This window comes from Peromyscus eremicus, chromosome 23, assembly GCF_949786415.1.
Source record: "Peromyscus eremicus chromosome 23, PerEre_H2_v1, whole genome shotgun sequence".
NCBI lineage: Eukaryota > Metazoa > Chordata > Mammalia > Rodentia > Cricetidae > Peromyscus > Peromyscus eremicus.
The window spans coordinates 3,694,270-3,808,671 of record NC_081438.1 but is presented as its reverse complement, the minus strand read 5'-3'; the positions used below and the strand labels follow the sequence as shown (position 1 = coordinate 3,808,671).

At 48.8% G+C, this 114,402-nt stretch overlaps 1 protein-coding gene across 2 annotated transcripts; it reads left to right on the top strand.

Moving 5' to 3' along the window:
* Positions 1–4,703: 4,703 nt before the first annotated feature.
* On the top strand, positions 4,704–100,189 carry Coro1c (coronin 1C). Of its 2 annotated transcripts, none has more exons than XM_059249092.1 (11): positions 4,704–4,783; positions 51,266–51,465; positions 75,296–75,418; positions 88,764–88,893; positions 91,147–91,328; positions 92,434–92,553; positions 93,413–93,517; positions 94,193–94,338; positions 96,162–96,219; positions 97,052–97,297; positions 98,078–100,189. In XM_059249092.1, the coding sequence occupies exons 2-11, from the start codon at positions 51,271–51,273 to the stop codon at positions 98,195–98,197; spliced, it is 1,425 nt and encodes a 474-aa protein (XP_059105075.1). In that variant the 5' UTR covers positions 4,704–4,783; positions 51,266–51,270; the 3' UTR covers positions 98,198–100,189. The 2 variants fall into 2 exon arrangements, with proteins under 2 accessions (XP_059105075.1, XP_059105076.1); XM_059249093.1 differs by lacking the exon at positions 4,704–4,783 and adding an exon at positions 23,306–23,408.
* The last annotated feature ends 14,213 nt before the right edge of the window (positions 100,190–114,402 follow it).

Genomic DNA, 114,402 nt, shown 5'->3' with positions numbered 1-114,402 from the left:
CTCTATTTTTGGTTTTGCTTTGGGATTTTTCTGTTTGCTTGCTTTTTTTTTTTTTTTTTTTTTTTTTTTTTTCTTTAATGCTTCCTCTGGGTTTGGTTTGGTTTTGTGTTTGAGAAGTCTCCTGTAGCTAGGCTGGCCTAGAATTGCTCTTTAGCTGAGGTGACCTTAAACTCCTCATCCTCCTGCCTCTACCTCCCCAGTGCTGGAATTGCTGGCCTGTGCCACCATGCCTGGCCACCTTTCTTTTTGTTTATTACTATTATTAATTATTATTTTATGTGTATGGGTGTTTTGCCTGTGTGTATGTCTGTGTGTACCTAGATCCCTTAGAGGCTGGAAGCCAGCCCAATATCCCCTGGAACTGGAGTTACAGACAGTCATGAGCCTCCATGTGGATGCTGGGAATCCAACTCAGGGCCTCTGGAAAAGCAGCTTATATCTTAACAGCTGAGCCATCTCCCCGGCCCCCTGGCTACCTTTTTTGATTATTTTGTTTTTGTTATTGTTTGGGACACAGTCTCACCCCGTTAAAATCCAGGCCGGCTTTAAGCCTGTAGTAATTATCCTGCCTCAGCCTTCCTCGTGTTGGCCTTACAGATGCCACCACACCCAGTCCTGATTCTCTGTTTTCTTCTTGGAAACCCTGAGAGGAGATCCTGAGTACCCAGCCTGCCCGATGATGATTTCCTGCCTGGTCCAGCTCCCAGCCAGGCCCACAGAATTTCCCTAGCCCCATCCTTCTCCCCAGATGAAACTCGCCGCCCTTGTTGTCAAAGTAGCTGCTGATGTTTTTCCCGAATAGCCTTTAAAATACAGGCTTGGTGACAGGCAATCACAGGGTGTAGAGGAGGCGTGAGCCAGGAGGACCACAGGTCTCCGATGAGCTTTACGCACCTGCAAAGTAAACGAGACTTCCCCCGAGGGAAGGGGCTCTGTGCAAACCTGTCAGACTAGATGGTGGGCTAAGTGACTTGATCCCTTGTGATGAGCTGGGGTCTCAAGTATTAGTGACACACTTTCGAAGAGAGAAACTGAGGGTCAGGGTAACTGGCTATGGTTATATGGACTCTGCCAAATGGATTTTATTTGGAGGCGGGGAGGAGGCAGTTTTGTGCATTGAGCCTAGGGCTTCCCTCAGGCTAGGTGACCTCTCACTTTTTCTAAGACCTGGTCTTACTGAAACTGCAACCACCCAGCCCCTTAGCCTCCCCATTAGGTTGGGATACAGGCCTGTGCCACTGAGCTGCGGTCCAGAATGCCCCTGCCCCATCCCTTTGTGGTTTTCCTAGGTGCCAGAAGTCCTTCATGGCTCCCTCAAGCCATCCTGGACCTCACCTGAGAAGCCATAGGTGACCTGGGGTGGTGGCTACCCTCTGCTCACCGAGTCCACACGCTGTCTGTTGGGCTCTGTCTCTGGGCTCATGGATCTCATGCCCCATCTACTTCTCCTCTTGATAAGCCTGTGAAGTGTGTGCTGGCTGGTTTTAGGTCAACTTGACACAAGCTAGAGTCATCTGAAAGGAGGGAACCTCCAGTGAGAAAATGCCTCCATCAGATCCAGCTGCAGGGCATTTTCTTAATTAGTGATTGATGGGGGAGGGCCCAGCCCACGGTGGGTGGTGCCATCCCTGGGGCTGGTGGTCCTGGGTCCAATAAGAAAGCAGGCTGAGGTTGGGTCGTAGTGGTGCCTGCCTTTAATCCCAGCGGAGTTCTCCAGCAGTGTTCCTTTGGTTGGAGGGTGGCAGAGATGTGGGGAGGACCTGAGGGAGAGTAGAGACCCTCCGAGGTTGGCTCAAGGGGTCTTAGTTACTTAGGAGAGTGGGAATTGGGCCTCTCAGCATGAGCCCATTCATGTGACTGTGGCCAAGTCTCTCTACCATTCCGAGCACGCTGCTTCCTGTGCAGTCGGGGATGTTGGCAATACTAGCGATGGTATGGAGAGTGAGTGACGTGTAAAGCATACAGGAGGTGCTCCATAAGTGCACGGGTCTCTGCTGCACCTCTTGTTGTTATAGTGTAGCATCTGTCCTGCACCCGTGGGAGACAGAACCAGAGAGAACCTGTCTCTCTAGGCGTCCAGCCGGACCTTAGCCATTCTTCCAGCCCAACCGCAGCCTGACTAAGCTTAGGGTGGGCCGGGCAGGGGTCTCCCTGGGCTGAGGGTGGGCTGCACACAGGTGGGAGAGCGCTTCCCCCAGTGGCTACAAGTGCTTTGCTGGTTCACACCACCCATCCTGAAATTGAATCCAGAGCAGTAGCCCTGTCGTCCCCCTCCACGGTACACCTAAGGAAACTGAGCCCACCCCCCCACCCCCCCACCCCCGCCCCAGGGGTGAAGTCAGTCACCCAAGTGCAAGGGAGTGGGCCAGCTCTGCCCCAACCCAGGATCTGTGTCCAGAAAAGGATACACAGTGCACCTTGGGGTTGAAAAGACCAGTTGTCCTGTGGGACCCCCAAACAGAAGGGAAGAGGGGAGACAGTGCCAGCAGCATAGGGGCTTGTGATGCCATTAGCAGCTGACACAGGACAGGATGGATAGAGTCCTAGTGCCCTCAAACCCATTGCACACCCTTCTAGGCCACGCCTACTGACCTCCTGGGCTTGTCTGTGGGATTCCAGGTCAACCTCCCTGTCCCACTCACAGAGCTCAGCTCAGCGCCCCACAGACCCTGCCTTAGTTTGATCCACAGAGGATTCGGGCACTGAGGTCCTCAGGACCATCTCTAGCACCCCACCCCCCCAGCTCAGCTTCTTCCCCTCCTAGGAGGACCCCCCAACATTGGAATCACAGGAGGGCTCCACCTGCGGGGCTGGGATGACTGTGTCAGGTCCACATAGACACACACACAGACGACAAGACACACAGACACACAGACACACACACACACACACACACACACACACACACACACACCACGTGACAGCCACAGCTCCTTCTGCTGCCACAGTGTCTCATTCTCTTTCGGTGTGTGTTTTGAGACGGGGTTCCACTCTGTAGCCCAGGCTGACATGAAATTCAAAGAGATTCTCCTGCCTCTGCCTCCCCAGTGCTGGGATTAAAGTTGGGGCCCAATGTCTAGTTCTTCTTACAAGAGCCCTCCTGCGGGGTGCCACACTGTATTCACAGAAGATCTGAGTGGATGAGAGCTGGGGATGTGCGGCCTGCCCCTGACCAGCTGCCTCTATGTCCCTGCCAGGCCTGTGGCACTTCCAAGCCCCATGCCATCTCCTCAAAGGCTAGTCACCATTTCCCTAGCCTTTCTTGCAATGGCTGAGTCTTAAAGGAAATGGGCACATGCCCCGCCCTTCCTGCTGGCCACCATCCCTCTTCCCTGTAAAGTCCCTTCCTGTATTACCGTGGGGGAATCTCTGGGGAACATCTCTGGTGGACTGGCAGCCAGTAAGGACAGCCTGGCGCTGGTGCAGCCCCCGAACAATGACACGGAGTTTCCACACCGTGACGTGTAAGTTCCACTCACAGAAGCCAGAAGGGAACCCTGGTTTGGGAATCAAAGAGTGAGATTAAAAAAGAAAAGTGGGGGTTGTGTGGGGAAGAATGTTCTAGGTGGAGGGGAAGCTGGTGTCCTGGTTTCCAGAGATGCTAAGCAAACGGGTGTGACAGGCAGAGGCCAGGGCAGGTGATGGGAGGGAGGGGCCACGGCCGTGCTGAGTGCTGGGGGTCGTCTTCAGGAAACACTTGGACTTGAGCTTCAGGGCGCTGGAGTATGGAGGGGCTGGAAACTGTACGGGGTGAGGTCAGCATGTTCCCCCAGACCTAAAACATCACAACATTGCATGTAAACTCTGTAGTTCAGTTCCTCAGTCATCCAAGCCTCGTTTCAAATGTTTATTAGCTACACGTGCGTCTGCCGTAGAGGACAGCAGACATGGGCCACTGGCACACGTGGGACACTGGCACACGCGGGACACTGGCACCAACGCAGAACGTGTCCCGGACACACTGTGCTACAGACAGCACTCAAGGTTTGGGCGGAAAGCGTTCTGGAGAGAGAGGAGGAAGCCAGTGGGGATGGGCTCCAGTGACTCGGTGAGCTTGCCGGCAGCCGGTGCCAGCGTGGCACTTGGTACTCAGCCAATGCCCAATGAAAGACCACTGAGTGGATACCTGACCACCTGTATGTGAGGGGGATGAGAAGATGGGGACAAGAGGTGGTTGTGAGCTCACTTGAGGCACACTGGAGAAGTCACAAGGGCCCGTAGAGGAAGCAGAAGTGTGTCATAGTTTGGGCCTAGGCAGCTGGGTGGGAGGCTTGTTCCCTGAGGTGACTTGGTCTGTCTGTTTTCTGTCACTATCATAGAACACCCGAGACTAGATCGTTTATTAAGCCAAGTTCATTTACTCACGGATGGGAGTCTAAGATAAGATGTCTGGCAACCACCTCACGTTGCATCAGAAAGTGGAACAGCAGGCAAGCGTGTGTGGACGTGAGAGTCCACGCAGGGGACTGTGGTGGTTTGAAAGGAAATGGCCCCCGAAGGGAGTGGCACTATTAGGAGGTGTGGCCTTGTTGGAGTGGGTGTGGCCTTGTTGGAGTGGGTGTGGCCTTGTTGGAGTGGGTGTGGCCTTGTTGGAGTGGGTGTGGCCTTGTTGGAGGAAGTGTGTCACTGTGGGGGCGGGCTTTGAGGTCTCTTTTCTCAAGCTTCACTCAGTGTGTCGGTCAGTCGACTTCCTGCTGCCTTCTGGTCAAGACGTAGCCAGCACCATGCCTGCCTGTGTGCCGCCATGCTTCCCGTGATGATAACGGACTGAACCTCTGAAACTGTAAGCTGTTGCCTCAATTAAATGTTTCCTTCGTAAGAGTTGCCGAGGTCATGGTGTCTCTTCACAGCAATAAAACAAACAAAGACAGTGACCTTACTTTAGACAGCTGCTCTGAGGTCTTGAGACTGCTGCTCTCGGATGGATCTGTGAACACGGCATTCTTCCCTCAACAAGCCAGTTGTCGCCTCCTCTTACGATTCCAGCAACTTGCCGTATTGTCATTAAGGAACATGTTTCAGTGTCATTTCAGGGTGAGGCAAAACCATCTTTAAACCCTGATAGGAGCCGGGCGGTGGTGGCACACGCCTTTAATCCCAGCAGTCGGGAGGCAGAGGCAGGCGGATCTTTGTGAGTTCGAGGCCAGCCTGGTCTACAGAGTGAGATCCAGGAAAGGCGCAAAGCTACACAGAGAAACCCATCTTGAAAAAACAAAAAACAAAAAACAAAAAAACAAAACCCTGATAAGTAGGATCCCTGGGAGGGAGGACGGGATGGGTGTGAGGGAGGTGGGAGGAGGGGGATGAGGGATGGGAGGGAGATGGGAGGAGAACTGGTTGAACTCACAGCTAGAGCTATAAGCCTAGAGCTGTGGGCCTTTCGAGGTAGCCATGGCAGGCTGGCTCACTCAGGCAAGGTTAGAAGAAAGGAAGCAGGGACAGAGAGAAAGGGCAGGAAGGGAAGAGGTGGAGCCAGGACAGGGCAGTACACAAGTGTCGGAGTCCAGGGCAGTGCACAGGTAGGACCCTGCATCCAGACCTGGAACCCCATGACACTGGAAAGAGAGAAGTCTACACTTTTTTCTTCTTTGAGATGAAAAAGATTTGTTGACAGGTTAGCAGGCAATATTTGTGTGTGTGTGTGTGTGTGTGTGTGTGTGTGTGTGTGTGTGTGTACCACAGCTGAGTAAAACAGTATTTGTTTGTTTGTTTGGTTGGTTTTGGTCTTCCAAGACAGGGTTTCTCTGTGTAACAGTCCTGGCTGTCCTGGAACTCACTCTGTAGACCAGGCTGGCCTCAAACTCACAGAGATCTGCCTGACTCTGCCTCCCGAGTGCTGGGATTGAGCCACCACTGCCCACTGTTATGTGTTTAAAACATGCCCCAGTCTCATAGCTGACCCTCTGAACATCACCTGTGAGATGCAGCTCATTATTGCGGAGATGAAGACACTCATATTTGGAGTGCCTCAGTTTCCCCACAGACATGCAACCCTTTCTCTCAGGATAAAGGGCCAGCTCCCCAAGTACTGAACCCTTTGGTGGGTTCTGCCCCAGACTGTCTCCCGCACTTCTCCTTTCTGGATAAAGAAGCCACAACACTGTTTTTAAAAAGCACCCCAAATTACCGAGTGGGACTAGCTTATCGAGAATGTGCAAGGGCTTATGGGACGGTGGGTACGCACAAATTTACAGCAGGTACGTTTTCCTGTTCCCTTCCCCTTCGACAGCACAATAACATAATTGTGGCAGTCATTTTTTTAAATACTTTTAATGTGTCCCACACTTGGCTTAGAATTTAAATGCTATCTCATTCAATGAGAGGCAGGCCCTGTGTTTCTCAAGGACGGGAAATGGACCCACAGAGGTGAAGTCCCAAGACACATCACTCCCAGAGATGTGCATTCTGGCATCAGAGCTGGTCTCGTCCACCAGCTGCTTCCATGGGTGCTACAGCCATAACAGAAAAGCATAGCCTTTGTCTCTGTCACATCTAGCTTGCTGACTGACTGGGGGTGGGCCGGGGTAGGTCACAGCTGACTCTCTCACTTGAGCAGCCTTGGCTCCAGTCAGGCATTGGGTAAGATTGCAGCGTTTTTCCTGGAAGAAACCTGTGTTTGTAGCCACAAAAAGCTTTTTGAGGCCTGGGAGCCTGAGGGGATATGGAACCAGATGGGGTTGTAGATTTCTTCCAGAAAGGGCTCATTTTCTTTGCACTCCCTGGATAATTAATGTGTTAGGGGTCAAGAACATGGCTGGCATCTCCCACTGGCCTGTCGGGAGGATGGGAATAGAAGATGACCGTCTGCTAATAACCCAGGGACAAGGAGGACTCCTGGCCTTTCCCAGCCCTGGGTGCTCAGGGTCCTCATGGGTGTGGGTGACAGAGAGAATTAGAGAGGTGAATGAAAGATCATCCCTGGAACCAGATGTCCAGTCTACCGCGTGGGGACAAACCCGGCAGGTGGCTGCTGAGCCTCCAGTTAGAAAAGAGCGCCTGAGCTGGGCGGTGGTGGCGCATGCCTTTAATCCCAGCACTCAGGAGGCAGGACCAGGCGGATCTCTGTGAGTTCAAGGCCAGCCTGGTCTACAGAGCGAGATCCAGGACAGGCACCAAAACTACACAGAGAAACCCTTTCTCGAAAAAAACCAAAAAAAAAAAAAAAAAAGACAGCCTGGTTCTGCCAACTTTGTGGGGGGATGGGTAAGGAGAAAGCAGTGTGGGAAGGCAGAGGCAAACATAAAAAGTTACTGTTTTCTTTCCTTTGGGCCCACCCCGGGGCTCCCTGATCCTTAGTGTTCAGCTTACTGTGTGACACATACCCATCTACAGAAATCACCGTTGCCCAAAGCATGGAGACCGTGTTCCTCTTCTTCCTCTTGAGAGCTCCATGCCGAATAATAATCTTAATCTATTATGTGGGAGGCTAGAGTTAGCTTAGCTAGGTTGTAAGATGCATTCACTGTGGCCTCTGTGGTGCTGGCTAGTTTTATGTCAACTGGGCACAAGCTAGAATCACTGGAGAAGAGGGAGCGTCAGCTGGGAAAATGCCTCCATGAGATCAGGCTGAAGACAAGCCTGTAGGGTATTTTCTTAAACGGTAATTGATGGTTAAGGGCCTAGCCCATGGTGGGTGGGGTCATCCTTGGGCTGGTGGCCCTGGGTTCTATAAGAAAGCAGGCTGAGCAAGCCATGGGGAACAAGCCAGTAAGCAGCACCCTCCATGGCCTCTGCATCAGCTCCTGCCTCCAGGTTCCTACCCTGTTGGAGTTCCTGTCCTGACTTCCTTTGGTGATGGACAGCAATGTGGAAGTGTAAGCCAAATAAACCCTTTCCTCCCCAACTTGCTTTTTGGCCATGGTGTTTTCATTGAAGCAATTGTAACCCTGACTAAGACACCTCCTAATTCTTCCTATTGTAAATAAAGCTCCCATGAACACCTTTTTGCCTGAAACAGTCCTAACTCCTGCCGTCTTGTCTCTGGTCTTTTCCTTTATATTTTTCTATTTCTTGTCTTTCTTTCCTTTTTCTTTTCTTTCTTTCTTTCTTTCTTTTTTTTTTTTTTTTTTTTTTTTTTGGTTCTTTTAAGACAGGGTTTCTCTGTGTAGTTTTGGTCCCTGTCCTGGAACTCGCTCTGTAGCCCAGGCTGCCCTCAAACTCACAGAGATTTCCCCCTGTCTCTGCCTCCCAAATGCTGGGATTAAAGGCGTGTGCCACCACTGCCCAGTGGTAGCCTACTTTTAAGAGGGCCTCAACAAGCCGGGCAGTGGTGGTATCCCCTTCAGCAGTTCCAGCTGACTGAGACACGTCCCTTGTGACGCCTTCCATGTCGATCAAGGCTGGTGTGAGCACACTGCAGAGCTGACAGAACACTGCTGATGTTAGGTCCTAAACGGTAGTGCAGCCTCCAGGTGCCACCATTACAGGCATTCCCAGTTCCGCCCATCTCCCTTGGTCTCCTGAACCTCCCAACCAGCCTGGATGAGTGAGCCACTCGGGAGAAGCCATGGGACCGCATCAAGCCTTCAGCTGTCTACAGCCCCCGATCTTAGCCGATTACAACCTCAGGAAAGACTTTACCAGAGCCAAACCCATGAAGTAGAAACCTCCCGATTCCCAACCACAGAAATAGATAATCGGCGTGCTAGTTTTCTGCCTACATGGTTCTGGTGGCGTCTTCTACAGCAATAGATAATGGATCAAAGACTGGATGGAGTGCCTTTAAGATTTACGACCCAGCATTCCATAGTCACCAGATTGCTGCTTCCTGTTTTGCCCCGGTACTGGCCTATTTGTGACCTCACATAACCTTCTGATAGGAGTTCCTGTGTCACGGGGTGTGTTTGGACTCCACATCTGCAGCTACTTGCCCTTTCTGCTCTGCTCCCTCTTGGAGATTGGGTTTTGATTTGTGGCCGTGAGCGTGTCCACAATAAGATGTTCACAGCTTGTTCCTCGTGCCCAGCTAAACCATCTAATAGACCATGCTGGGCAGCGAGCGAGCGAGCGAGCCCAGCCTGTTGTAAGTTAATGCTGCTTTTCTCTGCATCCTCTAGAGCAGAGTAAGCAAAAACATCTGGCTTCAGCAGCGGCCGCATCGCTGGAATAAGCATTACAGAAAGGAAATAGATTTCCATTTCTCATGTTTGAGAGCTGCCCCTGTATGATGCACAGACCCAGGGCATTCGAAGACGTCCGGAGCCTCGATTTGTCTTATCAGTGTGTTCCATGAATACTTATTTGGCATCCCAGGCACTGGAAGATTTGGAATATTTTAAAGGATTGGAACTCATGTTGGTGTCTGACTTAAACTTGCTTACAGAAGCAAGATGGACTAAAATGCCCACAGACACTGCACTTGGAACCGGGTTGAAATTCTAGCCGCACTACCTACAAGCTGTGTGACCTTGGGTCGGTTTTTGGACCTCTCTGACCTTTAAGTTTCTTTGTCTAAAAGGAGACACTAATTGTAATTTTGTTTTAAGATTTTTTTTTTTTTTGTTGTTGTTGTTTTTTCAAGACAGGATCTCTCTGTGTAGCTTTGTGTGTCCTGGAACTCACTCTGTAGATCAGGCTGGCCTCGAACTCACAGAGATCCACCTGCCTCTGCCTTCTGAGTGCTGGGATTAAAGGCATGCGGCACCACCGCCCGGCTTTGTTTAAGATATCTTAGGTGGGATGCGCATGTTAGTTCCCAGCCTAGAGTGTGTTAACACCTGCCCAGTTACTAGGCAGTTATTTGCTACTAGACAATCCCGTGGTACCTTGGTGAGGCTATGTCACAAAATATGACAGGCTCAGTCTTTGAATCCATCTGTGTGGTGTGAATTAAAGACCCTTCACTCCTCAGAGCCTCAGTTTCTTGATCTGTAGAATAGGCCCGCTGTAAGGTACTCTGTTGAATAATGATACAGATGAATGAAGCAATGGATACAGGTAGATGTTGAGCACTCAGGAGGTCCACAGTGCACACGATTTCTCTTTGTAGGGGAGGGCATCCAGGGATCATTTGCAGCCCAGTGTGATGCTTCCGCCCTGGCGAAGGCTTTGTGAGCTCTGAGTATTGATTCCGAACGGGGCAGGCAGCCATCCCCGGGGGCACATGGGACCTTCAACAGCACATCCTCAACTTGACTTCAGAGCAGGAACCCCCATTGGTCTGCAAGAAGTGTCCCTGAGTGGGAGGAAGATCATCCTGGAACTTCCAGAAGGGCTGAAGCTGTGGTTGTCTGTTAGAGAAGCTTCCAGAATTCCACCTCAGCACTGACTAATGACACTAGTGGCTGAAGAAGTCACCTCCCGCATGCTCAGGCCCCTCGTGCGCATGGCAGTGTTCACAGTGGGGACCAGATGGCTCTTTTCTCAATTTCTTTCTCTTTTTAAAGGGTTTTATTTATTTATGGTCTCACAATGTAGCCTTGGATGGCCTGGAACTTGCTGTGTAGATCAGGCTGCCTCGGACTCATAGAGATTCACCTGCAGGGGTTTAAAGAGGCCAGAGCCTTTGGCTCTCCCTGGACTGGGGTCACAGTTGTGAGCCACCTGACATGGGTTTTGGTAACTGATTTCACCCCTTCTGGAAGAGCAGACTACTCTCTTTCATTGTTGGTTTTTCGAGACAGGGTTTCTCTGTGTAGTTCTGGTGCCTGTCCTGGATCTTGCTCTGTAGCCCAGGCTGGCCTCGAACTCACAGAGATCCTCTTGGCTCTGCCTCCCGAGTGCTGGGATTAAAGGTGTGCGCCACCGCCGCCTGGCTCAGACCATTCTCTTAACCTGTGAACCATCTCTCCAGCCCCTTATGATTTTATATGGCTTCATTTTACTTGTAATCATGTGTTGCGTGTGTGCGTGTATTTGCCGTGTATATGCAGTCTCCTGGATGCATGTGTCTGTGGAAGTCAGAGGCTTCAGATCATCCTGCACCTGGGATTACAGGTGGTTGTGAGCATCTTTCCTGCACCGAGTCTCTATGGATACATGAAGTCTTCCAGACAGCCTGGACAGCCCCCTGGAGTAAGTGCAACTATGTCCCCATTTTACAGATGAGGACAGTGTGGTGCCAGAAGGTAAGATGGAACACTGGTGAGTGAATGGCTGTAAGGATTTATAACCATGCATGCATATAGAATATTATTATTATTATTATTATTATTATTATTATTTTTGGTTTTTTTGAGACAGGGTTTCTCTGTGTAGTTTTGGTGCCTGTCCTGGATCTCGCTCTGTAGACCAGGCTGGCTTCGAACTCACAGAGATCCACTTGGCTCTACTCTCGAGTGCTGGGACTAAAGGCGTGTGCCACCACCACCTAGCATAGAATACTATTTTAAAGTGTGTTATTTTGTTTATGTTGCATTTGTTTGACTCTGTGAAGCTGTGTTACTCTGCCTGTGTAAAACACCTGAGGATCTAATAAAGACGTGAACAAACAATAGCGAGGCAGGAGAAAGGATAGGTGGGGCTGGCAGGCAGAGAGATGATATAGAAGGAGAAATCTGGGAGGAAGGGAAGAAAGAACAAGAAGAGAAAGAGGGGAACTCCAGGGACCAGCTACCCAGCTACACAGCCGGACCGCACAGGGAAACCCTGTCTGGAATAACAAATTAAAGAACAATAGCCAGAATTGGGGGTGTTGTTCAGCGGCAGAGCATTGCCTAACTAACATGAGACCCTGGGTTCGATCCTCTACAACACAAACTACACACACACACACACACACACACACACACACACACCCCATAGTATAAAAGCAGTAAACATATCGGTTACTAATAAAGTCTGAAACTTGCTACATGATCAAACAGTGTGCCCAGGATCTCACAGATCATTTGTGGGAGAGCTGGGACTTGGCAGCCAGAGCAGCCTGATGGATTCCAGCAAGCCACACCCACAGCTAGCCCTTCTACGGCTTCCCAGTCCTTGTTGAAGTTCATTTCTAGCATGAGTAGGGGGCAGGAGAACCTCTGTCTGGGTCGCAAGCCCGGGGGTCTCCTCATCCACCAGGAAAGTGTGGCATTGAGTGAAAGGAGCCAGCCCACCGGTTTTTGTTGTTTGTTTTGTCGTTTATAATGTGGGCATGGGCTCAGTGGAGCTTGGCGTAGGTGCAGAGGAGAGACCATTTGTGTGAATGAAAGATAGCATTACTTCCTCGAAAGGGGATTTGCAAGTCGCCTCTTCCTACAAACACTGTTGGTGACAAGGCAATCTATGATTCCAAGCGTGTGTGCTCCCCCAGCGACTTCCCCTGGGAAAACCCTTTGCTCACCTCTCACAAAGGGAAGCGACACTTCACTTGAGTAGGAAACAGATAATCTCACATCTCAGTCTTCTGGGAGGCCAGAAGCCAGCCCTGACCAAAGAGGGAGCCATTTTAAACCACCTGTCCGGAGAGCCCAGAACCGTTAGGATCATCTTTTTGCTCCGGGACCCTCAGCTGCTGTTCCCACTGTCACCCAGCAGCCGAGAGCAGCTGTGACCATGGCACGCTTGGTCACTGGTTTCTTTCCTTTTATTTGTGCTGACAAGTTTTCACAATAATAACAATGTAGCAACAATTTAGCAACTGGGCACTGGGGGTGGGGGGTTGAGCTCTAATGTCAGAGATATAATTTGTGTGTGTGTGTGTGTGTGTGTGTGTGTGTGTGTGTGTTGTGGTGGTAGTGGTGGTGTTTTTCTTTTGAGACAGGGTTTCTGTGTGTAGCCCTAGCTATCCTGGAACTCATTCTGTAGACCAGGCTGGCCTTTAATTCAGAAATCAGCCTGCCTGTGCCTCCCAAGTGCTGGGATTAAGGGTGTGAGACACCACGGTCCCGCTTCCATACTCACATTTTAAGATAGTCTCACTACATAGCCCTACTTGACCTGGTACTCTTTATGTAGTTCAAGCTAGCCCTGAACTCAGAGTTCTACCTGTGTTAAAGGATATTTGATCACACTGAACCCTGAGATTGTGTTATTTACTGGAAAAAAAAAAAACCTGTTTCTAGTTGTGGTGTGGTTTAGCCCTGGCACACACTTTTAATCCAAGAGCTTTCTGCTTGAATATTGTAAGCAGGATTAAATAAAGTCAGCTATAGGTCAAGAGACCAGTTGACAGGAAAAACCATAGAGAGTAAGAGGGAGTCAGGAGGATGGAGAGAGACACACAGGAAGCAGAAGGGAGGGACATTGAGTTTGAAGAGTTTTATTTGAGGTGGCGTAGGAGAAGAGAGAGGCTTCTGGGATGTCGGCTGAGGAGGAAGGTCAGCAGGGGGCTTTCTCTGCCTCTCTGAGCTAGCAGGCTTTCACCCCGGCATCTGGTTCCCAAGTCTTTATTGGTAACATCGAATGATTGAGATTTTGTTAAAAACAACATCCTGCTTCTCAGGTGCTAGTGTTAAAGTCGTGTACCACCATGCCTGGCAACACTTTCTTTTTTAAATTAATTATTTACTTTTGCTTGTATGTAAGTACAGGCTCATCCATGCCACAGAGCGTCGGTGGAATTCGGTTCTCTCTTGCTACCTTGGAGATCTGGGGATCAAACTCAGGTCTTCAGGCTTGTGTGCAAGCACCTCTGTGTGCTAAGCCATCTTGCCGGCTCTGCCATGTGATCCTTGATTGCACAAGATATACCAACTATATATTCTCAAGTCCTTTCCACGCTGGAAGCCTCTGTTTTCTTTTTCTTTTTCTTTCTTTCTTTTTTTTTTTTTCCCCCCCGGAGCTGAGGACCGAACCCAGGGCCTTGAGCTTGCTAGGCAAGAGCTCTACCGCTGAGCTAAATCCCCAACCCCTACTCTGTTTTCTATACTGTAGGGTAGACATAACAGACCCCATCCTTAAGCACGGCTGGTGGGGGGAGGGGGTTAAAAATCTTTTCCTCAAAGTCCCTCACCCTGTAAGACTCAGTAAGTTTCCATACGTCTGAATAGACAGGGTTCCTCGATGTTTGGGGCCCAACACTTCTTTGTGGGGCAGTCCTTCACACTGTAGATTGTTGAAGAGCATTCCTGACTCTGCCCTACAGAATCCAGGTCCACTTTTCTGCCTGCTGCAACCCAAAATGTCTCTAAATATCACGGGCTGTCCCTTGGGGGAAGCCGGGAGCAAGGCACCTGCAGTTGAGAGCCACGGGTGCAGCAAGCCTTGGCTGGATTAATTAGCATTAATTCCCGGTTCACGGTGCCAGAGGCTTCCTATTTGAGTGGCGCTGGCCTGGCTGAGCTTTGGATGGCCGCTGGTGGGCACCTGGACACAAATCGTGGCCGTCTCAAGCTTTATTGTTGCCATAATGAGACTCTCCTGGTAAGCGAGCAATTTGGGTGACAAGACTCACATTCAAGTTCTTGGAAAATCTGGAGTACTGCCTTATCTGGAAATCCTTCCATCTGGCGCTCTGCTGGGGACTGTCAAATGGCGACACTGGGCTAAGGGACCGTGAATTTATGGAATTCTTTTCCTGTAGGATGGCCAACCACTCACTGAACACACTTGCAGGAAAATGAGAAAATACAGACCAGGAAGTAGGGACAGGAAGTTTACCCATCATCATGGTTGATTGTGTGTGTCTATTTGACGACACAGTAGATGTCCAGGTAGCTGATTAAATATGATTTCTGAGTGTGTCTGGGAGTCTGTGAGGGGGTTTCCAGAGGCAATGGGTGGGTTCAGGCTGCCCTGAAACTTGTGAGCCAGCTGCCTCCAGCTGCCTCCCTAGTGTTGGGTGAAGAGTGTGAGCCACCAGCAAAAGATTAGCATTTAAATGGATGGACTAAGAGTGGATGATCTTCCCTACATAGGCACATATCCAGCCCACAAAGGACCTAAGCCAAAAGGCTGAGGAAGGTTAAATTTCTTCTCCATCTGCTTGTTTTTTGTTTGTTTGTGAGATAGGGTCTCACATAGGCCAGGTTGACCTTATTATGTAGTAAAGACAACCCTCAGGTCTTTACTTCCCTTGTACTGGGATTATAGACCTGGGCCACCATGCTTGACTTCCTTCTGCTTCTTTGAGGTAGGATGCCTGTGCCTTTGACACTTCTGATTCTCAGGACTTATCACTTGAACTTGAATCTGCTCCATTGGCTGTCTGGTTCTCAGGGGTTTGAGCTACATCTCTTGCTTCCCTGAGTCTCCAAGGAGGGTGGCAGAATGTAGGGCTCCTCAAGTTCCAAGATCAGGTGAGACAAACTTCATAAAAATATCTATCCTGTCTGTCATCTGTCTATCTATCTATCTATCTATCTATCTATCTATCTATCTATCTATCGTCTACCTGTCTGTCTAGCTCATTGTTTCCCCCCTAAGTGGAATACTGGCTAATATGCCCAAATTCTATCACTCAGAAATAATTCCCATTTTTTTTCCAAGACAGGGTTTGTCTATGTAGCTTTTGGAGCCTGTCCTGGAACTTGCTCTGTAGACCAGGCTGGCCTCGAACTCAAGAGATCCCTATGTGCTGGGATTAAAGGTGTGCCCCACCAACACCAGTCTTATTTTATGTTTTATAAAACAAGACTCACTCTTTCCTGACCCCCTTTTTACCTAGCATATCTGGAAGGTCTTTGTACATCATCAAGTAATAAATATTCCTCTACAAAATTATTTTGTTTCCTGCTTAAGAAACTTCCATAGCTTCTGGTAGCCCGGGACTATTCTCCCTCACAGAGAGTAGCCTGAGACCACACTCCATGTTCCTACTGAGCCACAAGCCTTTCCAGGAGTTATGGACACTGGAAGGCCAGAGATATTGACTTCAAGAGGGGCTGAGCAGAGATTGGGTCCTGGGAGTTGTCTTTTGCCTCCAGGGTGAGGTGCAGGTTGCCTCCAGCACCCAGCCACACCCTGTTCCTCTGATGACATCTCTAGTTGAGAGCACTGAGATGTATTTACCTGTTTCCTCCTGTTGCACAGGAAAGGTGGTTCCATGGTTAAAAGGAGTTTAATATATGTCCTCACACACACATGATTGATCCTCACTGTTCATGGACTCCACATCTGTGAATTCACATGCTAAGGTTCATGGAACAGTTGTGTAGGGGCTCAGTATAACTTTAAAAGGCAGGAGAGGTCTTAAGCCAGGTAATTAGGTCACGGAGGCATTGCCTATGGAGTTATGACTGGTCTCTCTGAGTGAATTAGTTCATGTGAGTGTGAGAGGGGCCGGTCTTAGCTACATGGTGAGGCTAGCCCAGGCTGTGTGAGATCTTGTCTCAAAAATGCAACAAAACAGGGCTTCAGAGATTGCTCAGTGGTTTAGGGCAGAGGACTTGAGTTCAGTTCCCAGGACCTACATCAGGTTGCTCAGAGGACCTCTGCACATATGTGCACATACTCTCACACACACACACATGCACACATACATATAATTTAAAAAAATGAATATATTCCTTAAAAACAGGCCAGAGACATGACTTAGTGGTGAAGAGTATTGGCTGTTCTTCCAAAGGACCCAGGTGGCTCAAAACCATCTTTAACTCCAGTTCCAGGAGATCTGATACCCTCTGGTTCCTACAAATACCAGGCATACAAGTGGTACACAGACATACATGTTTTCTTGAGACAGGGTTTTATGTAGCCCAGGTTGGCCTCAAAATTATTATGTAGTAAAGGCTGACCTTGAACCCCAAGTACTGGGATTACAGGCTTGAGCTGCCATGCATAGTTTATTTCTGGGACAGGATCTTGACAGGATGTAGCCTTAGTGGTCTGGAACTCCTATGTAGACCAGGATAGCCTCAAACTCACAGGGATCCTCCAGCTTCTGCCTCTCATGTGTTGGCATTATGTATGTGTCATCAACAGGCCGGGCTCCAATCTGTCTGTGTGTGGAGATCGGAAGCCAACCTTGGATGTCTTCCTCATTCTCCATTTTTTTTATTGTTGTTACTTACAAGATCTCTCTATATAACACTGGATGTTCTAGAACTTTCCCTGTAGACCAGGCTAACCTCAAACTCACAGAGATCCACCTGCCTCTGCCCCCCAAGTGCTGGGATTAAAGGCACATGCCACCACGCCCAGCTTTTTTTTTTTTTTTTTTTCTGAGACAAGGTCTCTCACTGTGAACTGTTTTATTCCTGACTAATTAAATGGCAAGAACGAACCTCAGAGAGTTTAGGTAACTGGAATTAGAGATGGTTGTGAGCCACCCTGTGTGTGTTGGGAGTCAAACCTGGGTCCTCTGGAAGAGCACCCAATGTTCTCAACAGCTGAGGTATCTCTCCAGCCCCAGACTTAAATATATGTTTTTTTTTTTTTTTTTTTTTTTTTTGGTTTTTCGAGACAGGGTTTCTCTGTGTAGCTTTGCGCCTTTCCTGGAACTCACTTGGTAGTCCAGGCTGGCCTCGAACTCACAGTTAAATATATGTTTTTAACGTGCATGTGTGTGCACCATTCGTGTGCTTAATGCCCGTGGAGGGCATCAGATCTCCCGGAATTAGAGTTACAGGTGGTTGTGAGCTGCCATGTGGGTGCTGGGAACCGAACCCTGGTCCTCTGCAAGAGCAGTTGATGCTCTTAACCACTGAGTCACCTCTCCAGCCCTCAAAACTAGAATGTTTTTAATATTTACACATTGAAATACATATATACAGCAGAACACTACTCAACACTAAGAAGGGACACACTATTCATACGTGCAAAGACTCATGTGTGCCTACAGAGATTTGTCCTGGGTGTAAAGTACCGGTACCTAGGGGTTATGGATTATATGATTCCATTTCTATGATAGTGTTGGAAATCCAAAATTCTAGAAATGTAGACCCAATGAGTGGTGGCCAGTGGTGAAGGCGGTGGGATGTAGGATGGATGTGGTTAAATGTGACAGAGGAGACCCTTTTGGGGATGAGAGTATTTTCTATCTTAATTATGTGGATATCAATGACAGATTCCTATTACTGTATTACAGTTTTGCCAGAAAACATCTGAAGGCTCCATGTGATTTGTTCATTTCATATTGGTTCTTACATCTGCAAGTGACTCTATAATGCTCTAAAAACTAATGAAAGAAAAGGATTTAGGGCTGAGTATAGCTCACTGGTAGAATACAGAAGAATGAATATTTAACATGGGGTTCAATCCCCAGCATTGGGCGTGAGGGAAGAAAGAAAAAGATCCTATGTTACTCATTCAGTGCTTTTTTTTGTTTGTTTGTTTTTGTTTTTGTTTTTGTTTTTTCCAGACAGGGTTTCTCTGTGTAGTTTTGGTGCCTGTCCTGGATCTGGTTCTGTAGACCAGGACTGGTCTCAAACTCACAGAGATGCGCCTGGCTCTGCCTCCTGAGTGCTGAGATTAAAGGAGTCCACCACTGCCCACTAACCCTCCCACCCCCACCCCCGGCTGCTTTTCTTGTTTTGCAGAGCAAAATATGCAAAGCAGAGGTTTGGTCAATGTAGGGTGAATTTTAATAGACTGTAAGCTCTTCTACTGGTCAATTAGAAAATATGCGCTCTGGGATTACTCAAGCCTCTTGTCTGTCTGTCTGTCTATCATTATCATTATTATTTGGTAATGCTACCCAGGGCTAATTCATTAGCTTCCAGTTGCCCTGGCAACTTAAGACTCATGTCCCCATTTGGTAGAGAAAAATTATTTGCTAAGTCTCTGTATGCAGGCCCTGTGATTCTCCTTGGCCCATGAGCTGGCACCTGTCTATTTGTGGTTTGGGACTCACTCCTATCTTTTGTCATTTAAATATCTCTCAATTCGAGGTACCACCAGCTTTCAAGAGCAGCATCCTTCCCTGGACCCAAGTCCCTTCGCACAGGGCCAGTAGGCACAGACTGAAGGTTTCTTCCAGGTCTACGCAGGGCTTTACTTTCAACTGAACCTCAGCGAGGTAGAAGAGTTCTCTCACAGCAAAGGGTTACACAGTTTTCTTTCTGTTCCTGATGGAGCAGCTAGTTGGCCACATGTGGGGCAGATGTGGAGGACGGTGAGGTGGCACTGCATCTGGCTTTCCATGTTTCCATATGACAGTCTCCTCCCCACCAATCCAGGGATAAAACTAGGGACAGAAAATGGGCAGCGCGGAAGTGAAGTCCTCAAGACTGGTGCTGTGGGTGGTATCATCTGCTGGGATTTGCTGTTATCACACATCTTACTTCTAATTTCATCATTCAAAGAATAGCGGGGAGCGGGGAACATCTGGATCGATAGCTCAGCAGGTAAAGTGCTTAAGCATAAGGACCTGAGTTTGGATCCCCAACACCCACGCAAAACCCTAGGTTTGTGGCGTGTACCCATAACCCCAGTGCAGGGGGTATGAAGACAGGTAGACCCCCGGGGCTGGATAACCAGCCAGTCTAGCTGTTGTGTGACAGAACTTTTCCTGGGGAGGTACAGCACACATATCTATGCACCCCAGATAGGGAACCCATGACATACCAAAGTACAGATACTGCCAAAGTCCAACTAAGTGAACCAATGAGTTTTATTGGGGTCATTTACAGGTGTATGGGTGAGACATTGCTTACAGAAAAGGAAATGACTTAGACAGGTGTATCATCGAAGCTTGCCCCAGCATGAGTGACAGCTAATAAAGCTGGAACTGGAGCACACTGCACAGCCTGCAGGCAGCTTAGCAGGTTGGAGGGTGTCCGTTCCAGGTGCCCCAATTGGGCTAAAGTCCTTCCGGGCAGCTAGCTTGGTTTCTGTTTCTCCCAGGCAACTAGTCTACTTTCAGCCTCTCCTTTACAGCTCGGCTCCTCTGAGAAGACCTCTAAGCTTTTATTGCCTACTCTGGCAGGGCGGGGCCAAGTGAATCTGGTCAGTTTCAGGGACTTCCTGAAGCTATTTTGAGCCGTTTATCTTCTTTCTTGAGGAGCGTCCTGCAGAATGGAATGTTTCAATCTTGGGGGAAAATGTTATACAATAGAAGCCAATAGTTGCTAAATTCCAAGTCCATTCAGAGACCTTGTCTCAAAAAATAAGACCAGTCGGGTGGAGATGGTGCACACCTCTAATTCCAGCACTCGAGAGGCAGAGCCAGGCGGATCTCTGCAAGTTCGAGACCAGCCTGGTCTACAGAGCGAGATCCAGGACAGGCACCAAAACTACACAGAGAAACCCTGTCTCGAAAAACCAACCAACCAACCAAACAAACAAACAAACAAAAAACAAACAAAAAAACAAAACAAAAAACCAAACCAAACCAAACCAAAACACCAAAAAAACAAAATAAGACCGGGTGTGATCAAGACTCTCAGTGTTGTCCCCTGGCACATACATATGAGCTCAACCCTCCCCCAACATGGGTGGGAGGGGTAATTAAGTTGGGAGGGCTGGGGTGAGCTCACTGTTAGAGGCCCTAGGTTAGATCCTTTGTGTCACAAACAAAACTCCAAACTCTTTTTGTTTGTTAGCTTTTTCCAGAGACAGGGTTTTTCTGTGTAGCTTTGGAGCCTGTCCTGGAACTCAGTCAATCTGTCGACCAGCCTGCCCTCAAATTCACAGAGATCCACCTGCCTCTGCCTCCCGAGTGCTGGGATTAAAGGTGTGCACCACCACCCCTTGTCATTTTTTTTTTCTCGAGAAAACCCCAGACTCTTCCTTCCTCCAAATCACTTCCTGAAGTAAGCATTTGCATTTCCATATATAGTGTAGAAAAAGAAGGAAGTGGGACCGTGGAAATGGCTCATCAGGTAAGAGCACTTGTTGTATAAGCGCAGGACTTGAATTCAAATCCCTAGTACCCATGTTAAATGCTGGTGACAGCTGTGGTTGCCGGTAACCCCAGCACTGTTAGAGCTGGAGGGAGAACAGCTGGGGCTTGCTCAAGGTTGCCAGCCCAGTTTCAGGTTCAGTGAGATGCCTGTCTCAAGAGGATAAGGTGGAAATCGGTACTAGAGCGGTATGCCTGGTGTGTTCTTTTGACTTACCCATGCACACACATCCTGCACATATAGGTGTGTATACACCACACACACTCACACCAATAAATAAGATGAGGGGAAGTGATCTAATATCTGTCAGTGAGTAAGTTTCAGTCTGAATTAAACCTGTCTGTCAAAATCCAAAGTCCGTATTTTTTTCCTCCGGTTTTGTCCATTGCCCCTGAGGCAGTTTGGGGTAATGACTAACCAGCTCCTAAGAGTGCAGAGGGTGTAGTTAGATTCATGTGGGTTTCACCTGGTCCATACTGGGTAACCTTAGGCAAGTTCATGTCTCCGATTCTCTGTTTTTTCACCTTTATAGCTGGATTTTGAGAATTCTTCCTATGGCCACAGGGTTGTTGGAAGAATTTCTAACAATTCTGCACTGTCAGGCACCCAGTGCCTGCTGTTGGAAGGGATGGGTAAGTGTTGGATTAGCGTCCGTTTCCAAAGGCGTGGTCAGTGTCCTGGGTACTTCTCAGTTCTCTTTCAAGCAGTCTGCTGCTCTCCATTCTCCCACACCCACTCAGCCCCCAGAATCTATGCCCTTGTTTAACTAAATAAAGGATCATAACAAGAGCAACTGGTATTTCCACATCACCGTACATACTCCAGCAACTACGACAGGAGCTCTACCACCTCTATCTCACTTAAGCAGGGTGACAGAGCTTGCTGGGTGTGGAATACTGAGTCCCTCCTGTTAGCACCGGCTGCTTAGAGCCAAAACCCATTCTGTGTGCCACCTGTGTGTCCCAAGTCAGAAACTAAGCACTGACCGGGAGGGGCCATCATCATTTCCATGTCACAGATAAAGAAATCAAGCTTTGGGGCTGGAGAAGTGCTCAAGAGCGTTTCCAGTTTGGTTCCCAGCGCCCACTGTGGTTCTCCCATGACCCCCTGTAACTCCAGTTCCGGGCTACTTGTCAGTCTCCTCTGACCTACTAGGTAATTACACACACGCACGCAGGTGCACACGTCTAAAATAAATGAACGTCTTTAAAAGTAGAGCATTGAAGGGAGTAAAAAACTTGCTGAGAAAGCTGTTTGGTTCTGGTAGACCTTGATTTACACACACACACACACACACACACGCACACGCACACGCACACGCACACGCACGCACGCACGTGCACACACACACACACACACTGCTTTTTTTTTTTAAATTTTGATTTTTTGGCTTTTTTGAGACAGGGTTTTTCTACATATCCCTGGCTGTCCTGGAACTCACTATGTAGACCAGGCTGGCCTCAAACTCAGAGAGATCCACCTGCCTCTGCCTCCCGAGTGCTGACTCTCAAGGCGTGCTCCACCGCACCCGGTCCCATTGCTTACTGTTTTGAGTTGGCAGTTTAACGCAGGTCCTGCAACATGGAATTCAGGGCCTCTACCACTGAGCACCCACCCTAGCTAGATTCCTGGACATTTCAGAGGCTGAAACAAAGTGAAAATTCGTCCCCCTGTGAATTGTAAAGATGCCTCGCTTTGGGAAAGAAACAACCCAGCCCCTCGGCTGGCCCAGTTCCCTAGTCCCAGTTTCCTTAGATCTTGATATTTCTAAAAGGCGTTGGCTAGGAATGGGATAACCTCACACTCAAGATTAGAAAATTGAGACCCAAGGAAGTGAGGAAACTGTCCCCTGGGCCGCTCCGTCCGATAGTAACAGGGCTGGGGCTGGAATCCGCCTACTCTTGACTTACGGAGGGACTTTAGCAGGGAGTCTCCACTGCCTCACCTGAGGAAAGGAGTCATTAGCTCTCTCGGGTAAGGTGTGGCCGAGCCCAAGGGCGGCCACCCGGTCCTGGGCTGTGATTCAGGACAGTAGTGGGAGGAATGGGGCGTGGGTGAGAAGCGGGAGCCGGCCCTGACGGGGGCGGGGCTTCTAAGAATTTGGGGGCGGGGCTTGCAGTTTAAGTACCAGCAGGGCTGTGGGCGGGGCCTGGGGTGCAGCAAATAGGATGATGACGGGTTCCGGGACGGGGCTTTTGGATCTCCGAGCGGGGGATTTGTGGTGCTGAGCCTGGGGAAGTTAGGTTTGCGGGGACCGGGCCTGGATCGCGGGCTCGATGGGCAGTTAGCGGCGCCAAAAGACCAAGTTCGTAGGGAGGCGCCCCAGGGCCGGTGGGCGGGGCTTAGCTACGCCCACTCAGGTTCTAAAGAACTGGGTGGGGCTCGAAGGAGCCCATGGGCGTGGCCGCCGGGCCATTCAAATGCCCAGGAAAGCGGGCGTGTGCTCGGAGCCTCCCTGCGCTGCCCCACGCTACCAGAGGGGGCGCGCTAAGGAGCGCCGGGCCTCTTAACCCGGACCTTCCGGAAGTGGGCGTGGCGAGGCGCGTCTCGGCGGCGCTGATTGGGCGTGGCGCGGGGCTGGGGGGCGGGGCCTGCGCGAGGAGGCCTGGGCAGCGGCGGGCGGCCGCGCCCCTCCCCCGCGCGGCGCTCAGTGCCAGGCGGGAGGCGGCAGCGGTTGGAGGCTTCGCGGGGCTTTGCAGCTGGGACTTCGGCGGCGGCGGCGGCGGCGGCGGCGACGGCGGCGCCTCAGGCACCCGGGCTCTGGTAAGCGGCGCGCGCTCAGGCGAGGCGGCTCGGGAGCGAGCCGGGGCGGGCGGGCCCTCGGGGCCCCCGTGTGAAGCTCCAGGGCTGACAGGAGCCGGCGGCGCTGCGTGTGTGGGGCGCACGCGCGTGCCCGGGTGCTGCGGCCGGGGAATGGCCGTCTGCGGGCGGGCGGGCAGCGGGCAGCGGGCGCTCGGCCTCGGGGCCCGGCAACCGTGAGGCGGTAGCTGAGGGCTGCGGGGAGGCCCGGGGCTTGGGCGCTCACGTGGGGCCGGGTGCGCGGGGCGAGGGCGCTCGCTCGCCCGGCCGGGGCTCCGCCTGGCTCGGGGTGCATGGCCTTCCTGGACCCTGAAGACCTGGGGCGGGGGCAGGCTGCAGCGGCGCGGCCCGGAGGACTAACCCCGGAGGACTAACCCCGGAGGGAGGCCGGGCGCGGAACCTAATGACCCGCGGGGCAGGTGGGGCTCATCCGCGCCGCCGAGATGGCTAGGATGACATCAGATGTGGAGGGTGGGGACGCCCAGCCCAGCTCCGCCGCCGGTCCCCCCGCGGGTGTACGCACAGCAGCCCCGTCTTCAGTGATGTGAATGCGCTGGGGGGGAAGTGGCCGGCTGTGCAGGGCTTGCCGAGAAGAAAGGGGCTTCCTCCCGGAGGGAGGTGCCGGCCCCGACGTCCTTTTTTGGGAGTGTTCAAAGGTTTTTTGTAGGCTGGAAAAGGAAATGCAGGCTTCGCTCCATCGTGGTTTAGAATCACATCCTATATTTGGCCTTCATGTGGGCTGCCCTTGTTTTGTGGTGTCGGAACGGCTTGCTCTACACATTTCGGCCGTGGGATTCGGAGTGCGAAGCAAATTGCAAGTTGTTCATCTCTCCCAGGATTGCAAGATCCTAAGGCCTTCCCTTCCTGTAAGCGTTTAAAAAGAATTGACCGCAGAGTGTGTTTATACACAGTGCCACATATGTTTAGTTTTGGAAATGGTTGGCACAAAATATTGTAACCCCCTACCATGGCCTTCCTTGCCAGGATTATATTCTAAAACAGTACTTGGGAGGCTCTTAGTCACCCTATATAATAAAGCGTCTCATTGTCCTTGTCTGGCAGAACCCTGACACTAGGGCCTGCTGGTAGAGGCAGGAACACGATTAAGTACAAGCAGTTGCTTCCTGCCGCCTGTTCAGTTGTGAAGACAGATCGGTAGTTCATATTCCCTTCTGCAGCCTCAGAGGAAATCAGAGGGTAAAGGCTGTTGAGTGTTTGGTTCTACGTAAGTCAGAAGACTGACCTAGGGAGACTTGGAGGTGTGTTTCACACCCGGTAATGCTTGGGTAGACAGCCTGGTATTAAACATCAGATCTAAGAGGTTGCATATTGTACTGGAATAGTTTTCTGTCAGCTTGACACAAGCTAGAGTCACCAGAGAGGAGGGAGCCTCAATTGAGAAAACGTCTCTATAAGATCAAGTTGTAGGCAAGCCTGTGGGGCATTTTTGTGGTGATTCATGTGAGGAGGGCCCAGCCTATTATGGGTGAGGCCACCCCTAGGCTCCTAGCCCTGGGTTCTATAAGAATAACAGGCTGAGCAAGCCATGAGGAGCAAGCCAGTAAGCAGCACCCCTCCATGGCTTCAGCATCAGCTGCTGCCTCCAGGTTCCTGCCCTGTTTGAGTTCCTGTCCTGACTTCCTTTGATAATAAACTGTGATGTGGAAGTAAGTGTAAGCTGGATTAACCCTTTCCTCCCCAAGTTGCTTTGGTCATGGTGTTTCATCACAGTAATAATAACCCTAAGACACATACATGAATAGAAAAAAAAAAAGATAAAGCAGACTTGCCTTGTACTATAGGTCTAGAAGTGCCCTGTCTTTTGGTAGTTGACAGACAGACTGATATAAAGGTCAGATGCACACTGCTTTAAGAAATCAGAACATGGGGCTGAAGAGATGGCTCAGAGGTTAAGAGCACTGACTGCTCTTCCAAAGGACCAGGGTTCAATTCCCAGCATCCACATGGCAGCTCACAACTGTCTGTAACTCCAGTTCCAGGAGATCTGAAACCCTCACACAGACATACATGCAGGCAAAACAACAATGCACATAAAAATAAATAAATAAATAGATGAATAAATGAATAAAAGAAGCCAGAACGTGGTTTCTCTGTATGTATGTGTTACCTATGTTTTAATTGTGGACAGTATATTAAAGCCTGATGAATTTAAGAGATCTTTATTATCATTTTAAGTTATGCGTGTGTGTGTGTGTGTGTGTGTGTGTGTGTGTGTGTGTGTGTGTGGTAGGTATGTGCATAGGAGTATACCCTCAGAGGCCAGAGGCATGGGATCCCCTGGTGCTGGGGTTACAGATGGTAGTGAGCCACCTGAGTGGGTGCTGAGAACCGAACCTAGGTCCTCTGGAAGAGCAGCAAGTGCTCTTAACATCTTAGCCATATCTCCAGTCTCTTAGTGTCATGAGTTTTAACATAAATAATTATCCTGCAGAAATGTCACTGTGGGCAGCATTAAAGTTTTCATGGTTATTTGTTACTTTGACTAGATTATGTTAATCAGTATTTGTGTCTATATATAACTTAAGATTAGATTCAGGATTGTTAAATAGCATTTATTTATTTATTTATTTATTTATTTATTTATTTATTTATTTATTTATTTAATGTATATGAGTGATCTGTCTTCAGGGACACCAGAAGAGGGTGTCAGATCTCATTACAGATGGTTGTGAGCATGTGGTTGCTGGGAATTGAACTCAGGACCTCTGGAGGAGCAGCCAGTGCTCTTAACTGCTAAGCTGTCTCTCCAGCCTGTTAAATAGCATTTTTAAACATTACTTCTGGGATCCACTCCAGCTGTGTGGGGATTTGCTCTAATGATTATGTGATAGAATGTTTGAAGTGGTAAGGTATTAGTTTCTTAGCTAAATAAGTGGGGATGTGGAAAGCTCAGTTCTTTAGGAGAGCACGATGTTCATTTAACATTTCGATGTCACAAACTGGTGCTTTAGAAACAGTGATTGACGTGCCTGACCTCTCCCGGGTGGTGCATTGAGAGCCACTTTGACACTGCCTACTGACCCATGTGGCCAAGGCTCTGGGGCTTGTGTTCCATTGGGCGACTTCCCTGCGTCAGTGTCTCCGAGTTACCAGAACTCTTCTGGTACTTGCCTGTGTCTTTTAAACTAGAGACAGACTTCTGTATTAAAACATGGAATTCTTCATGAATATTTCAGCATGGCCTAGTACCTAGATGTTGAGTAATGGAATCTCTTGGGTTTTCGTTGCCCTAGTTGAGGTTCTGAAGTTTACGGACAAGATTCTCTACTGTTTTAGCACCTGCCTAGTACTCTGACAGGGCACGGTGGGTTCTTTTTGTTTCACAGTGGCTTTATTGAACTGTAATTCACATGCCATGCAGTTCACCAGGGTGTAGGATTGTCACAGAGTAGTGCCGCCATTTAATCACTACACTCAATTAAAAGTATTTCGTCACCCCAGGAGAGAAGCCCCGTGTGCATTCTCTCTTCCCAGTCCTAGCAACCACTGATCTACCTCCATGTGGATTTGCCCTCCTTGGACATACTGTGTCTAGAACATTCAGTATGTGGATTTTGTTTCTCACTTTAAACATAGTTTAAGATTTATGCCTGGGCAGTGGTGGCGTACACCTTTAGTCCCAGTACTTGGGAGGCAGAGGCAGGAGGATCTCTGTGAGTTTGAAGCCAGCCTGGTCTACAGAGTGAGATCTAGGACAGCCAGGGCTACACAACACAGTAAAAGCCCGTCTCAAACAAAACAAAACACCAACCAAACAAAAATATTTATGTATTCTGTAGTATATATGGGATATTTTTTTATGCTTGAATACTATTTCATTGTATGGACATACCATATTTTGTTTATTCATTTGTAGTTGGTGGATATTTGGGTGTTTGACTTTTGGGCTAGTTACTACAAGTAAGTCTGCTATGAGCATTCATTCATGTATAAGTTTCTATGTGAAAATGTATTTTCTTTTCTCTTGAATATTGACCCGAGAATGGAATTGCTGGTTATCTGGTAAGCCTGTATTTAACTATTTGGAGGAATCGTCATGGTGTTTTCCAAAGCAGCTACAGTGTTTGCCACTTTTAACCCACAGTGAGTGAAGGCTACAGTTTTCTGCATCTTTACCAACACTTGTTATTCTCTGCCTTTTGATTCTAGCCATCTTCTGAGTGTGAGTGGTACCGTGTGGGCCTGGTTTCTGTTGTAGGGCCATAGCGAGCATTGTTCCACGAGGGCCACCAGCACTTGCTTGTCTTCTTGGGAGACCTGTCTATTTATATTCTTTGTATATTTTTAAAACTGATACTATGTTTTAATTTAATTAATTAATTAATTTTTTTTTTTTTTTTTTTTGAGACAGGGTTTCTCTGTGTAACCCTGGCTGTCCTGGAACTCACTCTGTAGACCAGGCTGGCCTTGAACTCACAGAGATCCACCTGCCTCTGCCTCCTGAGTGCTGGGATTAAAGGTGTGTGCCACCTCTGTCTGGCATGTTTTTATTCATGTTTTTATTTTTAAGGTTATTTTTATACACACCCTTTCTGTTACATTTGTGAGTTAGTTTTTTTTTTTTTAATAGTGCCCATTGAAGCACCAGGACTAAATTTTTAGAAGTAGTAAATTCTTACAAACTAAAAATTACTTACTTAGACCTTAAATCACATTTTTATCTGTCTGTCTGTCTGGTTTGTTGTTTTCTTTTCCTTTTTATTTTGTTTTGCAGCAGGGTTTCACTATAGCCCAGGCTAGCCTCAACCTCACACCACTTCTGCCTCAGCCTCCCAAGTGCTCTGGCATTTTAGTTATGTAAGATAAAAGCCACATGTGAGAGAGTTGAGGAAAGAATTGAATTAATTCACTTTGAAGGGGCTGTAGAGCAAAAAGTGTTGCTTTTTCAAATACTGTAGCTGTCTACCCTCCAAAGTAAGTTCAGATTTATTTCTTTTAATTTCATTTATTGTGTACTAATGATGTTTGTGTGTCCGAATCATGTGTCTATATGAGTGGTGTACATATATGGTGTGTATGTATGAGTGAAATATGTGTGTATGAAGGGTGTGCACATGTGTCTGCATGCATGTGTATGTAGTGGTAGGCACATCTGCCATAGAGTACCTGTGGAGGTCAGAAGACAACTTCCAGCTTTGTGGGTTCTGAGGCTCCAGCTCCGATTTGCAGGCTTGTTTTGTGAATGTCTTCAACCACTGAGCTGTGTTGTCAGCTTCAGACTTCTTAATGGGGCTGTGGATGGAAATCGTTCCCGATGGCATCCTGCCTTGTCCTCTCCAGGCTCCTCATTGAGTTGTCAGTTCTCAAGTCTCCTGAGGAGCTTATTACTCCACTCCCTCCTGCTCTCTAGACTCTTCTTGTCTTTGGGGGGGTTGACTCCTGACAGCTTTCACACCAGCTGACATTGCTCCTGCCCTTAACTATCATAACAGATCACTGCTGTCTGATACGAGGATCTGGACGTGGATTTGAGCAGGCAGTATGAAGCTGTCTTCCCGGTGGATGCAGAGGACGAGGAAGAGCCCCGTGGAAGGCAGACTAAGGTTCTGCTGTTCAGAGCTTAGTCACTAGTGCCCACTGGGTATTTACTGGGTGAAGGACAATTTACAAGTTCGCTGGGATTATCCTGAAGACAGTAGGATTCCTGATTGCTGACATCTTTATTGCCTTTATAGAAAGAGCATGAGGGACAGGTAATTCCTCTCTGCCTTTCTGGTATCAAATGCTCAGATGTCAAACTGAAGCTGAAGACCTTTCCCCGAGGCCAGGCCACACTTGTTTGGGCTCCTTCTGTCTGATGAACGTACAGGCTGGCCTTGATGGCACTGGTCAGTGCCAGAGTGTAGTGCACTTAGAGGAGTGGGTAGACCTCAAGTCCTAAGGTGACATACTTGTTTGTTTTGAGATGGGGTCTTTCTATGAAGCCCTGGCGTCCTGGAACTCACTATGTGGACAGGTTGGCCTGGAACTCACAGAGTGCTGGGATGAAAGGTGTCTTCTCATCCTCTGTTTAATGCTCTAGCGTATCTTGCAGTGGCCGGAGTGAGTAGTCTCAGCTATGTTAGTTCCTGATATTCTAATTAAAAGCAATTCCTTTACTGTCTTTCTGCAAAAGGATAAACCATTTGGGGATACATCTTCTCTCCCTCACCGAAGTGGCAGGGTGGTGAAGAAGAGGAGGGCAGTTCCAAATCTCTGCCGACGACTCAGGCTTGGGGAGCTCCAGGTCCTGTGGTAGAGCCTTGCTCTAAGACTGGGTGTAGTGGCTCCAAGGCCAGGGATAGTGCAGTGTAGGCTTTCACAGCCAGATGCCCAGGCTTTCACCCTCAGCACCACTGTTGACTAGCTGTGGCTTGGCCACGTCCCTTGTCTCTCTGAGCAGGTTCCTCCACTGCAGTATTTTCACCCAGCCTTGCAGGGTTGTTATCAGCCGAAGAGGAAAGGCACATGAAGTGTATAGGACAGCGTAGACATCAACCGCTTTCCTGTTCTCTCACTGTTAAATGTCTGTCATAGAGTGCAGCTATGGAGGAGAGAATCTGTGAGCTAATAATATACTTCTGCTAAACTGTTAAGTGATGGGTCCTCAGTCCCACCTTAGCCCGTGAGCACACATGCTTGTATGTATATGTGTGTGTGTGCGTGTGTGTGCATAATGCATGTACATGAGTGCAGGTGTCCACAGAAGCCTGAGGCATTCCATCCTGTCATGTTGTGAGCAGCCTGTCATGGGTTCTAGGAACTGAGCCATAGGAGTACATATTGGGCTGGGTGGTGGTGGTGCATGCCTTTAATCCCAGCACTCGGGAGGTAGAGACAGGAGGATCTCTGTGAGTTCCAGGCCAGCCTGGGCTAAAGAGTGAGTTCCAGGAAAGACACCAAAGCTATACAGAGAAACTCTGTCTCAACAAACAAAACAAGCAAACAAAAAGATTTGTTAAAAACTGTGAATGACATTTCTTGCATTATCAGGCAAAACAAAACAAAACAAACACACAAAAAATGAGTACATATTGGGCTCATATACTGGTGTCATCTCTCCAGCCCTTGGCCTGAGCATTTTAGACATTGAGTTCAAGTTCAGTCTCTGAAGAGGGAGGAATGCTTAATTTTAGGAGGGGGAGGTGATGGATCTGAGGCTGTGGTTTTGCACCTGTCTGGAGATGCTTGTTCAAATGTGTGTCCGTATTTCGGCCTTACGCTTGTGTTTATTTGGTCTGTTTGTCTGTCCTTCTGTCTGTTTCAAGGACACACAGACTTAGTTCCAGGTACAAGACTGGTCTCTTCAGAGTTTGGAAGGGGTTGCATTGTAACGTGGCTGACAGTGCTATGGGAAGTGGAGTGCTCTCTGGGACAAGAGCCTCTTTAGACTCAAACTTTGGATTTTCCTGCTTCACCGTCCCGAGCGCTGGGATTATAGGTGTGCAATGACCGCCATGCCTGCCTTTGAACCTTTGAATTCACAACTACAGCTGAGGCTGAATGGAGCTCCAGGGCAGTGTGCTTGAGGCCCAAGGTTTATTGTCAGTACTGGAGAAGGAAAGGCAAGTTCTTCCTGTTTGCTGCAAAATAACACATGCAATTATCTCTTTTATAAAACCATGAATCAGAGGCTAAAGAAATGGTTCAGTGGTTAAGAGTGTGCACTGCTTTAGCAGAGATCCTGAGTTCAGTTCCCACTACCCACAGTGGACAGCTCATAGCTCTGTAACTCCACTTCTAGGGGATCAGAGACCGCTGGGCAGTTATACACAAACACTTCCTTTTAAGATTAAAAAAAAAGGGGGGCTGGAGAGATGGTTCAGTGGTTAGGAGCACTGGCTGCTCTTCCAGAGGTCTTGAGTTCAATTCCCAGCAACCACATGGTGGCTCACAACCATCTGTAATGAGATCTGGTGCCCTCTTCTGGCCTGCAGGCGTACATGCAGGCAGAACACTGTATACATAATAAATAAATAAATCTAAAAAAAAAAGATTTTTAAAAAAAAGCTAGGCATGGTAGCACTAGCCTTTAATCCCAGCACTCAGGAGGCAGAGGCGGGCTGATCTCCTGGTTTGAGGCCAGCCTGGTCTACAGAGTGAGTTCCAGGAGAGCCAAGGCTACACAGAGAAACCCTATCGCAAAATACAAAACAAGCAAACAAAAAGATTTGTTAAAAACTGTGAATGACATTCCTTGCAGTATCAGGTCGTGTTTTAAGGAGTATGTCCTTTTAGTAGAGAGAGTCCTCACTCTGGCTGCCTGGGAGGCACCACTGTTGACCTCCATGAATCCAGCTGCCTGTCGGGAGCTTCCTAGTAGCTCTATTCTTGGTCAGCGCTGGAGACACCGGCTGCTGTGCCTCTGGCCTTTTAGATTTTGTCAGATCTGTGCTCCAGGAGCCTTCGAGACTCACCTTTCCCCCGAATTTCATGTACAGTTTGAAGGTAAGGTGGGTGTAGTACAGTGTGGGTCCTTAAGTTAGAAACAGCATTTCCTTTTTCTGGGCCGGTGTAATGCATCCCTTCTCCTTTTTTTTTTTTTTGGTTTTTCAAGACAAGGTTTCTCTGTAGCTTTGCGCCTTTCCTGGAACTTGCTTTGTAGACCAGGCTGGCCTCAAACTCACAGAGATCCGCTTGCCTCTGCCTCCTGAGTGCTAGGATTAAAGGCGTGCGCTGCCACCACCACCCGGCGCATCCCTTCTCCTAACTTCTGCTGTGGGCTTCTTTCTACCAGACCTACTGACTGAGACCAGGTACTGGGGGCTGGTCACTGCAGTGTACTGCCACATGCTGGTCTCAGAGTTTGGTTGTGCCTGGATTAACACTGGTGAATTGGTCCATGTTTTCAGGACTATGGATGTTTGCTAGGGAAATGTGACAGTATGGCAGGCCTTGGATAAGCTTTGGTAGACTTCACTTCCTAGGTTTTGTTTGTAACAGGATCTTAACTATGTTGCCTAGGCCGGCCAGGAACTTGTTCTGTAGTCCAGGATGGCCTTGAGCTAGAGGTCATCTCCTCTAACCTCTGGAGTGCTGGGGTGACAGGTGTGTATCACCACATCTGGCAGATGTCCTGCTTTTAATTAATGAATTTATGGCACTGGGGATTGTGGACAGTATTACTCAGTTTTATTTTTTCAATATGATAAGCAGTGATCACAGTTTCTTTAACTGTTTTAAAGGCTAGTTAAAAGCGACTTTGTCTTGCTGGAAAAGGCACCAGGTGTCATCAGCACATGAAAACCCTGAGTTATCATCAAGGGAAACAGCACTTGCAGCTACTGCTGGAGCCACAAGGGTTCTGATAGGCCAAGTGAAGACCACTGCTTCCCACCGGGGTTGTCCCTGCCTCTGGGGAGCCAGGACAGCCTGTCATGTGACTAGACAGTCTAGTCACATGGTGGCTTGGCGGAGGAGCAACAGCCACGTTGTGGAATTGAGTCCCCAGGTGCTAACAGCTGCTGAGGTCCCCCATCCCGGGTGAACAGAACTGTAGCTGTTTCTGGACCCAGCATGATGAGAGTGTTGAGGGAGGGGGCATTTTGGGTGCTTCCCTGCTCTTGGCATTGGGGAGAGCTTGACAGTGTTCGTAAGCAGCTCTTCTGAGGAAGAAAGTTTAATCATTATTTGCTTACTTCACACAAGACACACTGAAATTCCTTTTCATAACCGTCAACATTCTTTCCCAGTTAAAGATTCTAATTCCTGTCATTCTTGGAGACTTAAAGAATGGAGACCGATTTATTCATAGGAAAGTGTGCATGCTGCCCAAGTGGTGCCTGGGGACCATGTGAACTTGAGCTGTCATCCCCACTAAGCAGAGAGATTTATTTTTAATTATTTGTATTTTTAAATTTTACATTGTTTCTATTTCAACATACATTTTATTGTAACGTATAGTAAGAAAAAATTAAGGCTTTATTAACATTTATAATGCTTACAAAGAAAAGGGGTACTAAAAGCAGCGTAGCTCCAATTTAAGAACAAGCTGTAATTAAACACTTGTAATAAGTCTATGGCCAAATGTTTATTTTAGACCAAACTTGTAATCATTTGGTAAATATTTGTGCCTGCTGTTTATGTGCGGTATTTTTATATAACCTCTAATTCTTGGACTATCGGCCCATTTTCCTAACCCATCAGGGAAGGCATGATCAGTTAAAGGAATCGATGGAATTGGAAGTGCCAGGGAGCAGACGTGGATACAGGCATTTACCTGTCCAGAGTTAAGCGTTTCTTCCGTAAAATAGTGAATAGCTCTGGCTAGAGAGAGGACTTGGTGGCTAAAAGCACTGGCTGTTCTTTAGAGAACCAGCTTTGATTCCCAGCTCCCACATGGTGGCTCACAACCATATGTAACTCTAATTCCTGAAGCCTGGCACCTGAAGGGACCTGAAGCCTTTTTCTGACCTCCAAGGGCACGAGGCAAGCATGTAGGACACAGATAAACATGTAGACAAATACTCATACACATAAAATAAAAATAAGTAAATCTGAAAATATTTCTAGGAATTTATTAAATAGCCAAGCTTTACAGAACTAGGACCAGGGCTACTTGAAATGAAATTTCTATATTTAAAAAATAAAGGGCATAAACACGCAGTGGTGGCAGATGCCTTTAATTCCAGCACTCGGGAGGCAGAGGCAGGCAGATCTGTGAGTTCGAGGCCAGCCTGGGCTACAGAGTGAGTTCCAGGAGAGCCAAGGCTACACAGAGAAACCCTGTCTCCAAAAAAACTAAAATAAATAAATAAAGGGCATAAAGCATTTTGGGTGATATGTGTGCATTTTCACATAACATTTTGTCTACATTAAGCAGAAGGATTTCAAATTTTATTTTTAAAATTGATATATGTGTGTGTGTGTGTGTGTATATATAGTGTGTGTGTTTGTGTGTATATGTCTGTGTGTGACACAGGTGAGGGTGTGCATATGATGTATGTATGTATGTCTCTCAGTGTGTGGGGGTGTGCATATGATGTATGTATATATGTCTCTCGGTGTGTGGGGGTGTGCATATGATGTATGTATGTCTGTCTCTCAGTGTGTGGGGGTGTGCATATGATGTATGTATGTCTGTCTCTCGGTGTGTGGGGGTGTGCATATGATGTATGTATGTATGTCTCTCGGTGTGTGTGGGTGTACATATGATGTATGTATGTCTGTCTCTCGGTGTGTGTGGGTGTACATATGATGTATGTATGTCTGTCTCTCGGTGTGTTGGGGTGTACATATGATGTATGTATGTCTGTCTCTTGGTGTGTGGGGGTGTGCATATGATGTATGTATGTATGTCTCGGTGTGTGGGGGTGTGCATATGATGTATGTATGTATGTCTCGGTGTGTGGGGGTGTGCATATGATGTATGTATGTCTGTCTCTTGGTGTGTGGGGGTGTGCATATGATGTATGTATGTCTGTCTCGGTGAATGGGAGTGTGCATATGAATGCAGGTGCCTGAGCTGAGATCCAAACTTGGGATTTATGAGAACAATTCCTTTAAAGTGAGCCAGTGTGCTCATTCTGTGGTTAGTAGTATCTTTAGCTGAACATTGTCATCTTAGTTTTTCTTGGCAAGCAAGAGAATGGCTGGAGCCAGCAAGGGCAGGCCGCTGCTCTCTGGATGATACTTGGTAAGATGTGTTGTCTGTTTTAAAATTTACTGTATGTGTGAGTGTGTGTTGTGTGTGTCATGGGGTGCCCGTGCCGTGGTGTGGGTGTAGAGTCAGAGGACAGTTGGTGGAATTGGTTCTCTCCTTCCTTCCACCTTTCCTTGATTCTAGAGATCGAACTCAGGTCAGCAGGCTGTCGTGGCAAGTGACTTTCCTCTCTGGGCTGTCTTGCTGGCCCGTGGTCTCTGAGGAATGGGGTAGCTGCCCTGGGTTCTCTCGTGCTGGCCACTGCTACTCTACAGCAGAGCTTTGCTGGGAAAGCTGGAAGGCTTGATTTTTTTTCCTCCTTAAGACTGCCACTTTGGGTTCATGCAGTGTGAGGGTGTCTTGAATGCCCTGGACTGAGCTACATTGTCAGGGGAACTAGCTGTGACCATGGAGTCCTGAATGACCCCGAGCCCAGATGCCATTTCTGTCTGGAGGTAGTATTTGCAGTCCCTTGTCAACTCAGGACTAGCTGTAGTCCAGAGACTGACTTGTGTATTTGGGGTGCAGATGGTTTTTGAAATATAAATTCAGCATCATAAGCTGTGAGCAAGTTCCCAGCCTAAATGGAGAGAATCTGTTCAATGCTCAGTAGTATTACACTGTTAAAGGCGGTGGTGGAATTCTCGATCTTGCTTGCCATGATTCATGTGGAAGAGAAGTAGGAGCCATGCTCCAGTCCTTAACTTTTCTCTGTAGGGCATGCATCCTAAGGCCCCCTGCCTCAGTGACCAGTCCTCCATGTCTGCTCTGGCCTTCTAAGAGCTTCATCTACCATCATCTCCATCTTCCTCTGAAGCTCCCCTTCCCCCGGTTCAGCTGACCTCTGAATGGTGGGAGCCAAGCAGATGGCTTGAGTTAGGTCTCTTTTGTTCACTTGTTATCACAGACTAACCAGTGATTGACTGCTGTGACAGCTACAGGCTGAATCATTCCACTCACAGGTGCCCTGTGATTTTTGAGGTCAGTCTGGCTATAGAGGGAGACCCTGTCTCAAACAAACAAACAAACAAACAAACAAAGCCAAAAAGTAAAGTTTAGACATGGCGCTACAAAAGTAGATGCTAGTTTGTGATGCTTGTCAGTAGCTTTTCTGCTAGCACTAATTAATTACTTTTTAGATTAAAGTAATAGAAATTAAATACTAAGTGAAGTTTGAGTTGGTTTCTAGTTGGAAAATGGGAACATCGGTACCTTTATATTCTGTATTTCTTGAAGGTTAAGGTTGTTTAATATTTTTGTGTCTTTGTTTCTCAGCACAACTTAGCTTGCATGCAGCTGGTGCTCAATAAATGTTAGTTGAATAATTGAATAATTGTATGACACACTTGTGGGTAGAGACTTACTTGTATTTTCTTTTTTTCAAAAACTAGAAAGAAAAAAAAAGCCGGGTGGTGGTGGCGCACGCCTTTAATCCCAGCACTCGGAAGGCAGAGGCAGGCAGATCTCTGAGTTCGAGGCCAGCCTGGGCTACAGAGTGAGTTCCAGGACAGCAGGGCTACACAGAGAAACCCTGTCTCAAAAAACCAAACAACAACAACAACAAAACCCCCAACAACCTATATTAATTTATTTAGCACACGGACCACTGAGTACATATGGAGGTCAGAAGACAATTTATAGAAGTTGGTTCTCTCCTACCATGTGGGTCTGGGGCATGGAATTCAGAGCTCAGGTTATCAGGCTTATCCACAAGCACCTTTACTCTTATTAAGCCATCTCGCCAGCTCACAGTTTGGTTATTGCAAATTTACTTGGTTGAGTTCTTGAATAAATTCAGAATATTCGAAGTATGTGATGGACATGAGTGTGCCAGAGTCAGAGTATTAGGAATCTTCCTCATCAATCTCTGCATTAGTGCCCTGAGACAGGGTCCTCCCTGAACCAGATGCTGCCATTGCAGCTAGGCTTGCTGGCTAGAAGTCTCTCAGAACTTGCCCGTTGCAGCTCCACCGTGCTGGGGTTCCAGGCAGGTGTAGCTACCCCTGGGTTTTTTGCTTGTTTTGAGACAGGGTTTCTCTGGGTAGCCCTGGCTGTCCTGGAACTCACTCTGTAACCAGGCTGACCTTGAACTCACAGAGGTCCGCTTGTCTACCTCCTGAGTGCTGGGATTAAAGGTGTGTGCCACCACCACCTGGCCACCCCTGGATTTTTATGTGGGTGCTGGAGATCTGGAACTCATACCCACATGCTTGCAGAGCGGGTTGCTGCATCTCCCCAGCCCCTTGTTTTGTTTTGCTCTGAGCCCAGGCTTGCCTCACACTCACTGTGTAGCCTCAGCTGGTCTTGCGGTTGATACCCTCCTGCCTCAGCCTCTGGAGTCTGAGACCAAAGGCTACTGCACCTTGCCCAGCTGGGGATGCTTTTGTAGTGAGTTTAGCTTTAAACAAGAACTAATCTCACTTCCGGGTGGAAGTTTGCAACCATCTGAAGTCATTGTCAAAGTGGATTCGGGAAAAGCCATGTGTGTATCAAGGTAAGCATTAGCGTTCCCTTCAGTGCCCCTTCCTTCAACATGCTGGCCACCTTGCAGATGTCCTCACTACCCTGGAGGAGTTGGTGCAGAGGAAGCCTTGGGGACTCCTAGTCCAGCCCCAGAGGAATTGGAGTGCAGGTTAGTGAGGTGGGGCGGAGCGTCACTGCTTCATCTGTTCCGCCCCAGTCACTAAGAACTCATTTGTACACACTGTAGTTTGAAAAATGGTGGGCCTCAGTGTTATAAATGGCAACAAAAATGAATTGTTTTGTAGTTGCATTTGTGTATTCGTGGGTGTTTGTATGTCACTGTGGCAGTTTTTAGAGTTTACTACATTTGTCTGTAGGTGTTTGTTATTTCTGGTACCTTTTAGAGATTCCTACAAACTGTAAATGCAGCTGCTTATGAGAGTATTGCTGTCACTTGTCACTGTGCTTCATGCTCTCCTCTGTGACTAGAGAACACACACACACACTCTCTCTCTGTCTCTGTCTCTCTGTCTCTGTCTCTCTGTCTCTCTGTCTCTCTGTCTCTCTGTCTCTCTCTCTCTCTCTCTCTCTCTCTCTCTCTCTGTGTGTGTTTGTGTGTGAGATGGTTGACTGGTGAACCTGGGGCTTCCCACACGCTAGGCAGATGTTTCACCTCTGAGCGATCCCTCAGCCCCAAGTACTCTAATTTTTAAAGCAGCAGGCCCTGCTGTCGGTGTGAAAGGTCATTGTTTTCTGTCCTGGTTTTGAGCACCTGGCTATGATGAGAAGGGTCTTTGGAGCAGCTGCTGAGGTGGGAGGTCATTCGTCCTCGGCTCTTGCTTTGGGAGGGGTGTGCTCTCAGCCATCTGTCTGTGTGGATCAAAAGTGAGATGGTTCACTGGGTGAAAGGGCCTGCCATGCAGCCTGGCCGCTGAGTTCAGTCCTCAGAACCCACAAGGTGGGAGGAGATGTGGTTCCCACAGTCGTTCTTTGTCCTCCACACACATGCAGTAGCGTGTGTGCCTCTGCACTCATAGTGAATGACTTCCTTTTAATGCCAGGATCAATTTTGATGCCCTTCTTATCAGGTAGGTGTTTGGAACCCAGGTGGCTTTGTCCTGGTTCCACTGGGATTGCCACTTCCGGCCTGGACAGCGCTCCCACCTGCATCCATTCTCCATCTGTGTTCAGAAGGAGCTATTAAAATGCCACACTGATTACCCCATACACTGGACTTCTCAACAGTGGGGTGTGAGTGTGTCGGGGGGCAGTGCACGTGCCTCCCAATGCTTTGCAGGGAAAGATGAAATCCATAACATGGTCTAAAGCCTGGTGTGATCCAGGCACGCTGGTGTCTTACCCTCTGTTTGCTTCATCCGTTCTGCACTGCCACGTCTCAGGCTTTCTGCAGCCAGCCGTGTGCAGACTGCTTGGCTCTTGATGCAGACTCCCATGCCATTGTCTGCCTCTTGTCCAGTTCACCTCTGCCCTTGCCTAGAGTTCAGCTCAAGGGCCACTTTTGTGACAGCAGAGGCTTGTCAGTCTCCCACAGTGTCCAACATGGTCCAGGCACATGGCTAGGGCTTAAAAGTCGTTGTTGAAGAAATGAATGAAAGCTCTAAGGACCTACTCAGCATTCACATTTAAGTGTGTCGTGTGGGACCTCGTGGATGCGAGAGATGAGTTTGTTCTCAGTGGCCTACGTGTGTGTCCTAGGGAGGTGTGTATGAGTCTCAGTGATGGACAGTCTGTAGACTTGGACTTTGTATGATGATGAAGAAACAGTTCACCTCCGTTTCCTAGTTTGTAGCTGAAGAAACAATAACCAGGCGACCAGAAGGACTTAGGCAGGTAGGTGGCAGTCAGGATAAACTCGTCTGTCACCAGAACCATAGTTTTTTGTGTTCACATGCAGCTTCCTATGACACACCCTCAGGAGTGTGTATTCATGTATCCCTGCTGGCATAGGGTATCAAAAAGACGACCAGAAGTCTTCAGCTGAAGCTAAGTTTTTGAAAAGCTGCGATAGTGTCTGACTGCTTCTCCAGGCCAGCCTACCACTCTGGCCTTTCCACCTCAGCATCCCTGGGCTAGGGTTACGCCTGGCTAGGTTTTGTTTTGAGACGCTGCTAGTTTTATCTATGACTAGTCTTAAGTTCTTTATAAACATGCCTTCTTATTTATCTTATTATTCAGATCAGAGAATTTAGTAATTTCATTTCTTGAAACAATGAAATTTCCAAAGAATTATTAAAACTTTATTGCAAGAGGAAAAACTCCATTGACTAAGTAGTGAAAAACAGACTTAGCAAGTTTGGACAGTCTATACAGCCAGCCCCCCACCCCCATCCCCACCCCATTGTTGATAAGAGAAGTAGGTCATCAGTATAGCAGGAGTGTTTTGAAGCGGTCTGGGCTGTTCATGTGCACTCAGCCCAAGCACTTGTGGGGTTAATTTGGCTCTTTACAGAGGCCTCTGGGAGACGCCTGCAGCCATGGATGGTTTCTGGGCTGCCACTGCGTGTTCTCTGGGGTGGAGAGTGCCTGAGCTGTCTTCAGATGTGGCCCAGGGATGGGGGAGGCAGTTGTTATCCTAAGATGCTGGTGGTAAGCAGAGGAGGGAAGGATCTGAACACGCATCTGTGCATGCTAGCTCTGTAATAGGAGTATGTACTTCTGACATTGGAGAGCTAGGGCTGTCTCCTAACGCCCTGCTTTAAAAATCACAGAATCCATTTGTCATTCTTACACATTCCACCTTAGGTGATTTACATTGTCTGTGATGGCGCTTTTCAGGGGGTCTCTGGATGTAAGTAGAGCATGAATTCTTGGTCTTCACAGTTGCATCATGCTATCACCCACAGTTCATTTCTTGTCGGATGTGATGTGGAGCAGACGCTTGCATGGCGTTACCGTCTACTCTGAATTTTCCGTGAGTTGCTTATGTTTCATGTCAGGTTGTCTCTAAGTTTTTCCCCAAAAATGAGTACGAGTTGTAAAATATGAAGGTTCTAGAAAGCTTTGAAACATGTAGAGAAATGTCAGCACACGTTAGCCTTTAGGGACTGCAGTTTTGGTGCATGCACGTGCCAGCACGTGTGCCAGTGTGCATGTGTGTGCACAGGTGTGTGCATGTTCATGTCTGTTTCTCGTGCTTTATGATCATCCCATGTTCTCACACAGTTGAACACAGTTACAGTGTTTAAAATCAGAAGTGAAGATTCACTTGGGTGTGGCAAATGCTTTCTTCGCTTCATCCCATTATAGTTCATCCATAACCATTTCTGTATTCTGGCTTTTCCATTTTTACTTAGGCTTATAAAGTGTAGGTGCACCGAAGTTCCATATTTAAAAACCACACCACCACCAGCACCCAATGGAAGGGCTCTGAGGACGTAGTGTTCTGATTCTGAGAAGCAGAAGGGGTGCGGGTGTGGAATTTAGTGCTGAGAAAGCAGGAAAGCTGACTGCCCATCCTTGGTGACTCTAGGTTACTGCGACTCTCGGTAACTCACTCTCTCTGGACCAGTTGCATGATGTCTCTGAGAGAGGGTTGGAAAGTGCAGAGCCTGGGATCAAGAGCTTTGTTATTCTACTTGAGTGTCCTGTGGCCTGGGCCAGGCCCCTCAACCACAGTTTAATTCTATTTTCTTGTCTTTTTGTTTCCAGAAACATTTTAGAACCAAATTGTTTTGGGTTGTGGAATTGAAACATGCATCTGCACTGGGCATGCCAGTCTGTCCCCTGGGTAAAGGGCAGGTCCTGGGAGACTTTCATGAGTGTGACCTGTTCTTACCATTCTGTTATGAGAGGGTGATACACACCAAGCTTATCCTGGATCAGCGAGCAGCAGCATGCAGAGGCCCCTTCCCCCCCCCCCCCCCCAAAGCTGTGTCTCTGAAGATCTGCTGTGTGTGACCTGCTGTGTGTGTGTGGTCTTCTTTCTAAAACAGTTTTTACCAGAGGCTCCGGGGTTAAGAGCACTTGTTCTTACAGAGGACCTGGGTTCGGTTCCCAGCACCCACATGGTGGCTCTCTAGCATCTGTAACTCCCACTCCAGGGGATCCTATATCCTCTTCTGACCTCGGGCACAAGGTGTGCATGTGGTGCACAGACAGATATGCAGACAGAACACTCATACACATAAAATAATGCATATTAAATTAGATAAGTCCTGTTTTCTTTAAACTGGGTCTCATTGTGTGGCCCCGACTGTCTTGGAATTTGCTTTGTAGGCCAGGTTGGACCATGAGCTCACAAAAAACTACCTCACCTGTCTCTGTCTCCAGAGTGCCAAGATTAAAGGTGTGAGCTACCACACATGGCCTGTTTTTTCCTTTAAATGTGTCACGTGAATCTGTTAGTGTTGAATGTAGTAAAAATGTGTGGTTTGTTAGGATTCTTAGAATGTCACTGATGGGCTTTAAGAGGAGTTGAAGAAGGTCGGCCTCCTCCTCCTCCTCAGTCTGTGTTTTAATCAGGAACCATTCCACGTCTGCTTTCTTTATCTGCTTTGTGAGTGTGTGCTTTGTAGCGGACAAGTTACTACATCTTACTTCTTAAAAGCAAACTCAGGGTTTAAGACGTTTGCCTCAGTTGCTGTCCTTCCTTTCTTTTTAGATTATTTTAAAGAATTATGTGTTTGGCCTACATATATATCATTGTACCACATGTGTGCCGATGGCATTGGATCCCCAGGACTAGAGTTACAGACAACTGTGAGCAATCATGTGGGCCCTGGTAGTTGAACCCAGGCCCTCTGGGACAGCAGTCAGTGCTGGGTGGTGGTAGCATGCACCTGTAATCCCAGCACTCGGGAGGCAGAGACAGGAGGATCTCTTGATTTCGAGGACAGCCTGGTCTACAGAGCTAGTTCTCTCTACACAGAGAGACCCCATCTTGAAAAATCAAAAAGTAAAATAAAATACATATCCGGTCTCCACTGAAACATGCCTGTTATAAAAACAACAGCATCTTGGGTGTGGCCTTTCCCTCATGGAGGCTTTGGAGCCCTTCTGTGGTTGCTTCTGGCTGAGGGAATCCAAGAGGTCTGCTCTGATGCACTGGAATGGTGTCTGTAAACCTGCTGGCAGGTTTTCCCTAATGGGGCTTTCCTGGATGTGTCTCGCAGGATGTGTTTCCTTTCATATGCACCACAGAAATACACCTGCACCAGTCTTTAAACAGACACTTTCTCAGTAAACAGGAAAATGTCGAGATGGCCGTCCTTTGTTTATGAGATTGGTGAAGGTAGACCAAGAAAATAGAGAAACATTTGCTTGGGTGTTTGAGTGCACTTTATTTCATGCCTTGGCAGTTTAACAACTCTATCCTATCTGTATTTTTCTCAAGTACCTTACTGTACTCCCTGTGAAGTAACTGCAGGCCCCTGCAATGCCCCTCAGCAGCCTCGGGAGTGGAGATTGTAGGAGCCTGTGCAGCGGAGTCAGCCCTTAGCCATGGGGGGCGCTGGCTGTCACTTCTGGTTACGATGTTTACCCAAAATACAAGGAAATTTAAGGGTTTTTGTTTGTTTGGGTGTTAGGAATAATGAATAGTACTTTTCAGGGTTTAGGTTTTCTTTATTTGGAGTCAAAAGCAGTGGTATGTACTGTCTGCTACTAACACCTTAGGAGGATGGTGGCACAGGCCAGAATCCCAGCACTTGGGAAGTTGAAGCAGGAGACTGCAAGTTTGAGTCTAGCCTGGGCCCTAGAGAGGCCCTGTCTAAGAAACAAAACAAAAGCCTGGATTGCTGGATAAATCAGTGTTACCTAGAAACCAGGGCAAAGAGACAGATGGTTGTTTCTGAGATTCAAGCCAGCCCTACCTAGAGAGGACATCATGTGGGCCTCAGGCTCACTCTCTACTGGGCTGTTCAGGTGTCCTAGTTAAGGTTACTATTGCTGTGTAGAAACACCATGATCGAAGCAACTCAGGAGGAAAGGGTTTATTTGTTTACACTTCCATATCACTGTCATCACCAAAGGAAGTCAGGACAGGAACTCCAACAGGGCAGGAACCTGGAGGCAGGAGCTGATGCAGAGGCCATGGAGGGGTGCTGCTTACTGGCTTACTTGCTCAGCCTGTGTTCTTATAGAACCCAGGACCACCAGCCCAGGGACGGCCCAACCAACCATTGGCTGGGCCCTCCCTCATCAATCACTGATTAAGAAAATACCTTACACTGGATCTTATGGAGGCATTTTCTCAGTTAAGGTTCTTTCCTCTCAAATGTCTATAGTTGATAGAAAACTAGTTGGTACATTAGATAACCCAGGCTGAGTTCAAACTTGCTGTGTATATGTAGTCAAGGATAGTGTAATCTTGCCTCTGCCTTCCAGGTGCTAGGTTACAGGTGAGTGACATCACATCTGGCTATGGTGGTTTTTTTTATTGTTCTTCTTCCTCCTTTTCCACCACAGCCACGGTGCCATCTGTGCCGTGTAGCCCAGGTTGGCCTCAGCACAAGTGCCTCCTCCCTCAGCCTGTTGAGTAGCTGATGACGGCATTCTGTTTTTTACTTTTTAAACCCATTCAAGCCTTGGGTAGCCTGGAAGTCACTGTGTATCCCAGGCTAGCCTTGAACTCAGAGATCCACCTGCCTTTCCCTCTCAGGTGCTGGGAATAAAGGCATGTGCCACCACATCCAGCTACATTTTGTGGAAATTAAAAGACATTTTCATTGCCTCCTACTGACTGGAATTTGTTGTGAAATCTGTTGAACATTTCCTTGATTTGCTCAATGACTTAACTACACCATCATTTTAAACTGTTTTGGTTTGTGTGTTCCTGCATACATGCACGTCAGTAGACAGGTGCATGTGTGTTTTCAGGGAGGCCAGAGGTCAACCTTGGTGTTGTTCCTTGCCGTGTTTTTTTTTTGAGACAGTCTCCCTGGACCTGGTGCTGACCAGCCATTGATCCCTAGCGCTGGAGTTACAAGTGTGCCACTATGCACAGCTCTCGTGCATCAGTTTTGGGGACAAATTCAGGTCCTATTCCTTATATGCCAAGTGCTATATGGACCAAGCTGTTCCTTGCTGCCCTGTTGTTTTGTTGATTTTTGGGTCTGCTCCTGATCCCAGGCTGACTTTAAACTCTGATCCTCCTGCCTCAGTTCCCATCACACCTGGCTCACTGCCCTCTCATTGCTGAAATGTTCTCAGCATTTGCAAAGAAAAGGTCTTGTGTAGGTGGGTGAGCTTATACCTGACAGACCTCGTGAGCGGATTCTTCTCTGGCAGGCCATTTAGAATTGTACCTGTATCTCCTTGTTCAGGATTGTTTCATTAATTTTTTTTCATACAATTGAGAGTTGGGGTCTCTTAGAAAACATTTTAGTTTTCTGATTTATTGTTTGATCACTTTGAGACAATATAATTTAAATAATACCCAAATCTGATAAGACATTTTACTTTTTTTTTTTTTTTTAGTTTAGTTTTTGATATCTTAGTTTTCCAGCTGATCTTTTGAATACCATTTGTCAATACTGGCAGCCTTTAGGAGTTCTAGTCTTTGGAATAGTTTCCAAATTTTTCTCTGTTTGAAAAAGATGCTAATGTTTCTGAGGTGGGAGAACACAGAATTTTGTAGAGTTCTTGGTTACCAATGTTCTTTTGTATGAAAATTATACTCATGTGCCCTTCCACTAGGGAATTGATTGAGATTTTCTCTTTGGGTAGGGAAACTTGTTAGTGGACTCAAGTAACAGTTGCTAATGTTTACAAAACAGTGTGGAATACAGAGTCTATGCTGAGTGCTGTACAGATTAAAAACAAATACACCTTTATAGAGATACTCACATGCCATGCATTTCATCTGCTTAAATCATAAGGTACAAAAAGTCAAAACAAAACTAAAGCCATGTGCAACCATTACCACAGTGGCTTGGGAACATTTTCATGACCCCTAAAAGAAGCCTGTGGTGCTGGAGAGATGGCTCAGCAGTTAAGCACACCAGGTGCTCTTGCAGAGGGCCAGGCATCCAACGGAGGTTCACAACCCGCCCGTAACCCCAGTTCCAGGGGATCCGGTGCCCACTTTTGGCCTCCGCAGGCATTGCACACACGTGCACATAAACATACACAAATAAGTCGTGCCTTCCTCCTCCCTTTTTGAGACAGGGTTTCTTTGTGTAGCCCTGGCTGTCCTGGAACTCACTCTGTAGACCAGGCTGACCTTGAACTCAGATCCATCTGCCTCTGCCTTCAGACTGCTGGGATTAAAGGCATGGGCCACGACACCAGGCCAAATATATCTTAAGAAACAGCTTCCCAGCTAGGTGGTGGTGGCGCACACCTTTAATCCCAGCACTAGCGAGGCAGAGGGAGGTGGATCTCTGTGAGTTCCAGGCCAGCCTGGGCTACAGAGTGAGTTCCAGGAAAGGCTCCAAAGCTACACAGAGAAACCCTGTCTTGAAAAACCAAAAAATAAAAATAAAAAATAAATAAAAAATAAATAAATAAAAGAAAGAAAGAAAGAAAGAGCTTCCTGTCTTTTGTCTTCAGTTCTTACCCCACACAGCCCCCTAACTTCTGTCTACATTTGCCTAGTTCAGGCTTCCTACAAATGAGTTAGGCAATGTGTGTCTCTGTGCCATCTTTTTGTTACTATAACGTTGCAAAGGTCTCTCCATGCTGTAGAATGTGCCAGTGCGTTCACTGCTAAGCAGCACTCCTCCGAGGGTCATAGCATTGTATCCATTTGTCCAGTGAATAACAGGCACTTGGGGTGTGCGTGTCCTTTGGATGCTGGGATTCTGACTGGTTTTCAGTTCTCTGAGGTGCCGGGTCAGTTGCTAATTCTGTTAAGGTGTGAGGAACTAGAAGGCTCTTCCGGAGCCCAAAGCACCCGACACATTTGAGGTCTCAAGCAGTCCACATTTCCATCAGCTCTTCTCTGACTTTTGGATTTTCACCATTCTGGGTGGAGAAGGGGCATTTTGTTGAGGGTTTGGTTTTCATTTACCAAGTGACTCTTAATGCTTAGTACCTTTTCCTGTGCATACTGGACAGTGATGTGTTTTCTTTGGGCCTTTAATCCATTTGCGGAATGGTTATATGCCCAGGGTCTTACATATGCTAGGCAAAAGCAAGATCTCCTGTAGCTGAGGCTGGCTTTGAATGCCTCACCTTCCTGCCTCTATCTCCTGATGGCGTGTACCCCATCACGCCTGGTGAGTCCATTTTTAAGTAGGATTAGTTGGTCATGTTTCATTACCCCCTCCTCCCCTCTCCTTTTTAATAAGTTCTTTGTATATTTAAGGTATGAGTGAGTGCCTTATCAGATTTAAGGTTGTAACAATTGTCTGTGTATGTTTTTATTCATATAGTTAGTGTGTGTCTGCTATGATGGATGTACCATGGAGCGTGTGTGGAGGTCAGAGACTAACGTGGAAAAGTCAGTTCTCCTTCATCTCTGAGCCATTGTGCAGGCCTTGAGGGGGTCTGTGTGTCCCGCGTTCTCTTTTGTTGCTTGTGGAGTTACTTAAGCTTCTTTTGCCATCCAGGGCCAGGGAGGTTTGCTTCTGGGAGCTTTGTAGTTTCAGCTCTTGTGTCTGTGCCCTGGACCCACTTCATCGTCATCATCTTTTGGTTGGTTGGTTGGTTGGTTGGTTTTCCAAGACAGGGTTTCTCTGTGTAGCTCTGGCTGTCCTGGAACTTGCTCTGTAGACCGGGCTGGCCTGGAACTCACTGAGATCCACCTGCCTCTGCCTCCTGAGTGCTGGGATTAAAGGTGTGCGCCACCACCGCCCGGCACATAGTCCTTTTTTACCGTTGTGATTGGAATTGTTTAATTTCATTTTTGGATTGCCTGTTGTGAGTGTATAGAAACATGACTGGTTTTTGTGGATTGCTCTTGGTTCTTGCACTTGGCTGCATTTGTTTGTCCTGTAGTATGGACTGAGTAGAAGTGGCCAGAGCACAGCTTTGTTTTGTGTATGAGCCTAGAAAGAGTGCCTTTCAGCACTCAACATTGTGTTAGCTGTGGGCTTTCCTTCTTCTCTTCATTGTGAGGAAATACCCTTTTATTCCTCATCTGCTGAGTGTTTTATCGGGTTTTGTCAAACGTTTTGTGTCTGTGGTGCTCATGTGAGTTGTATCTTTCTTCTGTTAGTGTGGTCGGTCCCACAATCACTTTTCATATGTTGAACCAACTTTCCTTGCATCCCTGAGGGAGCTCCACTTGGTTTTGGTGTGTAATTCCTTCTCCGGTGTTGCTGGATTTGCTTTCTAACATTTTGCTGAGGGATTTTTGTCTCCATAGTCATGAGAAGTGCTGGCTTGTATGTCGTGTGTGTGAGATGTCTGTTTGGTATCAGCGTGTAGATCACCTAAGAGTGCTTCCTGACCGTGTAGTCTTTGGAGGTGCTTGTGAAATTGGTATTAACCCGCTTTATAGACTTTGGAGCCACTGAGCCTGGGCGTTGCGGCTTGCATTCCAGGTACTGCTCTTCATTCTATAGGTGAGGATGTTGGGGTTCAGAGGGGTGCAGTAATTTGCTGACAAGTGGCAGAGTTGGGGTTGAGTCTGGGTTCTAGGCCAGTTACTAGGATGATGGCATTTATACCGGATGTCGTAGCAGAGCAATCTCTTAGGACTGTCTCTTCATGGGTGCTCAGGTAACCATCACGTCAGCTTTACGTGTGTGTGTTCCTGCTGTCAGGTGGAGACTCTGACACAGGGTCTGTGGCTTGCCCTCGTGAACTGTGGTCAGGCTCTGCCATTCACACAGATGCTCGCAGGTTCTGGAGCTTGCTCCTGGAACTGCTGTTCTCTGTCGTGTTTGAAGAGCCAGAGACTTTCTCTGCAGTTAGAGCAGCAGTGTCACGTGTGGACAGCGGGGCTTAGATTTGGCCCTGGGCATGAATGGGCTCGCACTGCCTGTCAAGCCCCACTTCAGCATGGCTGAGTCAGCTCAGCCCGGGAAAGCTGGCTGCATCTTCACCCTGCCCTCTCAGCTAACATTGTATTTCACTATTGAATGTAAGAACCTGTGTATCCTTTTGCCCGGACATAATTAGAATGAATGTGAGCTTGACTCTGCGTAAGGTGGAGAGGACTGCTTGGTTTGTTAAGGTTCAGTGGCCCAGGCTGGTCCCTTGACTTGCTCAACTGAGGATGACCTTGAGATCCTGTCCCCCTGCCTCTGCCTTCCCAGTGCTGGGATTATAGATAGTCACCGCTACACCTGGCTTGAGACATGCGCTCTTTCCTACGGTGCTAGGGATTTACGGTACACTTCAATCCTATGAGTGCCTCCCAAGATGCTCAGCTGAGTGTAGAGGATGCCCAGGGCAGCTGCTCAGTGACACAGGCTTTTCTGAGATGTCTGGTCAGGTGTGCTCTCTGGCGGGCTCCGTTCCTGTCCCAATCCCATGTGTTTATACCCGTTTATTCCCTTGTGTAAGGTTTAGGGCTTGGGGAGGGAGTGGTGGTAAGTTTTCTCTCTCTCTCTCTCTCTCTCTCTCTCTCTCTCTCTCTCTCTCTCTCTCTCTCTCTCTCTCCTCTCTCAGTGGTACATTCTCTCTTTCTCTCTGTTACTTGTTTGTGTTGTTTGCTTTTTTGTTTTGTTTTGTTTTTTGAGACAGGGTTTCTCTCTGTAGTTTTGGAGCCTGTCCTGGATGTCTCTCTGTAGACCAGGCTGGCCTCAAACTCACAGAGATCCACTTGACTCTGCCTCCCAAGTGCTGGGATTAAAGGTGTGAGCCACAGGCTTTTTCTATTGGGTTTTAATTTTTTATCAATTTGTAAAATATTTTAATACATGAAGAATATTGACTGACCTAGTACAGTCTTTTTCTCTTCTGTGTTAACTTTTTTAAAAGATTTATTTTTATATATGTGTATATGTGAACATGTGTTTAGGTGTCCATGGAGGCCAGAAGAGGGTGTTGGATTCTCTGGAGCAAGAGCCACAGGCAGCTGGACCTGTGGGAACCAAATGTGAGGTCTCTGGAGAGTAGACACTCTAACTGCTGAACCATCTCTCAGCCCCTTAACTGACTTTTGAAACACTCACTGGGAGATGCTGATGGGGACTCCAGCCTTAGTGACTTGTAGTACCGATGGCTGTGCGGATGGGCGGTGGCTTCTAAGCGTGGCCAGTGTGGAGGTGTGTGCCTTTAGTTTTTGCCACCGTGGAAGCTGTCTGACTCGTGCCTAAAGAACTCGTACAGTTTCACACTGAAGGCAGGCTGCTGGCTGAGTGTGCATCCTTAGCATCTCTACCAAGCATTCAGAGCGGACATCCCAGGAGTCAGCAGGGAAGGTCTGGCAGCAGCTGGGCTGCAGACACAGGGCTCTGTGGCCTGCCACCGGGCTTTGCCCCGGCATTGCAGAGAGGACACTTGTGCACAAGCCTTGCAAAGGTCAGAGGCTCCGGCATAAGCAAACTCCTCTTCTGCTTCGAGCAGAGGGTTCAGGGCCCCAGGAAGGATGCTGGAGGACAAGAAAGAGCACTGCCCACCACATGTCCCACTGGGCACAAATGGACAGGTGCTGGCCTCTTCTGTTCACAGTGATCTGGTTTTTAACAAATTTGTCAGGGTTTGGCCACATGCCAGTTCCACTTAGCTTTATCCATGTTCCGTTTGTCTTTTGAGCAGAGTGTCATACAGAAGCAGACAGGAAAATTACACCAAGTGCCGGCTAGAAAACCTGAGGTGGGTGGGGCCTTGGCCTGAAGCACAAAGCTTCCTGTGTTCATGTCCATCTGGCAACCCAGTGGGATTTGTCTGAAATGACCCACGAGGAGTCCAGGACCTGTCACCCACATTCCCCGTGCCCAGCTTTCTCTGCCAGAGGTTGAGTGATCTGACACAAGACCCTCTTCCTGTCTCCTGTTCTTCACACTGGCCTGTTCCCTTCCTTCTGTCCAGCTGCCACCAACATGTCATCAAACTGTCTTCGACTGCCCTGGCTTCTAGCCCAGCACCTGGCTCTTAACTTTTTCCTGCAGGATGGCACTGCCAGGCCCACTGTCTTGGGAAGGTGGCCCCCATCAGCCACTTCCCATTTAATTGCTTCTCTGTTTTCTAAGACCTGGCTCTTGACTTCACGGCAGCCTCGGGTCAGATTTCCCCTTCCTCACTGGGACACTTAGCAGCCAGCAGTTGGTTTGGGTTGCTCTGAAGGGCAAGCCTGTTTCAGGAGGATAGTAGCAGGCCCTTGGAGGCAGGACAGCTGCTTCTGTCTCCTTAGTCTGCATAGTTGGTAATGTAGACTTGCTCTGGGGAAGCCAGCACAGTGCTCAGACAGAGGAATGCTGATGTCAGGAGGAGGAGGGTGTGTGGAAACTGGGAAATGACCCTGCAGGCTGAGGAGAGAGCCACCAGATCAGAACTTGTTTGGGGCCTTGGCTTCACACCTACAAGGTAACTTCACTTTGGCATTTTCCTGTCTCCGAAATAGGAAGGGTGGAGTGATTCCCCCACCCCCCCCCCGACAGATGCATTTTCCTTCATGATCTGTCTCAGTCTTTCTCTTGAAATTAAAACCCATGGACCGCTTCTGGATTTTGTTTTTCCGACACATTTCGCAGTGCTCTCTGCTCTGTGTCTGTGCTGCAGAGGGAGCTGGGTTTGCAGTCTGGCTGCTCTTTAGGACAGTGGACAGAACGCCGGGGGGCTCTGTTTTTCCAGCTTGCCTATTGCAGACTTTGGTGCAGCTTTGGTGGCCCATGGTTCTCATGTGGTTCTCTGCTTTTCACAGACACGATGCGGCGAGTGGTGCGGCAAAGCAAGTTCCGGCACGTCTTCGGACAGGCGGTGAAAAACGACCAGTGCTATGATGACATCCGAGTCTCCCGAGTGACCTGGGACAGTTCCTTCTGTGCCGTCAACCCCAGATTTGTCGCCATCATCATAGAAGCGAGTGGGGGAGGAGCCTTCCTGGTGCTCCCTCTGCACAAGGTGAGTGGCGCCCCATTCTGGAGCTGGAGGTACAGGCGGTTGGTCTCTAAGTTGCCTCGTGTGGGTGCTGAGAACTGAGCTCAGGTCCTCTGCCAGGGCCAGCAAGTACTCTAACCCACCGAGCCATCTCTTCAGCCCCTGGGTTTTGGTTTTTGAGTCGTAAATGGAACATGAGCTCAAGAAAACGTTCTGAGGGAAGGTTGTAGCTCAGTGGTAGATGGTTGTATCTCGTTGTTTAGTGTGCACATGACCCTGGTTCTATCCCCCTTGTCAGGGAAAGGGTGTTGGAGGTGTCCACACAGACACACAGGATTCAAATTTATCCCAATTCTGGTAACACGTCACAGCATAGGATTTAAACTGTTTAACAAGGGGCACAGTGACAGGCCCTGACTGAGTGGCTCTGTGTGTACTTCACCTCAGCGTGTCCCCACTGCTCCTCTCCTAACTGTCTCTCTTTGAGCCCTGGCCCAGTTGGGCATGAGGTGGAGCTTCTGTACTCCTGTTCTCCTTAGCAGTGGGAGGAAGGGGTTTGGTGAGTCCCGAGCTCTAGAGGTAAGGTTTAGTGTCCCTACCACCCTATGAAGATGCAGATGTTGAGGACAGCTGTTTCCCTGCTGTGACTATCGGCAGGGGACCACCCCCATGTCTACTTCTGAGCCATGTGTACTTGGGCACATCTCACTGTGGATCATGGGCTCTGAAGGTAGACACAGTGAAGTCAACTTTTTTTTTTTTTTTTTTTTTTTTTTGGTTTTTCGAGACAGGCTTTCTCTGTGTAGCTTTGCGCCTTTTCCTGAAACTCACTTGGTAGCCCAGGCTGACCTCGAACTCACAGAGATCCGCCTGGCTCTGTCTCCCGAGTGCTGGGATTAAAGGCGTGAGCCACCACTGCCCAGCGAAGTCAACTTTTTGTTGACCAAGAGTACTACTGCTCCACATCAGGTGGATGTTTCCCCCTGGGGAAGCTTCCGGTTCTTCAGGAGTTCCCTTTCAGATGTTCATGACCAGCTTATTTTGTTTTACATCCGTGTTTGACTTCTATGGCTGGATTGATTGTTACACAACTGTACCAGCTCTCGAAAGAATTAGGGAGACGGTGCTCAGAGAACAGAGCAAACACTCATTTCCAATGCGTCTTCCAATTGGCAAACATGAGTCTTACCTGGAGATATTTCTGCTTTGATACTTTTATTTCTGTTGACTGATGCCATGCCATTGTAACTTAGCCTGATTTTGGAGTGGGAGTTTGAACTGAATGTTGTGTGTCACCCACACATCTGTTTAGTATGTTCCTTTCTTTTTCTTTCTTTTTTCTTTTTTTTTTTGGTTTTTCGAGACAGGGTTTCTCTGTGCAGCTTTGGTGCCTGTCCTGGAACTCACTGTGTAGCCCAGGCTGGCCTCGAACTCACAGAGATCTGCCTGCCTCTGCCTCCCGAGTGCTGGGATTAAAGATGTGTGCCACCACCACCCTGCGTTCCTTGATTTTTCAAGGCTCTATTTTTTTTTTTTGGTTTTTCGAGACAGGGTTTCTCTGTGTAGCTTTGCGCCTTACCTGGAACTCACTTGGTAGCCCAGGCTGACCTCGAACTCACAGAGATCCGCCTGACTCTGCCTCCTGAGTGCTGGGATTAAAGGCGTGCGCCACCACCGCCCGGCTCAAGGCTCTATTTTTTTTTTTTAAATTTATTTATTATATATACAGTCTTCTGCCTCTATGTATGCCTGCATGCCAGAAGAGGACTCCAGATCTCATTACAGATGGTTGTGAGCCACCATATGGTTGCTGGGAATTGAACTCAGGACCTCTGGAAGAGCAGTCAGTGCTCTTAACCTCTGAGCCATCTCTCCAGCCCAAGGCTCTATTTTTAATTACATATAGATGTAGGCAGATTTTTCTGTCCTCCCTGCCAGCTCCCAAATAACCACATGGAGACTTCTTATTAATTATGAGAGCTCGGCCGATAGCTTAGGCTTGTTCTTAACTAGCTCTTATAACTTAACCCATATTTTTATTAATCTACATTCTACCACGTGGCTTTTACCTCTATCCCATTTTGTGTGTCCAACTGGTTCTCCAACTGTCTGACTTTCCCCCCTTCTTCTTCCCAGCATTCTCTCTGTCCCGAAAATCCTGCCTAGGTATTGGCCATTTAGCTTTTTATTAAACCAGTCATAGTGACATATCTTCACACAGTGTAAAGGAATATTCCACAACATATAGGTTGTTTTGTGTGTCTCTGTATGCATGTGTCTGTGTGTCTGTAAGCATTTGTATGCTCATGACACATGTGTATGCAGAAGCTAGAGGCATTGGATCCCCCAGAGCTGAGGTCACAGGTAGTTGTGAGCCACCTGGTAGGCAGAGACTAGAACTCAGGTCATCTGGAAGAGCAGCAAATGCTCTTAACCACTAGGCCATCTCTCCAGCTTTGTATTATTCCTTTATTAGTGCCGAGGGACAGTCAGGAAGTTGGCTTTTTATTGCTAGGGCTCAGGGCGGCCATCTGAGAGGACAGCCACAGCCTGTCAGCCAGGTCAGGGACTCATGGTCTGTTTGGAGTTAAGGCATTTTTCTTTTTATAAACTGAGCGACAAATTCAAGACATTCTTTTCTTCAAAGAAATGGAACAAGCCAATTAAGAAGCCCAAAATAAACTCTGAATGGCTAATCTTCTGCTGAGTTCAGACAGTTCCTTCAGCTTCCACATCCACAGAAGGTTCTGTGAGTCCATCTTTGCTTTTGCAAATCACGGGAGACTTTGAACCTCACAGCACTGACCGGAGATCTGTTCGGTGTGGTTCTTACCTACATTAAGTGGCCTGCGTTAGTCACTGGCCTGTTATTCTGTAATCATCCTCACAGGAATGAGAATCGAGTGAGCCCTTTGAACCAAGTAGTTACGCTTCAGCTGGGAGATAGCTTAGTGGATAGTGTTAGCATGAGAACCCGAGTTCCAGTCTCTAGCATCATGTGATAAGCTAGGCTCAGTGATGCATGTCTGTAACCCTGTCACTAGAGGGGCAGAGGATGAGGAGCCCAGGGGCTCACTGGCTGGCAGCCTATCCAAAATGGTGAGCTCCAGATTCACTGAGAGACATTGTCTCCAAAAATAAGGTAGAAAACAATATAAGACACCTCTCATGTGCACACACACAGGTGAGTGCAGCCATACATGTGTGCATGCACACATGCACATATATCTCTCAGGCATTTCTTCCACAGCTGGAACACTGTCTGTAAGGCTCTGTCCTGACCGTCGTTTGGAGGAGGAGCTGACAGTGACGTAAACTTGGTGACAACATTGGAAGGTAGACCAGGGCTTGATGTTCCTGCCCTCTCTCATCGGAGGCTCCCAGTACCCGGTGCTTTCCATTAACATTGACAGTAGAGCAGCATTAAGTGCCCCGTAAATTCTCTGTGTCAGAATGGCTCTGAGGAAAGAGTGAGGCTGGGAATGGAAAAGCTGTGAAATGGTCCTGGCTGGGTCACCTTGTAGTGGGACATGGATCTGTCATTGTGTCCTTCCGTTTCTTTCTGTAACTTTATAAAAGTGACTTTCTCAGCCCTGGTAATTCTATCTGCTCTCGGTGCGTCTCCTCTCCTGTGGCCGTCAGCTCTGAGGCAGGTTCTGAGTGGGTTTAGGATTCAGAATCCATAAAGCAGATGTTGGTGTTGCGTGGTTTCCCCTTCCTGGTCTGACATATAACTGCAAGGAGCAGGTGCCGGGGCCCTGCCCAGCAAGAGAGGGTGGTGGTCAGTCCCGGGGCCCTCAAGAGGCGCCCCTGTGGCCCTGTGCTGTGGGAGCAAGGCCTGGCCATGAGACGGGATGTCAGCTGACACTGTTGTTTCTGTTCTTGCTAGGGTGCTGCCTGGCTCCTGGGCATCAATAGCTGTAGAAAACAGGACGGTCCTCCACGTTGGCAGGAGGTGCCGACCCTGTAATTTACGTCCAAGTGTCTGGGTCAGGATGTGGACTTGACACTGTTGCTGACACTTGACTGTCACTCTCCACTGTTGTCTGACTAGTACAGGCGATGGGTGCTCGGTTGGTTGTAACTCAGCGCCTGCCCAGTGCCAGCATTTCTGCCCTTCAAAAAAAACTTGCATCTAGTTTTTGTAGTGGTCACCCCCCTCCTTGGTGGGGGGAGGATTGAACCTCAGGCCTGACTCATGCTAGTTAAGACCACTGTCACCAAGCTGCACCCTGACACCCCTGCCCCCAGCATTGTGGTCTGTTTTCTAACCTGTACCAGAAAGTATCAGATTTCTGCTACTGGCCCTGTGTGGTGGTACACACCTTTAATTTCGGCACCCCGTCCTACCCAAAGAGAGAGAGAAGACAAGAAGAGAGCAAGGACTTGAGCTCTTGGTGAACACCGACTTACTGTATCTGCTATTATAGCCTGAGGTTACTCTAAAAGAAACGAGCTTGATATGGCTTTGATTTTATTTTTAAAAAATTACTTATTTTTATGTGTGTGTGCCTGTTTTGCCTGCATGCATGTTTGTACAATGCCTGCAGAGGCCAGAAGAGGTTGTTGGATCCCCTGGAACTGGAGTGAGCCTCCATGTGCATGCTGGTAATTGAACATGGGTCTTCTGGAAAGAGCAGCCAGTGCTCTGACCCACTGAACCACTGAGCCATCTCTCCAGCCCTTAGTTATGTTCTTAGTCCCAGTGGAGGCTTCTGGTGATGCTTCGGGGCTTTGTACACAGCAATATTGAGTGTGTACAAACTGATCAAAGGGATCATGACCTTTCAGAGAGTCTCACATTTAAAAGCTAGTATCTGCCCACAATAAATCACATTATTGTAATCTCAGAGTTTTGTGATTAGATCCTCAGAGAATATAAATGAGTTAGACAGTCTCTGTCTTCCAGGACTTAGGATCCAAAATGTTAATAGTAATGGGACAAATATACTGAAATATGTGTGTGTGTGTGTGTGTATGTGTATGTAAGCTCACGCACAAGAGCCAGCACACACATGAGCAGTCAACACGTTGGATCATGTTTAAGTATGTGATTTATGAGTTTTTTATGTGGCTGATTTTATTAGAGAAAGTAATTGTTAGAAGTCCCTGCTTGAGGAATAAGGAGCGTTCCCAGCTAAGGTGTGGTGGCTTGGATTAGCCCATGTGAGCCCCGGCTCTGCTGTAATGTTGCTCAAGCCGTGGCATGCCACTCTGCCATGACTTCTGCGGGTGTGGCTTGGTGTATCTCCTCGCTCTTCAGTCCTTCAGTGGATGAGTAAGACATGCAGTCGTACTGAACACAAACAGGCTTTGTGGTCTTGGCCAGCAAGAGGAATAGTTTTTCCCTTGTCACAGTGTCTAAGCTGCTTCATCTCCAGCACGCAGGTTTTCAGTCCCCTGAGCAGTCTGCCAGGCTGGCAGGAACAATCTTTCTTCTGTGGAATAGCCATCCTCGTGACACACAGCTGAAGCAAGCTTCCCCTCCCTGCTGTGAATCATGGAGACTCAAGCAATCACGGCAAGCAGCAGCTCCTGTCAGGCACACACGCGAACTTCGGACGTCAGAGAGCCTGCCAGGCCTGCCGTACCGATGAGGGTGGAGGGCGCCCTCAGAGCCGTGTGTGCCTGCTCTCTGAGTACTCCCTAGGATGGGGTACACATCGCTGGCTCCTGTCTCCCTGGTGCCTCTCCTCCCCCTTGACTGTTCTATTGTAAAGGACCTTTGTGTCTTGGAGTGGCTGCTGATTTCCTTGGTGCAGTGACTGTCTAGAGAGGTATGGGCCATGATGGGATAGGTGTGGCTGGGGCTCTGTTAACCTTTGTGCCACTGTCTCTGTGTCCCTTCAGCGTGGCTGGGCAGTACCTTTTATTTATTTAAAAAATAATTTTATTTATATATATATATATATACATATATATACATATATATATGTATGTATATATATGTATATACACACACACATATATATCTCTATCTATCTATCTATCTATCTATCTATATATATATATATATATATAGAGAGAGAGAGAGTGTGAGTTATGGAGGGTGTGTGTGTGATTCATGGTGATCGTTCTTATGGGGGTCAGAGGACAACTTGTGGGAGTCAGCTCTCTCCTTGTACCATGTAGGTCTTGGCCAGTGGTCTCCAGTCATCAGACTTGGCCATAGAGCCCGGATCTGCTGAGCAGTCTCACTGGCCCCTGCACAGTACTTTGAACCCACAGTTAGATCTCCCTTTACCTTGGGAACATGTAGGACTGTAGGGATTTTGCTTTGTGGCTATAAACTCCAGTCTTAACTCATTTTGTAGTCTGTCTCAACTATCGATTTGTGAAAAAAATTCAGCAAATGCTCCCAGGATGTACAGAAAACGATAACTGATTGTTTTCTTGGTTCTCGCAGGAATGGCGCAGAGCACCTGCTAGATGCCTGAGAGAACCTAATTCCCTTCTCACAGTGGCTGCGTTATGACGTTAAAAATGGCTGTGTTATAACCTTAAGACCCAAGTCTCAGATAGGACCAGGTTTGGCCAGGGCCTACTCTAGAGTTTCTGTTGTGTTTTGGAGAAGAAAACTTGATTGATTCCAGTCAGTATTCTGAGTGTCTAATAATTGGTCTCTTCTTACTGGTCAGTACTCAAGTCAAAATTACCTATGACTTGCTGAGCAGAGAAAATCCCACTTTGGATTTTCTTAGTTGCTCACCATGCCACAGTACCACAGGCTGCACCATCACACTGCCTTGTGATTACTTTCTTGCCCACTATAGACATTTGATCAGATTCTCTTGACTGGCTTGGGTAGAGGGTACAAACCAAATGACTATTTGTACAGGGCTCTCAAAGTCTCTCCAAACTGTGTTGTAGGATCAGTCTCCGAGATGGCGTCTGGTGATTCTCACTCCTGGTATTTATTTGTGCCATTGTGTGGGTCTCTGGATGTGGTGGAAATGTTGGAGTGTGGCTGCTGAGAGTAGGTCATAAAGCTTAATAGCTGCTTTGGAGCTGCCATATTGTAAGGACACTCAAACAGCTCTGAGGAGAGGCCCATGGACCCTGCAGCAGCCACATCAGTAGGTCATGTGGTGCTGTAGCTCATTAGCTTATTCAGGACAGACCTTGACCTAGGAGACCCTGACACAAAATACCACATAACCAGTTTTGAATTCCTGATATAGAAACTTTGAGGTGATAAGTGTTCATTTTTAGGCAATTGAGTTTTGGAGTAACTTGATAGGCAGGCAGCAGCCATAATACAGATATTGTCAGACTATAGTCTTTGACATATAATGGTTGTTTATACTCCATATGTGAGTAAGAAGAGTTGTACTGACTAGTTTTATGTCAACTTGACACAAGCTAGAGTTATCTGAAAGGAGAGAACCTCAGTTGAGAAGATGCCTCCATAAGATCCAGCTGTAGACTCGGGAGGCAGAGCCAGGCAGATCTCTGTGAGTTTAAGGCCAGCCTGGTCCACAGAGCTAGTTCCAGGAAAGGCGCAAAGCTACACAGAGAAACCCTGTCTCCAAAAAAAAAAAAAAAAAAAAGATCCAGCTGTAGGGCATTTTCTCAATTAGTGATTGATGGGGGAGAGCACACCCCATTGTGGGTGGAGCCATCCCTGGGCTGGTGGACCTGGGTTCTATAAGAAAGCAAGCTGAGCAAGCCATGGGGAGCAAGCCAGTAAGCAGCACCCCTCCATGGCCTCTGCATCAGCTCCTGCCCTGTTGGAGTTCCTGTCCTGACTTCCTCTGTGAACAGCAGTGGAGGTGTAAGCCAGATGAACCCTTTCCTCCCAGTTACTCTAAGTCATGGTGCTTTGTCATAGCACTAGTAACCCCACCATGACGGGCTGTCGTCGACTACCACGCCTGCTCTGGGAGTTCTGAGCATTCTTACCTTAAAAGAACTATGGATGGAGAATATAAATGCATATACGTGTGTGTGTGTGTGTGTGTGTGTGTGTGTGTGTGTGTGCGCGCGCGCGCGCGCGTGTGTTAATATAAACAGTTTTTTGTTTGAGATAGGATCTTACAGTAGTGTAGCCCTGGCCCTTGAAACCTGTGTTGGGTTATTATATCTATTTGTTTATTTATTTTTAAACATCAAAACTGATCTTGTTGTTTACTCTATAGATTGGTAGGAAGCAAGTCTGCTTCCCTTGTAGGAGGGTTTTGTTGTTGTTTTGTTTTTTTTCAAGACAAGGTTTCTCTGTGTAGTTTTGGTGACTGTCCTGGAACTCACTCTGTAGACCACAGAGATCCCTTGCCTCTGCTTCCCGAGTGCTGGGATTAAAGGAGTGCACCACCACTGCCCGGCCTGCAGTGTACTTAATGTGCACACAAAGAGCAGAACAGAAAGAACAAGATGTCTGGTGTCAGAGGTCAGGTCTCAGCAGAGGATCATGACAGTGACAAGTCAGAACCCATCTTGACTGAACTAGACACAGACAAATAACAAAACAAAAAAGAAGATCAAGAAAAACAAACAAACAAATAAGTAAGTAATGGGAAAATAGCCCTGTGCTAACCCAGCTGCGTGCTGCTGTGGTATGGCTTTGGGTTGCAGTCTGCTGGCCTCTGTATGTCAGATCCCAGCACCACAGAGCTTAGTGTTCCCAAGACGGAGACCCTCCTGCACAGGAAGATGTTGTAAAATTCATTCAGAGCTGGACGTGCTAGCACACTCCTTAAATCCCAGCTCTTGGGAGGCAGAGGCAGGCGGTCTCTCTAAGTTGGAGGCCAGCCTGGTCTAGAGTGAGTTCCAGGACAGATGGGGCCGTGTAGAGAGACTCTCAAAAAGGGGAAAAAAATCATTATTCATGTCCAGAAAATGTTTTCTCCCCAAGGCTTAGGTCACAGACTCGAGGCATTCAAAACACAGCTCCCTCATTCTCAAGAAGACTAGTTTGTGCCCAAGAATTCTCCCAGTTCTTCATTCTGCTTCTCCTGAGGAGAAACTGAGACCCCAGCCCTGGGTGGTGCTGAGCATCACCTGTCCCCATGGACGCCAGCTGCCAAGCACCAGGGATGATCAGACAGACAGCCCCCTGCCGGCCTGCTCTGGAGAACTCCTGTTTGTAGAGTGCAGTACAGAAGGAGGTGGTCTAGAGCATCCTGAGGTCCCGCGGTGACACGTGACACTGTGCTGCACTTTTGTAGTCAGAGGCACACCCCCTTCACGATCCTGCCATACTCCGGATTTAATACTCACCACACCCGCTCTATCAGCCAGCTGCAACTCATCGTCTCCATGAGCCTATATGTGTTCCAACAGCCCAGTCAGGTGTGCAGCGGCCCCGGGTCTGTGATCAGGTGTGCAGCCGCTCCGTGTCTTCTTCATAGTCATGGTTCTGACCTTGGACCACAGCTCAGGATGTGCGCACCAGCCAGTCAGTTACACTTAGCATGATGTCTGCCATCTTATCGTATATGTCGTCATCAAAATACAGCACTAGGGCTCCTTTCCATCCAGTGAGCTTCAGAAATTCATGCAGGCTGTTCTGTTTGTACATCTGGCCTCTCTATCACTTAAGGTTCATCCCAGAGTCAGAGCCATTCTCACTGACCTTTCAGAAGGGCCCCACATATCATAAGGAGCTGGGCTTCTTAGTCTGGACTGTGACCTCTGGACCAAGCCCTGCTGACCTCTTCAGTGATGTGCCTCACCTTTGTTCTTGAAGATGTTGGGGCTGGTGGCAAGGAGTATCTTCTTGAGTCTGCTCGGCAGAGTGAACGGACTCTTCACTATCTGACTGATGTGGCCGCCTCTTACTGACTCCTCCACATCTTTATATGGGTGCACAGGCTCCTCATCAGCTCTTCAGGAATTCACAGGACAGCAGGGTCATCTCAGGCAGAAAGATGTCCCTGAACTGCTTTGGTGCTCCCTGAGAACTCTTCCCATAGAAGTCATTCATTCACTTCAAAGGGTATGTGGCATCTCTTAGGGTGCCAGTCACTTCTTTATCAGGCACAACACTAAGGCCTCTGTGGACACTACCCAGATGGCTGTATTGTACAGTGTCAATCTTGACACTGTCCAGGAATCACAAAACTTGGGTCAGACTCATACTTCCTGGTTTCCGCAAGACAGTGGTGATCGATCTGAGCAACGTTGAAGATGAATGTGTGCAGGCCCTTCGAGAATAGCACCAGGGTGTAATTTTATCCAAAGCCATGGTTCTTGGTGTCCAACAAGCTTATCTCATTGTCTGAGAAAATGTCATCTGGATTGAACACATGGCTCATGGTGGAAAGAACTAACGGATTGGCACTTCACTTTGTCTGCTGGGAGTGCCCAGAGTAGGCTTCCCATCGCACACAAGCTCAGAGCGTGGACAACATGCTGCCACTTCCACACCCCAGCTGCTGCTCCCACGGCCATGTCCGCTGCCGTTCGGGCCGACAGTGGCAGCGGGCCATGGCTTTGTCAGCCCCACCTGTGGGCAGAAGGGGTTTGTCTAGGGAGTTATTGTTAAAGTTCCTATAACAACTGCCCTGCGTCTGCCCGAAAGCTGGAAGATGGGGAAGACAAGGACGGTTGTTTGCAAAGCCCATGACTGTACAATCTGAGAATGGGCAAGTGTTCTGCCCCAGGAAGGCAATGATGGTCACATCTCTCTTCAGACTGAAATCGAAAGTGTAGGTTGGCTTTCTTGGCATGGGGGAAATGGCATGCTAGAGGAAATGGATCTGGTCATTTGTGTGTCACATAACCCAACATTGTAAGTCAGAAGTAGTTGAAAGCAGCTTTACGGTAGAAAATCACATACTGGTTGGCTTTTTTCCCTTCATTTCTAGTATGAATTGTTCAGAATTGTCATTTTCCTTGAGAGCATGTGAAGAACCAGAGCAAACGCTCAGGTCCTGTAACAGCTGCAGCATCCAGGTGTCTTCCTTAACCACCTCAAGAGGAGGCAGGGACTCCATAGTCCATCCAGCCATGTTGGGAGGGTGTCCTCCATGAGCTGTCCAGCTTTGCGCTTTGTTTGGCTGCTGTCTTTCCCCTGCCCTGCAGAACTTGAGTCTGGGATGGAGTGTCCCATGCTGCAGGCTTTTTGTGATTTTGAACATCCATGTCTGAGTCTTCCTTTTTGTTGTTATTTTTTCTTATTATGTGTGAAGCACTGGGGAGTCTTAGGGGCTTGTTGTCTAGTTGACTCTGCACTATCCCTCCCTGGATGGAAAGCTGAACAAGACAGTAGCTTGGTCTTCGTGCCATCGGCCCACGAGAGCGTCAGGTGTTGGGTCTTGGTGTGTGCCATGCCTTGGGGTGGTGATGAGATCCCAGCAGCTCTGTTCTGAGGGCTTCCCTGAAGTGCTAGGCGCTGAGCTAATAAGTTCCTCTTTCACAGGCGGACTCAAAAGGGGCGCAGACTCCCATGATGCCTTTCTGTGTGACCCACTGTGCCAGCACCTGCCAGATTTGCATTGGCTGCATTGCTGTGTCAGCTGAACATGCTGACAGGCGATGTTCATTTCTACAAAGAGTGATGTTGATTGTCCCCTGTGTAGAGGTGGCTGTTTGGCACTTCATAGCTTTTGGTGTTAATGGTAGAGGACTTTATGACATGCTATTTCTTGGTGTACTGTCCACTGCCTCCTGAAATAGTCTGTCTGATTCCCCCAGCACCTACTCTGAAGTGTGTGGGCTTTGAAAGGCTGGGGGATGGGCTAGGGATGGGGGGGCACCAGGTGCAGAACAATGACTTCTAAATTGTGTCCTGAGCTGCCAGCCACATGAGTGCTGCGTGGCCTCATTACCACATGAAGTGCCACAGAAGGGCCCTTTCATTTCCTCCCAGTTCCTGTATTTTCCAGGCTCACTGGAGGGAGCAAGGAGGAGGGGAGCTCTGCTTCCCCCCAGTTAACAATGAGGCACAAAGTCCTGGCAGAAGGAACCTCACAGTGTGCCCCTGGGCTATTTTTGATGACTGCAAGTGGCTGTGACTCACCAGAGTATGCCCAGCAGATGATGGTTTCCACCCTCCCCCACTCCTCCCGAGATGAGCAGGCAGCCTGTCCTTTGTGCATCCCCTTCCCTCATCTGCTGCTGCTGCTGCTGTTGCTGCTGCAGTTCACTGATATGTCCCCAGCAGCCGGCCTGCAGGCCTGACAAGCTCTGACAGTGCTTTTTACCATATATGGCCATCAGTGCTCTGTGGCTGACAGCTGGCCAGGATAATTTCCTCCCTTTGCTTTGATTGGCTGCACAGCTGCTTGGAGAATGGTGGGATGTGGAAGTGTGTGGTGAGAAGCTACCTAGTCCAGTGCAGGGAATGTTTAACTCTTTCCTGGCTTTCTGGAGGTCCTAAGTCCAGGCTGAGCACACCGGCCACTGCTCCCGGCTGATGTCCTCAGTGTGGGAAATGAGTTGATTCCACACTGGACCAGGCCAAGAGAGGGTTGCTCTAAAAGTCCCCCCAGTGTGGAATGAACACATTTTTGCAATGTCATCTTCACGTGCAGCAAACTGTTCTTGCTAAGTTGAAGGTCCATGCCGCTTGGGAGTAGTAGAGCCCAGTAGAGTTCAGAAAAGACTGAGCTAGGAGGCAAGGGATGGGACATGTCTGCTGGTGGTGAGTGGGTTTCATCTGGCTGACCTCTGAGCCACTGAGTTGGGTCTGCACCCTGCTGCTCTAGCTTGTTCCCAAGACACACACTGTCCTGCTGTGCTCAATCACTCCCTGCCCACCAAAGCAGTATTGTTGTGTTTTAAAACCCACTTCAGAGTCCCGGTGGTGCATCTCCGTTTGCTCACTAGGGCGGGTTAGACAGCCACTCACTCTCCTCAACGACAGAACGTTCCCTCTATATTACACTTAGAGCCGTGCTTGTGCTTTTAGTTTTGAGCTGAAGAGCTGGTTTTGACTGTACTCTACCCTGTCGTGGGTTCTTGAGTTTTGTTTGTTCTTGGCTCAGAAGTGTCACGGGGAATCATAATGATCAGAAATACTGAGTTTTCACTTTGTAAATTCTTTCTCAAGTCATTTAAGAATACTGGGTTGGCCATTACGGTTAGGGTTGGCCCACATCTTTAATCCTAGCACTCAGAGACAGAGACAAAGGTAGGCAGATCTCTGAGTTTGAGGCCAGCCTGGTCTAAATACTGAGTTCCAGCCAACCAAGGTTACATAGTGATACCCTGTCTCAATAAACTAAACCCCTACCCTTCAAAAAAGGAAATATGTTTTTCGGGTTGCTATTTTGTATTTTTTTGAAAGCAGGGGATGCTGATTGTTAGGGAAGCAAAGGAAAGAACTCCTGGGGGCTGGAGCTGATGGGGCCCCAGCAAGTTCACGGTGTGGGGCTTTTATTGTTCTGTTGCTACAGGGATTGAATTGAGGACTGTCTGTCGGTCCAGTACTCCACCACTGAACTACGTCCCAGTGTGGCGGATTTGAATAAGAACATGTTAACTTTTTCACTTTTTTTCTTGCCTTTTGATGAAATAGTCATAGTTTTATAGTGACTTCTCTCAAGTTCTCAATGGGCTTTATTGTAGGTCTGGGCCATATTAAATCCAGTACTTGGGCCAGCAGGACGGCTCAGTGGACAAAGGTGATTGATTGCTGTACCAGCCTGGTGATCTAAGTTTAATCCTGGAATAATGTGTAAAGTAGAAAGAGTGAGGCTGCTCCACAGACTTGCCCTCTGACCTCCACCGTAGCACACACAGTAATTTAAAATTTATGTTGAAGGATGGGCGTGGTAGCACACACCTTTAATCCCAGCACTTGGGAGGTAGAGGCAGGCGGATCTCTGAGTTCAGGCCAGCCTGGACTATATAGAAGAGACCCTGCCTCACAGAAATAGAAAGAAAAAGGGAGTTGGTGAGCTCAGCTCTTGAGGATACCTGTGATGCAAAGATTGCCAGTGTGCCATAGACCGTTCTCAGGGCCACACCTCCCTGGGCATCCTTAGCTACTGGTTTACCTTACCTCTCAGAGTAACTCAGTCTGATGGTTTAGTCCAGAACACACCCACACCCGAAGGCTGGTGTTTCTGTTCCCTTAAAGCAAAACTTCTCCATGTGTTTCATCAGCACGTCGCACATGGTGTGCATCTCCACGGCACGCCCACCCCGTCAACTGAGGTCACCATGGCTCCTCCCTGTGGAGCAACTGAGGCTCACAGATCCCAGCAGAACGTGTACTCACATAAATAATTCTCTCATAGAAAAGGGAGCTGGAGAAAGAAGCAGCCTCAGTAGACGCCCTTTCCTGACTCCTTTGAACCCTGCTCATGTGAATGGAGCCCTTCAGCTTGGCTGAAGCTTTGCTCCGCTTCCGAGCCTGTCTGTGCTTCCATTCTCCCTGCTGGAGTCCACCAGTCCCCAGTCTATCGCCCCAGAGCCAGAAATGTACTGCTCTGAAACATGGCCGCATCAGATGGGTTTGTCCTGGTTTCCCTTGAAAAGCAAACATTTGGAAAAACTGAGCCGCGCTTCCCTCTGCCTAGAGTTACAGGACCCGAGGCCCTCGGCTTACCTTCTCCAGTCCGGAGTGGAGGCTCTCTGACCCTCACATTTGCCTGGCCGCACCCAGGGTGGGACAGAGGCATAGCTGGGAAGTTGGAAAGGACAGAAAGTGAGGCAGCTGCCCAGCTTGATAAGAGACAGACAGAAAGCAGAGGTTGGGGTTATGTGGGGAATTTCAGGATAGAAGCTAGGAAGAAACGGGCGACTGTCTCGAGCATCTCCAGGGAGTGTTGGAGACTGATGACCAGTGTGCCGCTGCCACTTTGTCATTGGAGTCGTTACTAACTTTGCAAAGGTATATGCTCCTTAGGAAAAGGTGACACGTTACACCTTTCTACTCTGGGGGGGCCGTGACTGCTCGCTGGGCCTTTCTAGCACCGGTTTCATTGTGCTAATTGACTGACTGTGGGAACACACAGTGTGAGGATCTGCTCCATTCTGCATGGCCTTGTAGAAGCCACACAGGGCACGTTAGCCTTGGAGTTTGAGAGTCCGTGAGGGTGAAAACACTCCAGGTCCATCTCTCCCCAGAGTGGCATCCTGTGTAATAGAGTCTGTGGAAAATTCACAGTGTGTTGTGTCCATTTATAGTTTGATCACACAGTGTGGGCTCAGCACACATAGCACAAACTGCCTAAGATGGAGTGTGAGACAGATGCAACACATACTTAGACCTAGACGAAAGCCACTGTGGTTTTCACTCAGAAACCAGAGATTTACTCACTCTGTAGACCAGGCTGGCCTTGAACTCACAGAGATCCACCTGCCTCTGCCTCCCGAGTGCTGAGATTAAAGGTGTGCGCCACCACTGCCCTGCAAAGCATTCCTTTTTTAAAGGGCTATTAGATAGAGTTCTGTGTTTACTGATGCTTCCATTTTTCTCTGTTTCTTCCACCCTCCCCACGCCTGTGGCAGGACACGCTGCCTAATTGACTGGGTTTTGTTGAGAGAGGCGAGCTCTCTCCAGAGGCATATACTGGTTTGAAAGTTTCAGGTCTTCCCCAAACCCAAAGCATGTGACAGTGCTGGCGCCGGCCTTTCTGCTAGGCTGGGGGTTGCTGCCTGGGATGTGCTCACAGTTGTCGCCCTCGGCTCAGGCCAGCCACGTGGAAACTGTGCCCTTACACCTCTGCCTTGTGCCAGCTCTCTGCATGCCTCAGAGGCTGAATTTTCCCTTGGGTTCATGTTGCTTGGCTCGGAACAGGCCACTGGATCTGTCAGGTACTGAGGAAAGTGTGCCAGGGTCCTGACCCATTTCACCACTGTCCCGTGAGTTTACGAGGCAGGGCCTGCAGCAGGGCCTCTAGGAACCTGGGTGCTGGTTTTGACAGTTACTGAGTTTACTCCGGGTAATCTCAACCACTAGGGGTTGTGGCTGGAGAGGCACAATGAAGCCACTCCGTGACATGTGACCAGACAATTAAGTAGGAAGTGAGTGAATTAAAACCTTATTGAAGACTCAGAACACAAATGGCTGCAGTTTCTGTACGAGAAAAGGAGTGATGCTGGGTGGTATGGTACGCATGCCTCGGATACAGTGAGCTCCAGGCCGGCCAGCCACACAGTGAGACACTATCTCAAAGAAACAAGCAAATAAAACACATAACATTAGTGATATTTGATATTTGGGTCGATGAAATGGCCGGGGGAAAGCGCTTACTGTACAAGCCAGGCTCCCTGAGGTAAGTCCCCGGAACCCACAGTGCTGTTCTCTGACCTCCGGCATGCACACCCACTCATTCACAAACACGCTGATAATAAATACAATTGTAGAAAGAAAAATAGGGATACTCAGCGGCATTAGTAAAATGAAGTCATTCTGTATAGAACATTGGAAAGTTGGAGAGAGGTCTTTAAAATGTCATTTTTTTTAGTCAGAAAAAGACATTGAAAAACTGGCATTAAATTTGTAAGCTTTCCAGTTTTGCTGTTAGTTACATGTAATGCTGAGGGGCAGGCAAGCTATGGCGTCCTGGGGTATGTAACAGACCCACCGAGTAGACACGGTTGTTCACTGGATGACAAATGGTGTGCACTGAGCCCCTCCCTCGGTGTCTTTCCCAGGGATGTCTGCTCATCCTTACAAGTTAGTCCATTGTTAGAATACCCAGAGTGCCCCACTCTACAGTATTTTGTTTGTTTGGGGGACAACAAATGTACCAAGTGCACATGTGGAGGTCTGGAGGGGGGTGTCCCTGAACCTAAGTCCCTGTTCACCTTTTAAAGGGTTCCCATGAGGAGAAGAGGTATAAGAAACTTTTAGATAGAAAGATTAGCGGGGAGGAGACAGACACACAGGATAGCTTCGAGGACCTAGATCAAAATCCACCGGCCCCTTCTCTCATCAAAAGGACTTCTTATAACAATGCCAAGGGGCGGGGCAAAAGACCTTCCCCCTTGCTAGATATGATCAGGTGCAGACCCTTCCAAACACCTGGTACACGGGCCCATGGCCAGATCATCCCCTGTGCAGCCCTGCTGGGTAAAGCCAGCTCAGGTCTCACTAGGACACCTCTGTGGGGGCAGCTGGAAGACAGCTTGCTGGAGGGAGTCAGTTCCGTCTGGGTTCTGGGGGTTGAACTCAGGTCCTCAGGCTTGGCATCAAGTCCCTTTGCCCATTGAACCATCTTGCTGGGCCCCATCGTCACAATCTTAATAAATGGTGTATACTCTTTGGTAAAAAGTGTGGTTGTGCTTCAGTTTTACTTTGATTTTGTTATGGGTAGGAAGGTATTTGGAGGTTATAAATCATGAGAACAAGCTAGCTGCCATTTTGTAAGCATCAGTGTGTCAGAATGTCAGCGTGCACCCAAAATGCCATTCCCTGGTTCTAGTCATGCCTGTGCTGGTCTCACTGTGTGTAATCAGTTTCCTCTGTGTGGTGCTACAGTGTGATGCTCCTTTGTTTGTTAGAAGGATTGATGGTGACATCATAGCCAGAGGAAGCAGCTGCTTACAGAGTATCCATTTTTATTAACTCCCATGTTTCTGGTGGCTGGCTGCCAGGGATTGCAAGGCTACTGTTGCACCCTTTGCACAGCCCATGTCCTGGTGGGAATTTTCTTTCCCTATCCAAGCCTAGTATGGTTGGCCAGTGACGTTTTAGATAACTGCCTCTTGGGTACTCTGCCTCCATTTATTTAGAGAGTGGGAATAATTAATGTACCATCAATGGTTCTGTTCGCACCACGAAAGCATTCGCTGTCACCATTACCTGTTGTTGTTTGTCTTAGTTGGTGTTTCTGTTGGCTAGCCAGAACTCACTCTGTAGACCAGGCTGGCCTTGAACTCACAGAGATCCACTCAACTCTACCTTCAGAGTGCTGGGATTAAAGGTGTGCACCACCGTGTTCTGCTTATTGTTGTTACTGGTTTCAATAGAAAGGAAGTTGCCCTTTTAGCAGTAGGCAGGTTCCCGGGAAAATATAACATGATGTTCTGATACTGTGGGCTTGTTGTGACTCAGAGGGAATGGCGGAAATGCTGCTTGTTCTCCGAGATCTTACTTAGGTAAAGAATACACATAGTACCTACCTGCAAACTTGTAGCTGGTACTTTTAGCTGGGGTAGTTAGACAGGCTTCTTGGGTGTAGTTAAGCTAGTTAACTAGGGCTAATGCTCCAGGTTCAGCTCCGACTCCTCACCACCTGTTGTTCTGGAGAGTCCCAATTCAGCACTGTGCTCGTTGTCACAGTGCCAGGTGGGGCTTGGGGTCCAGAAGCCCTGGGAGAAGACAATTCAGCAGAAAAACTTTTGCTAGGGAAAAAAATATTAATGGTTGGTGACCAATGAAATGGCTTGGTGACTGGAGGCTTCTACCACCAAGCCCAACAACCTGAGTTTCTGTCCTTGAGACCCACATGCTGGAAGGAGAGACCTTTCTCCCAAAAGTTGTCCTGTGACCTCCACACCTGTGTGCTGCCATGACTCACTTGATGTGCGCATACACAAATAAATAATGGGATTTAAAATCTTAATGTAAAATTCATAGCAGTATATTGATATGCTTGAGGGTTTTTTTATTTTTTATAGGAAGCATCCAATAAAATGGGATATGTGCTCACCCACGAGGTTGAGCTCACCCACGAGGTTGAGCTCACCCACGAGGTTGAGCAGATGTTAGTCTTTTGCCATTTTGGTTTCATCTCTCTTGAAAGAAAAGTACAACAGCTGTGGCTGGAAAGGCACCGTCTGTCCTTTCCTTCACCGGGGAGGGTCATCTCGGATCTGCTCATTCGTCTCCATTTTAAGTTGTTTTCCTTTTAGTCCACGAGCGACCTCAGCAGTGTTGACATTACAGATCGGCTGGACATGAACACACATGCTCCTGTTTCTGTATGTATGTTTGTGGGCATGGAACATTCACCTAAGTGTTGTTCCCGTGGTCTTACCTCTGCTGCTGTTGGCAAGGCTGTCGCAGGGAATCTTCCTCATAAAAAACATAGGAACGTTTCCCTCACCAAGACCGTTTAGAAAGTGACACTTCTGGGGAGTGGCATCACTGTGGCTGTCACTGTTACAGAAGGAAGTGTGACGAGACGTCCCTCCTGTCAGCACTTCTCTTTAGACCTTCTCATTTATGCTGTTTGTAATAGATGCCAAGTGGCGTCTCATCCTTTTTAATTGATTGTGTGTGTGTTGGTGTGCAAGTGCAGGTGCCCATGGAGGCCAGAAGAGTGTGTGGGATTCTCTGTAGCTGGGGTAACAGGTGGTTGTGAGCTGTCCAACATGGGCACTGGGGACTGAGCACAAGTCTTGTGGAAGAGCAGCAAGGGTCCTTAGCCACTGTGCAGTCCTCAGCCCTTGTCATTTTAACTGGCAGTTCTCTAGTTACCAGAGAGACGCACTGTCTTCTCACACATCTGTGGTCCAGGTTCCCCACGTGAACCCTCTGCTCACACCATCTGCTGTTCTGTCTGCCTGTGCGGACTCCCTGACTGCACTGCTGTGTCTCCTCTGCTTTCAAACTTGTCGTTTTCCGTGTGTGTGTGTGTGTGTGTGTGTGTGTGTGTGTGTGTGTGTGTGTGTTGTTTGGTTTTGAGACAGGGTCTCTTTGTAGCTAGTCTCAAACTCACATGCCTCTTGCTCATTTCCCCCAGTGCTGGGATTACAGGCATGCACCACCTTATTTTAGAACAACTCACACTGGTTCGTCTATCCGTCCGTCTGCCCTTCCTTCCTTCCTTCAGTCCATCCTTCCTTCCTTAAAATGTTAGGTATTTATTTTTATGTGTATGAGGATTTTGCCTGCATACATGCCTGCCTGGTGCCCTCAGAGGCCAGAAGACGGTACTAGATCTTCTGGATTTGGAGTCACAGATGGTTGTGAGCTGCCATGTCAGTGGTGGGAACCCAGGTCCTCTGGAGGAGCCAGCTGGTGTGAGCGGATGTTTGAACCTCATGTTTCCTGCTGTCCTCTGTCTGTACTGCCCTCTCCTCATGTCCTGAGGCGATCTGTTCTTTGGAAAACCGTTTCAGGCAATCTTTTGATGGGATCTTACTGTGTAGTCCCTGCTGGCCTGGAACTCCCTTTCCAGTGGTATTTCAAGTTGTCTTGTTTTGTTTTAATCGAGTAAGTTTTGACCAGTTACATTTTTTTTTGTGTATAAGATTGTTTCATAGGGGCAGGTGGATCTCTGTGAGTTCGAGGCCAGCCTGGTCTACAGAGTGAGTTCCAGGACAGCCAGGGCTACACAGAGAAACCCTGTCTTGAAAAAACAAACAAGATTGTTTCCTGTGGAGCTGTCAGATGGTCTCTCTGGTGTTGCTCCTGGCTTCCCACCCTGTGCACGTCCAGCTTGTTGTCAGCCCTCTTCCTCCTGACGTTGTGGTGTTTGCTGTGCCTTCTTTGATTTCCTGACCTGTCTGACTTTGCTTTCTTGTTTCTGTTGTTATTGTTGCGTAATATTTCATTTCTGCCCTGTTTTGATCTGTTTCTCCTAGCCATCCTCACTGCCTTTCTTGCACAGTTAATTCATACCAAACTTACCATATTGACCACTTTTTTTGGTCTTTTTTTTTTTTTAACTCTTCTGAACAAAGATCCATTTGTGGTATTATTTTTGTTGAATGTCTTTTTTTGTTGTTTGCTTTTTAAAAGGATCACTCTTGAATGATGGTTTATTTGGACGTAGGATACAAGGGTGACCTTTTCCAAAGCCCGGGTTTAATACAGCCCATCTCACTACTCTGTCCATGGATAAATAAATATGCCCTTCTTTCTCAGGGGCTGCTTCTGAGGGGTGTGTGTGTGTGTGTGTGTGTGTGTGTGTGTGTGTGTGTGTGTGTGAGAGAGAGAGAGAGAGAGAGAGAGAGAGAGAGAGAGAGAGAGAGCGAGCGAGTGCCAGTGCACGTACTATATTACGTTTGACTTGTGCCTGTTGAGTCTAAAGACTCTTAGGCCTGTGCTGAAACCTGGAAAGTTCTTCCTTTGTTTGTTTTGTTTTTTGGTTTTGTTTCTTTTTGTTTTGACAGGGTTTCTCTGTGTAGCCCTGGCTGTCCTGGACCTCACTTTGTAGACCAGGCCAGGCTGGAACCCACAGAGATCCACCTGCCTCTGCCTCCCAAGTGCTGGGATTAAAAGCATGCGCCGCCACCACCACCTGGCTGAAACCTGGAAAATTCTTAGCCATTATCTGCATACCTGTTTAGTTTTTGTCTGTCTTTTGTTCTGCAGGACGGTCTGTTGACATGGGAACCAGACGTCATTCTGGTCTTCCTGTCTTAGGAGGTTTTAGATGATGGACTATCTATCACACATTCAAAAGACAGCTTTAAAACCACGGTCAGATGGAAGTTAGAAACATTTATAGTGTCACACAGAGCAAACACTGTTGAGCCCACCTGCACTAAACAATAGCGTATTCCCAGGGGACAAGTCAGCCAGGCGTCCGTCTCCTGTGGCTTTTGTAGGACTGCAGTGAGAAATGGGTGAACCATCTCCTCCTCCTTTAGGGAGAGACGTGCTGAAGATGTGCTCCGGGGTCTCTGATGCAAGAGGCAAGAAGGCAGTTCGGTTCAGCATGACGAATGGCTAATGTTGGCTCAAACTGTGGGAGTCTGACCCCAAATAGTTTATTATAGGCATATTAGGCACAGCACAATTTGGTGAAAACTTTGCTGGTGATAATTAACTCAATCCCATGTGCACAATAAAGCTTAAGACACGACTACATCAAAATTCTTTGTAAAGTACATGTGACCTCTTTCATAAAGATGGGTTTGACAGATTGGCTACATGTGACACCTTCCATGAAGATAGGTTTTATAGATTGGCAAGCTCATGCTAAGGGTCTAGTGGAGGGTAGTGCAAAGGTCACCAGGCTATTAACCATGTCTGTTCCCAGCCTTCTGGGTGGATAACAAGTTATGCATCCCTTCCTTTGAAGGAACAACCCTGTGTGTTTAACATTCCTGGTCCCTTGTGCTTATCCACGAGCACAAGAGCCTCCGTGCCTCCCACATTATGATAGATAGGGTGGATCCCAGTGCTTGCTGAATTCTGCAGTGTGTCACGTCCTGGGACACCAACAAACCCTGGACCTTGTTTGGCTTGCTTAGTGTCACATCTGCTGGTAAAGACTAAACTGTCAGTATTCCGTTACAGGCGAAGAACTGGGAAGGGTTCGACAGCTAAGAGCCCACACTTGGGAAATGCATGTCACTCTGGCCTGCGGTCTTGGTTCTGAATGCTGTGCTTTGCCAGATTCTTTTATGATGTGGTGTCTACTGGCATTTCCTGTTTTCCTTTTTCTTTTTGTTGCAATGCTGGGGACTGAACCCAAGGTCTTGTGTATGCTAGGTAAGCATTCTGCCACTGAGCCAGATCCCCAGCCGCTGTGTTTAATGACTTCTGCATGCAGAGCTGCAGGTCTGGACATCTTTAAGCCTCATCATAGATCACGTCTTCTTAGCAACCCTTGTCCATGCTGTGACAGTGCACACTGTCACTGGAGCCTTCGTGGATGCCCTCTTGGACTCCACTCCTTGGTGAGCACAGGGTTGCCCCTTCCACATCGAGGCTCCAGCACTCAGTGTAGTGTCTGTCAATAATGATGTACAGGTAACATGTATTGGTTAATTCTTAGTGGTGGGGTAATGTAAATACTGTGCCCGAAGAACCAACGACAATAACTGTTTTGTGAAGTGCCTGTTATGTCCCAGGTGTTGAAGTCACCTTTACATATTTTACCCAGGTCACCACAACGCAGTTGTCTTGATTGGCCCCAAGTTGTTAGATTGGCTTGTTAGATTCTAACACATAACACAGGCACTTTGTGGTAACTTTGAACAACATCTTCTTCTTAGCGGAATATGGAACTGGGTGAGAAGGTCCAGCCCAGTGTGAGCTGGACTGTGGAACCAACTGGAAAGGTCCAGCATGGTGTGAACTGGACTGTGAAACCAGGTGGAAAGGACCAACGTGGTGTGAACTATATACTGTGGAACTGAGTGGGAAGGTCCTGCCTGGTGTGAACTGGACTTTGTAACCGGGTAGAAAGGTCCAACAGGTGTGAGCTGGACTGACTGGCGTTTCTGTTGATGGAGGTGTTACAGCCTCACCCTTTTTAGCCCCTGTGCAGTAGCTCCAGCTTTCCTTTAGACTAAACAGTCAGTCATTTCTTAAGCAGTCACCACATACACTCCGCCAGCTTGTTCTCTTAAGCTCAGGTGGGCTGGAGAAGTGGGTCAGCAGTTTGAGAGTTTATGCTGCTCTCACAGAGGACCCAAGTTCACTTTCCAGCTCAGAGCTGCCTGTAACTCCAGCTCCAAGTGGATCAGCACCTCTGGTCTCCACAGGCACGGCACTCCTGTACACACAGATCACATAATTTAGAATAAAATAAACTTTTAAAAAGGGAATTATATTTTATATTTTAAGTAATACCAAAGCCCCCCTTAACCCAGTAAAACTTGTCTACAACAATATGACTACTATAGGACTATATTTTAGGAAAAAGACATGAATTCTCTTTGCTATTTTGTCTTTCTTTTTTTGTTTGTTGTTTTTCAATACAAGGTTTCTCTGTGTGGCCCTGCCTGTCCTGGAACTCACTTTGTAGACCAGGCTGGTCTCAAATTCAGAAATCCACCTGCCTCTGCCTCCCAAATGCTGAGATTAAATGTGTGCACCACCACCACCTGGCTGTCTTTGCTGTTTTTAATGCAGACAAAATATTTTGGTTCTAGAACTTTGGGTCCTTGTAATGGAATGGAGTGCCGTTAGTAACTGTTTTAGAGTGAAAATGGATGGTTCCTCCTGTTGGCCCCGAGGAAGAGGAGCATGATCAAACACAGACTGCAGCACCTGGGGTGGGGATGAGGAGGAAGTGCTGATGGTGTTACATGATTGGTTTGTCTCTTCTTTCAGACGGGGCGAATTGACAAATCCTACCCCACAGTATGTGGCCACACAGGACCAGTGCTGGACATAGACTGGTGTCCACACAACGATCAGGTTATTGCCAGTGGCTCAGAGGACTGCACTGTTATGGTAAGTGCCTGGGGTGCGGCATGACGCATCCTAGCCGCGTTGAGCCCATTGGCTTCTACATTAATGCTGAATGACAAGCCTTGTGTCAATGAGTTGTGCGTTCTCTGTTCTTTTCTGTCTGGGGATGACGACCTGCCCATTGAGAGTTGATATCCATAGGGAAGATCTGAGTGCAAGTAAGACAAGCAGCACCCTACCAAAAAAATGGAGTGAAGAAGACAATGTCCTAAACTGTGCTCCAAGTTGTGCAGATAAAGTAGACTAACAGCAAGTATTGGGGTCAATGGGAACATGGCAAGGGCTGCCTTCCACGCTGATGTTGGAAGGTATTTCCACCTGCTGCTGAAGAGGTATGTTAGGTTTTGTTTTAACCTGTATTGTATGTGTATGGGTGTTTTGCTTATGTGCATCCCTATCTGTGCACCCTGTAAATGTAGCATCCACATTGGCCAGAAGAGGGCATTGGAACTGGAGTTAACAAATCATGAGCTGCCTGCCACGTGGGAGCTTGAACCCAGGTCCTTTGTAAGAGCAGTGAGTGTTCTTAACCACTGAGCCATCTCTCTGGCCTCAAAAACTTTGTTTTGAAAAAGATCTTTCTTGATAGGTGGTCCATGCTGCTGTTGAAACTCCTCTGATGATCCTCCTGCCTCAGCTTCCCAGTTATTTCTGCAAGGCACCTTTCAGGAGACAGCCTCCTGCTCCTGAGTGTACACTTTCAATACGACTACTGACTTGGACCCATTTTCAGTGTGTGCTGGTAGTGTATGTTAACTAAACACAAGCTAGAATCATTTAGGAAGAGAGAATGTCTATCAGTTGAGAAAATGCTCCCACTAGATTGGCTTCTGGGCAAGCCTTTGGGGCGTTTTCTTAACTAATGATAGATGGGAGAGGGCCCAGCTCACTGCAGGCAGTGACCACCCTGTGGCTGGTGGTCCTGGGTTCTATAAGAAAGCAGGGCCGGGCGGTGGTGGCGCACGCCTTTAATCCCAGCACTCAGGAGGCAGAGCCAGGCGGATCTCTGTGAGTTCGAGGCCAGCCTGGTCTACCAAGTGAGTCCCAGGAAAGGCGCAAAGCTACACAGAGAAACCCTGACTCGAAAAACCAAAAAAAAAAAAAAAAAGAAAGAAAGCAGGCTGAGCAAGCCATGGGAACAAGCCAGTAAGCAGCACCCCTCCATGGCCTCTGCATCAGCTCCTGCCTCCAGGTTCCTGCCCTGTTGGAGTTGCTGCCCTTCCTCCCTCAATGATGGACAGTGATGTGGAAGTGTGAGGCTGAGGTAAGCCCTGTCCTCCCCAGCTTGCTTTTCGTCATGGTGTTTATCACAGCATTAGAAATCCTGATGCAGACACAACACTTGCCCAAGATAGGTCAACAAGGTCAGATGGGAGCAGGGTGGGCAGGGGCTGCTGTTGATTACCTCAGAATGGGCTGGCTGTCGTCTACCTGAGGCAGAGCTCAGAGAACCACACTCCTTCCATTTTCTTTCTGTTGTCTGTGGACCAAAACATTGTTTAGGGTGCTTTATTACTAAAATAACGTGCATAGGCGAATTAGTTCCTGAACTGCATTATTTAAACATTTCCCCACCTTCCTCCCTCATGGGCTTTTGGCAGCTGAAAGCAAAGCGTATTGAATGTGCTGCCAGTAAAGGAGTCCTTCTGTGTGTGTGCTTGCTGGACTGATGGCCAATGACCGTGGATATGTTTGCTGTGGAAGGGAACACAGGTTAGACCTGATGCCAGAACCTACAGCTGAGAGTCCTGACTGCTGTGGAGAAGCTGGTCTGATCTGTCTCCTCATTGCCAGCCTTACTGATCATGTTACCCCTTAAAACAACTTCCATAAAACACCAGTATTTAAAGAATGTCGAGGTGAAGTGAATGGAGTGGGTGGGTGATTTCTTACTCTGCCACCCTCCATGCCCTCCCCACACCCTCTACTCTGTGAGTGTCTCTTTCTTTAGGAGCTGCTCACTCACCTGTGCCTCTCTAAATACCAGGTCGGCATTGCAGTTAAAAACTGTGCACAGCAGCATACAAGTCTTTCCCCGTCTGTCAGTTTCTTACAGGACGCCTGTTGTAGAATGCTGATGTTGTGATCTGTACTTTGCAACTGTCTGGATTTTGCTGACTGTCCTTCTGGAGCAGGTCAGGGGCTCCGGCCTGAATTTCCTGCAAATGTGAAGCTAGATCCCACAGTTGATGGATTGGATTTATAGATAGTTGTGGGCTGCCTTGTGAATGCAGGGAATCGAACCCTGCTCCTCTGGAAAAGGAGCCAGTGCTCTTAACTGAGGAGCCATCTCTCCAGCCCCCGACCATAGTTTATAAGGAGGACAATAGCTTTTAAACCCATGCTGTTGCTTTTCTCCATCCATTACTGAAGTTGTTCAAGCTTGGTATGGATCCAAGTTCGACACCTGTTACCACAGCACTCTGGAGACTGAGACAGGAAGATCACAAGTTTGAGAGCATCCTGGGCGGCCCTGTCAATAAAAAGAAGTAGTCATCTCTCAGGACCACTGACCCAGAATCTAGAATGCACGCATGTTCCAATGTTCCTGTCATCTGTATTAAATGTCTATAACCTATGTGTCCATTATACACAGATCGTCTGTACAGATATGTGTTACACAGATCTGTAGATTACTTACAATCCCCAGCACGATGTAAGTGCCATACAACTGGTTCTTAAGTTGTATTGGTTAGGAAATAACAAGTCTATACATGTTCAGTATATCTTTATCTCCCCCAGCCACAAACACACACCAGTCTGCCGTTGACAAACTCATGACCCACAGATGAAGATCTGACTGGGTATTGTTAGATTTTCTTTTGACAAATGGCGTTGCTGTGAAAGTCAGAAAATTAGCTTTCTTTTCCTTATCAGGCATTCCTTTTGCTTAGTTACAGGTTTGTTTTTTTTTTTTCAAACTGTTATATTGTTGGTAATTCAGAAATCAGTGCTCCGCCAGGTGGTGGTGGCACATGCCTTTAATCCCAGCACTTGGGAGACAGAGCCAGGCAGATCTCTGTGAGTTCAAGACCAGTCTGGTCTACAGATTGAGTTCTAGGACAGGCAGGGCTACACAGAGAAACCTTGTCTCAAAAAACAAAACAAAACAAAAACAAAACAAAAAAAGAATCAGTGTTCCTAAATACATGGTGTGATATATTAATATAGTCTTTAAAAAATTTTTAGATTTGTGTGTTTTATTTTACGTGTATGAATGTTTGGTCTGCATGCATATATGTTCACTACATGTATGCCTGGTGCCCAAAGAGGCCAGAAGAGGGCATAGGATCCCTTGGAACTGGAGCTACAGATGTTTATGTTATGAGCTGCCATATGGGTGCTGGGTGCAGAACCCAGGTCCTCTATAAGAGCAGCCAGTGGTCTTAACCACTGAGCCATCTCTCTGGCCCCCTAGTTTCAAGTCATTCCCCCACTCTGGAAAATTATCCTAAATCATCAGGGGATTTTTTTTGGTTGTTGTTTTCTTGTGAAATATGGTCTTGTATTATAACCCAGACTGACCTCAAGCCCACAATGTCCTTGCCTCGGTGTACGGAGTGCTGAGACTGTAGGTATGCCCTACCATGCACAGTTTGGGGGCTCCTGGGACCTGTTCCTGTCTTTAGTATTTGTCAGTTTGTTCCAGACCTTGTTGTACTTTGAGACACTCACCATGTAGCCCTGTGGCCCGGAACTTCTGTGTAGGCCAGGCTGGCCTGGAATTCCCAGTTCCACTTGCTCTGTCTCCTGGGTGAGATTTGCACACGTGGGTTTGCTCCAGGCCTGTCTTCTTTCTGTAGACTGTAGGTCTTGTTGAGGCGTCTTCCGTTTCTTTACCTTGGAGAACTTCTCCATTCGTGTACAGTGCCCGTTTGATTTGGCTCAGTGCCAAGTCTACAGCCTTTGCCTTTTTCAGCCTGGCCTTTGAGCTACAGACTTTGGACGAGGAACGTGGCCCTCCAGTGCCAGTGACCTCATCGAGGCTTGTCTGCCCAGTGGCCCGAGTGAAGGCAGTGGTGGAACAAATCTCCTGGTGGACCAGATGTCCGACAGCTCTTCCCCTTGACACTGCACTTAGAAAGCGCCCATCTGTGGCGGTCAGCAGGAAGACGGCACGTGTGCTGTGGGCACCGAGCCTGTTCCTCAGCATGAGCTGCTCAGGTAGCCGGGTGGTCTCCCGTGGAGACATCCACTTTACAAGCAGCTCTCTCCTCATCCGGGACCCGCAGTCTCAGCTGCTTCCCTTGCTAGTCTCTGGTCCGTCCTTGGGGACCAGCTTAAGCACTTGGGGGAACTGGTGACCACCGGCAGGAGGTGTTTCCAGCTGATTATAGAGACTAGCTCCCTGGATGCTGCAGCCCACACAGCGGGGGTGGGGGAGGTGCCTTGGGCTGACAAGCTCTCCAGTGCCAGCGCTCTTAGGCCTTCCTCAGGTGGCCGGCCAGCCGGCCTCCCCCCTCGGCTTCCCTGGGCCTTTGCTCCTCTTAGCCACTTGGGCGGCTACTTTTTATTTGGAGTACGTTAACGTTTTGTTGGTTTATTTTATTTTATGTGTTTGTGTGCTCACATGAGTTTATGTGCACCGTGAGCATGCTAGAGCCACAGAGAGCAGAGGATAGTATTGGATTCTTTGGGGCTGGAGTTAAAGAAGGTTGTGAGCCACCTTGTGGGTGCTAGGAATTGAACCCAGCTTTTCTGCAAGGGTAGCCAGTGCTCTGTTGAGCCATCTCTCCAGTGTGCCCACGCCTTCATTTTTAAAGCGATTTTTTTTAATTTCTAATTTTTTATTTGTCTTTTAAAATTTCAGTTCTGATTTATGTTTCTTTTTTTCCTTAATGTCTTTTTAATCTCATTTTGAAATAGCACGCTAGCTTTTTATTAACTTTTGAAGCATGTCTTTTTAGCATACTTTAAATTCTTTTTCGGTTTATGTATTTTATGTGTGGGTGTTTTATCTGTGTCTGTCTGTGCACACATGTGTGCTTGTTGCCCATGTAGGTCAAAAGAGGGTGCTAGATCCCCCAGAACTGGAGTTGTAGAAGTTTGTGAGCCACCATGTGGGTGCTGGGAATAGAACCTGGATCCACCCTGTCATGTGGGAGTGCACGTGCGTGCGTGCATTCGTGCTCCCACCAAAGTTTTGTGTGAGTTTAGTTTGAAGTTTCCAGAAGGTGGCTTGCTTTGGCTTACTGCTCTCACAGAGCGTGTTTATGTAGTGTTTAGAAACGTGGAGGCTTGCTCTCCTGGCCCGCCTTTTGTTTGGCCTTTCTCATTCCTATGCTGTGTCCCTGTCCTTGTCCCATCCCCCTGCCCCCACCCCCCATTTCCTGCCTGCTCCAGCGGGATCAACCCTTCCCTCGGGGCTCTCTTCCACTGGCCTCTCTTGTCAAGGGAAAGAAGCCTTGCTGGGCTCTGAGACCACTAGGCCCAGGGTGTATCTGCCTCTGCAGTCCTTGGGGTGGGGGAGGAAAGGTGGCCAGGGTGTCAGTCACCCGCTCTGCCGGGTCAGGGAAGTTTGGGTTCTCATCTGTCCCTGAGTGCTTTGGTCTGATACCTGCTCTGTTGTATTTGAGGTTTGGGCAAATCCCAAAACCAGCTGTCATTCAGACCTCTCTCTTCCCAGAATCCTCTGCCACTGCCCCTGTCTTGGCAGAGCAAACACTTTGTTAGTTAAGTAGTGCTCTGGGCTAAATCTTCCTAATTTCCCTAAACTCTTGAGTATGGGCCTGGCACTTCAGTCACTCTTCAATCACTCAGTGACTCTAAATTGTGTGTTCTGACAGACGTGTTGAAGCTTTCAGAGCTGAGCAGCTGAAGGGAACTTCACAGGCACACCTGCTCATCTCCCTGTCTGTCCCGACTCTTCCCTCCACCACCGTGCTAAGGGCAGTAGATTGTAGACTTTCACACACACACACCCCTCTTTTCATTTTAAACGGAAGAGCTCTGCATGGGCTACTGGCGGGGGCAGTGGCCCCGGAGCCTCAGGTGATAGACAACGTGACAACGTGCTGGGGTCTCAGGCCAGCTGAGAAGTTCCCAGACTCTCCGCCTCCGCCTCACATAGACAGTGGGGCGCTGACAGAAAGCCAGGCCTGTGGAGAGGGTCGGGCGGAACTGGAAGTTCATAAGGACTGCAAGACACCTTCAGTTGACATTCTGTAGGAGAGTACAGCAGAGCCAGGTCATCACAGGGCTGTGAGAGGATACGCTCCAGTTTAAAAACTGCTTTTGAATTATTTAAGCCCATTGGGTTGTAAACGTGAATTTGTTCATTTTATCAGCTGACTCGGTTGAAGTGGCATCTCCGGTGTTAGGACAGAAGAGGCCAATCCCCAGTATTTATCTGCAGCTTTGAATTTAGGACTCCTTTGCTTCCTCTTCCAAATGCTAAATTATAGGTGTGGCCACCACGCTAGCATCTCTGTCTTCCATTGTTTTTTACATTTTACTTGTGTGGTGGGGGAGGTTCGTGGAGGTCAGAGGGCGCCTTTTGGGGAATTGGTTCTCTTTCTGCCTTGCTGAGGCTGGGTCCCCTGTCTGTGCCACGCTGTGGAGTCAGGTTTAGGTGGCCTCTGAGCTCCAGGCAGCCCTTCTGTCTGCCTCCTTCTCCTGGTAGGAGTGCAGGTGTTGCAACTGGCACCACGGTGTCCATCTTTTCACGTGACTTCGGGGATTGAACCCTGCTGTCAGCAGTCACCTCTACCCACTGAGCCGTCTTGCCAGTCCCGCCTCCCCATCTTTTAAGGGTTTTTCTATCTGTGTATATATTGGTTTTTCGAGACAGTTTCTCTGTGTAGCCTTGGCTGTCACTCAGTAGGCCAGGCTACCTTGAACTCACAGAGATCTGCGTGCCTCCGCCTCCCAAGTGCTGGGTTTAAAGGCGTGTGCACTAAGCACACCTAGCAAAACTGCATTTTTAAAATGTGCCTTGGTGTTTTGTCTGCATGTGTGTGGGTGTCAGATCCCCTGGAACTGGAGTTACAGACAGTTGTGAGCTGCCATGTAGGTGCTGGGAATCAAACATGGGTCCTCTGGAAGAGCATCCAGTGTGCTCTTAACTGCCGAGCCATATCTCCAGCCCTTAAAGGCCTATTCTTTAAGCAGCCTAAAAGTGGAGTCTAGTGGACAGCTTGCATTTTAGGTCCTGCTGTTTGGAGCAGTGTTTGACACTAACGAGCAGCAGGTAAGTTCTCCTCCCAGAAGCTGCCCCTTGCCTTTGGCCAGTCCAGGGTTCTGTAGTGTGTGCCGTCTGTTCTTTGGCGATGGCTTCATATGGAGAGTTTTTGAGATTGTGGTTTCTAAATATTTTACTTGGAGAAATTTTAGCCCCAGTAAATGGCAGGGACTGAAATACTTCCAAGAACAGTCAAGTTAGGTCCCTGACTGCTGTTGGCCACCCTTGTTGTCTGGAGAGCCGTGATCAGACATAAATGCAGAAGCTGTAGTTCAGGCAGGGGAGGGGAGGTGCAAAGCGATGTCTCCAGAGTCTGCGAGATGGAAAGATAGCCCTTAACCGTCTCCAGCTGTCACATTCTAAGCAGTAGCAAATTATTTATTTTTGGTGAATGCTTTCACTCACCCCTCTTCTCAAATTAGACTTTAGCCTATAGAAGTAAACAAAAATAAACACTGGACCATGTTTATTTGTGCTTTTATCATGGGTTTTTCCAGCAAACTATATTTCTTACAGTAGAAGTGGAAGCTGTGCTGTAGTGTGTCCCGGGGTGTGTCTGGTGTACAGATTGCCTCTGGGATGTTCATCGTTTGCCTTTGGCGGATCCACACTTAGTTCCAGGCTCAGCTTGCTCTCCAGAAAATTCTCAAGCACCACACTCTGCCTCATGGGGCCTCCAGGCTGCTCTACAGCAAATCCTTCACCTGGTGTCTTGAGAGACTTCCTTCGTGTTTCCTCTGAAATCAGTGCCTTTGGCTTTTTAAAAACAGGACCTTTTGCAAAGAAAGCACTCCGAGCCTGTAATTCTAGTGCCTCCAGTAGCGACCCAGAGGGTGATCAAGATAGGAGAGTGGGGTCTGGAAACAGTTTGTGTGCTTTAAATTTGTGCTGTGTTTGAAAAATAAAACCATTAAACCAACTGCATTTATACTTAAGAGGAGCCCAGTTTCTCCCTGCCCTGTCCCCATTGGACTGGCTCCCTGTCCTCTTCCCTGTGCAGGCTTTCACACGCACAAAGGACACTGTGATTCGGTTGTCCCAAACACATGCTTGAGAAGTTTTTTCAGAACCTTGCTGGGTTTTCAATATTGATACCCTCTTTCATCTGGAAGCCCTTTGGGGCTCATTGTTTTCCTTTCTTTCAGAACAAAACATGCTGTAGTAATGTGTTGTCCAATAGAACGTTTAAGAGACTTGAAGGCTTTTGTTTCTGTTTTCCTTTTAATAGTTGGGTAGTGACTTGTCCATGATGTGCTGCGGCACCCTCTGTGGAAGATATTTCTGCTGTTTGCCTCCCTGCTCACTCAATGTTTGTGAGAAAGCAGGTTGGTGTTGGGATACCAGTCTGTAGACACAGAGCAGAGAAAAGCTCACCAGCCTGCCAGACAGCATGAGCACTAAGTGTCCCAGGCATAAACAAGGGCTTTCACACGTAGGACATGTTGGGTGTAAGTGGGTACTAATTAGTTCAGTATAAGACAAGATTCCTTTCAGAAGTCACAGTGTTCAAACCTAAAAGTGTGTGTGGTCACAGGAGGGAACCACAGCAAGCGCCTTGTGCGTGGCGGGTAGATGTACATGCTTGTATTCGATCACTGAAGTAGCGTAGGGGAGGCAGGGACAGGGAGGCAGGGACAGCACCCGTCGTGTGACAAGGAAACTCAGGCTCACATGAGTGCAGTTTGTCAGAGGTGTCAGAAGCTGAGGAGGGCAGTGTTGGGGACACAGGCTTTCCAGCTCCAGAGCCATTGTCCCTCCCCATGAGCAGTTTCCTATTAGGGTAATACTGTGCAGAGCCTCAGCTCAGTTGACCTTTCCAGAACCCTCTGCTCATGCTCCCTCAGGATAAACAAGGAGTTTGGCTCCCAGCAGCGAAGAGTTTAGTGCTAACATGGCTAATTAGCATCCTAGCCCCAGAGGCCCAGGCCAGAGTGCCAGCTTGTGCATAAGACTCAGGCATAGAGTGGCACTTATGCTCTTTGTCCCCGGGAAGCAAGACCTTCACTCCACATTGACAGGCCATTACCAGAAGTAGCAGGCACCCTCTGGGCAGAGAGCCAGATAATGACAGCCCGTGAGCAGGGCCTGCAGCGCCAGCCGGAGGGTGTGCTGAGTGTGGGAAGACACACAGCTCTTTCCCACAGTTCACGGCGAGAGCACTGTTTATTCTCATCAACGCACTGGTCCTGGTGTAGTTGCATTTTGTTTCACAGACTTTCCCAGACACTCCTTCAGCTGACAGAGTCTGTGCCGTTATAGTCTTGACTGGTTCCTTTCTCTGCTGGCCCCTCAGCCAGCCTCTCCAAGGCATTGTTTAGATGCTTTTTAGAAAATTGCTGTGTGCATTTGTGGTGTTTCTTTTGAAACTGGCCACTTGATCTCCTTTGTTCTTCCGTTCGCCTGCTCCTTTTTATTCTTAGAGGTCATCTCTTCAGCAGCTCCTGGATGGACCAGCTTGTGTGGTGTGGTACTGGTGACGCTTGCCTTTTCAGTCAACACCTACTTATGGCAGCACAGCACTGGTCACACTGGGCTCTGTGAATAATATGAGGGACAAACCTAACTGATGTTACAGCGTTTCTGCGTCATCCTAAATGTGTTGGTTTATGTCACCATACCCACCCTCCACCATCACCCTAGGTCAGTGCAAACCTCAAGGTCACGTTAGTGGACACCCTCAGTCCAGCTGGAGCCCACTGCGGTGGGCAGTCTACATTTGTAGCACATTTATGTGATTTAAACTCATCTAGCTCCAGTGCCTTCCGTATCCTACCACTTCCGTTTGCTGTCTCTGGTTGTCTGTCTATTGGAAAGCTCAGTTTCTTGTTCAGCCATTGAATCTTAGAGTGGGGCCCATGAAATCACCAGTACCAGACCTGCTTTGTGGTGACTCCTCAGTAAATGCTGCATGTGTGTGGACCGGGAGTAAAAGGTGCCTGGTCTAGTGCATCTCCTGCCTGGTGGAGAGCCATGAGTCTGCCCAAAGTCCAGTGCAGACAGGTTTAAGACTCTGTCATATAATTGACATTTTGTTTTCATTGTTGACATTTCCTCTCCACTCAAGCAAGAGATGGTGAAGGAGAAGTAGAGAGAGCGAAGGCCCGTGCTGAACCCGGCTGCTCCTGTATTCCAGGGTGGAAATGCTGGTGATACCCAGAGCCTACCATGCATCAGGATTTACGAAGCTCACTGTTGCAGACCCTGGGGATCCCAGCAGGCTGAGGCGAGGGTGCCATCTGGAGCTAGTGCATGGTGCTACCACACCTGCAGTTAGTTAGAAGCTTGGGTCAGATGCGTCTTGAAAAAATGAGTACCCTTTGAGTAACCGGTTTTCATGTCTGTCTCTGCCAACTTCATGCTTTCATCCAAGTAACAACCATTGTTTCCTGTGTGTTCTGTTGAACACACACAGTATAATCAGGTTCCAATCCTGATTATACTCAGACAACCAGGTTCAACCCAGAGCTGTTTGGCTAATCACAATCCTTTTAGTTTTATTAAAAATAAAAATTGTGTATTAGAATGAAAGCACACTGTCCTACTGGAGAGTAAGGAGTTGTCCCCGCACCCCAAGGGAGCAGACCCGTCTGGCCAGGGAGGGGTGAGGCAAGGCATGCTGTTACCGTCTTCTCTGCTGGCCTCAGCTGCCTGCGTAAGCTTGGCTAAGTGGTGGGAGCCAGGGTGGAACATTAGGTGACCTCTAGGCTTGAGCCTCAAGGGGTTGGTTTATTTTCCTGTGATCTCCAGGAGAGGTTATTTTTACGAGTGGAACCAGCTATGACAGTGAGTGAATCACCCGCTACATTTGCTCATCTTCCAGGGTGGCAAACTGTTGTTGGCACTTTTGTAAGGCAGCAGCTGAGCTGAACCTCATACACTCACCTACCCCAGCTCTCTCCTAGTGCCACACACAACTGAAACCAGACAGTTGTCTGCCCCTAAGGCCACCCTTCCTCACACTTGCTCCACTGCAAATGTAAAGTGTCCCTAAAAGCTCCAGCTTTGCTGAACTGTGCCCTTCAGGTCTTTTCAGGATGGTAAGCTTGCTCCTTTCAGTCTTCACTCTAAGTGTGAGGTGGCCGGAGAGATGGCTGGCCAGGAGAGTGCAGGCTGCTCTCTAAGAGCGTCTGGGTTTTAGAGGCTCGCCGCTCTGAACTTCACTTTTCCGCAGTAGATGCCATCTGACAGTGCTCTCCAGCGCTTTAAACCTCCTTCTTCACCTGCTGTCCTGTGGCTCGGGCTCGTGATCTTGGCACTCGGAGGGAGGCTCAGGTGGGGAGGGTTGTTTGGAATTTGATGCCAGGCTGGGCTACATAGCAAGACTCTAAAACAGGACAGAGCTCCCTCCCTTCCTGTTTTACATTGAGTCTTCTTTCTCTCTCTGCTGCCTTCCTCCTTCTCCTCCTGCCTGTGACCGTCAGCCAGCGGGTGTGGGTATGTGTGTCCGTGTATAGTGGATGCACTTTTCCCAATAATGTTGACCAGGGCAGGAACGCAGGTGCCCTCCTCTGTTGCTGCCCATGTCACCACCTTCTGACTCAGTGTCCTCACTGAGTGCAGAGCTCACAGGTGTGGCAGGGCCAAGTGACTGGCCCATGAGCTCTCAGAGTCCTCTTCTCTGTGCCCCACCCCAACCAATACTGGAATTCTAGGCATGCCCAGTCATGCCTGGCCCAAACTCAAGATTCTCCTGCATGGCCAACACTCTCACTCACAGGGCCGTCTGCAGCACCCAGAGGGTTGTTGTGTGTTGTTTTTTAAGCATACACCTTGTTACAATATAGTTAATGGGGCCAACAGGATAGCTCAGCAGGTAATGAACGGCACTTGCCATGTGAGCCTAATGATGTGAGTTCAGTCCCTGGAACCCACACAAGGTGGAAGAAAAGAAGCAACTCTAGGAAGGTGTCCTCTGACCTCCACATGCACCATGTCTGGCATGCGTGCATGCATGTGTACACACACACACACACAACGGCAGCAGCAGCAAATAAGGTTTCTTTTAAAGATATAATTTATATAGAATTTGCTCATTTAAAATGTTCAATGCAAGCCAGGCAGTGATATCGTGCACCTTTAACCCCAGCACATTGGAGGCTGAGGCAGGTGGATCTCTGTGAGTTCGAGGCCAGTCTGGTCTACAGAGCAGAAACCCTGTCTCAGATGGGGGAGCGGGGGTGGGGTGGGGAGTCCAATGATTTTTCTTTTTTGGTTTTGGTTTTTCGAGACAGGGTTTCTCTGTGTAGCCCTGGCTGTCTTGGAACTCTCTCTGTAGACCAGGCTGGCCTCGAACTCACAGAGATCCGCTTTCCTCTGACTCCTGAGTGCTGGGATTAAAAGTAGTGCCACCAGGCCTGGCTCAGTGATTTTTAATATGTTCATGAATCCATACAGCCACCAACACAAATTTTAGAATAGTTTCACCATTTCAGAAAAGAATGTGAGACTGGACGTGGTGACCCCCATGACCTTTAGTGTATGACAGTTAAACTACACAGTGGGTAGCAGGTGAACTGTGGAGAGAAAAGGACAAAGTGACTGATCCCCCAAGGAAGCACCGAGGAAGCCCTCTGCTGGATGAATGGCGTAAACACAGGCTCTGTGCTTTACACTGGAGTGGTGGGAATACCTCTACCACACTACAGAAAGAAAATCTCACTTGAAGAGAAAAGAGAAGAGGATGCAGTCAGAATGAACAACCTGTGCTTCTGAGGACCCCGTCGGCTGGCAGGTCCCAAATGAAGAAACACAAAGTTATCAAGTCCTTAGTATAGCCACACCTTAAAAACTATTTATTTATTTATTTATTTATTTATTTATTTATTTATTTATTTATTTATTTATTTATTATTTGATGTGGATGAGTTTTCTGTCTGCATATAAGCCTCCATGCCAGAAGAGAGCACCAGACCCCACTATAGATTCTGTGAGCCACCATGTGGTTGCTGGGAATGGAACCCAGGTCCTCTGGAAGAGCAGCCAGTGCTCTTGACCACTGAGCCATCTCTCCAGACCCATATATGTCCATTTTTAAGACTGTCACTTCCTTGTGCTTTTTACCCCAGTGCCACTGGGTGGCCACTGTGACCTGGAAGTGAAGTGTGACAGATGGCTTTCAGACCGATAATCTCCTTCCTTCTCCAACAGGTTTGGCAGATCCCAGAAAATGGACTGACCCTTTCCCTGACCGAACCTGTGGTGATTTTAGAAGGTCACTCGAAAAGAGTTGGCATCGTCGCCTGGCATCCGACAGCCCGCAATGTGCTTCTTAGCGCAGGTAGGCGCCAGCGGGCTGGCTCGCCTGTGTGTGTGTGTGTGTGGGGGGGGTGACAGGTGTGCGTCCACTGAAGCAGAGCACCGAGGAGCGTGGCGGACTGTTTCAGTGTGGGTGGGTTCGTACACTTGGTGTGGTGCCCTGTGGTCTTTCCACACACCTCTCCCTCACTCCTCTGCTGGCAAAGTCTGGTCTATCTGCTCAGCCCCCGGCTCTGGACACTGGTGCTGCTTCTGAACCTTCAGTTCGGCTACACTGCAGGGAGCCTGGCACCTTCTGTCTCAGGGTGGAGTGTGGAAGTGTCTAGCTTCATCTCTGCTGGCTTCCTGCCTGATTTCCAGGTTCAGCTTGCAGAAATGTTTGCCTTTGCCCACATTTTAGATTTTTCTTTCCCTCTCTCCCTCCCTAACTCCTTCCCTCCCTAATTCCCTGCATCCCTGCCTGCCTGCCTCCTCTCCTTTTTTCTAAAGCAATATATAACTGGATGTGATGGTGCAGAAGTTCAAGGCTAGCCTGCTGGGGAGGTGGCTCATTCAGTAAAGTGCATCTGCGCCCTGTCAGGGAGGCCGGCTGTGGTCAGGTGTGGTGCCAGTGTCTGTGATCCCCGTGCTGGGGAGGCAGAGGGAGAACAGTTCCCTGGGACAAAAGGGCAGGCCAGCCTAGCCCATGGCAAACTCCAGGCTTGTCCTCTGGCCTCTACACAGTGCAGATGCAAACACACACACACACACACACACACACACACACACACACACACACACAGTGCAGACACACACACGGGAATATAGATGGCTGTAGTTAAGCTTTTGGGGTGATGGAAGTAAGCTATTTCTTGGTTATAGGCGTTTGTCAGAACCTTCCTTAGGTGTATGTAATCCATACTGGATTATTTTAAGACATGTATTCTTTTGAGTTGGGTAGGTCAGTTTTTAACCAAGAATAGGAGATGTTTATTTATGGTGAGTGACGTTAAAACTTTAATACCAGGTACCTACTGAAACCAAAGGCCTCTTCACAGAAGACACTGTAAGGCATCAACCTTTATAGCCGTGGTTGACAACACCTGAGCCCTTCTGATGATCTAGGGACCAAAGCCAGAGAGAGAGAGAGACAGAGAGAGACAGAGAGAGACAGAGAGAGACAGAGAGAGACAGAGAGCACCGAGGGACCACATGGTGGAAGGGACTTGCTGTCCCCCCTGGTTACTTGGGACCATACAAGCTTACCCCATTTTCCTGTTTGCCTTGTGCAAGCAGAGGAGACTGTCCCTTCAGACTGTGTGGGCACCCTATGCCTGGCCTTCCTGTCCCTCCCCAGAGAGCAGGCTTCCTGGGGAGCCGGTGCAGGAAGGCAGAGCTCTTCATCCAGAGATCAGCTACAGCACTTGATATTGTTGTACAGGTTTTCAACATGAGTTTCCTGCTCTAGTTCTTGGTTCTCAGGTATCTTCTAAGCACTTAGAGCAGTGATTCCCAACCTTCCTAACTCTGCGACCTTTTAACACAGCTCCTCATGGGGTGGTGACCCCAACCACAAGACTGTTTTTGTTGCTACTTCATAACTAATTTTGCTATTGTTATGAATCATAAATAAATATTTTTGGAGATGGAGGTTTGCCAAAGGGTTTGAGACCCACAGGTTGAGAACCACTGGCTTAGAAGATACTTGCGAAGCACGGATGGGGCTGAGTGTCTAGGGGACTTAGGCCTCTCTGGGGAACAGTTTCTAACTCCACATGTCAGTGTGATTTCACTCTAGCCTTCTCACCATGGACAGATCACTCTGGCCCCATGTCCCCCTTTTAAAGATGAAGATCTCTGTGAGCAGTAGGCCAGTTCCATCTCCCTTCTGGTACTGTAATTTACCCTGATTTCTTAGACAGGAAGGACCTTGGCTCACAGTGTCACAAACTTCAGTCGTGTGCCGCCCCAGGTTCTCAGGAGCAGAAGTGATGTCCATTCTGAGGTTACCTTTCTGGAAAGGGTGCTCACTTGAAACCCCCTGGTTCCGTTAGTCCAGCTGACTCTAAACAGCGAGGCTTTGGCTTTGGTGTGGTTCTCGTTTGGGTTGGCTGGTGGTTTCAGTGTTGCTTTAAAAATGTTTCTTTACACAAATCCTGTCACTCCAGCCTCCTGCCAGGGAGGCCCTTGTCATCTGCACCTCCCTTCCCTGCCTTTGTGTGCCCGTGGGCCTTGCAGCTTTCTCTGATACGCTGTGCGGGCCCTTCTCACCTTGTGGTCGATCTGCTTGGCGCAGGATGCGATAACGCCATTATCATCTGGAACGTGGGCACGGGGGAGGCCCTCATCAACTTGGACGATATGCATTCAGATATGATTTACAACGTGAGCTGGAACCGCAACGGTAGCCTCATTTGCACCGCGTCCAAAGACAAGAAAGTGAGAGTCATCGACCCCAGGAAACAGGAGATCGTGGCGGTGAGTGGCCTTAGCACAGCCCTGGTAGCCGATCAGTAACCTGGACTCTGCTTCGAGGGCTGGTGCTCTCAAACCACAGTGTCCTTGTGGCGTGCAGACACCAGCTGAGCAGGGAGGTGACTGCCCCTGTCTCTCTTCTCTCCAGTCATTTCAGCCTTGGCTCAGCTCTGTGCCTTCGTGGCAGTTAGAATTCCACTGTATAACCCTGGCTAGCCTGGAACTCACAGAGATGTGCCATGCTCTGCCTCCTGAGTGCTGCTACCACAGGGGTATGGAACGGCTCATGATGCCCTTAGGAGTTTCAGGTCGGGGGAGCTCAGACGAACTGTGACCTGTCTGGAAATCTCACTGGTACTCTCTAGTTGATGCCCACCCCATCTCAGAACAGTATCCAGCTGCCCTGCAGACCTGCAGCAGGTCCTGCCGTCAGCTTAGTGCCCGGCGTCTGCCACCCAGCAGGGCTTCCACAAAGTCACATATCCTGCCTGAAGGTGTACATGTCAGGGCTGCAGCTGCAGGTGAGAAGTCCAAGAACAGCTCACCTTAGCTGTGTTCTGAGGCTGTCTGAGATGTGGTGATGTTTATCGGCACCGTCTAGGGCTGGGCAGCAATCATGTCAAGTGCTTATGCACCAGGGACTTTCCAGCCCCTGTTTGTCCACCCAGTATCTTCAGGGGTGGCTCCTCAGCCACTCTCATCCACCAGACAGTTCTAGGACAGTTTCCTTGTGTCCTGTGATGTTGGAGACACTGTTGGCTGCCCCAGCCTGCAGGCCACCCTCTTGAGAAACATGTATGGCAGAGCCTTGCATGAGCTTTGTGGCTGCAGCATGTGGGCTGGGGCAGCAGCAGACTATGGTCGGAGTGGGGCTCCTCAGTCTGTCTGGGGCTCTGCTTGCTGCTGTGACCAGGTCACTGAGTGTCACTTCTTCCTCATATGGGGGCGGTGGTTAACCATGGCCTTGAGTCCTGCTCAGGGAGCATGGAATGGCCTGCTGGGCTTTGGGGGGGCGGGGCAGGAATGCTGGCTCCCAGTATGGGCTTTCCACTCAGCCTTCCCACGTTGCTGTCTGATTGTATCACATCTGCATCTGCTCCCTCCCCAGGAGAAGGAGAAAGCACACGAAGGAGCCCGGCCCATGCGTGCCATCTTCCTGGCCGACGGCAATGTCTTCACTACTGGCTTTAGCCGCATGAGTGAGCGGCAGTTAGCACTCTGGAACCCGGTAGGCCCTTCCTAGCTTTTCCTTGTTCTGAGCGGGGCTTTGGGCTGGCAGGGTCTTGGGTTCTCAATGTGGTCTTTCAGCTGCTGCTGCCCTGAGTTAGCAGGAGGTTCTCATCCTCAGTGGAGCACGGGTGAGTGCACCTTAGACGTGCACTCGTGAAGCTCCCGAGGATTCCACCACCTGCTGGATCTGGGAAATGAGCTCTGTATTGTTGAGTTCACGACGACTGAGCACAGTCCTGCTTAGGGGAGAGTTTAGAGCTGGATAAGCGGTTTACACACCCTAGCTGCATGGGTGGAACACTGAGTGTGCGAAGGAAGTCGGCCACGGTGGCAGCAGGGCTGTAGGATGCAGGGTGGCTTCTCTAGCCTTTCGCTTTTCTCAGTCTGTACATCCTTCAGTAAGTAGTGGCTGGAGCATTTGCTGACTGAAGCACCTGCGTCCCTGTGCTCACACCACCAGTTCCAGGGGCTCTGGTGCCCTCTTCTGGCCCCAGCAGGCAACTGCACTCATGCACAGGGTTCACCACATGGCCCTGGCTGGCCTGGAACTCACTGTGTAGACCAGGTTGGCCTTTAAAAACAAAAATCTTTTTAGAAAACAGCTGCAAAGGAGAAAGGCTTCTTTGTCTTTATTGTGGAGCCGTGCTGTGTGCATTGACTGTGCATGGTCAAATCAACACACTTGTCGGGGAGTTTGGTCCCTGGTGTCACGTGTATGAGGATATACCTGTGTTGTTCAGACTCTAGATTCTGCTGGGAAAATGGATTATGTCAAAGAATGTATAATAAGGTTATGAGAATTTGTCTTTTAAACACGTGCCTACGCATGTCTATATTGTTTTTGGACTTATTTTCAGAAAAACATGCAGGAACCAATCGCTCTTCATGAGATGGACACTAGCAATGGGGTGCTGCTGCCTTTCTACGACCCAGACACCAGTATCATTTACTTGTGCGGGAAGGTAAGTGGGAGTGGGTGCCTGACGTGACATCAACCCTAGAAGAAGCAGGGTTCATCCTCCAGAGACCTAGAAGCCAGACAGTGTGACTAATGTATTATTTAAATGTTTTAACTGGTGTGTGCGTGCGCGCGTTCTCTTTCAGACCAGGTTGTAGTCATTGGTCACACTGGCATAACTCACTTATTCTTAGCCTAGCTAGTACCTGCCTTGGGTAGCTTGCCAAAAAATAGCTGACCTCCCTAAACGAGATGACTGTGAGGTTTTACACACTACGAGGAGAGCCTTTGGTGCTGTCCAGGTTTCTTCTAGAGAGACCCCCTTTGATCATCCTCGGGTTGTCAGTTGTTGCCCTGGCCAGGGAGTGAACACACAGACAGGCAGTTGTGCTCTCAGCCACGTCCTCTGCTCGCTTGACTTTGAAGCTTATGCTCGGGGCAGTTGTGTGGGCCAGTGACATTTTTGCCCTGACCTGCTTTCTAGGCCCAGAAGAGGAGCCTCCTAAAGGACATGCTAGAGGATTCTAAGTAGGAAGGACTTATCTTGGTGGGGAGACACCTGTTTTCTATTTTAGGCAAATGTCTTTGGAGACAGCAGTGGTCAGCTACTGAAATTAGACTCCCATGAATTCTGGGGTGGTGTGGGGTACCACCCTCTTAAACGAAATGTTTCTTGTAGGGTGACAGCAGTATCCGCTATTTTGAAATCACGGACGAATCCCCATATGTCCACTACCTCAACACATTCAGCAGCAAGGAGCCTCAGCGAGGGATGGGCTACATGTCTAAGCGGGGACTTGATGTCAACAAATGTGAGATCGCTAGGTAAAGAATTGAACCCTAAGTATCCAGTTGTTCATGACAGAGCAGGCCGACTCCAAGACTACCTTGGGGTGTTTGGAGTTGATTATAGCTTGTAACCTGTCCTTGCTGTGGGCCATGTTTCCTGGTGGCAGGTGGGTAAGAGCCTTGTGCCTTCATCTCCCAAGTGCTAGGGTTACAGACCTGCACTGTTGTATCTGGCTTCTTTTTTTAAAGTTACAGTATGCTGGGCAGTGGTGGTGCACGCCTTTAATCCCAGCACTTGGGAGACAGAGTCAAGTAGATCTCTGAGTTCGAGGCCAGCCTGGTCTACAGAGTGAGTTCAGGATAGCCAGGGCTACACAGAGAAACCCTGTCTCAAAAACAAAAACAAAACAGACCAAAAAAGTAGATGGTTGTAATCTGATCCGAATCCTGTCTTGACCACCTGGTCCCAAATAACCAACTTGGGCTGAATATGAATTATAAATGCTCAGCCAATAGCTCAGGCTTGTTACTAACTAGTTCTTACAACTTAAACCCATCTCTGTTCATCTATGTATTACCACGTGGCTTGTGGCTTCATCTGACCTCTAGCACGTCTTGCTTCCTGGGCGGCTGGCTGGTGTCTCCTCACTCTGCCTTCGTCTCCCCACCATCCTTAGTTTGGCTTTCCTGCCCAGCTTCCGGCCTGCCAGCTTCTCACTTATTTATTTACTTATTTTCTTAATTCTGTTTGTTTGGTTTGGTTTTTCAAAACAGGGTTTCTCTGTGTAACAGCCCTGACTGTCCTGGAACTCACTCTGTAAACCAGGCTGGACTTGAACTCACTGAGATCTACCTGCCTCTGCCTCCCAAGTGCTGGATTAAAGGTGTGCGCCACCACCGCCCAGCCTGTCTGTCACCTTTTTATTAACCAATGGGAGTAATACATATTTATAGTGTGGAAAAGGATTGTTCCACAGCACGTGCAGTTGCTAAAGCTCTGGTCTCTTGAGCATAAGTTGAGCTCATGTCTCCAGAACCCATGTTTATGCCCTGCAGTGCACACCTGTAATCCCAGCAATAATGAGACGGAGTGGGAGGACACAGACCCTGGAAGGAAGCTCCAGAGTCAGCTAAGCTGGCCTGTGGCAGTGTCCAGGCCAGTGTGAGGCCCTGCTGCACATGGAAGGTAGAAGGCAGGGCCAGCAGCAAGCTCAGTGGGTGAAGACACTCGCCACATGGCCTGCCAGCCCGAGAGTGATCCTAAGAACTGTGAAGTGGAAGAGGGAGCCGGCCCCATAGTTGTCCTCTGACCTGCACATGTGTGCCGTGCACGCGCGCCCACATACTAACACACACAGAAGTAACAGTGAACTGTGAAAATGACAAGGGGAAAGGTGCCTGCAGAATAGCACCAGCAGTTGTCCCCTGAGCTCCACACGTGTGCCATGTGTGTAGAAACACAAGACACACACATGAGAACCCAAAGAAAAAAGTTCTGGTCGTGTGTCACGTGTCCAGTACCTCGTGCTGGCAGAAGACTCAGCACCCAGGACACAGGTGCTGCCTCCTGTGAGTCTGTGCTCTCGTGTCTGGGGACGTGGTGAGTCACTGGCGTGGTCGTGCGGTCCACCAGCACCTGACACTTGGCACTGCTGCAGCCACATCTCCTAGGCCTCCCACACCTGCCGTCTCCAGCTGCACGGATGTGATCAGTCTATTTTCTCCTGTACAGCAGCACACAGCCATGCTTGGGCCTGGGCAGCAGTGCGGTGGTCAGATGCCGTGGAGCACTGCAGAGTAGTCTGTGAGTGTCACTCACATGTCACCCACTGCAGCTTTGCCTTATTTCTCCTCTGAAGGTTCTTCAAGCTTCATGAGAGGAAGTGTGAGCCTATCATCATGACTGTCCCCAGGAAGGTAAGTGTCCGGGTTGGGGGTTTTTGGTTATGGGTGTTTTGCCTGCGTGTGTGTCTGCACCATCTGTGTGCCTGCCTGATGCTTGAGATCAGAAGATGCTGTCAGAGCCCCTGGAACTCCAGAGCCGTGTGGGTGCTGGGAATCAGGCCTAGGTCCACCGCAACCACTGAGCCACCCATCACAGTTACGGATAAAACATCGTGACTGTAAACAGCTTGAGGAAGAAAGCTTTTATTTACATTTACAACTCTCGAGTCACACTGCTGAACTAGGTGTCGTCAGGATAAGAGCCTGGAGCAGGAATTGATGCAGTATCCATGGAGGAGCACTGCTCGCTGGTCTGCTCCGTGACTTGCTCAGTCCGCTTTCTTACAGCACTCAGGACCCCCTGCTGGTGGAGGGGTGGCCCCACTCACAGTGGGTTAGGTGTGCCCTCCCACATGAACTGTCGACTGAGAAAATGCACTGTATGTAGGCTTGCCCACAGGGCGGTCTAGTGGGGGTGTTTCACAGTTGGGGTTCCCTCTTCCAAAACGACATAAAACTAGTCAGCACACCATCAGTCTCTCCAGCTCCGGGTACCCAGTTTTTAAGTAACTCGTGTTTCAAAAGAAAACTCAGATCAGTGTGATGGCACATGCCTGTGATCCCTGCTCTCCACACGGTAGGAGAGTAAGTCAAGGGTGAGACACACAGCTCGTGGTGGAGCACTTGCCCTGCACACATGCACACATGCACACGGGACTTAGTCCTCAGCACTGCACAAAGACGAGCATCTCAGGAGAACCCCAGCCTCTCCCGCTTACCGATGCTGCCCAAATGCCTGTCGCAGTCCGACCTCTTCCAAGATGACCTGTACCCTGACACGGCGGGGCCGGAGGCCGCACTGGAAGCAGAGGAGTGGTTCGAGGGGAAGAACGCCGACCCAATCCTCATCTCCTTGAAGCATGGGTACATTCCAGGCAAGAACAGGGATCTCAAGGTGGTCAAGAAGAACATTCTGGACAACAAGCCGGCCGCAAACAAGAAGGGCGACCTCATCAGTGCTCCCAAGAAGACCACGGACACGGCCAGTGTGGTAAGGAGTGTGTGCTTGGGGCGGGCTTGGCCTGTGTCCTCCGGAAAGCTCCCTGGGCCAGGGCAGTGCCGGGGATTGGTGACTGTGGTCTGCTCGGCTAGTCAGCACTGGCTTTGAAATGGCCTACTGTGCTGTCTTGAGAGTGGACAGGATGCCTGCTGGGTTTTCCTGTCTTTCCCTGGTGAAGCATCATGGGAGCTGAGGGTCACAGGAACCAGGAAGTGAGTTTCCCTGCAGGTGGAGGAATTAGTGCGTTTGGGTGTTGTATATTGTAGTGCCTGTGGGGCTAGCAATAAGGATGACCTGTGGGGCTAGAGCCGCAGGGGTTGGGGCAGCCCAGCCTACCACCAGAGGGAACTGGCACCACAGGAAAGGACAGGGGAGGAGCGTGGGGAGCCACGGGGACCAGAGTGCCTGCAGCACTGGTGGGGTTAGTGCTCTGGGCCCTCACAGGAAGCCAGTACCAGGATTGGAGCCATACGGTTCCCACTGAGTAAGCTCACGTGTGTGTGTGGGGGGGGTGTCTGTGACTGACAGGCAGAGGGGTGAGTGGGCTGCAGGGCTGTGGGTGCTCTGTGGTTTGGAGGCTTTGTCCACCCAAGTGAGCCACACTGAGGCTGCGCTTTCCTTGTGAGCTCTCATCTGTCTCAGGAAGCCCTGCTGTCCTGGTTGGGTTGGGGTTTGCTAGTCCCAGAGGAGGAATGCCAGGCTAAGTGTCCTCTTCTGCACGGTTAGACTTCATTAATGCTCTCGGTCACCTTTTTCTGTTTGTTTTCTTAGCAAAACGAAGCCAAGTTGGATGAGATTTTAAAAGAGATCAAATCCATAAAAGACACAATCTGCAGTCAAGACGAGCGCATTTCCAAGTTAGAGCAGCAGCTGGCGAAGATGGTGGCCTGAGGCCCGCCCACCTCCACAGACGGCAGCTGCTCATTGGCGTGCTCCAGGGAGGGCAGACAGGGAGGCACTGCCATTGGAGACATTCCATTTCAGATCCGTCAGCCAGCAACAGGCCGCATTCCAGCAGGAACGCAGTTCCTCTCCCAAATTGGCGAAAAATGAAAGCGGAGCTTTTATCAGGAAGCTGGTTGGTGTTTGACAGGCCCAGGGACTTGTTGAATTTACTACATTAAAATGCCAGGTATTCTGAATTTTAGAAACAAACCCACCCGACCCACTGTCCTGCCCACACACCTTTTGATGAGTGGGGCCAATGCCACCTTCTTTGCTCTGTGTATTTCTTCCTTTTGAATGTTGCCAAAACCAAAAGTAGCTTTTTTCTTTGTATTTTGCTACTTTGCAGTATTTGTGTGGTTGGTTCTTTTGGGTTCTCTTCCTCCTTAATTTGAAAGGGACAGCACTGTGTATGTTTATAAACTCAAGGAAGATGAGATGATTATTTTGTATAAAGTCTCCCAGGAACAATCGGTGTAGCTACACGGTGCTGGCTGATTCGCAGCACAAATCTGGTCATCTAATGACTGTCCAGCGGGACGACTTGAGGACCCACGCGCCACCCTCCATTCCCTTGAGTCCCTGATCAAACAGCTCTCATACTCCCTCTCTCCCCCACTAGGAGTGGGTGGTTGTTCGGATGGATTTAGCTCCTTGATGCGTCACGTGATTATAATCTAACCCAAACTAGCATGCATTTCTGCAGTTTTGTTCCACGCAGACTCTGTCGCGTCCATTCCCTCCAGCATTTTGGTTCGGTTCCGGTCCATATTGGACAAGAGCACCCAAGACCAGAGGATGCAAAGGTGTTGAGTGTTCTTGTCCATCCAAGCAGCTCGCCTGGCCTCTGGGTGTGGTGCGGGGCTTGAACCCAGGAGCTGTGAGCAGAGCCTCTGCCTGGCGGTCCTCTGTGTCCTCTGCTCTTCTCTCTGCTGCCTCCTCTTCCCGGGCGCCTAGCCAGTCCTGTCTGTCTACTGCCTGTCAGGCCTAATCAGTTCACAGGATGTGACCTGAGGGCTCTAGAACATTGAGGTGAGGGAAAAGTCCAGAAGAAAGTAGAAAGGGGGTATAGAGACAGGCTGTAGCTCGCCATGCACAGGCACGGTCCACTGTGCCACACAAATCAGGCTACTGTTCCCCAGCGTTGACCATGGCTGTGTGTGGCACAGCAGTTCCCTGGACCTACAGAAGACAGGCTGAACCGTACCTGCCTCCCAGGGCAGCTGGAGCTCAGCTCCAGTTTCACATCCTTGTGTTGCATGTTTGTGAAGGCAGACGACCAGATAGTGTCCTAGGGATCGTGGAAGGCAGGCCTTGGCATGTGTTCGTGCTGGTGTGGGCACAGTGCTGGCTGCAGGCAGATCCACAGAGTATCAGGACAGGCAGAGCGTGGTGGCAGCTGCTTAGAGTATGGACTGACTGGGCACTGTGGTAAGAAAAGGCTCTCAGCCACCCACACAGGGTTGCTCGCTCCACAGCTGCAGGGCATCTGAACCTTTGTGGTTTGTGTGTGTGTCCTGTGTTTTTAATGTCGAAGTGGATAATGAGATGTAAAGAAGACATTAGTGACTTGCAGACACACCGGCACTGTGTACCAGTGTGTTCTGCTGGGGACCTTTGTTTCGAGATTCAGAAATGCTCTGGAGTCTGGTTGAATTAATTACGTAGCAGTTGTTGGCGCTGGTGCTGAAGTGCCAGAGGGAAGGTGGTTCAGAGAGAGGAAGGAGCGAGGAGAAGCCGGGGACCACAGTGTGTGCCAGGCTCAGAGTCGGCGCTTGGCACCTCGTGGTGGGTTCCTTTTCCCTGTTTTGTCGCCGTCTTCTTAAAGCCGTGACACCAGAGGGCAGTGAACTGCTCCCGGGTCCGCTCTTATAGAGTGGCCGTAGTGCTCTGTCAAACACTCGCTTCCATTTTCAAAGATAAAAGACATTGATTACACCCGTGTGCTGTGTTTCTTTCCCGCCTCCGTCCTCTCTGAGGCAGCCGCACCTCTGCTGGACACAGGTGTGCCATGCAGCCGGGTGGCAGTGCTCTGAGAGTGAGGACTGGGGGTGGGGGTGGGGGTGGGCCCTGCGCTCCACGGAAGGGCGATGCGGAGGGCCTCAGAGGCTGGAGCTGTGTCCAGATCCTCCAGACCCACCTGGCAGATCTGCCTCCAACCTCGGCGGCCAGTGTGACCTGAAGCCAAGCTCATCTTCTCCCAGTTTCTTCCCTGGTTTGGGGAAAGGATGGTAATCCCATGTGCTTTGGAGTAGAGAAACACCCAAGCTGACTACTGGGCCTCTTGCAGGGACACCACAGCCAGAATTGGAGAGCAGGGGAGCTGCTCCCTAGATTTTTGAGATGGGGTGTCGTGTAACCCAGGCTGACCTCAACTCTCTCCACCTCCACCTTCCAATGCCTGGGATCACAGGTGTGCTGTCCCATGCATGCCTGGTTCATGTGGTGTGAGGACCCAACGAGGGGCTTTGTGTATGTTCAACAAGCGCTTTACCTACGGAGCCACATCCACATCCTGGCTTCTGTTTGTTTAATTGTTGGTTAAGACAACATCTCAGCGCTGGGAGGAGCACTCAGAGCCGAAGCAGGGCCAGCCTTGTCTACATAGCGAGTTCCAGGACAGCTAGGGCTACATAGAGAGACCTTGTCTCAAAAAGAAGAAAGACAAGGTCTCAGGTACCCCGGGTTATCTTTGAACTTGAGTGCTAGATAACCCTGAGCCTCTTGCCTCTGTAGCATGAGTAACTGGGTTGCACACTCAGCCCCTCCACCACCCCCACCCTCCGGGGTGGGGGGGGGAAGCTTTCAAAGCAGGGTTTTCAGTAGAAGGGAACTATGCCTGCGCGCTGTGTTCCAGCAGGTTCTCGGTGTCTTCACCGCACCTTCCAACTTCTCCTTTTCTCTTACTCCATCCCCGATGACATTTCAGTATTTGTAGGGAAGAAACCCCCTGTTTACCTTTTCTTGGTGCTTATGATGTGATGGGCAAGGGACAGGAAGCTGTCCTCCCCCTAGTCCTTCCTCCTGAGCAGAGGGATCTGCAGCTGGTTCTCCTCGCACCCACAGGGGAGAGGGGGGAGTTGGCAGACCTCTCTCCGAGGACCCCAGCTGCAGGGAGAGGCCTAGTGGTCTGTTTCCGACTGGCCTGTTGTCTGGTTTTGGCCACCTTGAGCATTTGCCAGGAGATCTGGCAGTTCTGTGTCCCTCGCTCACAGACGGCCAGCCAGACGTCGTCTGGAGAGAACTTACTTTTTAGGGTTACTTCCCCACCGTAGTTAGTACTCCGTGTCCAGAAAAACTTGCTGCTGGGTCTTAAGCTGTTAACTCTGAGCGGCCCTTCTTCCTTCCAGCATGGTCAGGAATCCTGAAGTTGTCACTGGCTCGTGGGCATGAGTTGTGGTCGATGGCACAGTTTTCATGGGGGGGGGGTGCCCTCTAAAGAACACTGGAAAGGTGAGTCCTTTACTCCATGGCTAGAGGTCATGTGTGCACAAGGACAGCATCTTTCTTCAAGGTAGGCCCACAGGCGGGGCCAGACTTAACATTCATAGCTTCTCACTCACGCTTTTCACCTGTGAGCTTTGCCCCTAAACACCAATGGGACATAAATCGAAGAATTAGGGGGTGAGAATTAGCCCCACAGTTACTGGTCACATTCCCGTAGTCATTTAAGAAGGATATTGAGTAAGAAACATTGAAAAAATAGGCTGTAGCTGGGGCTGGAGAGAGGGCACAGCAGTTAGGAGTGTGTGTTTAGTCACATTGGGTGGCTCCATTCCAGGCAATCTGATGTCTTTGTCTAGCTTTCGAGGGCACCTACACACGTGTACATACACAGACACACAAGTATACACAAAAGTAAACCGTAGAAAGAAGTAGAATACAGTTGCTTCTGACTTTTGCCTTTGATATACAATATTTATTGTATATGTACATAGCTGGCTGGATATGGTGGCGCACACCTAAATCCCAGCACTCTGGAGGATTAGGAGTTCAAAGCTAGCCTGGTCTATAAAGCAATTTCCCCCAACAGCCAGGACTACACAGGTTTTTCAAACCCTGTCTTAAAAAAAAAAAAAAAAAAATTGAAGAAAAAACAATAGTAATCATAAAAGAATGGTGTTTTGGTTTGTTTGTTTGAGAAAAGGTCTCACTCCGTAGCCTTAGTTGGAATAGAACTCGCTGCGTAGAGTAGGCGGCCTTGAACTCACAGAGATCCACCTGGCTTTGCTTTAGCAGTACTGTGACTGAAGGTGTGTGCACACCCAGTGGTGGTTGCATTTTTAAGTAGTTGACAGAAACCCAAAAGAAGACTACTTAGTGAGAAGAATCATGAAATTCAAAGCCCACTGTCCACAAACAATTGGAACATGCTGGGACTGGACAGCCAGCTCAGCAGCTGAGAGGGTGGACTTAACCAGCACCCACATCAGGTAGCTCACAACCAGGGATCCAACACCTGCTTTCTGGCCTCTGAGTGCCTGCATTTTGCTACACACACACACACACACACACACACACACACACACACACATAATTAAAAATAGTATGTATGTTATTTTAATTTGAACATGCCATACATTGTGGCTGTTTTTCCTGAGTACTTGGAGATCTGCATAACAGAGACTGTTTTGCTACAAAACCTAAAATACTGCTTTCTGAGTGTTTATACAACACCATAGCCAAAACCAGCTTGGAGAGGAAAGGGTTATTTCATCTTACAGCTTGTAGCCCATCTTCCAGGAGTCAGGGTAGGAACCTTCAGGCAGGAACCTTCTATAGTCAGTGTTCTCTGGAAGAACAGTGGCTTACAGGCTAAGCTCCAGCCCAGTTCGGCAATGGCTGCCTCCGGAGGGTAAGTCCAAGGACCCAATAGTTGTTCAGTCCCCGAGGCTGGATGTCTCAGCTGGTCTTCAGTCTATATCAGCATCCTGAAGAGGTAGGCTCCAATGCTAGTGAAGAAATGCCTCAGTTGCAAGATACCTGAGTATGTCAGGGAGAATGAGGGCAAGCAGGCAAAAAATGAAGGCTTCCTTCTGTGTCCCTTAGATAAGCTGCCACAAGAAAGTGTAGCCCAGATTGAGAATGGGTCTTCCCACCTCAGATGATGAATCAAGAAAAATCCTGCCTGGCAGTAGTGCCCTACACCTTTAATCCCAGCACTCAGGAGGCAGAGACAGGCAGATCTCTGAGTTTGAGGCCAGCCTGTCTACACAGAGTTCCAGGATGGCCAGGGCCACACAGAAACCTTGTCTTGGAAAAAGAAAGAAAAAAGGAAACATCTCTCACAGGCGTGCCAGGGTTTTTTACTTAATTCTGATGACTATAGTCAACTTGACGATCACCATCACAAACCTAGAGGCAGGAACTGATGCAGAGGCCATTGAGGAGTGTTGCTTACTGCCTTGCTCATTTTGTTTTCTTATATACCCTAGGACCAACTGCCCAGCCATGGCAACACCCACAATGGGCTGGGCCCTTCCACATCAATCATCAATTAAGAAAATGCCCCCAAACTTGCCTACAGGCCAATCTTACAGAGTCATTTTTCTCAGCTGAGTGTCTCCCTTCCCAAATAACACTTGTGTCAAGTTGACAAAACTAGCTAGCATAATTGACCCCTTATCACCCTGACACACAAGTACATCACTATTCAACTAGAACCTTTCCTTTCTCATTTGTCCCCAAGATGGCATGTTAATACCGTAATATAAAACATTTTAACTTTTAAGAAGTTCCACATCCTTTAAAGGTTCAAAGGTTACGTCTCTAAAACATACAAAGTTGAGCTGAGATTTAGCTCAGGAGTTAAGGGCACTTATTTTTACAGAGGAGCTGGAGTCAATTCCCAGCATCCATGTGTTGGCTCACAACCATTTCTTAACTCCAGTGCCAGGGGATCCAATGCCCTCTTCTGACCTCTGGACACCAGACATGCATGTGGCACACAACCGTACTTGCAGGCAAAACACTTGTACACACAAAACAATAAAAGCCTTTAAAAATTAGAAAAACAAGACAAAAAAAGCATTCAAGGTCTCCTTCAAAGTTCAAAGCCTCTCTAAAATACCCGAAACCTCTAAAATTTCCAAAGTGTCTGTAAAATTTTCCAAAGTCTCTAAAACACTGTGGGCCCCTAGAAAATCAAAACAAGTTAAATACTTTCTTACTCCCAAGAGGGCAGAGCCAGAGCACAATTGTGATGAAATCAAAGCAAAGCCAAAGCGTGAAGAGTTCAGTGCTCGACCCCTGGGGACCCACTCACGAGCCTCTGGGCTCCAAAGGACCCAGGGCGCTTGTCAGCTCTGCCCTCTGCGACAGGCAACAGCTTGTCTCCTAGGCTCTGGCCAGCTCTGCGCCTCAGCTGCTGCTGTCCGTGGTGGTGGTTCCACGGTGCTGGCATCTCCAAGATGTCAGGTCTTTATACTGCAGGGTTGCACCTCCAATAGCCTCTCCCTGGCTCTATGCTGGGAGCCCAACCCTGCCACATGGTGCCAAGCCTCAGCTGCTCTCCATGACCCTTTCATGCTTCAGAAACTCTTGCACGTTACCAAGTTTGGCTGCCAGCATGAGATGCAGCCTTAGCTGCCTGTAGATAGTTTCTGTGTGCTGACTTGAGGAAATAATCCAGATTTACAATCCTCAGTGGTGCTGATTTCTCATTAATCATGGCTGAGTCTTCTGCCCTGGCTCACCAGAAGCACACATTCTTAAATCACACATTCAATATATTGAGTGGCCCCAATAAGAGTGTTTAAGAGACTCTCAAACTTCCCTCTGAAACGTCACAAGCCAGGGGAGCAAGCATTTAAGACACAAACCTTGAGGGGACTTTCAGAGCCAGACCTCCTACACCCATGATGATGGATGTGCAGCCAAGACCCTGGTGGATCTTCAGAGAAGGGCTGTCTCCATCAGCTGGTCTGGAAGGGGGCCCTTTTGAGATCTGCAGTCTGCAGGGTGCCCCGCCAGGCACAGACTCCGGCCAGTGCCTCAGGAAGGTTATGGGAAGTGTGGATTGCTCAGGCTCTTTTTTTTTTTTTTTTTTTTTTTTTTTTTTTTAAAGACAACCTTTATAGCCCACAATGTCCTCATCCTCCTCTTGCTGGGTTTATTTAGTACATATCAGCATGCTTGGCTTTGGAATACCAGCACACCACAGCTTCAGGTGTGGGGAGAGACACTGTTGGCCACTTTTTGCTGCCTAAGGCACCCAGTGAGCTGGAGAAGGGATAGCTGCCTCTGAGGGATGCCCTACACTTTGGTCTCCAATGTGGAAACAGCTTCAGGTGCTGCCCATGCAGGCATCCAGAATCTGGGCTTGAAAATGAACACACAGTGGGGAGGTGGTGGTACATGCCTTTAATCCCAGCACTCTGGAGGCAAAAGAAGGCAGATCTCTGAGTTTGAGGTCAGCCTGGTCTACAGAGTTCCAGGACAGGGCAATGCAGAGAAATCCTGTCTCGAAATACCATTCCCCCCCCCCCCCTTAAAAGAAAGTGAACATCCCATACCCCGTTCCTGTTTGAGGAGGGGAATCGAATCTGGCGGGGAGGAGGGGGGCAGTAGCCATTTCCCCTTCAGAGGACTCAGAGAAGCAAACCTACAGGCCCCCTGGAGTGGAAGACCCAGCCGGGCCTTTCAGAGCGAAGCAGTCCTGTTCCTACTTTCTGACACCTTTGCCTCCAGTAGATGGAGAATCTTGGAAATGCGTAGATGGCGAAGACTGTGTCTGACAAGGCCAGGTTCCAACTTTTTGAGATTTATTTTTATTTTTTAATTTTAATTGTTTGTGTACGAATGCTTTGCCTGCATGTCTGTCTGTCTGTGTACCATGGTCTTGCCTAGTGTCCACAGAGGCCAGAAGAGTTCACTGGATCCCCTGAAACTGGAGACGGTTGTGAGCTGCCATATGGGAACTGGGAACTGAACTCAGGTCCTTATAACCTGTATTCAGCAAAGCCAGTGGGTGCTGGAGCTCAGCAGTGGTCTAGCCTGGGAACCAAAGGCTGTTATAGGCCTGCTGAGAGAAATATTATTTATCCCTCTCCAAGGTGCTTGTCTTGTGTGATCCTAAACACAAAAAACATGGGGGAGACGTCCTGCCAAGAATCCTGTCTGCCCCACCCCCCCCAGTCGTTTTTCCTTTCCAAAGGATGACATTCTGGGAACAGTATGGGTGCGTTTGAGCCTGAAGCTATCTCCTAGGCTGAGTGGAGTCCAGCCTGATTTTTCTGAGTCAGTGGCTTTTAAAATTTACCCACCCTGGGGCTAGAGAGAGGGGTCAATTTGTGAAGTGCTTGATGGCCAAGCTTGGGGACCTGGTTTGGATCCCCAGCCTCCACAGAAAGGTTGGGCCTAGCAGCGTATGCCTGGGGGGATGGAGGAGACAGGAGGGTCCCTGGGGCTTGCTGGTCAGTTAGCCTAGCAGAATCCTTGGTCCGGGTTCTATGAGACTCCATCTCCCAACAACTAACTAAGATGGTGAAGCGGTTGAGGAAGAGGCCAGGGGCACCTGTGATGTACAGACACAGGCAGGTGAAACACTTTTGTTATTTGAATCAGGGTTTCTCTGTGTAACAACAGCCCTGGCTGTCTCAGGACTCCTGTAGACCAAGCTGGTCTCAAACTCACAGAGATCCACCTGCCTCTGCCTCCTGAGTGCTGGGATTAAAGGCGTGCGCCGCCGGGCGCTGCCGCCGCCACGGCCATCACCACCACCCAGCTCCAAAATTTTAAAAATCAAAAGAAAAAATTTTAAAGTTTCAGGTTGTTCTGGGATGGACAGACTCAGCCATTGCCCATCTACACATTTCCACGATCCCCTTAGTAACTGGATGTGTACCCGCCCATCATGATCCTGGCCGGTTGAAGTTCAGGCCAGCTTTGGTCACCCCATGCTGCCTCCCTGTTTAATGAAGTTACTGGGTTTCAGTTTCCCCTCCCAACCCCCACTCAGAAATAACTGGCACAAAGTGCAATAAAAGGTACCAGGCAGGCACAGCTGTGAGGCCATGGTGGTGCCTGTCCCTGGAACTGTGTGGCCAGGAGCCTGGGGAGCCCTTCCCTCAAAATCAGCTGAAACAAGACTGGGTTCAGGACAGGGATGGCTGTTCAGGAGGCTGGGGGTTGCTCACAGCTTTACTTGTCTGCCAATCGGAAGGCACAGTCTCACTTTTGAGATGGGGCTGTGTCAACAATGACTAGTACATACCACCCAAGAGCACATTCTCCCCGGCAGGCCCAGGGACAGACCTCAGTGCCCAGGCTAGCTGTCCACTGGGTTCCAGCACCCGTCGGCATTGTTGATTGTAATTCCTGCCCCACCCTCTAGGAGCACTCAACTTGTGAGGGGCATAGGAACACTGTGTCCTTCCAGACTGGGATGCAGAGATTTGACAGGAGCCATAAGCCTAAGTGACCCTTGACACACACATGCCTCCATATTTGGCTTTCTCTCCTCTTTTTCTAGAGCTAGGCCTTGCTTAAGTCTCCATAACACCAGAACCTCTTCTCAGAAATCAAGTGACCACGCTGAAGTTAGGCAGTTAGGCAAGGGTAGATAGATAATCCCCATAGCAACATCCCTGCTGGCTAAACAACCCATGATTAAAGTCCCCTCCCTGCTTGTACCCACCTTTTGCCATTGCCTATATATGCCTTAAGAGGAAAATAAAATTTTGGAGCTTGATCAGACGTCCTGTCTTGCTCTCATTCTTTGTGTCTCTTGTCCCTCTCATTCGCTGGCCCTCCCTTCAGGTCCCCGTTGAAGACCCCGCTGGCCGGGGCAGAGATGAGCCGAGGCACAGGCTCTAATAGGCGCCTTTTGTATCCACTCTAGCTTTGCCACCTACCAGAAGATCACCCTGGGCAGGATACTTCACTCCTCTGGACCTGGTATTTTTCATCGATAAAATGGGGGCAGCAAAAGTACCTACCTTGTGGGACAATTATAATGGTTAAAGAGCCCAGGACAGCACCTGGGAAACCCGAGCAGCAACTATTTCTTAATGCTAAGGTACTGTGCTAGGACAAGGGGATGCCACACTGAGCAACACAGACATGGCTTTCCTCCTGAAGCTTCCAGGGAGACAGGCATGCATCAAGCAGGGGCAGGGCTGAGTGCCCTGAAATGACAGGTGAGGCTGCAGTGACTGGAAAGGCTTGAGGAGGCATAGGAACTAGAGTCCGGTGAGTGAGAGGCAGTTGTTGATTAAAAGAAAATAAAGAAGGAACACAACCTACAGGCCGAAGAGACAAATCTGGCCCTCCACCTGTTCTTGTAAATAAAGTTTTATTGAAACATAGTCCATCCATTTGTTTACATACCATAGGTGTTCTTACAACTTAACAGATCCACAAGACAGGAAAGATTTACTATCTGGTCCTCTCCAGAAAAAGCTCTCTTGTGGGTAATGAGTTGCCCTCTGGGAGTTCATTCTGTAATACCTGAAGAGGCTGCCAGACCCTTCCAGAGAATCCTCCACAGAGATCTGGAAACCGATAGGATTGGTACCACTTATGGCCTTGGGAAAGAACTATGTTTGGAAAGGAGCCTTGGCTCTAAGCAACAGACAAACATGAAGGAAACTCACCCCCATGGACCCAAGAAAAAAAGAAGGCAAGAACTGTGTCAGTATACAGAATGTCCATAAAGTCCTTGTCCCCTTCAAGAGCTCTGTTTCCTAATTATAAAGTAAACACAGGGCTGAGGATATAGCTCGAGCAGAGGGCTAGCACCTGGGAGAGCCCTGGGTTAATTCAGTAGTGCCTAAAAAATACAGGAAAACAAATGAACATCACATCATCATGAGCATTTAAAAATCTCTATAAAGACACAGAGGGGATGGTGCCCACGCTGCTGCTGAGGGCCAGCCATGTGAGCTCAGATCGGGTCATGGGGTGATACTTTGTGTGTACTCTAACAAATGAAATGTGCCTGAAGATCAGAGGACAGAGCCAGCCACTAGATTAAACATAGAGGCCAGGCAGTGGTGGCACACACCTTTAATCCTAGCACTCAGGAGGCAGAGATCTGTCTGGATCTCTGTGAGTTCAAAGCCACCCTGGACTACATGAGATTGATTCAGTCTAGGAGAGAAACAGAGCCAGGCAGTGGTGGCACACACCATTAATCCCAGTACTTGGGAATCACATGCCTTTAATCCCAGCAGTAGGAAGGTTGAGACAGGAAGTGATATGGCTGGGCAGAGAAAGGAATTTCAGGCAGGAAGAGACAAGAGTTTGGCCCCCTTTCAGCTGAGGACTCAGGGCATTCAGTCTGAGGATTCATGGAGACAGGATCTTCTCCTTTCGGCTGAGGAGTTGGCGAGGTAAGAGGTGGTGGCTGTGGCTTGCTCTGCTTCTCTAATCTTTCAGCATTTACCCCAATATCTGGCTCCGGGCTTTTATTATAAGACCGTTTAGGATTCGTGCTGCAGGGTCAAGCCCTCGGCACCCACACGACTGAGCTTTGCTGTTCACTTGTGTCCTGCTTTTCCCTTGCTGGGTAGGACATGCTTTATAGGCAACACATGAGCCTGGCGTCAACGCCTGCATTGCGCATGACCTTCAATTTCCCCACAAATCAATCTCCTCCATCCCTCCCTCCCTCTCTTGTGCTCTGAAGCAGGGGCTCACTCTGTAGACCAGGCTGTCCTCAAACTCACAGGCATCCATCTGCCTCTCCCTTTTGAATGCTGGGGTTAAAGGTGTGTGTCACCACACCTGGCCCTGTTTGTTTATGTGTTGACATAGAGCCTTGATCCCTAGCCCTGGCTGGTCTGGATCTCCATTTGAGGTTCAAGTTGAACTTGAACTTACTGTAATCCTCCTGCCTCAGCCTGCTAGAATTACATGTGTGTGCCACCACACCCAGCTCCTCGAATCTCTTTTATGCAAATCATCATTGCTGTGGTCTAGGAGGGATTTTGAGTCTTTCCAGGCTCCATTTCTAAAAAGCAGAGCAGGGACTGGTGGTGGGGGCCTGCAGTCTCAGATCCATGGGTAGTAGAATCATGAGTTCAAGGATTGCCTGGGCCACAAAGTGAGTTCAAAGCCAACCTTGGGAATTTAGCAAGCTCCTGCCTCAACAAAAGGCCTGGGAGGTGGAGTGTTTGCCCAGCACGCACATTTGATAACCAATGCCTGTGTACTTTGAATGCCCACGAGTGTGCTAAAAGGTAAACTGAGACAGAAGAAAAAATTTTTTAGAAAATTTACTTAACAATGATACATAAATTATGAAGCTCAGGGCTTGACAAGATGGCTAAAGGTGCTTATCAACAAGCCTCACGGCCGGGCGGTGGTGGCGCACGCCTTTAATCCCAGCACTCGGGAGGCAGAGGCAGGCGGATCTCTGTGAGTTCGAGGCCAGCCTGGTCTACAAAGTGAGTTCCAGGAAAAGCGCAAAGCTACACAGAGAAACCCTGTCTCAAAAAAACCACAAAAAAAAAAAAAAAAAAAAAAAAAAAAAAAAAGCCTCGCGACCTGAGTTCAATCCCCAGAACCCACGCAGTAGGAGAAAACTGACTCTTACAGTTGCCCTTTGTCTTGTACACACACACACAGACACACACACACGATGTAATAAAAATTAGTAAATCTAGAAGCTTCAAGCCGGCAAGGTTCAGGAGTCGTGCCAAGGGTACTCAGGAGACCCAAAAGGAGAACAGAGATCCGATTGGTTTGGAAAATTCCTAGTGATCGATTATAACTGTACTGACTACCTCTGATTGGTTGATTATAACTGTACTGACTACCTCTGATTGGTTGACTATAACTGTATAGTCTGTGTCTGTTTGCAAATCAAGCCGGGTCTGTCTTTCTGTAACTGCCTGTCTGTCTGCTCAGGGTCCCTCCATCTGCTTCCTTTTAAATCTGCTTTAACAAGCACGGATATGATGTTTAGCTCCTGCGTTGTATTCCAGCAAGGGACAGATTTCCCTGGTGTGGGAGTTGTGTGTTTCCCCAAATGTTCTCTCATGTTGAGTCCCATTGCTTTGGTCCCGGAGGGTCGTGGGAAGTCTTCTGGGCTCCATTCCTAGAGGCACAAGGCTGCTCACTGTGACCACTCGCCTCCCAGGTGTCAGGTGCAGGAGGATGTGGCTTCATGGTCCCCACACAGAAAGCACGAACTGGAATCCACTTGGCCGTGTGCACCTCTAGAAAGCAAGTGTCCCTGCTCAGTGGACCTTGATAGGGCCGAACGGCTGCTGCCTCCCGCCACATAAGCTGGCTGGGGTGGATCTGGGTGGCAGGGCACTTGCCGGGACAAAGAACAGTCACTGCTCCTTTTGCCCACATCACAGCCCAGATTGGAGTCCCGCCGAGGCAGCTTATCTGTCTATGAGGTGGGGTCAGCTTTGGGCCTCAGTGCTGGCTTCTGAAGGCAGCTGAAAGATCCTGTCACCTGACCACGGAGCCTTGGGTCTGTCTGCCTGTCTGCCTGTCTTTCTTTTTTGTTTTGTGTGTTTGCTTGCTTTATTTTAAACACTTTTATTTCATTTATTTATTTTGTGTGTGAATATATGCATACACATTCATGCCATGGTGTGTGTGTGTGTGTGTGTGTGTGTGTGTGTGTGTGTGTGTGTGTGTGTATTTGAGAGAGTGAGACAGACAGACAGAGAACAACTTTCAGGAGTCAGGTAGATTCCAGGACTTGAACTCAGGTTATCAGGGTTTGGTGGCAGGCACCTTTGTACACAGCCCTGTTTTGTTTTTTGAGATATGCTGTGGGACCCTAGTCGACCTGACATTCGTTATATAACCCAGGCTGGCCTCAGCCTCTCAAGTGCTGGGGTGACAGGCACGAACTACCATACCTGGCTCTTCTCTTCTCATTTTATTGGGATGGGCCTCATTTTGTACCTCAGGCTGACCTCAGACCCTTGTTCTTCTTGTCGACGTTTGAATGCTGGAGTTCCAAGCGTGTACCACCTCGCCCTGCTGGCTTTTGTTTTTAAACAATCTATGTGCTAGGCAGCGTATTCCTTCTCTTTAGAGGGGTCCTGAGCCTGGCCTTGCAAAACCGCGGGCCAGACCTTGGAGGCTAATCTCTCTCTCCCGTTCCAGATCTGGGCTGTGCCGTCAGCCTGTGCCTGTGCCGTACCGTCAGCCTGGCTACTCACCCCGGTTGTCACCCCCTCCTGCCTGACTCTACAGCCTACCCTGGAGCGACACATTTACTGGAGGTGGTGGGGTGTGGGGAATGGTCTACTGACCTGTTGACCAGCTGGCCTCACCATCCCATGAAGAACCACCAGAGGAACAGTGTGAGACCAGGGCTGGGGTCCAACCTGAGATGTAGGGCTGGCCCAAGGAACCAATTAGGGAGGAGAAATCCACTGGGGAATTGGGGACATCGCTGCCCGGGGAGTTCTTGAGTGCTGCTAAAGGGACCCGCTGAATTATTTGTGGAGTGATGAAGACAGCGTCTTACTCTTTAGCCCAGGTTGGCCCCAAACCCATGGCACTCTTCCTGCCTTGGCCTCCCCGGTGCCGGGATGGTAAGTGAGAGCCACTGTACCTGGTTATATAGAACCACGTGAGAAGAAAAGCATCCTATTGCCCCGGAGAAAGGAGGATCCTGAGGCCAAACTGAACTATAGAGATGGAGGAGGTACGCACACGCACACGCACACGCGCACACGCACACACATGGCATGAAAGCTGTTCTATGCACAAGCCCCAAAGAGGTGTGTACTTTGTGGTTCCTACCCCTCTGCCTCCATTTTCCATCTTGAATGGAACTGAGACTTGACCTACTTTTCACCTGGCCTCAGCCTCCCATGGCGGGGTTCTTTCTGGCCACCCCTCTCCATTGCCCGGGGATAAATGTGGTGACTCTTCTCCGATGTCTCACCCAGAGGTCCCCTCACCTGTAAGGTTCCCGTACCTTCCTCGTATTTTCAAGAGTGGTATCGGGCCAAGCATGTCACTGTCCCACTGCCCACCCGATTTTAATCAGACTTGTCAACCAAAGCTGTCACAAACAAGGGGGTGTGGGGCATCACGTGACCAGCCTGAGTAACCGCGTTCTCACTTCCTTCTTCCACACCCTGCCGTTGGGGGTTGGCAGATTGGGACCACAAGTGTCTGGCAGCGTGGGCTGGGGCCTTGTCACTGAGGCAGAGTCGTTTCAGGGCCCTGAAGCAACTGCCCCATGCTCCGCTGAGCACGGTAAGTACTGATTTGCAAAACTGTGGGGAGTGGCTGGGGGCCCAAGGGACAAGAAGGGCTGCCTTTCCTGCACACAGGCCAGGACCTTCCCAGTGGCGCCGCCGCCGAGGCTCTGGACCAAGGTCTCCGTGGAGACTGGGTCTTCTGCAGCCTTAGCTGTGGGTCTCTCCTGATCCTGCCTTAGTGCTGTCTGCTTACCAGGCCATGGCTGCTGCTGAGTCTCTGCGTGGAAACTCAGAGAAGTCTGGGCCCTCTCCCTAGAAACTCTCCCATCCCCTCTTTTCACGAGTGGGGAACTTAAGGCCAGAGCTGAGTCTGAGTCTGGAAGAGTCCAGAAAGGATGGTGTGAAATTTGTCTTGAGGTTGTTCAGGCATGAAAATATTCTTTGGGATTCTCTCTCTCTCTCTCTCTCTCTCTCTCTCTCTCTCTCTCTCTCTCTCTCTTTCAAATTAGATATAGTTTCTATATTTGTTCATTAGGCTAGCCTGGGTCTCTATGTAGCCCAGGCTAGCCTCTTGCCTTGGTCTAGTACTGGGGTTCCAGGCATGCACCACCATACCAGCCTTCTTTGATCATTTTAAATTTGTATATTATTAGTGTGTGTGTGTGTGTGTGTGTGTGTGTGTGTGTATGTGTGTGTGTGTGTGTGTGTGTGTGTGTGTGTGTGTGTTGTGCATATGAACTTGTGTGCACGACCAGGCACTTGAGTGTCAAGCAGCATGTATGGAGCACGTCTTAACTTGAGGGAGTCAGTTCTGTCCTTGCACTGTGGGTTCTGGAAACTCAGTTCAGTGAACATCCTAAGCAAGCTCTTTTGCCCTCAGAGCCATCTAGACCACTCAGCTCTTTTTTGCCCTTTTTTTTAAAAAAAATAAATAAATAATTAGATTGAGAAAACAGAACTTGTTCATGGGAAACTGTTTTTAAATTAGTCTTAATTTAAAAAAAAGTTATGTGTACGGGTGTT

Excerpts from the sequence above, each read along its gene's own strand:
- Coro1c (XM_059249092.1), top strand. The coding sequence starts at position 51,271 with ATGCGGCGAGTGGTGCGGCAAAGCAAGTTCCGGCACGTCTTCGGACAG. Across the intron at positions 96,220-97,051 it reads TCATGACTGTCCCCAGGAAG|TCCGACCTCTTCCAAGATGA; the intron begins GTAAGTGTCCGG and ends TGCCTGTCGCAG. Across the intron at positions 97,298-98,077 it reads CCACGGACACGGCCAGTGTG|CAAAACGAAGCCAAGTTGGA; the intron begins GTAAGGAGTGTG and ends TTGTTTTCTTAG.